The 144,179-nt window shown below is 43.3% G+C and overlaps 1 protein-coding gene across 1 annotated transcript; it reads left to right on the top strand.

Moving 5' to 3' along the window:
* The first annotated feature begins 23,795 nt into the window (after positions 1-23,795).
* On the top strand, positions 23,796-139,056 carry P2RX2 (purinergic receptor P2X 2). Its single transcript, XM_077297327.1, has 10 exons — positions 23,796-23,864; positions 32,724-32,799; positions 38,792-38,888; positions 40,047-40,127; positions 40,798-40,930; positions 52,114-52,241; positions 78,069-78,159; positions 130,624-130,689; positions 133,556-133,633; positions 137,867-139,056. Exons 2-10 carry the CDS (start codon positions 32,781-32,783, stop codon positions 138,065-138,067), a joined length of 894 nt encoding a protein of 297 aa, XP_077153442.1. The 5' UTR covers positions 23,796-23,864; positions 32,724-32,780; the 3' UTR covers positions 138,068-139,056.
* The last annotated feature ends 5,123 nt before the right edge of the window (positions 139,057-144,179 follow it).

Genomic DNA, 144,179 nt, shown 5'->3' with positions numbered 1-144,179 from the left:
TGACATTACTATAGTGCACTGCTTATCTCCATCGTGTTAAAGTGACATAGCTTTAGTGCTCTGCTTCACTCCATCATGTTAGAGTGACATAGCTGTAGTACTCTGTTTCTCTCCATGTTGTGGTGAGATTATTAGAGTCCTCTGCTTCTCTCCATCATGTTAGAGTTACATAGCTGTAGCGCTTTGCTTCTCTCTATCATTTTATGGTGACATCACTAGAGTGCTTTGCTTCTCTCCATCGTGTTAGCGTGACATAGCTGTAGTGCTCTGCTTCTCTCCATGTAATGGTGACATTACTAGAGTGCATTGCTTTTCTCCATCATGTTAGAGTGACATTACTAAAGTGCACTACTTCTCTTCATCGTGTTAGAGTGACATTACTAGACTGCCCTGCTTCTCTCCATCATGTTAGAGTGACATAGCTGTAGTGCTCTGCTTCTCTCCATCATGTTAAGGTGACATTACTAAAGTGCACTGCTTCTCTCCATCGTGTTAGAGTGACATTACTAGACGGCCCTGCTTCTCTCCATCATGTTAGAGTGACATAGCTGCAGTGCTCTGCTTCTCTCCATTATGTTACGGTGACATTAATAAAGTGCTCTGCTTCTCTCCATCGTGTTAGAGTGACATTACTAGACTGCACCACTTCTCTCCATCGGGTTAGCATGATTTAGCTGGAGTGCACGGCTTCTCTCCATTATGTTACGGTGACATTATTGGAGTGCACTATTTCTGTCTATCATGGTACAGTGACATGACTGGAGTGCACTGCTTCTCTCCATCATGTTATGGTGACATAACTGGAGTGCACTGCTTCTTTCCATCATGTTACAGTGATATAACTGCAGTTAACTTGATTGAGAAAAGCAGTGCATTCCAGTCATGTCACCGTAATATGATGGAGAGAAATAGTGCACTGCAGTCATGTCACTGTAACATGATAGAGAGAAGCAGTGCAGTCTAGTAATGTCACCATAACATGATGGAGAGAAGCAGAGCACTCCACTTAATTAATTTTCTAATTGTAAGGCATTGTATGTTTAATTAAATTAGCAAGGAAGGAGTTATTAAGATGAAACACTTTGCTATGTTCTAAAGAATTTAGTGCATGATGATTGTCAATTGAGTTGGGAAGTGAGTAAACAGAGAGAAGAATGTAGACAGAAGACGGAAATTAGAAATATCAATAAAGATTAATGGCCGTTTTAATTTTTATTCAATAAATGAATAGTGTTGAGCGAGCATGCTCGGTCATGCTCGGTGCTTGCCTGAGCATCTCAGTGCTCGCAATGCTCGGTGAGCGGAGAGCATTTCTGGGATTGTTCGGCGGGTGTTTGGGTCTTTAGAGCACCAATCAACATACAGGGATTGTCTGCCAAGCACTGTAATGCCGCAGCCATGTTGGTTGTGGCATTACAGTGATTGGAAGGCCGCAGGCGCCGCCCTGCTCGTCACTCTCAGCTCTGGAATCACCAGTGTAGGCAGAGGTGCTGCTGAGCTAAGGACAGAATAGGTGGGGTATCAGTTAGTGTGGGTATACCATTGTTGAATCTGGAGCGCCCCCAGACGCAGGGCCGCGGGGTACTCGGTACTGGGCCTCTCTGTCTCAGTTCTGGGGTTGTCACGGTGGCTAGACCCGGTCCGTGACCCTGCTAAGGGGCGTCCAATGAAAGATGTGATGATGGTGCGTGTTGCAGGTCGCGAGGAATAACGAGGACACAGGGTTGCAGTCTCTTTACCTCTTTACTGAAGGCTTCAGGGTCCGCAATCCAGAGTACTGCTAACAGGGCTGGCTAAGACCGGCAGGTCCGAAGGCACATCCAGAGTTCCCTTTGCAGGTGGAAATCAGTGCCTACCTTCTAGCACCTGTGTGTTGTAGTACCTCCCTGCTGAGCACCACGGGATAGTCCTCACAACTGTTGTGTCTGTTTCTGATGTTCTTCTTTCTCACAACTCGTATCTATTCTGATGTTCTTCTCCGTCCCCCAGATGACATGGATAGGACGCACCCGTATGACGGGTAGGCCTGGAGTTCTTCCTGGACCCTAGCTTCGCCCCTCTCCCACAATTGCCCCCTATGTCTGCTTAGGTGATTTAGGTGAGGCAGCCAACCTAAAATTAACTGTCCTGCCGCTGTTTGAAGTATTGCTTGGAGCCTAATACTTCCTCGGTGTTCCGGCCACCGGCTACGCGCCTCAGTAGGATGTTGCCTCGATCTTACGGCACGACTCCTACTGGCTTTATCTCCTTTTTGCTGCGATCTCGTTTCTCACTTCTCCACAGTAAACCTTGCTTCTTTTCCTTTCTTACGATGCCACCGCATTCAAGTGCAGGCGCGGCTCCGTAACGTTCTGTTCGCTAGGCCACTGTCAGGATCCCACCCCTGACAGAGACCCCCCTGAATCTTCCCCCGCAACACCCTCTGCCACAGGATGTTGCCTGGTTCCAACCCAGTCAGCTTCTGACTAACTTCCTATCCAGCCCCCAGTTTTACCAGATTGTGAGGAGTGGCCTAATACATAGGACCCTTTGCTCCCCCTGGTGGCCAGAATGTGAAGTGTAAAGTGTGACTGTGATACCTGGTCAGGTGAACTCCTTAGGTGCCATCAGACGTACCATCACTCCCCTTAGCGGCGGAGCGTCAGTACTGCAACGACCAGGACTCTGGGGTGCTGCAAATCCACAAATCCAGCTAAAACAACAGTCCTTCTAAGGACTAATTACAGGGTATATAGATATCAGTGATAGGCAGGTAGTGTATGTGGCATACTTTATTGCATACAGCAAGAGGGTTCATTCCATTACTGTCTGCTGCTGCCTATTACAGATATTGACTGTATAAACATAGCCCCAGGTATCAGTGGCCAGGAATAATTTGTTTTTGCATCTTAATCCTGATTATTGTATTTAAAGGCAATCCAGAGCACACATTTTTTTTCTCCATTTGCTTGTTGGCACTTCAGAATACAGCCAGATCTTTTCTATAGTACAGCTTTAAAATACAGCTATTTTAAACATGAGTTTGGCTGTCAAAGCGATCACATCTAAGTGTACATAAAATTCTACCATTTTTGTGGTACTGTAAAAAATTTTTGGAGTGTTTTATACAAATTCTTGACACCAGTTTGCTTAAAAAAATATTTACCTACAGGGCAGATATTTTACAGTGTGTTTTGTCCGCCACACGGATCGCCTATCATTGTGCTCAAAATTGTGCCATTTCAGGGGTCCATTGAATTTTTTTGTTCTGTGTTAGTCTAGTTATTGACACCATTTTGCTGCCAAAAAAAAAAAAACAGGCCAGATGTTTTAAAGTGGGGTATCTGTGTCACAGGCATCACATATCATTGCGGTCAAAATAGTGCCATTTCAGCCCTCCTTTTTTTTTGCTGTGTCTTAGCCTACTTATTGACACAATTTGGCTGTAAAAAAAATTACAGGCCAGATAATTTAAAGTCTGGTATCTCCGTCACACTCCTTACCTATATGTGGGCTAAAAATTGGGGCATTTTTTGGGCTCCATTGAACTTTTTTGCTGTGTCTTAGCCTAGTTATTCACACTGTTTTGCTGTTTAAAAAAAAATACAGGCCAGATAATTTAAAGTGGGGTATCTTCGTCACACGCCTCATCTATCTGTGGGCTAAAAATTGTGCCATTTGAGGGCTCGATTGAATTTGTTTTGCTGTGTCTTAATAAGGTACCGTCACATTTAGCGACGCTGCAGCGATCTAGACAACGATCCCGATCGCTGCAGCGTCGCTGTGTGGTCGCTGGAGAGCTGTCACACAGACAACTCTCCAGCGACCAACTATGCGAAGTCCCCTGGTAACCAGGGTAAACATCGGGTTACTAAGCGCAGGGCCGCGCTTAGTAACCCGATGTTTACCCTGGTTACCAGCGTAAACGTAAAAAAAACCAAACACTACATACTTACATTCCGGTGTCTGTCCCCCGGCGTTCTGCTTCCCTGCACTATAAGCGCCAGCCGGAAAGCACAGCGGTGACGTCACCGCTGTGCTCTGCTTTCCGGCCGGCCGGCGCTTACACAGTGCAGAGAAGCACAGCGCCGGGGGACAGACACCGGAATGTAAGTATGTAGTGTTTGTTTTTTTTACGTTTATGCTGGTAACCAGGGTAAACATCGGGTTGCTAAGCGCGGCCCTGCGCTTAGTAACCCGATGTTTACCCTGGTTACCAGTGAAGACATTGCTCAATCGGCGTGTGTGACGCCGATTCAGCGTTGTCTTCACTGGTAACCAGGGTAAACATCGGGTTACTAAGCGCAGGGCCATGTCTACAGGAGATCCAGCGACGAAATAAAGTTCTGGCCTTTCTGCTCTGACCAACGATGGCACAGCAGGATCCTGATCGCTGCTGCCTGTCAAACTCAACGATATCGCTAGCCAGGACGCTGCAACGTCACGGATCGCTAGCGATATCGTTCAGTGTGAAGGTACCTTTAGCCTACTTATTGACACAATTTTGCTGTAAAAAAAATACAGGCCAGATAATTTAAAGTCTGGTATCTCCATCATACATCTCACCTATCTGTGGGCTAAAAATTGGGGCATTTTTTTGGCTCCATTGAACTGTTTTTGCTGTGTCTTATGGCCCCGTCTCACATAGCGAGATCGCTAGCGAGATCGCTGCTGAGTCACAAGTTTTGTGACGCAACAGCGACCTCAGTAGCGATCTCGCTATGTGTGACACGTACCAGCGATCAGACCCCTGCTGTGAGATCGCTGGTCGTGTCGGAATGGCCTGGACCTTTTTTTGGTCGTTGAGGCCCCGCTGACATCGCTGAATCGGTGTGTGTGACACCGATCCAGCGATGTCTTCACTGGTAACCAGGGTAAACATCGGGTTACTAAGCGCAGGGCCGCGCTTAGTAACCCGATGTTTACCCTGGTTACCAGCGTTAACGTAAAAAAAACAAACAGTACATACTCGCCTTCTGATGTCCGTCAGGTCCCTTGCCGTCTGCTTCCTGCTCTGACGGAGATCCGGCCGTACAGTGAGAGCGCAGCAGTGACGTCACCGCTGTGCTCTGCTCCCACTGTACGGCGGCTCAGTCAGAGCAGGAAGCAGATGGCAAGGGACCTGACGGACATCAGAAGGCGAGTATGTACTGTTTGTTTTTTTTGGTAACCAGGGTAAACATCGGGTTACTAAGCGCGGCCCTGCGCTTAGTAACCCGATGTTTACCCTGGTTACCCGGGTGCTGCAGGGGGACTTCGGCATCGTTGAAGACAGTTTCAACGATGCCGAAGTCGTTCCCCTGATCGTTGGTTGCTGGAGAGAGCTGTCTGTGTGACAGCTCCCCAGCGACCACACAGCGACTTACCAACGATCACGGCCAGGTCATATCGCTGGTCGTGATCGTTGGTAAATCGCTTAGTGAGACGGGGCCTTTAGTCTAGTTATCGACACCAGTTTGCTTTAAAAAAAAGGTGTTACCTACAGGCCAGATATTTAAAACTGTGGTTTTCCCGCACACGGATCACATTTAAGTTTGCTCCAAAGTCAGGCATTTGTAGTGAACGTGCAAAATATTGTAGTCCATCACATACACTTCCCCATGCCAAGGGACGGGGAAGTGGACGTGATGGTGATGGTGCATGCAGAGGACGAGGCCGAGGACGTGGGCATGCTGAAATTGGGCCACAGCAAACACCCACATCTTCTTGCTCGACCTTCCTGTCACAATTACTAGGGGACCGCAGCAGCACACCACTATTGAACCCAGAGCAGTGTCAAAAGGTTGTTGGTTGGATAGCGGATAATGCTTCCAGTCACTTTACCACCACCACCACCACCCTGTCTTCCACACAGTCAAGTCTGAATAGCCGCAAGTGTGGACCACATATTCCTCACCCTGATCCTCCTTCCTCCCACAGTGCCGAGTGCCCTGAGACAACTGATCTCACACTTGGACACTCCGAAGAGGTGTTCATTTTTCCATTTAGAGATTCGGACCTCTCTCTCGGTGCAGTTGAAGCGGGGCAAGAGGAGATTGCATGTAGCATGTATATTTGAGCAGCCACCTGCACGTGAAGGTGACGGTGGGAACGTGTCACAAGAGGTGGACAATGATGAAACACAATTGCCCAAAAAGTCAGGAGGAGAACAAGGGTGCGGAAGTGGAAGAGGAGGTGGTGGATGATATAGTAACTGACCCAACCTGGCAGAAGGACATGCAGAGCGAGGACAGCAGCACACAGGGGGAGGGAAGCATAGCACCCCAACAGGCAGGAAGAAGCATTGTGTTGGCCACACACAGAAGACGGGCAACTGTTCCCCGTAACACCAACATGACGGAAGTTGCCAGTTCAAGTGTTAGGTCTTCCCGAGTCTGGTTGTTTTTTAAGGACTCTGCCAATAACCCCAAACAGGCCATTTGCACCATCTGCCATGCCCGCATCAGCAGTGGTAGCAAAACTACCAGCCTGACCACCACCAGCATGATCAGGCACATGGCAGCAAAGCACCCGACTTTGTGGACCAAACCCCAGGGTCAACGAACAGTGTCTGCGGGTGACACCACTGCTTCTTCCGCTGTTGTGCGTGCAAGCCAATCCCCTATCTATGGTACCTGTGAAAATGCCTCCTGCCCTGCACCTGTCATTGCAACTGTTCAGTTGTCCATACCCCAGTCTTTGGAACGCAAGCGGAAATACGCTGCCAACGCCCCACAGGCCACAGTATTAAATTCACATATTTCTCATCTGCTTGCGCTCAAAATGTTGCCTTTTAGGCCTGTGGAGATGGAAGCTTTCCGTATCCTGATGGCAGTGGCCGTCCCAAGGTACTCAGTCCCCAATCGTCACTACACTGTGTGCAGAATTATTAGGCAAGTTGTATTTTGATCACATGATACTTTTTACACATGTTGTTCTACTCCAAGCTGTTCAGGCTTGAGAGCCAACTACCAATTAAGTAAATCAGGTGATGTGCATCTCTGTAAGGAGGAGGGTTGTTGTCTAATGACATCAAAACCCTATATAAGGTATGCTTAATTATTAGGCAACTTCCTTTCCTTTGGCAAAATGGGTCAGAAGAGAGATTTGACGGGCTCTGAAAAGTCCAAAATTGTGAGATGTCTTGCAAAGGGATGCAGCAGTCTTGAAATTGCCCAACTTTTAAAGCATAATCACCGAATAATCAAGTGTTTCATGGCAAATAGCCAACAGGGTCGCAAGAAGCGTGTTGAGTGTTGAGCAAAAAAGGAGCAAAATAACTGCCAATGAATTGAGGAAAATTAAGCGTGAAGCTGCCAAGATGCCATTTGCCACCAGTTATGCCATATTTCAGAGCTGCAACGCTACTAGAGTAACAAAAAGCACAAGGTGTGCGATACTCAGGGACATGGCCAAGGTAAGGATGGCTGAAAAACGACCACCTTTGAACAAGAAACATAAGATAAAATGTCAAGACTGGGCCAAGAAATATCTTAAGACTGACTTTTCAAAGGTTTTATGGACTGATGAAATGAGAGTGACTCTTGATGGGCCAGAGGGATGGGCTAGAGGCTGGATCAGTAAAGGGCAGAGAGCTCCACTACGACTCAGGAGCCAGCAAGGTTGAGGTGGGATACTGGTATGGGCTGGTATCATCAAAGATGAACTTGTGGGACCTTTTGGGGTTGAGGATGGAGTGAAGCTCAACTCCCAGACCTACTGCTAGTTTCTGGAAGACAACTTCTTCAAGCAGTGGTACAGGAAGAAGTCGGTATCGTTCAAGAAAAACATGATTTTCATGCAGGACAATGCTCCATCACATGCCTCTAACTACTCCACAGCGTGGCTGGCCAGTAAAGGTCTCAAAGAAGAAAAAATAATGACATGGCCCCCTTGTTCACCTGATCTGAACCCCCATAGAGAACCTGTGGTACCTCATAAAATGAAAGATCTACAGGGAAGGAAAACAGTACACCTCTCGGAACAGTGTCTAGGAGGCTGTGGTGGCTGCTGCACGCAATGTTGATCGTAAACAGATCAAGCAACTGACAGAATCCATGGATGGAAGGCTGTTGAGTCTCATCATATAGAAAGGTGGCTATATTGATCACTAATTTTTTGGGGGGTTGTTTTTGCATGTCAGAAATGTTTATTTCTAAATTTGTGCAGTTATATTGGTTTACCTGGTGAAAATAAACAAGTGAGATGGGAATATATTTGGTTTTTATTAAGTTGCCTAATAATTCTGCACAGTAATAGTTACCTGCACAAACAGATATCCTCCTAAGATAGCCAAATCTAAAAAAACTCCTCTCCAACTTCCAAAAATATTAAGCTTTGATATTTATGAGTCTTTTGGGTTGATTGAGAACATAGTTGTTGATCAATAATAAAAATAATCCTCTAAAATATAACTTACCTAATAATTCTGCGCACAGTGTATTTCTCCCGATGTGCAGTCCCCGCATTACATAAGCACATGTCCCACAATATTAGCCGTGCCCTCAACAATGCTGTTACTGTAAAAGTCCACCTAACCACGGACACGTGGACAAGTGCTTCTGGGCGGGGATGGTACATCTTGCTGACGGCACACTGGGTTAACATAGTGGAAGCCGGGACCCAGTCAGACCTTGGAATGGAACACATCCTCCTGACACCGAGGATTGCAGGCCCAAAGTCAATCAGGGTTACCTTCACAGTCTATGGAGCGCCCCCGTAGGGCTGTGGGGTACTCGGTACCGGGTCCTTCGGTTCACAAGGGGGATGTCACGGTGGCTGACCCGGTCCGTGGCCCTAGGGACGTCTGTTGTAAAAGGGAAAGTTCATGACGCCACCTGTGGTATTCGGTCAGGGTGACCGACGCTGCTTTAAGGGGTCCACTGGGGTGATGTTATGGCAGCTAGATGGTATACCTTCCCACAGGTGAAGTGTATCCCCAGGGCTTCCCAGTGTGTAGATGGTGGATGGTGAAAGGCGCAGTGAAGAATGAGGACACAAGGTTTCAGTTACCTTTTTACTGAAGGCTTCAGCATCCACAGTCCAGAGCACCAGATCACAGGGCAGGCAGAGTTTGGCCGGTCTGAAGGCAAATCCAGGGTCCCCTTATCCAGGTGGAAATCCGTAGCCTTCCTCTAGCGACTGGGTGTTGTAGTACCTCCCTCCTGAGCGTCTCGGTAAGGTCCTCACAACTGATGTTGGTGTTCTAGATGTTATGTCTCTTTCTCTGTCCCCCTGATGGTAAGGATAGGACAAACCCATATGACTGGTGGCCTGAGTCTTTTTACAGGGACTCTAGCATGCCCCAGCCCCCACAAGTTGCCACTGTGCCTCTTGGGTATGGATCGGGCAGCTAATATGGAATTAACTGTCCTGCCAGTGTTCCGGCTACTGGATCCTGTGCCTCAGAAAGGAGGCAGCCTTTTGCAGGGCAGAACTCCTTCTGGTTTCCTCTCCTTTTGCTATGACTTTGTTTCTCACCCTCTACAATACAATTCACTGTTCGTGACTCTTTCTTAGGATGCTGCCACACGCCTGGCCGACGCAGCTCCTTGGCCTTCTGTCAAGGCCTCTGACAGGATCCCACCCCTGTCAGGGACCCCCTACCTGAGCTGAGCTCAGATAGCAGCTCACTGGGTGAAGCCCAGTCAGCTTCTGCCTAACTTCCTATCCAGACCACCAGTTTTACCTAATTGTGAAGAGTGCCCTAATAAATAGGAGCATAGCTCCCCCTGGTGGGCTGGAGTGTGAAGTGTGATGTATGGTTTGTGATACCTGGTAAAGAGATCTCCTTTATTGCCTTCAGACGTAACATCACTCCCCCTTGTGGAAGAATGACATTACTGCAATGACCAGGACCCTGGGGTGCTGCATCTACAGCTCGTGCACCTCCTCCTTTTCAGCCTATATCTCCAAAATGACCACATCAGTCACAAGCTGGAAGCACTGCAGCACTGCCTCCGCCAAGTGGCAACAGGCTGTGCTGAAGCTAATATGCTTAGGTGACAAACCGCACAATGCTGAAGAGTTGTGGACAGCTCTGAAAGAGCAGGCAGATCTGTGGCTGACTCCGCTGAACCTACAGCCAGGCATGGTTGTGTGTGACAAAGGCTGTAACCTGGTGGCAGCTCTGAGACAAGGCAGCTCACACATGTACCATACCTGGCCTATTGTTGTGAATTCCGTTCTGGAGCTCCCTCCTGTGGTTGCTAATGGTATTTTTGTGAGTTCTGCCCTTGGGCTCCCTCTGGTGGTTTCGAGTGGTACTGCTGCTCCTTTAGGTAGCTGTAGCAGCTGCCTTCACTAATCGCCTTGCCTGGGTTTGTTATTTAAACCTGCTCTGGGCTTTAGTTCATGCCAGCTGTCAATGTTTCAAGATTGGATTTAGTCTTCTCCTTGGATATTTCTCATGGCCTGTTCATTTCAGCAAAAGATAAGTTCTTGCTAGTTCTTGTTAGTCCATTTGCTTGGACCTTATTTCTCAGTTTTTGTTAGGTCTTTTTGTCCAACTCGTCATTATGATATATTCAGGCTAGCTGGAAGCTCTGGGGAAGCAGATTTGCCCCTCCACACCGTGAGTCGGTGTGGAGATCATTTTTTGTGAACTCTGCGTGGATTTTTAGTTTTGAATTCTGACCGCACAGTATCCTTTCCTATTTCTGTCTATTTAGATTAGTATTTGGCCTCCTTTGCTAAAATCTGTTTTCATCTCTGTGTATGCTATTTCCCCCTCCACTCACAGTCAATATATGTGGGGGGCTATCTTTCCTTTTGGGAATTTCTCTGAGGCAAGATAGTTTTCTATTTCCATCTTTAGGGGTAGTTAGTTCTTAGGCCGTGACGAGGCGTCTAGGGAGAGACAGGAACGTCCCACGGCTATTTCTAGTGTTGGCGTTAGGAGTAGGGTTTGCGGTCAGAAAAGTTTCCACCTCCTCAGAGCTTGTCCATGTGTCCTTTTAACCACCAGGTCATTTCAGTGTTTTTCCCTAACCACCAGGTCATAACAGTACAGCTGGCCAACAATGTGTTAAATGCATCTCAAAAGAGGGAAAAGAAAGTTCTGAGTCATTTTTTTTTCCTTTGTAGCTTGTTTTGTCTTTTTTTTCCCCTTAATCTCTGGGTGGTTCAGGATTCTGGTGCTGATATGGAGGTTCAGGGTCTGTCCTTGCGTGTGGATCAACTCGCTGCAAGGGTACAGAGTATCCAAGATTATGTTGTCCAGACTCCAGTTTTAGAGCCTAGAATTCCTATTCCTGATTTGTTTTCTGGGGATAGATCTAAATTTTTGAACTTTAAAAATAATTGCAGATTGTTTTTTGCTCTGAGACCCCGTTCCTCTGGTGACCCCATTCAGCAGGTGAAGATTGTTATTTCTTTGCTGCGTGGCGACCCGCGGGACTGGGCATTCTCCCTTGAGCCAGGAAATCCTGCATTGCTCAATATTGACCCATTTTTTCAAGCGCTCGGATTGCTGTATGACGAGCCTAATTCTGTGGATCAGGCAGAAAAAACTTTGCTGGCTCTGTGTCAGGGTCAGGAAGCAGCAGAAGTATACTGCCAGAAATTTAGAAAGTGGTCTGTGCTCACAAAATGGAATGAGTATGCCCTGGCAGCGATTTTCAGAAAGGGTCTTTCTGAAGCCCTTAAAGATGTTATGGTGGGGTTTCCCACGCCTGCTGGTCTGAATGAATCAATGTCTTTGGCCATTCAGATTGATCGGCGCCTGCGCGAGCGCAAGGTGGTGCACCATATGGCGGTGTCCTCTGAGCAGAGTCCTGAGCCTATGCAATGTGATAGGATTTTGACTAGAGCAGAAAGGCAGAAATTCAGACGTCAGAATGGGCTGTGCTTTTACTGTGGTGACTCTACTCATGCTATTTCTGATTGTCCGAAGCGTACTAAGAGGGTCCCTAGGTCTGTTACCATTAGTACTGTACAGCCTAAATTTCTTTTGTCTATTACCCTGATTTGCTCATTGTCGTCCTTTTCTGTTATGGCATTTGTGGATTCTGGCGCTGCCCTGAACTTAATGGACTTAGAATTTGCCAAGCGCTGTGGTTTTTCCTTGGAGCCTTTGCAGAGCCCTATTCCCTTAAGGGGGATTGATGCTACGCCATTGGCCAAGAATAAACCTCAGTACTGTACACAGTTAACCATGTACATGGCTCCAGCACATCAGGAAAATATTCGCTTTTTGGTGTTGCATAATTTGCATGATGTTGTTGTGCTGGGTTTTCCATGGTTACAGGTACATAATCCAGTGCTGGATTGGAGATCTATGTCTGTAACTGGTTGGGGTTGTCAAGGGATACATAGTGATATTCCTTTGATGTCAATTTCCTCATCCCCTTCTTCTGAAGTTCCTGAATTTTTGTCGGATTTCCAGGAAATATTTGATGAGCCCAAGTCCAGTTCCCTGCCTCCTCATAAGGACTGTGATTGTGCCATTAATTTGATTCCTAGCTGTAAGTTCCCTAAGGGCCGACTTTTCAATCTGTCTGTGCCAGAGCATGCCGCTATGCGGAGTTATGTAAAGGAGTCCTTGGAGAAGGGGCATATTCGCCCGTCTTCGTCACCGTTGGGAGCGGGATTCTTTTTTGTTGCTAAGAAGGACGGCTCCTTGAGACCCTGTATAGATTATCGCCTTCTCAATAAGATCACGGTCAAATTCCAGTACCCTTTACCTTTACTTTCTGATTTGTTTGCTCGGATTAAGGGTGCTAGTTGGTTTACTAAGATCGACCTTCGAGGGGCGTATAATCTTGTGCGTATTAAGCAAGGTGATGAATGGAAAACAGCATTTAATACGTCCGAAGGCCATTTTGAATACCTTGTGATGCCATTCGGGCTCTCTAATGCTCCATCAGTATTTCAGTCCTTTATGCATGATATCTTCCGGAATTATCTGGATAAATTCATGATTGTATATTTGGATGATATTTTGTTTTTTGCCGATGATTGGGAGTCTCATGTGAAGCAGGTTAGGATGGTATTTCAGGTCCTTCGTGCTAATGCGTTGTTTGTGAAGGGGTCTAAGTGCCTCTTTGGAGTTCAGAAGGTTTCTTTTTTGGGTTTCATTTTTTCTCCCTCGGCTATTGAAATGGACCCTGTTAAAGTCCAGGCCATTCATGATTGGACTCAACCCACATCTGTAAAGAGCCTTCAGAAATTTTTGGGCTTTGCTAATTTTTATCGCCGCTTTATTGCTAATTTTTCTAGTGTGGTGAAGCCTCTGACCGATTTGACGAAGAAAGGCGCTGATGTGATGAATTGGTCCTCTGCGGCTGTTGAGGCCTTTCAGGAGCTTAAACGTCGTTTTACTTCTGCCCCTGTGTTGCATCAGCCAGATGTTTCTCTCCCTTTTCAGGTTGAGGTTGGGGCAGGGGCCGTTTTGTCTCAGAGAAGTTCTGATGGCTCTTTGATGAAACCGTGTGCTTTCTTGTCCAGAAAGTTTTCGCCTGCTGAGCGTAATTATGATGTCAGCAATCGGGAGTTGTTGGCTATGAAGTGGGCATTTGAGGACTGGCGACATTGGCTTGAGGGAGCCAAGCATCGCGTGGTGGTCTTGACTGATCATAAGAGTCTGATTTACCTCGAGTCTGCTAAGCGGTTGAATCCTAGACAAGCTCGGTGGTCTCTGTTTTTCTCCTGTTTTGATTTTGTGGTCTCGTATATTCCGGGATCTAAGAATATGAAGGCTGATGCCCTTTCTAGGAGTTTTTTGCCTGATTCTCCGGGAGTTCTTGAGCCGGCTGGGATTCTCAAGGAGGGGGTGATTCTTTCTGCCATTTCCCCTGATTTGCGGCGGGTACTTCAGGAGTTTCAGGCTGATAAACCTGACCGCTGTCCAGTGGGAAACTGTTTGTTCCTGATAGATGGACTAGCAGGGTGATTTCTGAGGTTCATTGTTCGGTATTGGCTGGTCATCCTGGGATTTTTGGTACCAGAGATTTGGTGGCCAGGTCCTTTTGGTGGCCTTCCTTGTCGCGGGATGTGCGTTCGTTTGTGCAGTCCTGTGGGACTTGTGCTCGGGCTAAGCCTTGCTGTTCCCGTGCTAGTGGGTTGCTTTTGCCTTTGCCTATTCCTGAGAGGCCCTGGACGCATATTTCCATGGATTTTATTTCTGATCTTCCTGTTTCTCAGAAGATGTCTGTCATCTGGGTGATTTGTGACCGGTTTTCTAAGATGGTCCATTTGGTACCTTTGCCTAAGTTGCCTTCCTCCTCTGATTTGGTTCCATTATTTTTTCAGCATGTGGTTCGTTTGCATGGTATTCCGGAGAATATTGTGTCTGACAGAGGTTCCCAGTTTGTTTCTAGGTTTTGGCGGTCCTTTTGTGCTAGAATGGGCATTGATTTGTCTTTTTCTTCAGCATTCCATCCTCAGACAAATGTCCAAACGGAGCGAACCAATCAGACCTTGGAAACCTATTTGAGATGCTTCGTGTCTGCTGATCAGGATGATTGGGTGAGCTTTTTGCCTTTGGCCGAGTTTGCCCTTAATAATCGGGCTAGTTCGGCTACCTTGGTTTCGCCTTTCTTTTGTAACTTTGGTTTTCATCCTCGTTTTTCTTCGGGGCAGCTTGAGCCTTCTGACTGTCCTGGTGTGGATTCTGTGGTGGACAGGTTGCAGCAAATTTGGACTCATGTGGTGGACAATTTGACGTTGTCTCAGGAAAAGGCTCAACGTTTTGCTAACCGTCGTCGGTGTGTTGGTCCCCGGCTTCGTGTTGGGGATTTGGTCTGGTTGTCTTCTCGCCATGTTCCTATGAAGGTTTCTTCCCCTAAGTTCAAGCCTCGCTTTATTGGGCCTTATAGGATTTCTGAAATTATCAATCCGGTGTCTTTTCGTTTGGCACTTCCAGCTTCTTTTTCCATTCATAATGTGTTCCATAGATCCTTGTTGCGGAGATATGTGGTACCTATGGTTCCCTCCATTGATCCTCCTGCTCCGGTGTTGGTTGAGGGGGAATTGGAATATGTGGTGGAGAAGATTTTGGATTCTCGTTTTTCGAGGCGGAAGCTTCAGTATCTGGTCAAGTGGAAGGGTTATGGCCAGGAGGATAATTCTTGGGTTGTTGCCTCCGATGTTCATGCTGCCGATTTGGTTCGTGCTTTCCATTTGGCTCGTCCTGATCGGCCTGGGAGCTCTTGTGAGGGTTCGGTGACCCCTCCTCAAGGGGGGGGGGTACTGTTGTGAATTCCGTTCTGGAGCTCCCTCCTGTGGTTGCTAATGGTATTTTTGTGAGTTCTGCCCTTGGGCTCCCTCTGGTGGTTTCGAGTGGTACTGCTGCTCCTTTAAGTAGCTGTAGCAGCTGCCTTCACTAATCGCCTTGCCTGGGTTTGTTATTTAAACCTGCTCTGGGCTTTAGTTCATGCCAGCTGTCAATGTTTCAAGATTGGATTTAGTCTTCTCCTTGGATATTTCTCATGGCCTGTTCATTTCAGCAAAAGATAAGTTCTTGCTAGTTCTTGTTAGTCCATTTGCTTGGACCTTATTTCTCAGTTTTTGTTAGGTCTTTTTGTCCAACTCGTCATTATGATATATTCAGGCTAGCTGGAAGCTCTGGGGAAGCAGATTTGCCCCTCCACACCGTGAGTCGGTGTGGAGATCATTTTTTGTGAACTCTGCGTGGATTTTTAGTTTTGAATTCTGACCGCACAGTATCCTTTCCTATTTCTGTCTATTTAGATTAGTATTTGGCCTCCTTTGCTAAAATCTGTTTTCATCTCTGTGTATGCTATTTCCCCCTCCACTCACAGTCAATATATGTGGGGGGCTATCTTTCCTTTTGGGAATTTCTCTGAGGCAAGATAGTTTTCTATTTCCATCTTTAGGGGTAGTTAGTTCTTAGGCCGTGACGAGGCGTCTAGGGAGAGACAGGAACGTCCCACGGCTATTTCTAGTGTTGGCGTTAGGAGTAGGGTTTGCGGTCAGAAAAGTTTCCACCTCCTCAGAGCTTGTCCATGTGTCCTTTTAACCACCAGGTCATTTCAGTGTTTTTCCCTAACCACCAGGTCATAACAGTACAGCTGGCCAACAATGTGTTAAATGCATCTCAAAAGAGGGAAAAGAAAGTTCTGAGTCATTTTTTTTTCCTTTGTAGCTTGTTTTGTCTTTTTTTTCCCCTTAATCTCTGGGTGGTTCAGGATTCTGGTGCTGATATGGAGGTTCAGGGTCTGTCCTTGCGTGTGGATCAACTCGCTGCAAGGGTACAGAGTATCCAAGATTATGTTGTCCAGACTCCAGTTTTAGAGCCTAGAATTCCTATTCCTGATTTGTTTTCTGGGGATAGATCTAAATTTTTGAACTTTAAAAATAATTGCAGATTGTTTTTTGCTCTGAGACCCCGTTCCTCTGGTGACCCCATTCAGCAGGTGAAGATTGTTATTTCTTTGCTGCGTGGCGACCCGCGGGACTGGGCATTCTCCCTTGAGCCAGGAAATCCTGCATTGCTCAATATTGACCCATTTTTTCAAGCGCTCGGATTGCTGTATGACGAGCCTAATTCTGTGGATCAGGCAGAAAAAACTTTGCTGGCTCTGTGTCAGGGTCAGGAAGCAGCAGAAGTATACTGCCAGAAATTTAGAAAGTGGTCTGTGCTCACAAAATGGAATGAGTATGCCCTGGCAGCGATTTTCAGAAAGGGTCTTTCTGAAGCCCTTAAAGATGTTATGGTGGGGTTTCCCACGCCTGCTGGTCTGAATGAATCAGAGCTTGTCCATGTGTCCTTTTAACCACCAGGTCATTTCAGTGTTGTTCCCTAACCACCAGGTCATAACAGCCTATGTGCTTAACCTCGTTGTTCAACGGTTTCTCAAAAGCTACCAGGAGCTGCCGGATCTGCTTGTGATATGCCCATTTTAGAAAGTCAGCTACAGCTTCTGCTGCCCTTGCCGTGATTCAGCAGTGTTTGCAGTTTCCTGCTCACTGACTGTTGTTTGATGTCCCCATGTGTTGGAACTCTACACTGCAGATGTTGGAAATGATTTGTGAGCAGAAGAGGGCAGTTGTTATCTACCAGCATCAACAAGGCTGTCGTTATTCAGTTCAGATTCCACATATAAGACCTCAGGAGTAGACATGGATGTCAGACATATGTACCATCCTCCAAATCTTTGAGGACTCCACCAAGATGCCATAATTAGTGTCACCATACCACTTCTCTTTGTTCTGAAGCGCTCTCTGCTCATAATCAAAGAGGATGCATTGCAGGCGGACCATGATGAGACGGAGCAAAGGACCATACAGGGTGATTACACACAGCCCAGCCTCATCTCATCCCAACGTGGATTGGGTGACAATGAGGAAGAGAAGGAGGAGGAAGAACAGTAGCTAATTCCATGCACTATAGACGGTACTACAAGCACAACTGTAATACTGTCTGTTCAGCATGGATGGCCTGAGGACAGGGACGAGGAGAAAGAGGAGGAGAGCATGGACAGTCATCCTCTTGGTGAGGACACAGAAGTCTTGCCTGTTAGCAGTCTGGCACACATGGCTGAGTTTATGTTACGCTGCCTTTCCCGTGACCCTCACGTTCTCAAAATTTTGGTTGACAGTCATTACTGATTGGTTACACTTATAGACCCACGCTACAAGGAGAACTTTCTATCTCTTATTCCAGAGGCATACAGGTGTACTAAAATGGTGCAGTACCAGAGGGCCATTGTTGCGGAATTATTAAAAAAATTCCCATCTGAAAATGCTGGCAGCAGAGGTCACAGTTCGTTGGACAACCAAGGAGTACAGGTGAGAGAGACACAACTCCAATCCAGCAGAGGCAGAGGAACACTGTCAAAGTTCTTGGAGAGTTTTCTCAGACCCTCCCATCGCACAGGCCCTGAGGCGCGGAGTACACTCACAAGGAGTGCCAAGTTTTGGAAGATGCTGAGGGAGTACCTTGCTGACAGTACCAACGTCCTCCGTGATTTCTCTGTGCCTTATAATTATTGGGTATCCAAGCTGGACACATGGCATGACCTGGCTCTCTACGCCTTGGAGGTCATCGCCTGCCCTGCCGCTAGCGTTTTGTCAGAGCCTCAAAAAAATGAGCAAGGGCTGGATTGGGCTAGACTTCACAACACCACCGAATGATAGCAGCGTAACATAAACTCAAATCCAGTGTCTTTTTTTGGGAGATCTATTCCGATGCACCTATTCACACACACACACATAGGTATACGCTTCTTGATTTGGCCTATTTGCTGTTGTCCTCCTCCTCATCATCCACCACCACTAGATCACCAGGGTGACCATGGTCTGTGATGCAACACACACATTAGTGTTGTAAAGGGTGTTTATGATGCCTGTCAACTAAATTTTTAGACAGTATGTTGATGTATACCCCCATGGGGAAATGTTTGTCAGCCCAGATGTAACACCCCAGGTTCCTGATTGTTACAGTGGTATTGCCTTCCTCACGGGGGAGGTGATGCCATGCTTGGAAGCGAGGAAGGATCCCTTTAACAGGTATCACAAACATGCAACATGTTCTTACTCCAGACCAGAAGGGGGAGCTCTGATCCAGTTTGTGGGTGGCTCCCCTATATATATTCTTACTGGAGGGAAAGTAGGAAAGGAACGGAACAGTTTGTAGAGAGCGTGAAGGAGGAAAAGGAGCAAAGGCGAAGTGAAGAGCTGGAGAGAATCTGCGACTGAGTTTCTTCCACGCTGAAGCGCATGAATCCGGTTGCCGGAATACTGATGCTGTGGGGGTAATTTTATGCCCCACAGCAGAAACCGGTGGACAGCAGATTGCAAGTCTCCTGTCCACCATTAACACCCGAAGGCACAGTAACACATAGAGCTCGGCATCATCTGAGAGACCCTGTAAAAAGGCTCGCATTACCTGCCATGCGGGTAGTGTCCTACCTAAGGGGAGACAGAGAGAAAGTGAGGACCTTGTGTGAGGCCTAAGGCAGCAAGGGACTACAACATAGTGCAGAGAGGAAGGTTTCCAACCCCACCTGGCTATGGGGATTCCTGAATCGCTTCCAAGCCGGTCGGACCGCACCAGCACCTGTGATCCGTACCCTGGACTGTGGCTGGACCCGTACCCTGGACACCAGTAAAAAGGTAAAGAGACTGCAACCTTATGTCCTCTGATTCTTTCTACACCATCTATCATCTTTATCTGAACAAGAGGAGCCCTAGGGACCCAGCTTCACCTGTGGGAAACCATATCATCCCTGCTTCCATAACACCAGTGGACCCCTTTAAGCAGCGTCAGTCATCCCTGACCAAATACCACAGGTGGCGTCACAAACACTTTCATAAACTTTATTCCCCTTGTATTGGATGCCTAGGGCCACGGACCGGGTCACTGCCACCGTGACACATCCCTTTAAGTACCGGCCTGGTTCTGAGTACCCCACGGCCATGGCGGGCGCTCCACATACACTTAGTGTATGGGCATTACAAGTATAGGAGACCCGCTCCTTTGTAATATGAGCAGATTTTTAGGAGGCCCTCCTCAACATCTCTTCATCCACCACCACTAGATCACCAGTGTGACCGTGGTTCGTGATGCAACACACACATTAGTCTTGTAAAGAGTGTTTATGATGCCCGTCAACTAAATTTTTAGACAGTATGTTGATGTATACCCCCATGGGGAAATGTTTGTCAGCCCATACACTTACTGTATGGGCATTACAAGTATAGGAGACTCGCTCCTTTGTAATGGGAACAGAATTTTAGGAGGCCCTCCTCCACGTCTGTTCCAAGGGGTATTGGGGTGCATCCAAATTTGGAGGAGGCCTTGCATTCACTTCATGGGCAAACTTTTTGGGAGTTCAAAAATCATAATAATGGGAACTTTGATTTCATGTGGCCATCCAGGACATCTGTTCAAAGGGTTGTTGGGGTGCGTTAAACTTTGGGGCAGGCCAGGCCTTGCATTAAATGCATTGGCAAACAGTATGGGACTACCAAATTTGTAATAATGGGAAATTTGGTTTCATGTGGCCATTCAGGATGTCTGTTCAATGGGTTATTGGGGTGCATCCAAATTTGGAGCAGGCCTTGCATTCACTTCATGGGCAAACTTTCTGGTAGTAAGAAAAAACATAATAATGGGAACTTTGGTTTCATGTGGGCATCCAGGACATCTGTTTTTTGGGCTATTGGGGTGCTTCCAAATTTGGAACAGGCCTTGCATTCACTTCATGGGCAAACTATAGGAGTAAAAATAATCATAATAATGTGAACTTTGGTTTCATGTGGCCAGCCAGTACATTTTTTTTTGTGTTATTGGGGTGCGTCCAAATTTGGAGCAGGCCTTGCATTCACTTCATGGGCAAGCTTTCTAGTAGTTAAAAAAAACAACATAATAATGGAAACTTTGGTTTAATGTGGCCATTCAGGACATCTGTTCAATGGTTTATTGGGATGCGTCCAAATTTGAGGCAGGCCTTGCATTCAATGCATTGCATAGGCAATAACAGTATAGGAGACCCACTGTTTAATAATGGGAACAACAAAGCATAGCCGGCTGATGGCTCTCTAAGAATAGTGAGGACCAACTGATGTCCCTTTAAGAATATTAAAGTCCGCCTGATGGCCCTCCTCCTTTAACAGTCCCTCCTTCATAAATGAAACAGGATGTGTCCGATGATGTGCCACACACCACATGTCCAGCTAAGGTTGTAAAATGTTACAATGACATTTTCCAGTGAATGCATTTGTCTTGGTTGAAAGCAATGTTAAAGTTGAAAAACGCATAAAAAATGCTACGTGTGAAAATAGCCCAAGTGGTGGAGGAACATTTTTTGGGGGTTATTTATTTTGCTTTACATACAAATCATTACCCTGGAAAGGATGTTCCTTAACATATTTCCCAGGAAAATCAATTTTGTTTTTGCTTTTGTATGTTTTATTGTGCTCCTGGAAAAGTGGCGTTAGACTCCGACAACATTGTTGACAGCAGTGACCTGGGAGCCAGAAATGCTTCCAGGGTTCTTCCCCATGATGTTCCCATGTCATTTGAGCACTGTTCCCATCGATTTCTGATGTTTTTAAACCCTTAAAAGACCCCCGGGGGAGGTCGCTGCAAAAATGTTTGGGTTTCCCATAGACCAACATTGGGCTCATTGCTTGGGTTGAGCACCCGAGCATCTAAATTTGCTCAACCTGAGCATTTTTGTGCTCGCTCATCTCTATAAATTAATAGTACACATGAAAATAAGCAACGTCGTAATATATCTTATCACAGAATTCTGCTTCTTTTGGACTGATCATTCATTTTCAAAATTTTCAATTCCTGGGTAAAATCTGTATTCAGTGAAAGCAGATTTTCCCATTACTGAATTAGGAGATGGCAGTTGCTACTGATAAGATTCTATGTAGACTGGAGGGGGAGGAGCTCTACCTCTAACTCCTCCATCCTCATCTCCTCTCAGTAAGGTAACACTTCACTGTCTACAGATTTAATTTTACCCTAGAATTCAGAGTTTTGAGAAGGAATAATCAGTCCTGATGAAGAAAGAAGCAGATTTCTCTGATATGATATATTACAAAGATATAGTACAAATGTGTACTATTGATTTATGAATTAAAAATTCAAACGATAGTTACACTTTAAGGCCAGAGTTACACATAGTGATTCTTCCACACTTGCGGCAAAAAAATGCACTGTGGCCACAATGTATGAACAATGTGTGAAATATGGAAAGGTTGGCTGGTAACACAGGTAAACAAGATCTTTCAAGAAAAAAACTCCAAACATAATAACCCATTAATGACCGCTAACACGTATTAAAACTATGGCCTTGAAGGGGCCTTATTCCCTCATTGCCGTCTTAAAACGGCGATCGGGAATAAGACTGTAGCACTCCCCCAGTATCGACAAATCTCTGGTCTTTAAAGCCCCCAGTACCTTTGCTATCATCTGGTCCCTCCAGCTCCATCTCCCAGGCAATCCGCCTCCTCTTCCTGAAAAAAAATGGAGGGCGTATGCGCAGTGCGCCCGTCGAGGTCTGCTGGTCGGCACCAGGCAACGGCAGGAATTTTTCTTGTTTGTTCATTTTAACTGTGATGGACCTGATCATAGTGACCAAAAGCCAATAATTAGTATGTCATCCCCCCCCCCCTTTATTTTATCCTTTTCAACTAGGGTTGAGGTTGGGGTTAGGCTAGGGTTGTCTTGGGTTAGGGTTAGCGGTTTTTCAAAAGAAAAAAAATTATGACAATATGACGACTAATGTTGAGCGCAAATGCTCACTACTCGAGTTTGCATCGGGGTCACTCGAGCACTCGTGATACTTGGTGCATATTGGAGTACCCTGATGAAAAATTGAGTAGCAAGCCCTTGCGCTCAACACTATTGATGATATATTCAATGTGATGGCCTAATGTTATTGTCAAGGTTCCACCCCTCACGGTGTCTGGGATGCAGTTACTGACAGCTCGGCCATCCTATCTGGTATAGGGGTGTGCTGAAGCTGTCAGTACTGTGATTGACTGCTTGACCATCCAATCTGGTACAGGGGTGTGCTGAGCTGTCAGTGTGTTGATTGGCAGCTCGACTATCCAATCAGAGACTGTGAGGCATCGGCTTTCTCATGTATTCATTATTCCACTTAATGGCCAAGCTTCTTAACTGAGCTGAGTTTCCCTGAACATGGCCAGATGTACATTCATCTTTATGAGGTTTGTGCTGTGCTCTCTGTGCCTTGAGTTCTATATGTTTGATCTGTTGCCTGACCTTGAACTTTCAGCTCTGATCCGCTATCCTCCCGGTACTCTGACCTCAGAGCATTACCTGACTGCACATTTGTCTCTTCCTCCTGTTTATGATGTACTCTCCTGGCTTCTGACCTTGGACTCCTTGACCACTCTGACTCACATCTTGGCCGTGAGAAGTGACTAGCGTCTCAGTTATAAAAATTCTGTGTAGTAACTTTGGGTTAATAATCCTCACTATACCCCTGGATAAAAATCCTTCAGGGGTGTAGTTTCCAAAATGGGGTCACTTGTGGGGAGTTTCCATTGTTTAGGCATGGTAGGGGCTCTCCAAATGAGACATGGCATCTGCTAACAATACCAGCCATTTTAGCTTCCCTCACGAGCCTTGTCTTGTGCCCAAACAGTAGTTTTCCCCCACATATGAGGTATCGGCATACTCAACAGATATTGCATTACACATTTTGAGGTTTATTTTCTCCTGTTATCCTTGTGAAAGTAAAACATTTGGGGCTAAAGTAAAGTTTTTGTCAAAAAAAGAACAATATTCATTTTTTTTCTTCCACATCCCATTAATTCTAGTGAAGCACCTGAAGGGTTAATAAACTTCTTAAATGTGGTTTTGAGGACTTTGAGGGGTGCAGTTTTTAGAATGGTGTCACTTTTGGGTATTTTCTGTCATTTAGGCCCCTCAAAGTCACTTCAATTGTGATGTGGTCCCTAAAAATATGGTTTTTTAAATTTTGTTGGAAAATTTACAAATTGATGATCAACTTTGAACCCTTCTAACTTCCTACCAAAAAGTAATTGTTTAAAAAATTGTGCAGATGTAAAGTAGACATGTGGGAAATGTTATTTATTAATTATTTTGTGTGATATGACTATCTGATTTAAGGGCATAAAAATTTAAAGTTTGGTCAAGTGTTCAATATTTTCATAAATATACACATCATACCGACCCCAATTTACCACTACCATGAAGTACAATATGTCATGAAAAAACAAACTCAGAATTAATGGAATCCCTTGAAGCATTCCAGAGTTATTACCACATAAAGTGGCACTGGTCAGATTTAAAAAAAATGTGGCCTGGTCATTAAGGTCAAAATTTGCTCCATCACTAAGGGGTTAATTACTTCCTTCTGTTTTAGGGTGGCAGCATTTTCACTATCATAACCCGAACTGAAAGTACAAAACTCCAGACTCTGGGAACCTGCCCTGAGGTGAGTGCTTTGTTGACCATAGTGAATGTGTATGTATATGTATAGAAGGAAAAAGTGTTTATTTCTGTTTCTGTTGAAGATTATGGCTTACAGCCAATGAAAACCCAAAAGTCATTATCTCAGTAAATTATAATAATTAACAAAAAACACCTGCAAAGGCTTCCTAAGCATTTAAAAATGTCTCTTAGTCTGTATTCATAGTATTCATAGTCAAGACCAAAGTCAGCGCAGCCGTCTACTAGGAAAGTTTAGAGCACTTCATGCTTCCCTCTGAACACAAGCTTTTTGGAGATGGAAATTTCATTCTCCAGCAGACTTGGCACCTGTCCATACTGCCAAAAGTACCACTTCTTGGTTTAAAAACAACAGTATCACTGTGCTTGATTGGCCAGAAAACTCGCCTGGCCTTAACCCCATATAGAATCTATGGGGTGTTGTCAAGAGGGAGATGAGAGACACCAGACCCAACAATGCAGAAGAGCTGAAAGCTGCTATGAAAGCAACCTGGGCTTCCATAACACCTCAGCAGTGCCACAGGCTGATTGCCTCCATGCCACGCCCCATTGATATAAATCAAGGCAGCACCAGTAAAAAAAGAGAGGAATAAACCAATCCTCCAAGATACATGCAAAAATGAAGGCAGCACTCCAAAAATGGAAAATTAGAAAAATTGAATAGCCCATAGTGACTGCACCATTTCGGTCCAACTGAGAATCTTTCTAAAGTTATTTTGTAACTCACAATAGTTGCTTAAAGGGAACCTATCAGCAGGATTGTGCACAGTAACCTACAGACAGTGTCAGGACGTGCCGTTATGCTGATTAAAATGATACCTGGGTTGATGAAATCCGTCTTGTGGTTGTTTTTTAATCTTTATTTTCAGTTTTTAGTTAATGATGTGCCTGTGCTTCAGGGCGGGCCTGGAGTGGGGGACTGTGGTGCTCTGATTAGGTATTCATAATGCAGACTGCTGACAGGTCACTGATCCCTCAGTGACCTGCCCCCTACTTTGCATAATGAATACCTGTACATACTGAAGAAAAAAAAACACAAGCAGCTTGGTTTGTCTGTCTCTCCATTCTTCCTCCAGACTCTGGGACCTTGATTTCCAAGCTCTAGTGTGAAGTATTCACAATCAATGATGGTTTCAGGAGGCATGTCATTTGCTGGTGTAGGTCCACTATGTTTTATCTGTCCACACTGCCAAAAGTACCAATACCTGGTTTAAAAACAACAGTGTCACTGTGCTTGATTGGCCAGCAAACTTGTCTGACCTTAACCCCATAGAGAATCTATGAGGTATTGTCAAGAGGAAGATGAGAGACACCAGAACCAACAATGCAGACGAGCTGAAGGCTGCTATCAAAGCAACTTGGGCTTCCATAACACCTCAGCAGTGCCACAGACTGATTGCCTCTATGCCACGCTGTACTGCTGCAGTAATTGATGCAAAATGAGCCCCGATCAAGTATTGAGTGCATTTACTGAACATACATTTCAGTAGGCCAACATTTCGGACTTTAAAACCATTTTTTCAAGCTGTTATAAAGTATTCTAATTTACTGAGATAATGACCTTTGGGTTTTCATTGGCTGTAAGCCATAATCATCAACATTAACAGAAATAAACACTTGAAATAGATCACTCTGTTTGTATTGACTCTAATATACGAGTTTCACTTTTTGTAATGAAGAACTGAAATAAATTAAGTTTTTGATGATATTCTAATTTTGTGAGATGCACCTGTATGTCTGTACAAAAGTTTTAGGCAAAAATGTAAAGAAAACAAGAATGTAATGATTTAGAAATCTCTTAGGCTGCTTTCACACATCAGTTTTTGCCATCAGGCACAATCCGTCAAATGTTGAAAAAAACGTATCCTTCACAGATTGTGAAAAACTGATGCGATGGATCCGTTTTTTCAATGGATCTGACTAGCTGATCCAGCTAATTGGATCCTAAAAAAATTGGAACATGCTCAGTTAAAAAAAAGGGAATCCGTCGCCGGATTCCGTCATTTGACGGATCCGGCTCGATAGGGTTCGAATGCAGCAAAAGACGGACGGCGATGGATCCATTGCTGTCCGTTTTTTCAACGGACACAAAAAATGTTACTATGTCCATTTTTTCCGGCAGCTGGAAAACCAATTTTCGACGGATCCTGCAAAAAACAGATGAAACGTGAGACCATCCGCCACAACCCATCGCTAATACAAGTCTATACGAAAAAAAATGGATCCGGCGGCAACTTTTGCCGGATTCTTTTTTTTTTTTTTCAAAATTCGCCGGATTGTGACTGACAGCAAAAAACTGATGTGTGAAAGCAGCCTGATAGCCATATTTTATTTATTCACAGTACAACAGAGAACAGAAAATGAAAGACATTTTCCATTTCTTTTTTTAAAAAATAGACTAATTTAGAAATTGATGACAGTAACACATCTAATAATAAGTTTGGACAAGACCATGTCTACCATTGTGTAGCATTCCCTCTTCTTTTTTTACAGTAGTCTGTAAATGTCTGAAGTGAGGAGATCAATTGCTGGAGTTTTGGCAAAATAATGTTATCTCATTCTTATCTGATGTAGGATTCTAGATACACAACAGTCCTGGGTTGTCTCTGATGTTTTTTTCATTTGAAAAGCACCAAATGATTTCTATTGGTGAAAGGTCTGGACTGCAGGCTATCAGTTCATCACACAAACTCTTCTGAGAAGCCATAAGGTTGTGATGGATGTAGTTTAGTATTGCTTGCTGAAATATGCAAGGAATTCCATGAAATAGATGTTGCCTGGATTGGAGCATATCTTGTTCTAAAATCTCTAGAACATGTTTAAAAAATATTTAGAATTGAGAGTCCTCAGTGGTTGATACCTTTTAATGGCTAAAGGTACCGTCACACTAGGCGATATCGCCAGCAATCCGTGACGTTGCAGCGACCTGGATGGCGATATCGCTGTATTTGACACGCAGCAGCGATCTGGATCCCGCTGTGAAATTGCTGGTCGCTGCTAGAAGGTCTGCACATTATTTGGTCGCTAGGTCGCCGTGTATCGCCGTGTTTGACAGCAAAAGCGACGATACCAGCGATATTTTACACTGGTAACCAGGGTAAACATCGGGTTACTAAGCGCAGGGCCGCGCTTAGTAACCCGATGTTTACCCTGGTTACCAGCGTAAAAGTTAAAAAAACAAACAGTACATACTCACCTGCGCGTCCCCCAGCCTCTGCTTCCTGACACTGACTGAGCGCCGGCCCTAAACTGAAAGTGAAAGCAACAGCGGTGACGTCACCGCTCTGCTGTTAGGGCCGGAGCTCAGTCAGCGTCAGGATGCAGAGGCTGGGGGACGCGCAGGTGAGCATGTACTGTTTGTTTTTTTAACTTTTACGCTGGTAACCAGGGTAAACATCGGGTTACTAAGCGCGGCCCTGCGCTTAGCAACCCGATGTTTACCCTGGTTACCCGGGGACCTCGGCATCGCTGGTCGCTGGAGAGCGGTCTGTGTGACAGCTCTCCAGCGACCACACAGCGACGCTGCAGCGATCGGCATTGCTGTCGCTATCGCTGCAGCGTCGCTTAGTGTGACGGTACCTTAACTGAAAAGATGGTATCAAATTGCAAGCTTACGAGACTACACAGGTCTCTTCATCAGGCATAGACTAAAAAAAATTCTGGAGAATCACATTTATGCACAACACAGCACAGAAAAAAAATAAAAATAAACATAGATAAGACAGGTGACATGAAGCAGAATTACCATGAGTGATAAACAGTTATGTCCATAAATATTGGACCAGTTCTTAGATAAGGAATGTTTTATTGTCCTCTGATTGGGGTCTGGTTCTGTTGTGATGACCCCACATGGTCTGAGGGGCAAATTCCTTAGTTCCTTAGTTCCTTAGTTGATGTAAAAAGACATAAATCCATGCAACACATTCATTCCTGCACTAAGAGTGTCAAAGATCATCATCAGCTTATATTCCCAAACTCTTCTGTCTTTTTGAGATTTGAAGTTACCTTTTAATACAAGTAATTTCATGTCCATAATGTTATGATTGGGGAGACAAAAATGTATTGCCACAGGTAGATCCATTCTTCTTTCTCTTATTGTATGGCGATGAGAGTTCATTCTTGTTCTCAGTTTCTGCCCTGTCTCCGATACAAACAGAACCCCAGTTGGACATTTAGTACAAATAATTAGGTACACCACATTAGAAGTGACGCAGCTGAAAGTACCTGGGTTCTTGTAGTCCTGATGTGAATTAGGGAACTTTATCTTGTCCGTGGTCATTATAAATGGACACGTTTTACATTTTTTCTGATTGCAAGGAGGTTCCTGCAGCAGTTGGAGAGGACAGGGAGCTTCTGACAATGATACTTCTTAGATTTGGGGGCTGCCTAAAACACAGTAGTGGTCGGCTTAGAAAGACCTTTTTGAATCAGGGCTACCATCCAAGAACAATTGAAAACCAGATTACAAGAGCCACCAGAATATCAAGGAATCACCTGTTACATTACAAAACTAAAGAAGAAAACAACCGGGTGCCTCTAGTGGTCACCTACAATCCAAATCTGGAGGTGCCAAGGGGAGCTGCATGGAAATTACAACCTTTACTACAAAAAGATGCCCGCTTACAATTCATTTTACCAGACCCCCACCCCCCCCCCACTACTGTGTTTTAGGCAGCTCACAAATCTAAGAAGTATCATTGTCAGAAGCTCCCTGTCCTCTCCATCAGCTGCAGGAACCTTTCCTTACAATCAGAAAAACTGTAAAACGTCCATTTATAATGACCACGGACAAGATAAAGATCCCCAATTCACATCAGGACTACAAGATACCAGGTACTTTCAGCTGTGTCACTTCCAATGTGGTGTACCTAATCATTTGTACTAAAAGGCCAACTGGGGGTCTGTATGTAGGGGAGACAGGGCAGAAACTGAGAACAAGAATGAACTCTCATCGCCATACAATAAGAGAAAAAAGAATGAATCTACCTGTGGCAATACATTTTTTTGTCTCCCCAATCATAACATTATGGACATGAAATCACTTGTATTAAAAGGTAACTTCAAATCTCAAAGAGACAGAAGAGTTTGGGAATATAAGCTGATGACGACCTTTGACACTCTTAGTGCAGGAATGAATGTGTCGCATGGATTTATGTCTTTTTGCCTCAACTAAGTAACTAAGGCAATTGCCCCTCAGACCATGTGGGGTCATCACAACAGAACCAGACCCCAATCAGAGGACAATAAAACATTCCTTATCTAAGAACTGGTCCAATATTTATGGACATAACTGTCTATCACTCATGGTAATTCTGCTTCATGTCACCTGTCTTATCTGTGTTTTTTTGTTGTTTTTTCTGTGATGTGTTGTGCATAAATGTGATTCTCCAGAATTTCTTTTAGTCTATGCCTAATGAAGAGACCTGAGTAGTCTCGAAAGCTTGCAATTTGTTACCATCTTTTCAGTTAGCCATTAAAAGGTATCAACCACTGAGGACTCTCAATTCTAAATATTTTTCTATCCACTGGCTAACACGGTACCAAGATATATATCTTTCCTGTAGAACATGCTCAGCATTTATAGTCCCTTTCCAGATGTCTAAGCTGCTCATGCCATAGGCACTAGTCCACCTCCATACCATGAGGGATGGAGGCTTTTGAGCTGTCTGCTAATAACGAGCTGGATAGTCTCTCTCCTCTTGAGTTCACAGCATACGGGATCTGTGGTTTGCATAAAGAATTTACAATTTTTATTCATTCAACCACAGAACAATTTTCAGTTTTACCTCAGTCCATTTTTAATGAACGTTTGCCAAGAGAAGCCGTCAGCATTTCTGGATTGCATTGATATATGGCTTTTTGCAAGATAGAGCTTTGAGTTGCATTTCTGGATTGCACAGCAAACTGTGTTCACAGAATGATTTCTGTATGTATTCCTGAGACCATGCAGTGATTTGCATGACCACACAATGCCTGTTTGTTATTAGTGCCAATTGAGAGCCCATATATATCATCAGCTTCCTGCAGCGGCTGGGCGATCACATGTTCCCACTATTAAAGAGAATGAATATTCACTGCTTCCCACACCCATAGTCCCTCCCATCTATTGGCGCTGGCTTCAGTGCATAGAGGTGGAAGGGATTATCAGCATGGGGAGCAGTTATCTTTCATTAACAGCGGGCACAGTGGGTAGCCCCAGCAGCTGGCTCCTGCCTCCTGTGACCCTCTCTTCCGCTGCTGCTGCTCCCCCACCACACCATCCACAGCCACAGGAGGTACGTCTAGACTATAAGACACACCACCCATTTTCTTCAAAATTTCTGGAGGAAAAAAGTGCATCTTATAGTCTGAAAATTACGGCAGTTGAAAATTGACTCTCATCGGTACCACTTACTTTTCCAGCTTTTTTTAAGAATGCTCCAAGTTTTTGGAGATGTGTTGATGCCATAACGATTTAAAAGAGATATTTTTTCCAAATGAAATGGGAAAATGTTTAACTTTCACTTTCTGATCTGTGTTCTACGAAAAAATATGGCTATAAGAGATTTCCAAATCATTGCATTTTTGTTTTGTTCACATTTATACACAGCGTCACAACTCTAGTAATTATTGTTCTGTTAAGAATGAAGAGTAATTTTATATATTTTTTAAATTACAGAACAATGAAATGTATTTCTGAAGCATAAATTAGTTATGCCATCCCAATACTTAAAAATAGTACATTTAAGTGTCAACGAGGCCTTCATGAAACGATTACAACTGTTAAATCCATATAGACTTCAAGCTTTCAAATACAACTATGCAAAAAGAGTAATTTTGCAAGATTGCCCAATTCAAAGATTTGGCAGTCTGTAGAACATCATGGGCAGATTTGCAGATAATTTCTTAAAAGTCAGAAAAAGTTAATTCCCAATCAATTTAATTAATTATTTCAATGTATGCTGGTTAATAGTGCAACAATTCATTAACTGGTAAAACTCAAATTGTATATCACCGATGATATGGTTTTTATGCAGTACTGTGCAAAAGTTTTAGAAAGGTGTGGAAAAAATGCTGCAAAGTAAGAATGCTTTTAAAAATAGAAGCGTTAATAGTTTATTTATCAGTTAACAAAATGCAAAGTGAATGAACAAAAGAAAAATCTTGATCAAATCATTATTTGTTGTGATCATGCTTTGCCTTCAAAATGGCATCAAACCATAAATTCTTCTATACACGCCTGCACACATTTTTTTTAAACAAACTTGGCACGGAAGCTGTTCCAAACATCTAGGAGAACTAACCACAAATCCTATGTGGGTGTAGGCTTGTGTAAATCTTTCTGTCTCTTCATGTAATTCCAGGCAGACTCAATGATGTTGAGATCAGAGCTCTATGGGGACCATGTCATTACTTTTAGGATTCCTTTTTTTAACACTAAATATAGTTCTTAATCACATTGTCTGTTTGTTTAGGGTTGTTGTCTTGCTGCAGAATACATTTGGAGCCAATCAGATGTCTTTCTTATGTTATTCCATGATGGATAAGTAACTGCTAGTATTTCCAAACATTGAGGACACCCATAGTCCTGACTAAATCATCAAATCCATTTGCTGAAATGCATCTCCAAATCTGCAAGGAACCTCCACCATGTTTCACGGTTCCCTACAGGCACTCATTATTATACCACTCTAGCCAAATTTTTCCAATTTTGACTCAACAGTCCAGAGGACCTGCTGCCATTTATCTGCACCCAATTTCCTATGTTTTTGTGCATAGTTGAGTCACTTGTCCTTGTCCATTTTGATGGTATGGTTTTTGACTGCAGTTCTTCAATAAAGACCACTTCTGGCCAGGCATTTGTGAACACTAAATGGTCTGCAATCTTCAGTGTTGACCATTTCCTGGTGCCCTCATTGCTGAGAAATGCATCCAGATACTTGTCCATCATGCAATATCATTAGGGAGGCTTCTGATTGGTCCAAATTTATTCTGCAGCAGAAAAACAACCCTAAATATACAACCAATGTCATTAAGAACTATGTTCAGCATAGAGAAGAGGAAGGAGTCTTCAAAATGATAAAAAGACCCTACCACCCAAAGCCCTAATCTGAACATCATCAAATTAGAAGAGAAGGATGGCACTTCTTTGATAAATAGGTGCACGAATAGGGTCCCAAGCCTTACCATAAAAAAAAATAGTGGAATACGGCACTCTAAAAGATTAATTTTTATTGAAATCAAGAAATAGTGTATAAATCTCAAATAGAAGCCCCCGTGTTCATGAACCTAAAGTTGACATGACATGAACCGGCAACCATTTCGATGGATGTCACAATTGCACCACTGCACCAGGCATTTGAAATTTATACAGCTGAAGTCTAATTTCTATGCATTTATGAAGTTATATGTCACTAGTGTTTTTCTTAGAAAGGTTGATTAGACCAAAACATCAAAACTTTTATACACTATTCCTTGATTTCAATAAAAATCCATCATTTAAAGTTCTGGATTCCACTAATTTCAGAATATCCTCAAGTTTGTGCGGGATTACTGGAAAAGAATGAAGGCTTTGCACAAGCATACATCCTCAGAAGATCTGTGGTTAGATCTTTCAAAAACTGTGTACAAGTGTACCTAGAATAATTAATACTGTTTTGAAGGCAAAGGATGGTCGCACCAAATATTGATTTGATATACTGCATATGTAGGTTTCTCCTTTGTTCATTTACTTTGCATTTTGTTACTCAATAAAAATTAACTATTTACACCTCTATATTTGAAAGCATTCTTTCTCTGCAGCATTTTTGCCACACTTGCCTAAAACATTTGCACAGTTTTGGATATATTTATCTTTTTTCCCCAGAGTAAGAGTGTAATTGATGCTCGCTGCGTCTCAGCTAAAGACTGTAAATATGGAGCGATGCATGTGCTTGGTCATGGTAAGTCTCCTGATACTACTAGTCTTCACTACATCTTTACTGTCACTTAAGGACAATATAGACATATTTTGGTTGCGATCTGTGACAGTGCATAAACAGAAATCAAGGCCCTAATTATATTTTGACTACTGTAACTCTGTATTTCTGGAGTTTAACAATACTGGCTGTCAGACCTAAAGGGGTTGTCCAAGCCTGTTTTAGTTTTCTATGGGCCTAAAAATGAACAAGCAGGTAGTTGCTAACATAGGTAACTGCCTGATCCACATGGCACCCGATCAAATCAGTCACTGACCCCTCCTGCCAGCGAATCAGCTGTTCTATGTCAACAGGGCAGTTCTTCTTCTAGGCTGCTCTGTCAACGGGATGTGACTGCCATTGTAATACTGATTGCCAGCCAAGTCAACGCTGCCTAACTGCATTGGCAGTCACGCCCCATCAGCAGAGCAGAGCGAAAGAGAAGCCACTGCTCTCTCGACCTGACATCAACAGAAGTAGTTAGAAACTACTTGTCTGTTAGTACTGGATAACCAATTAATCCAGTGTGAATGACTTTAATAATGTCTTTGCTTTCTGTTTCTCATTACACTACTTATACGTACCTGTTTATTGCAGAAATAAATGCTACTAATCTACAAATCTCCATGTGGCTGCACCATCATACACCTCCATTCACCAGTGCATCATCCTAGTTCTGTCTGTACATGCAATTTTCTGTGGTACTCACTGCCCTGGACCATTGCACCTATTCCTAACATTCCAAGTTTTCAGCATTCCTTATAAACTCACTTTAAAGGGAACCTGTAACCCCCAAAATCGAAGGTGAGCAAAGCCCACAAGCATCAGGGGCTTATCTACAGCATTCTGTAATGGTGTAGATAAGCCCCCGATGTATCCTGAAAGATGAGAAAAAGAGGTTAGATTATACTCACCCAAGAGGCTCGGCGCCTGCGCACTGCAGTACTTTGCTCTGCCTTCAACAGGGTAGACAAAGTACACCTGCACCGGAGCCGCGGCATAACTACAAGAAGAGGATGTCATTGTAAGAAGATGGGAGGCCCCGGACCGCGACACCCATCGGACCAGAACCGGATCGGGACCGCCCCTGGGTGAGTATAATCTAACCTCTTTTTCTCATCTTTCAGGTAACATCGGTGGCATATCTACAGCATTACAGAATGCTGTAGATAAGCCCCTGATGCTGGTGGGCTTAGCGCACCTTCGATTTTGGGGGTGACAGGTTCCCTTTAAGGAGCCATTTGTGGTATAAACAGAATCTATAGCAATTTTTTTAAATCAAATAATTTTTCTTGAAAAACTCCAAATACAAATTTTCCATATTTCAAATAACATAAATAACATAATTCCATAGTATAAAAGATAAGCAAAGTATTTTAACTTCAATTCCCTAACCCACCCTAAACCCAAATCCCAAGATTCCAGAAAGGACCATTTTCATTTTCAGAACAGTTCTAGAATAACAGAGTACCAAATTTGTAGTAAAAAGAAGACTATTAAGGGACAGCATCCTAAATATTCTATCTGTAATTAGAAGATTTGTGGGCAGCCCTGAAGTACCCAACCAAGGACTCCATAACTTTTCAAATTTGCAAATCGAGTTATGTTTATGATAGACTCCTCTTTCCAACCAGATTATATTATTTATCTTTTGTTGTAGTTCTCCAATAGATAGAGATTCTGTGTCTAGCCAATGAAATGCAAGAAGTTTACATGCTTGAAATAAGATTTAAGAGATGACTATAAATGGGGGCAAGTCAAGATCCACTCCATCTTGAAATAATCCCAATATACATATACAAGGATCTGTTAACAATTTCACTCCATACACCCTTTCCATGAAGGAGATGACCACATTCCAAAATGGGCCTATCTGTCTACATTCCCACAGCATATTGTGAGTCAGCGACCGGTGTTATTTGTGAGGGTCGCTATGTGTCTGCCAGGATGCGCTCAGAAGCGTATTAGACCCGCTGGAGTGCCTTGTGGTCACAGCATGATCCCTGACTGCAGGAAGGTAGTGGGGCTGGTCTAATTCCTCCTGGCCGGATCTTACAAGTGGCCCATGGCCACAGATTCCAGTTTAGAAAAAACCCTGCAGGAAGGGTTTGTGTGTGTCAGTTTGGAATGTGCAACTTGCGGAGCAAGATGGCTCTGCAAAAGCTCAGCCTGTGTAAGTTAACACATAGCTAGCAGAGCGAACTCATGGCAACTCGCAGCGTGATACGGTGGTGCTGTTGCCCTCGGCATCCAGACTCCCATGGACTGTTTTGTTTCCCGGCTGCGATCCGGAGGATACCATATGCTGTACACTGTGTGAGTGTGGACATTAAAAACACGCTTGCTGTGAATTTTTCCTGTGGTCACTGTCTGTCACACTGAACCAACCCCACTGCTCTACAATATGCATAAAATGTGCTTCATCAATCCCACAGCTAGGGCATTTTTCTTCATGATGATATTCTATTTTGTGTAAAATGCTTGGAGTTTTGTATACTCTGTGAATTAAATACAGTTGAGAGAGCCATCGGGCCTCACAGGGAGATAATTTAGAAACAGTTTCCAGAATCTCTCTCCATTGCTCCATCGATAGGCCTACATCTGCCTCCCATTTATCTTTAAAAGCCAGGGGGTGATTAACCAGTTGGGATGACATTAGGCACTTATATGTGGTAGACATTAGACCCTTTGTATGACCTGTAGAAGCAATAGTATCTATTAGGGGATTATGTTGTATGCTAAGATCCATCAGACCTGATTGAGTTAAAAGAGTATGTCAGTTTTGTAAAAAATGTATTGAATTCCTCTTGGAGCTGTTGAAAACTTTTAAGGACAGAGTTTGTAAATAATTGTTCTATCAACCAGATGCATTTTTTGCTCCTAATCAGGTGTGTATTTGGTAAATCCCTTAATACCCATAAGTTTCTTTCCTCTGTCCCACACTTTATACATTAATGCCCATTTCATCTCTACTTCACCATCCATGTAGGTGTTGTAAGGGATGCAATAAAATACAGCCATGTATCTGAAATAGCCGGTCCACCCTTCCCCTCATTACGTTGGAGAGTTTGTAGTTTTATTCGAGCTGTTTATGCCATATTAATTCCCTGAACATGGTTTGTACTTTATGAAATATGGGGGAGGAAGCCAACAAGGAGCGTTATGTAGCATATATAAAAATTGTGGCATAAGGATCATCTTGATAAGATTTCCTCTACCTATAGCTGATAGCGGGAGTTTGGACCATGCATTCACCTAAGTTCTAAATTTATCTAACAAAGAGTCTACATTTAATGTTCCATATTCTTTAGGCTTAGTACTGACAGTTATTCCCAAGTATTTAAACTTGTCTACAAATTGTAACTGAGCTCGTTCTACTATTGAAGCATGGGGCATAAGATCTACTGGCATCAGGCGAGATTTATTCCAATTAATTGATAAATCTGACACCTTTCAAAGTCTGTTATGACTTACATTATTGATTGAGAATATTACGTTATCTATAAAAAGCAGCATATCATCTGCATAGAGACTCACTCACTCCACTATTTCTCAACATTTAAACACTGTAAAATCTATTAACTCTCTTAAGCGACACACCAAGGGTTTAATGGCAAAGGCAAAGAGAAAGGGTGACAATGGACACACCTTTCTGGTGCCCATCTGTAATTTAAAAGATTCAGAGAGTTGGCCATTCACTCGCATTTTAGCAACTGGGGAGTGGTATAACAGCTGGGTAAAAGCAATGTGGTAAGGACCAAAACCCATGTTTTTCCTAACAGTCCATAGGTAAAAATCAAAAGCACAGAATATGAACGGCACTAGGTGTTAACGCAGCAGGTGGTGTAACTGCAGCCCGAGGATTCCACTGCAAGACTCCTATAGCATGTATATAGTCTGCAATGTTCGGGTGGTGCTCAGCATAAAAAGCAGTGAATAAATGTCAAAGAAAAAAAGAGGAAATGCGGCACTCACCCAGATGAATTGCGAATCAAAGTCCTTTATTCATCATAACATGACAACGGACATAGCAAGGAGAGGTGGCTGGGAGAGATCAGCGGTGCGGGGAGAAAGAACAGGAAAGTCCATAGGTAACTCCATTCTACGTTGTCAAAGGCTTTGGTAGCGGCCAAGGACGTAGACACCCTTATGAGAATCTATAGCAATTACATAACCTTACATGGGCAGAAATATTTTCTCTTCATGCTGTCTTCAGCTAGTTACCTTTGCCCCATCTCTGCATTTTATATCTCTGGTTCCCCAAATACTGGCTGGGAAATGGGTTCATGCAGCTTTAATTGTTTTCCCATGCAGCAGCAATAGTATAGGAGTAAACCCGCAGCGGAAACCGCAAAACAAACCGCGATAAATCTGCAGGGATAACCGCAGCAGTTTTGCCCTGCCGATTTATCAAATCTGCTGCGGGAGAACCCGCAGAGGACCCTCCCTACGTGTGCACATAGCCTTAGGGTTGGAGTTGGGTTGTTTTATTAAAAAAAGTAAAAAAAAAATGATGATATGATGGCTAGTGTTGAGCGCAAGTACTCACTATTTGAGTATGCACAAAGTATTGTGGAGTCCCAAATTTTTTGGGGTGTTTAAACATGCGGGGCAGGGATGCGGGGCATATCTGAAACTGCAGTACCGAACACTTGCGCTCAACACTAATGACAACATACTCGATATGACAACCTATTGTTATCAGATACTGTGTCGCACATGTGGGGTCCCAATGTTCACCATACTCCTGGATAAAATCCTTCAGGGGTTTGGTTTCCAAAATGGGGTCACTTGTGGAATGTTTACACTGTTTAGGCACATCAGGGGCTCTCCAAACGCAACATGGCGTGAGCTAATTATTCCACCAAATGTTACATTCAAAAAGTCAAATGGCACTCCTTCCCTTCCAGGCTCTGCCGTGTGACCCAAATAGTAGATCTCCCCCACAAATAAGGTTTCAGCGTACTCAGGAGAAATTGCACAACAAATTTGGGGAGCCATTTTCTTTTGTCACCCCTGTGAAAATAAAAAAATCTTGAGTCTAAAGTAAATTTTTTGTGAAAAAATGAAATGTTCATTTTTTTTCCTTCCACATGGCTTCATTTCATGTGAAGCACCTGAAGGGTTAATAAACTTATAGAATTAGGTTTTGATCATCTTGAGGGGTGAAGTTTTTAGAATGGTGTCACTTCTAGGTAATTTCTGTCATATAGGCCCCTCAAAGTCACTTCAAATGAGATGCTATTCCTAAAAAAAATGGTTTGCAAATATTGTTGGAAAAATGAGAAATCCCTGGTAAACTTTTAACCCTTCTAATTTCCTAACCCCAAAAAAATTGCTGATGTCAAGTAGGCATATGGGAAATGTTTTTTTATTAACGATGTTGTGTTTGATAACTATCTGATTTAAAGGCATAAAAATTAAAAGTTTGAAAATTGTAAATATTTTTAAATTTTTGCTAAATTTTCATTTTTTTCACAAACACAAATCATATTGAAGAAATTTTACCACTATCATGAAGTTCAATATGTCACAAAAAAATATTTTCAGGATCAGTGGGATATGTTGAAGCGTTCCAGAGTTATAACCTCATAAAGTGACAGTGGTCAGAATTGCAAAATTTGGCATAACAATTAAATGTTTGAAATTTGTGAAATTTTCCAACTTTTTGCCAAATTTCCATTTTTTTCACAAATGAACGCAAGTCATAACTAAGAAATTTTACCACTATCATGAAGTACAATATGTCACGAAAAAAAAATATCAGAATCAGTGGGATATGTTGAAGCGTTCCAGAGTTCTAACCTCATAAAGTGACAGTGGTCAGAATTGCAAAATTTGGCCAGGTCATTAAGGTCAAAATTGGCTCGGTCATTAAGGGTTTAATTATCTGCCATTTCTCTAATTTCAGAAAGCTAAAGAATCTGTCAGCACTGCTTAAATTGAATTAATAACAACACTTTCTCTTCTTTCTCAGGATTGCAGACTGGGCGATGTGTCAATGCTACTCGCGGATCACTTAAAACTTGTGAGGTCCTTGCATGGTGTCCATTAGAAGATGAAACTGTGACTAGGTTGGTAACATTCATTAACTTATAGGATTTTTGTAACAATTTTTTTTTTTAACTGTTCCTGATATCCATCATACATATGTGATAGAAGTCAAATGGAGCACCGTGTGTCCCAACTGTGTTATAGAGTTGTAAGTCCCCTGCAATTACTGGGTGGCTGGGATCACAGGTTCAAGTGTCCTAGGGTGGCTTAAAAAAAAGTTTAATACAACTTTAAAGAAAAAGTGAAAAAAAAAAATTTGTTCCAGTTACTTTGCCCCAAGAAAAATGCCACCTACAGGAAACCTCAAATACAGCCAAAGTGTCTTTGTAAATAGTTCAAGCTAATCCTCCCATATAACAAACTTGCTGCAGTCCACTGTTGTCCTTCATTAGGAGCAGGAGGATGCATTATTAGCAAAGCAGAGATTGGCCACAGGTTGATTGCTATACAGTATGTCTACTACATATCAAGTACATTGCAATCAACATTATCTTAAATCAACCCAACATGAAAGAAGAGCAGTCTAATTTGGTCAAGATTTCACCAAACTGGCAACATAGCTTCAGCTTTTCTTACCCTCTTACATCCATGACTACAAACATTTTTGGTCATCAGTAGCAGCAGCTTATTTTCCTATGCCAGCACCCAAGTGTGTCATGGCAGCACTGCTCAGTTATGTTGTATTGCCCCTTTAGACTTCATCTTTAGATGACAGGTACTAAAGGATAGCTGAGGATCACCAGAACACCACTATAAAAGAATGGAGATTTTGAGGGCTTCTTGCCTGTCTGTATGTCTCAAGTGTTGAATGGTAGATCATAGAGTTTTTATTAGAGCCACAATCTACAACGTAAAGTTTACAGGTTTACTTGCTTGGTATGGAAAACTCTACCATTTTTCTTAATCTTTGCTCTATACTTTATATATCTCCCCCCATTGTAATTCAGAAGACAAGTCTTGAGATAAATTGTTCAGTGCCAGGAAATGCAATACTTAATTTCCCTGAGGAGAGCTCAGAAATATTACTAATATCCTGGAAGCATACAATATTCTCAGAGGGTCTTTACTAGTCATTTCTCCGCTGGCTTTTATCTCCTCTTCCCACTACCCACCACATAATATAATCTACTCTGTCTTTTTTTTCTGTTCATTTATTTCTATTGTCTCTTTGTTTCTAGTGAGTCATTGCATGACTTTATCCCAAGCTTCACCATCCTCATCAAGAACAACATCCATTTTCCTCAGTTTGGATTTTCCAAGTAAGATTATTTAATCGATAGTTGTCTAGCTCACCTCCTGCTGTGCAAGAACCTTGTCCAAAATGCATGTATAAATGAAGTTCAGAGCCTTAGATTGCTCAGTGGGGTGATTCCACTGCTCTTAATGTATGCTTAAAACAATTTGTTGCTAAGCCTCAGACAGTGGAGCGAGTGGATCAGAAATGCCATATGAAAATTATTTACAGTACAACTTTGAGATTTTTAGGGCAACATATCATCAGGGAGAGCTTGTGTTTATTCTATTAACCATGTATGTCGATATCAATATCTTATCTGGTAACGGGGTAACTACAGTAAGTATAGGGATTTCAGTCTCACTTGGGCACTGGAGCTTAGGGGGCGCAAAAGGTCCCTTTGTCCGATATGAGAAGACTATTGCAATCAAAGACCTTTCATCATTTGGGGCCCTGTTAGAGATTTTGCATGGGGACCCACAAACTTAAAGTTCCATCACTGCTAACTGATTTATATAGGGGTAGTTATGTGTAATAATAATAATAATAATAAAAAATAATAAACTTAGCATGTACAGTATATGAAGAATAAATGTTAACTATATTGATTTTGTTTGAAGTTTGCAGCAAAATATGCTTTACCTGTGCCGTGAGTATGGAAACTCTGATCTTCTGATTTATTTTGTGTCTCCTAGGGGTAATATTGAAGGGGAAAATGCTTTGAAGAACTGTAATTACCACCCTATCCGCTCACCATCATGCCCAATTTTTACCATAGATTTTATCGTAAAAGAGGCTGGTATTAACTTCACTGAAATTGCATATAAGGTCAGTTTATATTTCAGCAAGAAAACTAATGGCAAAGAAATAAAAAAATAAAAAGGACAGAATACAGTGGTCTTCAGGAAATTCAGCTGGTCATAGTTTATGGGTCACAGTGGGCAATAGGTTGGAGTTCCAATCGAACATATTGGGGACATTCGGAGGAAGGTGGGTACCCTCATTGAGAAATGTGGTTGGCTCATGGAGGAGATGATTGAATGTTAAAATTTCAAGGAATTAGATTGTCCCCAAGGGGTGGAAATCATGATAACAAGATTTTACATAAAGAAACCCAGTGAATATTGTGCTTAAAGCAGTAACCCCTTTAGGTCTTAATTAATCTATTTCTTTTACTCCTTTTACTGAAAAAGTCTAATTCCCTTTTGTAAATACAGAATGATATTTTAGGATTGTTAGATAGTAGGATTAATGTAGGTGCTGATTGAGAATGATTTTCACATTAGCCCAAGATAATAGAGAGGACTTCTAGGGATATTGAACCCATAATACATTAAGATTTATTTGAAGATACTATAAGGAGGGGAGACTAGGACCTTAGGTATCCATGGTTTAAGACCACTGATATAGTGACAGCTAGTAGCTATTGGTCGTAACCATGTATACCTAAGATCCTGCAATGACTGCACATGAGGAAAGAGACATTACGAATCAGAAAAACTAAACTACATTTCTAATTGGAGGAATTTGCTAATATTATTACACCTACTCCATATTGGGATAGGATCTTGGAGAAGGGAATACCCCTTTAAAGCATGTTTCCAGAAATTTGTCAAACTCACTGCACACTTTAGGGATTCTCCAATGCCGGCGCCTAGTGCAGCGGATGCATGACCACAAGTATATGATTTGCATGCCGACTTGATGTGCATTCATTCAATGTAAATGTATTGAGTGAGGTCGGACACATCTAATTTAAAAGTAGGAAATGGCACATTAGCGGTCACCTGACCACCGGAGAATCCTCAAAGTGCGCTCAATGTGTGGATTCACAAGTCTGAAGTCACATAGAGTGAATGCAGACTTGTAGCCTAAGGCTGGACATCTCCATTAATGTGGAGGTAGAATTGCGCTTTAAGAAGAACAATGTTCTCCTAGTCTAGAAGGTTGAACTGCAGATGCTAAATGTTGGAATTTGCATCCGAATTGACATTTTTGAGTAAAGCATTTTATTAACCCCTTCACGATGTGGCCAATTTCCATTTTTGCGTTTCCACCCCCCCCCCCCACCTTCTTCCTAGAGCTACAACTTTTTTATTTTTCTGTCCACATAGACATATGAAGGCTTGTTTTTTGAAGGACGAGTTGCACTTTTGAATAGCACCATTTATGGCACCATTTATTTTAGCACATAATGTACTGGAAAATATTTAAAAAATTAAAAATGAGATGTACGGTGTACATTTTGTGGTAAAATTGACCTCACAGTGTGGTTCTCCTCATCAGTACAATTACAGCAATAACAAACATGTCCAGTTTTTTCTATTATTTTAGTGGTACGAAAAAAATCAGACGTTTGCCCTCCAAAATTTTTTTGGGTTGTGTTGCCAATTTTCGAGACCCGTAATATTTTTGTTTTTCATCCGATGGAGCTGGATGGATGTGATGACTTAGGCTACGTTCACATTAGCGTTAAGCTAATGTGCGTCGGGTTTGCGTCGGCGATGCAGCGGCGACGCATGCGTCATGCGCCCCTATACTTAACATGGGGGACGCATGCGTTTTTTTTGTTGCGTTGTGCGACACATGCGTCTTTTTTGCCGCAAGCGGCGGACCAAGAAAACGCAACAAGTTGCATTTTTCTTGCGTCCGATTTTCGGCAAAAACCGACGCATGCGTCGCAAAACGCAGCGTTTTTGCGTGCGTTTTGACGCGTTTTTGCGTGCGTTGTGCGTTGCGTCGCCGACGCAACGGCGCACAACGCTAGTGTGAACGTAGCCTTATTTTTTGTGAGGCAAGACGTCAACTTATTGACACCATTTTGGGATAGTTGTAACATTTTGATCACTTGTTACAGCATTTTTTTGTGGAATTGCCAAAAAAACCCATGCATCCTATATACTGCACCTTACATAAACTGCAAAAGATAGAGTACACTACATGATGAATATCACGGTTAATAAAACCATCAATATGATGTATGTCTCCTTGAGATGAGAAAAAAAAATTTGTTTGCAGCAAGGACGAACATATTGCAACGGTTTCCACAGTATTTACAACCTTTACATTTTAACTAACTTGTTCTTTTGGGGCCATTGCGGAACAGACTACGTGAATGCATGTTGCCTAGAGAATGGCCCCTCTTTGCCACAAATCTACAACGTTGAGAAATGATTTTACGAAATATATCATACTGATTTATAACAGGAAGATTTTTTTGCATGATTTTAATTATTTGGATATATTGTAATCTACACTCACCGGCCACTTTATTAGGTACACCATGCTAGTAACGGGTTGGACCCCTTTTGCCTTCAGAACTGCCTCAATTCTTCGTGGCATAGATTCAACAAGGTGCTGGAAGCATTCCTCAGAGATTTTGGTCCATATTGACATGATGGCATCACACAGTTGCCGCAGATTTGTCGGCTGCACATCCCAAAGATGCTCCATACAAGGCAGGATGGATCCATGCTTTCATGTTGTTTACGCCAAATTCTGACCCTACCATCCGAATGTCGCAGCAGAAATCGAGACTCATCAGACCAAGCAACGTTTTTCCAATCTTCTACTGTCCAATTTCGATGAGCTTGTACAAATTGTAGCCTCAGTTTCCTGTTCTTAGCTGAAAGGAGTGGTACCCGGTGTGGTCTTCTGCTGCTGTAGCCCATCTGCCTCAAAGTTCGACGCACTGTGCGTTCAGAGATGCTCTTAGGCCTACCTTGGTTGTAACGGGTGGCGATTTGAGTCACTGTTGCCTTTCTATCAGCTCGAACCAGTCTGCCCATTCTCCTCTGACCTCTGGCATCAACAAGGCATTTCCGCCCACAGAACTGCCGCTCACTGGATTTTTTTTCTTTTTCGGACCATTCTCTGTAAACCCTAGAGATGGTTGTGCGTGAAAATCCCAGTAGATCAGCAGTTTCTGAAATACTCAGACCAGCCCTTCTGGCACCAACAACCATGCCACGTTCAAAGGCACTCAAATCACCTTTCTTCCCCATACTGATGCTCGGTTTGAACTGCAGGAGATTGTCTTGACCATGTCTACATGCCTAAATGCACTGAGTTGCCGCCATGTGATTGGCTGATTAGAAATTAAGTGTTAACAAGAAGTTGGACAGGTGTACCTAATAAAGTGGCCAGTGAGTGTATAAGATGTGGAAAAAGTGGTGGGTGCAAAAAATGCAACATGATTCGATGGTGGATAAGCTGAATCTCAAGTTAAGGGTGTTATTTAAAGGGCTAGATACAAAACAAATCTGGAAAAATCCAATGTATTTCCCACCCACACCAGAAGGAGGTCATCCATATAGCGACCATACCAATTGATGTGGGTGGAAAAAGGATTAGAGGGATTGTATATAAACTTCTCCCACCAGGCCATATACAATATGGCCATGGAGGGAAAGAATCTTGTGCCCATTGGCGCACCAACTGTTTGCAAAAAAAAAGTTAATCAAGACTAAAATAATTGTGCTTTAGTAAATAATACAAAACAGTAAGCATATATTGCTTTAACTGAGCCAATTTTGACCTTAATGACCAAGCCAAATTTTACAATTCTGATCATTGTCACTTTATGAGGTTATAACTCTGGAACGCTTCAACATATCCCACTGATTCTGATATTTTTTTTTCGTGACATATTGTACTTCATGATAGTGGTAAAATTTCTTAGTTATGACTTGCGTTCATTTGTGAAAAAAATGGAAATTTGGCAAAAAGTTGGAAAATTTCACAAATTTCAAACATTTAATTGTTATGCCCTTAAATCAGAGAGATATGTCACACAAAATTGTTAATAAATAAGATTTTCCACATGTCTACTTTACATCAGTACAATTTTTGAAACATTATTTTTTTTGTTAGGAAGTTATAAGGTTAAAAGTTGACCAGCAATTTCTAATTTTTCTAACAAAATTTACAAAACCATTTTTTTAGGGACCACATCACATTTGAAATGACTTTGAGGGGTCTATATGACAGAAATACCCCAAAGTGACACCATTCTAAAAACTGCACCCCTCAACATGCTCAAAACCACATTTAGGATGTGTATTAACCCATCAGGTGCTTCACAGGAACCAAAGCAACGTGGAAGGAAAAAATAAAAAAATGAACATACAATTTTTTTCACAAAAAAATTACTTTACACCCAAACTTTTCATTTTCACAAGGATAACAGTAGGAAATAGACCACAACATTTGAATGTGCCGATACCTTATTTGTGGGAGAAATCTACTGTTTTGGTGCACGGCAAGGTTCAGAAGTGAAGTAGCACCATATGACTTTTTGAATGTAAAATTTGTTGTAATAATTAGCTGATGCACTGTTGCATTTGGAGAGCTCCTGAAGTGCCTAAACAGTGGAGACCCCCACAATTGACCCTGTTTTGGAAACCACACACCTCAACGATTTTATCCAGGGAATTAGTGAGCATTTTGAAACCACAGATACATTACAGAATTTGATAACATTAGGTCATCATATTGAATATGTCATCATTAGTGTTGATTGCAAGTGCTCGCTACTCTACTTTGCATCGGGTGCTCGGGTATGCACTAAATATCGCGTTTGCTCGAGTGGCATGCTCAAGTCCCTGCCCCACATATTTTGCGGCTGTTAGACACCAAAAAAAATATGCAGGAATCCGCGATACTCCATGCATACCCGAGCACTCGATGCAAACTCGAGTAGCGAGCACTTGCGCTCAACACTAGCCATCATATAGTCATTTTTTTACTTTTGAAAAAAAATTTTTTTAGCCATAAACCTAACACAGCCCTAACCTCAACCCTATCCACAGCCATAACCCAACGCTAACCCCAACCCTAACCCTAAGCCCAATTGCAAAGAATCTTACACAGGTTTGATTATAAATACTTGCCAACAGTTTCTATTTTATGGATCTTGTCCCATGAACTGGAGCATAAATGGGTATGATTAGGTAAACTCCACCTAAAGTAGAAGTATGCAGTCGTTTGGGCATAGTGCCTGTCATTTTTAGGGCAGAATGTAAATCTCCTGATTTATGTCAGAGAGTTGGTAAGTATGCATAGAGAAATGTTTAAACTCATGAACATCCTCTATTCTACCCAACTCCTCACCTCTCTATGGCTGAGCACAGACGAATAGATGATGGGGGGAGGGGGCAAATAGTTGGATCTAACACTTATCACCAATCCTTTAGATGGGTGATAAATGTGAATAGTGGAAAATATATTCCTGGTGAAGGTCATTGACTTGGGAAAGCTCATGATATCATTATATCATGTGGAGACTATTACCTATAAACATCCAACAAAGGGGAGCAAACAGTGTGCTTGAGATATTAGAAACTTTTCACACTCTGATTGGACACACCTTCTCATTTAAAGATTTTTCTGTATTTTCATGAATATGAAAATTGTACATTCACACTGAAGGCATCAAAACTATGAATTAACACATGTGGAATTATATACTTAACAAAAAAGTGTGAAACAACTGAAATTATGTCTTATATTCTAGGTTCTTCAAAGTAGCCACCTTTTGCTTTGATGACTGCTTTGCACACTCTTGGCATTCTCTTGATGAGCTTCAAGAGGTAGTCACCGGGAATGATCTTCCAACAATCTTGAAGGAGTTCCCAGAGATGCTTAGCACTGGTGTGCCCTTTTGCCTTCACTCTGCTGTCCAGCTCACCCAAACCATCTTGATTGGGTTCAGGTCTGGTGACTGTGGAGGCCAGGTCATCTGGCGTAGAACCCCGTCACTCTCCTTCTTGGTCAAATAGCCCTTACACAGCCTGGAGGTGTGTTTGGGGTCATTGTCCTGTTGAAAAATAAATGATGGTTCAACTAAACTCAAACCGGATGGGATAGCATGCAGCTGTAAGATTCTGTGGTAGCCATGGTGGTTCAGTATGCCTTCAATTTTGAATAAATCCCCAACAGTGTCACCAGCAAAGCACCCCCACACCATCACACCTCCATGCTTCACGGTGGGAACCAGGCATGTGGAGTCCATCCGTTCACCTTTTCTGCATCGCACAAAGACACGGTGGTTGGAACCAAAGATCTCAAATTTGGACTCATCAGACCAAAGCACAGATTTCCACTGGTCTAATGTCCATTCCTTGTGTTCTTTAGCCCAAACAAGTCTCTTCTGCTTGTTGCCTGTCCTTAGCAGTGGTTTCCTAGCAGCTATTTTACCATGAAGGCCTGCTGCACAATGTCTCCTCTTAACAGTTGTTGTAGAGATGTGTCTGCTGCTAGAACTCTGTGTGGCATTGACCTGGTCTCTAATCTGAGCTGCTGTTAACCTGTGATTTCTGAGGCTGGTGACTCGGATAAACTTATCCTCAGAAGCAGAGGTGACTCTTGGTATTCCTTTCCTGGGGCGGTCCTCATGTGAGCCAGTTTCTTTGTAGCGCTTGATGGTTTTTGCCACTGCACTTGGGGACACTTTCAAAGTTTTCCCAATTTTTCGGACTGACTGATCTTCATTTCTTAAAGTAATGATAGCCACTCATTTTTCTTTACTTAGCTGCTTTTTTCTTGCCATAATACAAATTCTAACAGTCTATTCAGTAGGACTATATAAGCACTGCACTCGTACTATGGAAGATGCTTATTTCAAGTGAAAAATTTATTGGAATAAAAAAAAAATTTTGCCTATCGCTCCACCACAACACTGTTCCAATAAACTTTTTCACTTGAAATAAGCATCTTCCATAGTACGAGTGCAGTAATTATACAGCTTTATGATTGATGGGACCGTTGGCTCCGTTCACTGGCACCTCCACGTTCACACCAGTCGAGTGCTAGCCTTCCATGCTCTCTATATTCAGTAGGACTATCAGCTGTGTATCCACCAGACTTCTGCTCAACACAACTGATGGTCCCAACCCCATTTATAAGGCAAGAAATCCCACTTATTAAACCTGAGAGGGCACACCTGTGAGGTGAAAACCATTCCTGGTGACCACCTCTTGAAGCTCATCAAGAGAATGCCAAGAGTGTACAAAGCAGTCATCAAAGCAAAAGGTGGCTACTTTGAAGAACCTAGAATATAAGACATATTTTCAGTAGTCTCACACTTTTTTGTTAAGTATATAATTCCACATGTGTTAATTCAAAGTTTTGATGCCTTCAGTGTGAATGTACAATTTTCATAGTCATAAAAATACAGAGAAATCTTTAAATGAGAAGGTGTGTCCAAACTTTTGGTCTGTACTGTATGTATATATATATATATATATATATATATATATATATATATGTATATATATATATATATATATATATATATATATAACACCAAGGGCACAACGCTCACCCCTGGACGAAGCTTTCAACAGCAAAACACGCGTCGTGTGTAGTGGGTCCCTGGCTTTCGGCTTTACTGGTAAATACTATGAGGAGTGCATTTGGTTTTGCTGGTTCCTCCTCCTCTCACCTTCCCCTTGCTGTTGGGGTTCCTCAAGGATCAGTCCTAGGCCAGCTCCTCTTCTCTTTGTATACTGCCCCTATTGGACAAACAATCAGTAGATTTGGTTTCCAGTACCATCTCTATGCTGACGAAACCCAATTATACACTTCTTCTCCTGATATCACGCCAACCTTTTTAGAAAACACCAGTGATTGTCTTACTGCTGTCTCTAACATCATGTCTTCCGTCTATCTGAAACTGAACCTGTCAAAAACTGAACTCCTTGTGTTATCTCCCTCTATTAACCTACCTTTGCCTGACATTGCCATCTCCGTGTGCGGTTCCACCATTACTCCAAAGCAACATGCCCACTGCCTTGGGGTCATACTTGATTCCGAGCTTTCATTCACCCCCCACATCCGATCACTGGCTCGCTCTTCTTATCTGCATCTCAAAAACATTTCTAGAATTCGCCCTTTTCTTACTTTCGACTCTGCAAAAACTCTTACTGTTTCACTTATTCATTCTCGTCTGGACTATTGGAACTCTCTACTAATCGGCCTCCCTCTTACCAAACTCTCCCCGCTCCAATCTGTCCTGAATGCTACAGCCAGGATCATATTCCTTACCAACCGTTACACCGATGCCTCTACCTTGTGCCAGTCATTACACTGGCTACCCATCCACTCCAGAATCCAGTACAAAACTACTACCCTCATCCACAAAGCACTCCATGGCTCAGCACCACCCTACATCTCCTCTCTGGTCTCAGTCTACCACCCTACCCGTGCCCTCTGCTCCGCTAATGACCTCAGGTTAGCATCCTCAATAATCAGAACCTCCCACTCCCGTCTCCAAGACTTTACACGTGCTGCGCCAATTCTTTGGAATGCACTACCTAGGTTAATATGATTAATCCCCAATCCCCACAGTTTTAAGCGTGCCCTAAACTCATTTGTTCAGATTTGCCTACCGCCTCAACGCACTAACCTAACTATCCCTGTGCGGCCCATTAAAAATAAATAAATAAATAAATAAAAAATAAACAAAACCATAATCAGGTTCCTCGCATCATGTTCTCATACACTTTATGCAGTTAATAGCCCTCTGTATCTGTACTGCTACATACTTAGGCAGTTAACTGGTTCATGCAGCATTACAAGAACACCTGAGCCTTACACTATGGCTGGCCTTAATAACTAAAGCAATTGTTACCATCCACCTCTCGTGTCTCCCCTTTTCCTCATAGTTTGTAAGCTTGCGAGCAGGGCCCTCACTCCTCTTGGTATCTATTTTGAACTGTGATTTCTGTTATGCTGTAATGTCTATTGTCTATACAAGTCCCCTCTATAATTTGTAAAGCGCTTGCGGAATATGTTGGCGCTATATAAATAAAATTATTATTATTATTATATTATTTTGATAGTAAGTTCATATGCACTGTTTGCTTATTTTATATCTTCTCTGTTCTTAGTGTGGGCCGTGCACTATCCTCATTTATATATATAATCGTCTAAGGGGCACTTCCATCTGTCTGATTGTCTGTCACGGAAATCCCAAGTTGCTGATTGGTCACGGCCAGCTGCCGCGACCAATCAGCGATGGGCACAGTCCGGCTGTAAAATGGCCGCTCCCTAGTCCCCTGCAGTCAGTGCCCCCTCCATACTCTCCCAACAGTCAGCGCCCGCCGCCCACATAGCGTTTTAGCAGTCTGTTAAACCGACTGCGCTACACCGCGGCGTAACGCAATTTGTTAACGCTGCTATTAACACTGTGTGACAAACTTTTTACTATTGATGCTGCCTATGCAGTGTCAATAGTAAAAGGATATAATGTTAAAAATAATAATAAAAAATAAAAAAATGGTGCTATTCTCACCCTCCGCCGTCCACCGATGCGTGTGAGCAGCGAGGCTGCCGCCAGCTTCCGTTCCCAGAGATGCATTGCGAAATTACCCTGACGACTTAGCAGTCCCGCGAGACCACTAAGTCATCTGGGTAATTTCCCAGTGCATCACTGGGAACGGAAGCTGGCGGTAGCCTCGCCGCTCGCGCCTATCGGTGGACGCCGGAGGGTGAGTATATAACTATTTTTAATTTTAATTCTTTTTTTTAACAGAGATATGGTGCCCACACTGCTGTATACTACGTGGGCTATGTTATATACTGCGTGACTGATATATACTACGTGGGCAGTGTTAGATAATGTGTGGGCTGTGTTATTTACTGCGTGGGCTGTGTTATATACTATGTGGCTGCTATATACTACGTGGTTGCTATATACTATGTGGCTGCTGTATACCACATGGCTGTGCTATATACAATGTGGCTGTGCTATATACTACGTGGCTGTGCTATATACTATGTGGCTGTCTGTGTTATATAGTACTTGGGCTGTGTTATATACTACGTGGCTGTGCTATATACTACGTGGCTGTCTGTGTTATATAGTACGTGGGCTGTGTTATATACTGCATGGCTGTGCTATATACTACGTGGCTGTGCTATATACTACGTGGCTCTGCTATATACTACGTGGCTGTGCTATACACTATGGGCTGTGCTATACACTACATGGCTGTGCTATATACTACATGGCTGTGCTATATACTACGTGGCTGTGCTATATACTACATACTACGTGGCTGTGCTATATACTACATGGCTGTGTTATATACTACGTGGCTGTACTATATCCTGCACCCGAACCCCCGTCATCCACCGCCCCAAACCCCCAACATCCTGTGACCAATCAGCGACAGACGCAGTCCAGCCACGAATTGACACGGGATTTAAACACCGCTTCAGTGATTGGACGTGGCCGGCCGTGCATGACCAATCAGCGATATTGGCGCTGTATTTAAACACTGCTTCAGTGATTGGTAGCTCACGGCCAGCCGTGACCAATCAGCGATATTGGCGCGGTAGTTAAACACCGCTTCGGTCATTGGTCGTGTCCGGCCGGCCACGACCAATGAGCGACAGGCGCAGTCTGGCCGCGAATTGGCGCCAGATTTGAACCACGCTTCGCTGATCAGCCGGGCGCAACAAATCAGCGATATTGCCGCGGCATTTAACCCCCTCTCACAGCGCGATGTACATACATACATGCATATTCTAGAATACCCGATGCGTTAGAATCGGGCCACCATCTAGTTTATTTAATATACATCTCTCACTCTATTATTATTAATACTACATCATTTATACTTGATGGTGTATAGGTTCTCTCCATAGACTGAGCATTTATATTACACTCTGATGGTCTTTTATTATTCATTTCTTATGTACACTTACTTATTATTGCCATGTTATCCTTATATTGCCATCTGTACTTGTATCTTATGTAATTATTATGTACAGTATATTCCTCTATATTTATTATGTCTTTTACGTATAGCCATATCCACTCCTTCTTTTCCTGTACTTGTCCCTCCCCATAAATTAGTTTTTTTTTTAATGTTTTTTTAAGACCCTTGTGGTGTTTTACATTTATCATAATAAAAATTAGCTATTTTAACCTTTCTCAAAAAAGCGTTGTGCCTTTGGTGTTTCTTTTTTAACTGGTGCTCAGCAGCTTTCGTTTATTTTTAAAGGGAGGAATCATTGGTGTGATCATTAACTGGAACTGCAATTTGGACTTGCATCCCTCAAAGTGTCGCCCACAGTATTCATTCCGACGCCTTGACCTGCAGAATAATATATCTACCGGCTATAACTACAGGTTAGTGTTATTGTGACAAAAAGGAGTAAGAAAACAGTGACTTATAATAATCTTTATACAGTACAGACCAAAAGTTTGGACACACCTTCTCATTTAAAGATTTTTCTGTATTTTCATGACTATGAGAATTGTACATTCACACTGAATGCATCAAAACTATGAATTAACACATGTGGAATTATATACTTAACAAAAAAGTGTGAAACAACTGAAAATATGTCTTATATTCTAGGTTCTTCAAAGTAGCCACCTTTTGCTTTGATGACTACTTTGCACACTCTTGGCATTCTTTTGATGAGCTTCAAGAGGTAGTCATGGGAATGGTTTTCACTTCACAGGTGTGCCCTGTCAGGTTTAATAAGTGGGATTTCTTGCCTTATAAATGGGGTTGGGACCATCAGTTGTGTTGAGCAGAAGTCTGGTGGATACACAGCTGATAGTCCTACTGAATATAGAGAGCATGGAAGGCTAGCACTCGATTGGTGTGAACGTGAAGGTGCCAATGAACGGAGCCAACGGTCCCATCAATCATAAAGCTGTATAATTACTGCACTCGTACTATGGAAGATGCTTATTTCAAGTGAAAAAGTTTATTGGAACAGTGTTGTGGTGGAGCGATAGGCAAAATCTTTTTTTTGTTCCAATAAATTTTTCACTTGAAATAAGCATCTTCCATAGTACGAGTGCAGTGCTTATATAGTCCTACTGAATAGACTGTTAGAATTTGTATTATGGCAAGAAAAAAGCAGCTAAGTAAAGAAAAATGAGTGGCTATCATTACTTTAAGAAATGAAGGTCAGTCAGTCCGAAAAATTGGGAAAACTTTGAAAGTGTCCCCAAGTGCAGTGGCAAAAACCATCAAGCGCTACAAAGAAACTGGCTCACATGAGGACCGCCCCAGGAAAGGAAGAACAAGAGTCACCTCTGCTTCTGAGGAGAAGATTATCCGAGTCACCAGCCTCAGGAATCGCAGGTTAACAGCAGCTCAGATTGGAGACCAGGTCAATGCCACACAGAGTTCTAGCAGCAGACACATCTCTACAACAACTGTTAAGATGGGACTTTGTGCAGCAGGCCTCCATTGTAAAATAGCTGCTAGGAAACCACTGCTAAGGACAGGCAAAAAGCCGAAGAGACTTGTTTGGGCTACAGAACACAAGGAATGGACATTAGACCAGTGGAAATCTGTACTTTGGTCTGATGAGTCCAAATTTGAGAACTTTGGTTCCAACCACCGTGTCTTTGTGCAACACAGAAAAGGTGTGATGGTGTGGGGGTGCTTTGCTGGTGACACTGTTGGGGATTTATTCAAAATTGAAGGCACACTGAACCAGCATGGCTACCACAGCATTTTGCAGTGGCATGCTATTCCATCCGGTTTCCGTTTAGTTGGAACATAATTTATTTTTCAACAGGACAATGACCCCAAACACACCTCCAGGCTGTGTAAGGGCTATTTGACCAAGAAGGAGAGTGATGGGGTGCTACACCAGATGACCTGGCCTCCACAGTCACCAGACCTGAACCCAATCAAAATGGTTTGGGGTGAACTGGACCGCAGAGTGAAGGCAAAAGGGCCAATAAGTGCTAAGCATCTCTGGGAACTCCATTCCTGGTGACTACCTCTTGAAGCTCATCAAGAGAATGCCAAGAGGGTACAAAGCAGTCATCAAAGCAAAAGGTGGCTACTTTGAAAAACCTAGAATATAAGACATAATTTCAGTTGTTTCACACTTTTTTGTTAAGTATATAATTCCACATGTGTTAATTCATAGTTTTGATGCCTTCAGTGTAAATGTACACTTTTCATGGTCATGAAAATACAGAAAAATCTTTAAATGAGAAGTGTGTCCAAACTTTTGGTCTGTACTGTATATATATAGCACCAACATATTCCGCAGCGCTTTACAGTTTGCACACATTATCATTGCTGTCCCTGATGGGGCTCACAATCTAAATTCCCTATCAGTATCTCTTTGGAATGTGGGAGGAAACCGGAGTGACCGGAGGAAACCCATGCAAACACGGGGAGAACATACAAACTTCTTATAGACTTATAGAAGTCCCCTAAAAGTTTAGGAGTGAAAATGTAACAGGTAGAGAATGAAACTGAATTTAATAAGTTTCCTACTCTGACTGGAAGAGCTGCAAAATCCAAATACTGATCCCCAACACAGAGTAGGACTATAAGATTCCTGGAACATTCACGTTCTTCTTCCAATGTGAAAGTTATCATACTAACCCCTTCACCACCTTGGGTTTTTTCGTTTTTGTTTTTGCTCCCCTTTTTCCCAGAGCCATAACTTTTTTTTATTTTTCCAGCAATATGGCCATGTGAGGGTTTCTTTTTTGCAGGACGAGTTGTACTTTTGAATGACATCATTGGTTTTACCATATAGTGTACTGGAAAACAGGAAAAAATCAAAGAGTGGTGAAATTGCAAAAAAAGTGCAATGTCACAATTGTCTTTTGTTTTGCCATTTTCACTAAATGCTAAAACTGACTGTCCTCTATTCTTTATAACCAGCTATGATAAAGCTGACAGCTGAGTGTTGCTGCTGAATGTCGAACCTGAACAGTAACACAGATTTCTTAGAGAAGTCCATGTTCGGGGTCCTTTTCCGAACAGTGGGTGTTCGATATGAACCGCAAACTTTACTGTTCGGGTTCTCACATGGATATTGGGACAATAAAGCATTCACACCTCTAATCTAATAAAGATTCACTCTTTGAGCTCAGTTAGTTATTTTTTTTTTATGTCCATTGGTTATGTTCTGTTTATGCATATATTTGCGTTTCTTCAAATATTTTGTTATACCATAATAGCGCAAGCCAAGAAGCAAAAATATGATCGCACAGCTGCCACTGGGTCACAAACAGGTAACAGTCCCTTCAATGTAGAACAAGGATCCAGAGTCACGATAGAGGTGCTCGCAGGAATAAGAATGAACCAGCAGGAATATGAAGAAATATGCGGCAACACTCACCGATCCAGGTAAAATGCAAAATGTTTATTGAAGACTCTTAAGCAGACATCTCAAACGCGGTCCGGGATGGTGAAACAGGAAGGAGGTGAGCAGGATGTGACGACGGCCGTTTCGCGCTTACGTCAGCGCTTCAACGGGTCTAAGGTGCAGACAGGTAACGCGGAGATAAATAGGAAAGGGGAGGGGAGGGGAGAGGAAAAGGAGTACCTCCCTGATCACGCTCCTTCCCTGCACCTACCACGGACGAAATACACATATAAACAAATATATAAAAACAACAATAAAATCCGGGTACAAACTCCGGAACAAGTACTGGCCTTATACAAAACTCCTATAAGTTATAACGGATATGATAAAATTGAAAAATATACAGAAAGAAAAATTCTTTAAATTGTCATAAAGCATACAGCGTGCTTACCTGAAGGAGACCCATACGGACAGGGGGAGAGAGAAAAAGGCTCGCATAAAGGTGAACCAAAAAAGATTCAGAGGCAATGTATCAGGGAGAAGAGCAGAAAGACAATAACATGTCAATAATATTACAAATATGTTATAAGAAAATGGACATATCAAGCTTGTCATTGAGACCAGCTGGACCCATGGCGCAAGTGCGCATGATCCAGCTGGCCTCCTTTCTTAATAACAACTTCTGTAAGTCGCCCCCTTGTGCAGGTAGGGCCACCTTCTCTATCCCGGCGAACCTAAGGACCCCCGGATCACCCTGATGTACATCATTAATGTGTTCAATAAGCCTCGGTACACCCTTTCCTGTACGGATAGATCGAAAGTGCTCTCTAAAGCGTATACACAGTTGCCGTATAGTCTTACCTATGTAGTATCTTTTACAAGGACAAAACAATACATAAACCACATAGTCGGTTTTACAAGAAACGAACTGCCGGACAGTATGTTTTATCGGGCCAATGTTAAGCGTCTGCCCTATAATATGATATTGGCAAGAAATACAGTGACCACAACGAAAATTACCTCTGGGGACTGACTGCTCCAGCCATGAGGACCTAGGATTCGAGATACGATTGCGGACCAACAGGTCTCTCACACGTGTACTCCGTTTTTTAGAAATAAATGGTCCCTCGGCTGCCCTGTCAGATAGATCCCTATCCCTAGCCAGGACATGCCAATGTTTGCGTATCGAAGCTCTAATCTCATGGTCCATAAGGCCATAACGAAAGCAAAATGAAAAACGCTGTCCAGAGGGTACCCTAATGTCATTAGACCCACCTGATGATTGCCTATCAACACGTTCCATCGCCTCACATAGTATACTATCCGGATAGCCTCGCTCGCGAAACCTAGCACATAGATCAGAAGACTGACGTTCGAAGCCCGCTTGTGTGTTGTTGACCCTTCTCGTGCGGAGAAGTTGACTGTAGGGTAATGACCGTTTAATGTGCGTAGGATGAAAACTCCTAGAGTGTAATAACGAATTAGTCGCAGTAGGTTTACGAAAAACCGATGTGCACACCTCCCCATCAAGAATCTCTACTGCCACATCTAAAAATTCCAGACGGGAGCCCCCAAACACTGATGTAACAGACATCCCCATGGTATTGGAATTATTGAGGTATTGGACAAAAAACTCAAAGTCCTCCTCCGTCCCGTCCCACACCAGGAACAAATCATCGACATACCTCAAAAGTTTGTATGTCGATGATTTGTTCCTGGTGTGGGACGGGACGAGGGAGGAGGACTTTGAGTTTTTTGTCCAATACCTCAATAATTCCAATACCATGGGGATGTCTTTTACATCAGTGTTTGGGGGCTCCCGTCTGGAATTTTTAGATGTGGCAGTAGAGATTCTTGATGGGGAGGTGTGCACATCGGTTTTTCGTAAACCTACTGCGACTAATTAGTTATTACACTCTAGGAGTTTTCATCCTACGCACATTAAACGGTCATTACCCTACAGTCAACTTCTCCGTACGAGAAGGGTCAACAACACACAAGCGGGCTTCGAACGTCAGTCTTCTGATCTATGTGCTAGGTTTCGCGAGCGAGGCTATCCGGATAGTATACTATGTGAGGTGATGGAACGTGTTGATAGGCAATCATCAGGTGGGTCTAATGACATTAGGGTACCCTCTGGACAGCGTTTTTCGTTTTGCTTTCGTTATGGCCCTATGGACCATGAGATTAGAGCTTCGATACGCAAACATTGGCATGTCCTGGCTAGGGATAGGGATCTATCTGACAGGGCAGCCGAGGGACCACTTATTTCTAATAAACGGAGTACACGTGTGAGAGACCTGTTGGTCCGCAATCGTATCTCGAATCCTAGGTCCTCATGGCTGGAGCAGTCAGTCCCCAGAGGTAATTTTCGTTGTGGTCACTGTATTTCTTGCCAATATCATATTATAGGGCAGACGCTTAACATTGGCCCGATAAAACATACTGTCCGGCAGTTCGTTTCTTGTAAAACCGACTATGTGGTTTGTCATGAATCCCCAATGGCTAGGGATAGCACAGGATAAGCAAAGTATAATAAATATCGGACGAGCTCTAGGGTGATGGAACCTGGGCTAACCGCTGCCCTACGCCTGACAAACGCAACTAGAGATAGCCAGGGAGCATGCCTACGTTGGTTCTAGACGCCACGCACCAGCCCAAGAGCTAACCAGTACTGCAGAGAAAACAAAGACCTCACCTGCCTCCAGAGGAATTAACCCCAAAGGTATAGTTGCCCCCCACATGTATTGACGGTGAAATGAGAGGAAGGCACACACATAGAGATGATGTATATAGCTTTAGCAAATAGAGGCCCGCTGAAAACTAGAAAGCAGAATGACACAAAAGGGGACTGAGCGGTCAGCAAAAAACCCTAATCAAAAAACCATCCTGAGATTACAAGAACCCATGTGCCAACTCATGGCACATGGGGAGAACCTCAGTCCACTAGAGCAACCAGCTAACAAAGAGACATTCTAAGCAAGCTGGACAAAAAAAAAAACCAAACAACTGAAAATCAGCACTTAGCTTATCCTGAAAGATCTGGGAGCAGGTAGGCAGGAACAAAACAGAGCACATCTGAACACATTGATAGCCGGCAAGGGAAATGACAGAAAGGCCAGGTAAAATAGGAAACACCCAGCCTCTGATGGACAGATGGAAACCAAAGGCCGCAACCCACCAAAGTCACACAGTACCAGCAGTAACCACCAGAGGGAGCCCACAAACAGAATCCACAACAGTACCCCCCCCTTGAGGAGGGGTCACCGAACCCTCACGAGAACCCCCAGGGCGATCAGGGCGAGCCCTATGGAAGGCGCGGACCAAATCAGTCGCATGAACATCGGAGGCGACCACCCAGGAATTGTCCTCCTGACCATAACCCTTCCACTTAACCAAATACTGGAGTTTGCGTCTGGAAACACGAGAATCCAAGATCTTTTCAACAACATACTCCAATTCTCCCTCCACCAGCACCGGAGCAGGAGGTTCGACCGAAGGAACAACAGGCACCTCATACCTCCGCAACAACGACCGATGGAACACATTATGAATAGCGAACGATGCTGGGAGATCCAAACGGAAAGATACAGGGTTAAGAATCTCCGAGATCCTATAAGGACTGATGAACCGAGGCTTGAACTTAGGAGAAGAGACCTTCATAGGGACAAAACGAGAAGACAACCACACCAAGTCCCCAACAAGAAGTCGGGGACCCACGCGGCGACGGCGATTAGCAAACTGCTGAGTCTTCTCCTGAGATAACTTCAAATTGTCCACCACCTGATTCCAAATGTGATGTAGCCTGTCCACCACCACGTCCACTCCAGGACAATCCGAAGACTCCACCTGACCAGAGGAAAAACGAGGATGAAACCCCGAATTACAAAAAAAAGGAGAGACCAACGTGGCCGAACTAGCCCGATTATTAAGAGCAAATTCGGCCAGTGGCAAAAAAGCAACCCAGTCATCCTGATCAGCAGAAACAAAACACCTCAAATAAGTTTCCAAAGTCTGATTAGTTCGCTCCGTCTGGCCATTCGTCTGAGGATGGAATGCAGACGAGAAAGACAAATCAATGCCCATCTTGGCACAAAACGTCCGCCAAAATCTAGACACAAACTGGGATCCCCTGTCAGAAACGATGTTCTCCGGAATCCCATGCAAACGAACCACGTTCTGAAAAAACAAAGGAACCAACTCAGAGGAGGAGGGCAACTTAGGCAAGGGCACCAAATGAACCATCTTAGAAAAGCGGTCACACACAACCCAGATAACGGACATTTTCTGTGAAACCGGGAGATCAGAAATAAAATCCATGGAAATGTGCGTCCAAGGCCTCTTCGGGATGGGCAAGGATAACAACAACCCACTAGCCCGTGAACAGCAATGCTTAGCTCGAGCACACACTTCACAAGACTGCACAAAGGTACGCACATCCCTAGACAAGGAAGGCCACCAAAAAGACCTGGCCACCAAGTCTCTTGTACCAAATATTCCAGGATGACCAGCCAACACAGAAGAATGGACCTCGGAGATGACTCTACTGGTCCAATCATCCGGAACAAACAGTCTTTCTGGTGGACATCGATCCGGTTTATCCACCTGAAACTCCTGCAATGCGCGTCGCAAGTCTGGGGATACGGCGGACAATATTACCCCATCCCTAAGGATACCAGCAGGCCCAGTGTCTCCAGGAGAGTCAGGCACAAAACTCCTGGAAAGAGCATCTGCCTTCACATTCTTTGAACCTGGCAGGTATGAAACCACGAAATTGAAACGAGAAAAAAATAACGACCAACGAGCCTGTCTAGGATTCAAACGCCTGGCAGACTCAAGGTAAATGAGATTCTTGTGATCAGTCAAGACCACCACGCGATGTTTAGCACCCTCAAGCCAATGACGCCACTCCTCAAATGCCCACTTCATGGCCAAAAGCTCCCGATTACCCACATCATAATTGCGCTCGGCGGGCGAGAATTTTCTAGAGAAGAAAGCACATGGCTTCATCACCGAGCCATTAGAACTTCTCTGTGACAAAACCGCCCCCGCTCCAATCTCGGAAGCATCAACCTCCACCTGAAAAGGAAGTGAAACATCTGGTTGACACAACACAGGAGCAGAAGAAAACCGGCGCTTAAGTTCCCGAAAGGCCTCCACGGCCGCAGGGGACCAATCAGCAACATCAGCACCCTTTTTAGTCAAATCAGTCAAAGGTTTAACAATACTGGAAAAATTAGCAATGAACCGACGATAAAAATTAGCAAACCCCAAGAACTTCTGAAGGCTCTTAACAGATGTAGGTTGTGTCCAGTCACAAATAGCCTGAACCTTAACGGGATCCATCTCAATAGTAGAAGGAGAAAAAATGTACCCCAAAAAAGAAATCTTCTGGACTCCGAAGAGACACTTTGAGCCCTTCACAAACAGAGAATTGGCCCGCAAAACCTGAAACACCTTCCTGACCTGTAGAACATGAGACTCCCAGTCATCAGAAAACACCAAAATATCATCCAAATACACAATCATAAACTTATCCAGATATTCACGGAAAATATTGTGCATAAAGGACTGAAAGACTGACGGAGCATTGGAGAGTCCAAAAGGCATTACCAAATACTCAAAATGGCCCTCAGGCGTATTAAATGCGGTTTTCCACTCATCACCCTGTTTTATCCGCACCAGATTATACGCACCACGAAGATCTATTTTAGTGAACCACCTAGCCCCCTTAATGCGAGCAAACAAATCCGTAAATAATGGCAATGGATACTGGTATTTGACTGTAATCTTATTCAGAAGGCGATAATCTATACAAGGCCTCAGGGAACCATCTTTTTTTGCCACGAAAAAAAAAACCTGCTCCCAGAGGGGACGAAGATGGACGAATATGTCCCTTTTCCAAGGACTCCTTAATATAATTCCGCATAGCAGTATGCTCTGGCAGTGACAGATTAAATAAACGACCCTTAGGGAACTTACTGCCAGGAATCAATTCTATAGCACAGTCACACTCTCTATGAGGAGGGAGCGAATTGAGCTTAGGCTCCTCAAAAACATCCCTATAATCCGACAAAAACGCAGGGATCTCCGAAGGAGTAGATGAAGCGATAGAAATCGGAGGTGCATCATCATGAACCCCCTGACATCCCCAGCTTAGCGCAGACATTGTTTTCCAGTCCAGGACAGGATTATGAGTTTGTAACCATGGCAGACCAAGCACTAGTACATCATGTAAATTATACAGTACAAGGAAGCGAATCACCTCCTGATGAACGGGAGTCATGCGCATGGTCACTTGTGTCCAATACTGCGGTTTATTCATAGCCAATGGTGTAGAATCAATTCCCTTCAGAGGAATAGGAACTTCCAGAGGCTCTAGACTAAAACCGCAGCGTTTAGCAAATGACCAATCCATAAGACTCAGGGCAGCGCCTGAATCCACATAGGCATCGACGGAAATGGAAGACAGTGAAAAAATCAGAGTCACAGACAAAATGAACTTAGACTGCAGAGTATCAATGGCAAAAGATTTATCAACCCTTTTTGTGCGTTTAGAGCATGCTGATATAACATGAGCTGAATCACCACAATAAAAACACAAACCATTTTTCCGCCTATAATTTTGCCGTTCACTTCTGGACTGAATTCTATCACATTGCATAGACTCAGGTGCCTGTTCAGAAGACACCGCCAACTGGTGCACGGGTTTGCGCTCCCGTAAACGCCGATCAATCTGAATGGCCATAGCCATAGACTCATTCAGACCTGTAGGCGCAGGGAACCCCACCATAATATCCTTAATGGCCTCAGAAAGACCATTTCTGAAGTTTGCAGCCAGGGCGACCATTTCCGAAATTTCTGACAATATATTTCCGCTTCATCATGCCCCTGAGAGAGGGCTAATAAAGCCTTTTCAGCCTGAATCTCTAGGTTAGGTTCCTCATAGAGCAATCCCAATGCCAGAAAAAATGCATCCACACTGAGCAATGCAGGATCCCCTGGTGCCAATGCAAATGCCCAATTCTGAGGGTCGCCCCGTAGGAACGATATAACAATCTTGACCTGTTGAGCAGGGTCTCCAGAGGAGTGAGATTTCAAAGAGAGAAACAATTTACAATTGTTCCTGAAATTCAGGAAGGTAGATCTATCCCCAGAAAAGAACTCTGGAATAGGAATTCTAGGTTCAGACATGGGAGTGTGAACCACGAAATCCTGTATGTTTTGAACCTTTGCCGCGAGATTACTCAGGCTGGAAGCCAAACTCTGGACATCCATGATAAACGGCTAAGATCAGAGCCATTCAAGGGTTAAGAGGAGGTAAGAAGCAGCTAGACAGCAATTAAGGGCTAGGCAGCAAAACTCTGAAGGGAAAAAAAAAAAAAAAAATTTCCCTTGAACACTTCTTATCTCCTGCTTCAGCCCAAACAATTAACACTTTGCAGGCCGGCTATACTGTCATGAATCCCCAATGGCTAGGGATAGCACAGGATAAGCAAAGTATAATAAATATCGGACGAGCTCTAGGGTGATGGAACCTGGGCTGACCGCTGCCCTACGCCTGACAAACGCAACTAGAGATAGCCAGGGAGCGTGCCTACGTTGGTTCTAGACGCCACGCACCAGCCCAAGAGCTAACCAGTACTGCAGAGAAAACAAAGACCTCACCTGCCTCCAGAGGAATTAACCCCAAAGGTATAGTTGCCCCCCACATGTATTGACGGTGAAATGAGAGGAAGGCACACACATAGAGATGATGTATATAGCTTTAGCAAATAGAGGCCCGCTGAAAACTAGAAAGCAGAATGACACAAAAGGGGACTGAGCGGTCAGCAAAAAACCCTAATCAAAAAACCATCCTGAGATTACAAGAACCCATGTGCCAACTCATGGCACATGGGGAGAACCTCAGTCCACTAGAGCAACCAGCTAACAAAGAGACATTCTAAGCAAGCTGGACAAAAAAAAAAACCAAACAACTGAAAATCAGCACTTAGCTTATCCTGAAAGATCTGGGAGCAGGTAGGCAGGAACAAAACAGAGCACATCTGAACACATTGATAGCCGGCAAGGGAAATGACAGAAAGGCCAGGTAAAATAGGAAACACCCAGCCTCTGATGGACAGATGGAAACCAAAGGCCGCAACCCACCAAAGTCACACAGTACCAGCAGTAACCACCAGAGGGAGCCCGCAAACAGAATCCACAACAGTGGTTTATGTATTGTTTTGTCCTTGTAAAAGATACTACATAGGTAAGACTATACGGCAACTGTGTATACGCTTTAGAGAGCACTTTCGATCTATCCGTACAGGAAAGGGTGTACCGAGGCTTATTGAACACATTAATGATGTACATCAGGGTGATCCGGGGGTCCTTAGGTTCGCCGGGATAGAGAAGGTGGCCCTACCTGCACAAGGGGGCAACTTACAGAAGTTGTTATTAAGAAAGGAGGCCAGCTGGATCATGCGCACTTGCGCCATGGGTCCAGCTGGTCTCAATGACAAGCTTGATATGTCCATTTTCTTATAACATATTTGTAATATTATTGACATGTTATTGTCTTTCTGCTCTTCTCCCTGATACATTGCCTCTGAATCTTTTTTGGTTCACCTTTATGCGAGCCTTTTTCTCTCTCCCCCCTGTCCGTATGGGTCTCCTTCAGGTAAGCACGCTGTATGCTTTATGACAATTTAAAGAATTTTTCTTTCTGTATATTTTTCAATTTTATCATATCCGTTATAACTTACAGGAGTTTTGTATAAGGCCAGTACTTGTTCCGGAGTTTGTACCCGGATTTTATTGTTGTTTTTATATATTTGTTTATATGTGTATTTCGTCCGTGGTAGGTGCAGGGAAGGAGCGTGATCAGGGAGGTACTCCTTTTCCTCTCCCCTCCCCTCCCCTTTCCTATTTATCTCCGCGTTACCTGTCTGCACCTTAGACCCGTTGAAGCGCTGACGTAAGCGCGAAACGGCCGTCGTCACATCCTGCTCACCTCCTTCCTGTTTCACCATCCCGGACCGCGTTTGAGATGTCTGCTTAAGAGTCTTCAATAAACATTTTGAATTTTACCTGGATCGGTGAGTGTTGCTGCATATTTCTTCATATTCCATTTTGTTATACCATGCCTGACGAAGAGACCTTATAAGTCTCAAAAGCTTGCTTTGTAACATCATGTATTTTATTTTTTGCTAGCCTTTAAAAGTATCATAACTACAAGATTATAATTTTGTTTTTCCCACTGAGAGTAATCATTGGAAGAGCAGCTCAGCTTGGCAGCACAAGAGAAAAGGAACATTACACTTTTAACTATTTAGGCAAGAAGTACAACTTTATCGTATATACTCGAGTATAAGCCGAGATTTTCAGCCCAAATTTTTGGGCTGAAAGTGCCCCTCTCGGCTTATGCTCGAGTCATGATCGGCGGTGGGGTCGGCAGGTGAGGGGGAGAGAGGACTGTCGCATACTCACCTAGTCCCGGCGCTCCCCCTGCCCATCCCACGGTTTACGGTGCTGCAGCTCGTCCCCTGTTCAGCGGTCATGTGGGACCGCTCATTAAAGTTATGAATATGGACTCCACTCCCATAGGGGTGGAGCCGCATATTCATTCCTCTAATCAGCGGTAACGGTGACCGCTGACAGAGGAAGAGGCTGCGGCACCCGGAGACCAGCTGTCCGGGATAAGGAGCCAGGGACGCCGGGAGCAGGTGAGTATTACATATTTACCTGTCCACGTTCCACATGCCGGGCACCGCTCTGTCTTCCCGTCCTCTTGCAGTGACTGTGCAGGTCAGAGGGAGCGATGACGTACTAGTGTGCGCGCTGCCCTCTGCCTGAACAGTCAGTGCGGAGAGGCGCCGAGACGGGACGCTGAGGAGCTGCGGGCAGCAAGAGAGGTGAGTATGTCATTTTTTTTTTTTATTGCAGCAGCAGCATTATATATTGCACAGATTTATATGGAGCATCTATGGGGCCATAATGAACTGTGCAGAGCATTATATATGGCACAGCTTTCTATGGAGCCATACTGAACGGTGCAGAGCATTATATATGGCACAGCTTTCTATGGAGCATCTATGGGACCATACTGAACGGTGCAGAGCATTATATATGGCACAGCTTTCTATGGGGCCATACTGAACGGTGCAGAGCATTATATATGGCACAGCTTTCTATGGAGCATCTATGGGGCCATACTGAATGGTGCAGAGCATTATATATGGCACAGCTTTATGTGGAGCATCTATGGGACCATAATGAACGGTGCAGAGCATTATATGTGGCACAGCTTTATGTGGAGCATCTATGGGACCATAGTGAACGGTGCAGAGCATTATATATGGCACAGCTTTATGTGGAGCATCTATGGGGCCATAATGAACGGTGCAGAGCATTATATGTGACACAGCTTTATGTGGAGCATCTATCGGGCCATAATGAACGGTGCAGAGCATTATATATGGCACAGCTTTATGTGGAGCATCTTAGGGGCCATAATGAACGGTGCAGAGCTTATATATGGCACAGCTTTATGTGGAGCATCTATGGGTCCATAATGAACGGTGCAGAGCATTATATGTGGCACAGCTTTATGTGGAGCATCTATGGGGCCATAATGAACGGTGCAGAGCATTATATGTGGCACAGCTTTATATGGAGCATCTATGGGGCCATAATGAACAGTATGGAGCATCTATTTTTATTTTTGAAATTCACCGGTAGCTGCTGCATTTTCCCCCCTAGGCTTATACTCGAGTCAATAAGTTTTCCCAGTTTTTTGTGGCAAAATTAGGGAGGTCGGCTTATACTCGGGTGGGTCGGCTTATACTCGAGTATATACGGTAATTGAAAAGCACCAATTAATGAACAAATGCTAGAGGACATTTAGAACAGTTTTTAAGTGCCTATTCTAATATAATTGTATGATATATTAGATTTGTGAAAACTATATTTATCTATATTTTTATTTTATCTGTACTGAGCTATATTCACTACATGTAGGGATGCCAACTTGACTTTTTATTTTTTTCAGGACAGCTTATTAAAAATCAGACAGACAATATTTTTTTACTAACACACTGAAAAATCATAATAAATCATTATGATTAGAAGTGATCCATGTCTCCACCCCATAATTCTTATAAGATGACATTATCTGCATTCACTGTGAACTGCAAAATGATAATTACAGACAAAATAATCTGTATAAGCTTCTTCAGCTGCAAAAAAATCACGGACGCCTTAAATTTTTTTATGAACATGGTCACAAAAGTGCCCTATTTTTTACGGACTGTAAGCCTGAGGCTGCACTAATGAGAGATTGTGATGACAATATGTCCCCTCCTGATTTCTGTCAGGGTTAGCATAGACATGGATGCCTAGTCTAAATTATATACCAGCAAATACATCCATGTTCAAACATATCTCATTGAATCTATTTGTCTTCCTTGGAGGCAAGTATTTATGTGAATAGTGGTTTATATTTACCTATGCATCCTTGACAACTATGTGTAGTGTTGGAAATCAAAGGACAATGTGTATCGTGTACTTGTTCTATCCAAGATTTTCACATATATAACATGTTATACCCATTATGCTGTAGTTTTAGATAAATTCACACATCAATGTTTTTTGTGGGCCATGGGATCTGAGCTAGGTATCAAGGTTACCCATACAAGTCTATGCGTCTGTGAAACTCACTGACAGTATTTTGATGACATCAGTGTGCATTATATATACTGTCTGTTATTAACATTGTATTGGACAAAAGAAATGGTAAATGGGCATGGATTGGGGTGTGTATAAAAACGAAGGTATCCAGCTCCGAAATTCAAATCAAAAGTCTTTTTTTGACAACTTTAAAAAGAAGCTTCTTGACAAGCCGGTACATACCGAAAGAAGAAATACCTTGAGCAACTGGACGCGTTTCGAACACATGTAGTGTTCTTAGGCCTCAATTTCATAATGAGCAGTCTTGTCGGAGAATAAAAACGCCCCAAACAGGTGGGGAGCATGTGAAATAATTGCTCCGCAAAATCTAATCGACATTTAAGTGATACAAAGTAGAAAGTGCAAAAATTACAAAAAATATAGAAATACAAAAAATGCGAAAATGCAAATAATACAAATCAGAAATAATTAATAATGCGACATAATTTCCTTCTTTAAATTTAATCCTAAAGGTACCCGGGTATTTAATAAATAGATTCAAAAAGCCTCTATCTCACAACTTTTTTTCCCTCTATCTCCACCACTCAGGTTCCTGTGAACCTGTTCTATTGCAAATACATAGAGATTTGCAATCTGTCTGTTATGAAATGTTATAAAGTGAATAGATGCATTGGAAACATGACGAATTGTGGGTTGGGTGATATTATAGAGATGTTCTCTGATTCTATCTTTTAATCTCCTAATTGTGGATCCCACATATAAAAGTTGACAAGCTGAACATTCAATTATGTATACTACGTGATCTGAATTGCAATTCAAAAAATTTTTTATTTTAAAATTCTTTTGATTCTTTGAACAAGAAAACGTGGATGTCTTTTTAAAACGTAAGCATGTTTTGCAAAGATGTCCACATTTAAAGAAGCCCGTGGTGAATAACCAATTAGAAGAGTTTTTTTTTTTGGTTGCATCACAGAAACTAGGGGACAACGAATTGCCTAAGGTTGGGGTACGTCTGGATACAATTCTGATAACATTCTTTAGTATTGTATCCATAATGCCATCATCTCTCAAAATATTCAAATTGTGATATACTATGTCAGAGATTGGCTTGAAAAACGTACTATAAGAACTAAAACCGGTTGTTCTGAAAGAGACTTATTATTAATTTTAGTCTGGTTCTGGTTATTAGTCAGGTTCAGGAACCGTTGCAATAAGTTCTGTCCTTGATTTAGTATCAACTACATCGAAAGCGCTGTTAATGGTCCAGTCAGGATATTATCTATTTCTTCTTCCCCACATTGGGGGACACAGAACCATGGGTGTTATGCTGCTGTCGCTAGGAGGCTGACACTAAGTTGAGACAAAAAAAGTGATCTCCTCCCCTGCAGTATACACCCTCATGCTGGCTAACAGAGACACAGTTCAAGCTTAGTGTCCTTAGGAGGCACACTGGGTCTGCTATTCAGACCAGAACTTTTTTCTTATCTATTGGTTTTTCTACTATGTAACCTTTCTACCCGGACCTTTCAAGGCTCCGATCTCCCTGAACCAACAACAGGCGAGCACGGGAGTTTTACCTCTCCGTATCCTCTCCTGTGACGTGGGATGCCACTGCCTGAGCTGATTCTACGGGTGACGGGCCCCTTCAAGAGCACCGATCTCCCCCCTCTCTTAACAGCTGAGCACTGGAGTGTCACCTCCACGTATCCTCTTCTGCAGCCAGGCCTATTGCCGGACATTTTGCCCTGCCCACCAGGTTTTACCCTTGGATGTTCAGAGGCACTCTACATTGTGGCATCCGGGCAGCCCCCACTGCATCACCACTGAAAAGAGTGGATGATGGAAGGAGGCAGGACGGATGGAAGGACGGTTTCTCTCCACCCCCCTTTCAAGGGGATGGTGGATGGAGGCTGCCCCAACCCTGCACCATCCTATCTACCCCGGGCACAGCTCTAACCTGCTGCATCTGCAATCCCCTTCATATCGGGGTAAGTGCCACCAGGGAGGGGTCTTTCTTAGGCAGGCATAGGAAGGCTCCATAGCGGCAGGGGCTCCGCGGCTCCTTCCCGGCGGTCCGCGGGTGCGCGCCGGCCGCAGCCAGAAATTTAGTCCCCGGCTTCGGCCTTTGTGTAGGCAGCATCCCGATAGGCCCCGCCCACCGGCAGTCTTCCCGCCACATCAAAGGTTCCTGTGTTTTGCCATCCAAGAGGAACATTTTCAATTCACGGCCTTACCCTGGTCCAGTCAGGATATTTCCTATTTTTGAGATGTTTTCTAATGTTCTTTTTTTCGTTAATAAACGTCAAATTATCACTACAATTTATTTTTGCTCTGTACGCCTCGCCCACAGGAATTGATTGGATTGTATGTGGTAGGTGAAAGCTATGTTCATGGAGTATGGTGTTCCCCGCAGTCTTTTTACAATACGTGCAGCTACTAATAGTTTCAAAGGGAATACCTGAAAGGCTTAAATCCACTAAGTAATACATTTTTTATCAGATGTGTAAGTAAATTTTAAATTGAAAGGGTTATTATTGATATAACATTGAAACAAACTTAATGAGTCTGAATCCCCTTGCCATACTAGTAATAGGTCATCTATATACCTGGAATACCATTTAATATGTTCACAAAATGGATTATCTGAACTGAAAATGTACTGTTCCTCCCACCACGCCATGACTATATTTGCTACCGATGGGGAGAACTTAGCTCCCATCAAAACTCCACTGATCTGGAGAAAAAGTTTCTTATCAAATGAAAAATAATTATGTGATAAAAGAAAAGCAAGAACTGAGATGATATACATTTGCAAATCATAACAATATGTGCCATATTTATGTAAATGAAACTGGACCGCATGTAAGACAATCTTGTGTGGGATGGATGTGTATAGGGCAACTACGTCACAGGTTATGATTATGAAAACAAGAGGGTCTATCTATGGAAAAGGGGTAGACAAGTGGATGATACTAGAAGAAGGACACCATCTCAGTCCTCAATTTCGTCTGTGAGTGATACCTCCGAGCGATCTGTGTCCTCCATGTCGACGGGTTCCAGAATGACTACCCGCAATCAGAGGGAGTATACTTATCATCCTTACAGACGTGATGATGCCCCTTCTGAATTTCGGAAACATTCCAACAAGGTAATTAACCTGAGTGCTCACAACTTCACTACTATTGATCTTGAGTTGTTGGAAAGAGGACTTTCCTTTGCGCCAGCTGCATCATTTGATGCTTTTGAAGCTATCAAGGACCTTCATCTTTTTGCTAGGTCCTTGATCTTCAAAAAGTTTTTCTTTGACGGTAACCTTGCTGCCCTTTTTCCTACAGAAGAAGAACAGATAGCCCTCCGAACATTGGAAGAATTGGCAATTGAGCATGACACCCCGGAGGGAGGTATGATCCCAGTTGCCATTCGTGCTAAATCTAAGAGGTTTCCCCCTCTTTCTTCATGTCCAAATATAGACCTTTTTGTCCAACTGGTCACTAAGGAATTTAGGGAGATCCCGAGATCTATTTATAGGGATAATCTCACTAGAGAGGAAAGGGGGCGCCTTCGTATCCTTCAGGATCTTGGGGATGTTGTTTTTAAGCCGGCAGACAAGGGGGGTAATGTTGTTGTCTGGCCTAATATCATGTATGAAAAAGAGGCCTTTCGCCAGCTCAACAACAAAATTTGTTATAAAAAACTTACATTTAACCCCTTGTCTGCCTACTCTAAGCAACTTACTAATATTATTAAGAGGGCTAGAGATGTGGGAGTCATCACTGGTGAATTGGCCTCGGCACTAGTGGTAAGTGAACCCACCATCCCTACTTTCTATTTACTCCCCAAGATCCACAAGGATATGAGGACGCCCCCCGGCCGTCCTATAATATCAGGTAAAGGCAATTATTTAGAGAAGGTTAATCAATGGTTGGACTCCAAGCTCCAACCGTTGGTGATAAATCTACCATCGTATTTGAAGGATACCAGCGAATTTTTGAAATTAATGAATGGCTTACATCTCGAAAAGGACGAACTATTGGTTACAGCTGATGTCGAATCGCTGTACACCAGCATTCGACATCAGGATGGGCTTAGAGCGGTGGAGTTTTTTCTTAGTATGTCCAGTATGGCGAAGGAAATGAGAGAATTAATCTGCCAATTATTGGAATTTGCTTTAACGCATAATTTTTTTACCTTTAAGGGGTCCTTCTTCCTACAGCTCCAAGGGACAGCAATGGGGGCCCCCTTCGCCCCAGCGTACGCCAACCTGTTCTTGGGGCTGTGGGAGAGGGACCTCCCCCCGCCTGACCTTCCGGAGTCGATGTGCCGCGTCCTTCTTTGGGCGCGGTGCATCGACGACATTATGATTGTCTGGCGGGGTTCAGTTGACAGTCTTGAGACCTTTATGACCTCTCTGAATAATAATGAGAATAATATAACTTTGACATATAAATCTGATGATAAGACTATTGAATTCTTGGATGTTCAGGTAAAACGTGATTCTTGCGGTACTATTCAGACCACCCTATTTAGGAAGCCTACTTCCACTAATCTATTGCTGCACGCCTCCTCCTCCCATCCCGGCCATGTCATTCAGGCAATACCAACGGGTCAATTTCTTCGCCTGCGTAGAATATGTTCAACTGAGGCAGATTTCCTTGTTCAGGCGGAGGACTTGAAAAATAGGTTACTAAGCAGGGGACACAGTAAGCGGAGTATTAAAAAGGCTTTCAATAGAGCAAAGCACTCCTCTAGAGATGCGTTGCTATACAACCCTAATAATAAATCAAATCATGAGATTGTGCGGTTTACTACGAGGTATCATTCTCAGTTTCCAAAAATGAGAGAGATCTTACAGAAATCCTGGCATGTATTGCGAGCGGATTCGATTGTGGCACGATACTTACCAGAGAGGGCCAGTATTGCAGTCAGACGATCCAGAAACCTTAGAGATCATTTGGTTCATAGTCACTATAGTGGTGGGCATGTTCCCACCTTCCTTGACTCTATGACAACTAGGGTGGGATGTATCCCATGCGGCCGCTGCGTAGCTTGCCCGAACATCGAGAGAACGAGCGTGTTCCATAATTCTGATGGATCACGTGAGTTTAGGATCAATAAGAAAATAACTTGCACAAGTAAAAATGTAATTTATATTGTTACTTGCCCTTGTGCCAAGTTATACGTGGGTATGACAACTCGCCACCTTAAAACGCGGATCCGTGAACATGTCCTTGGCATAGACGCAGCGGTCTCAGTTGAGGATGTCTCCACCCTCAAAACACTTCCTCGACATTTTAGGACGTTTCATGACTGCAATTCTGGCCTTCTTAGAGCCAGGGGAGTTGATATGTTGGAGGTTGGCATTCGAGGGGGTGGCACATTCCAGAGGCTGGCCCGTATCGAGTCCAGGTGGATTTGGACTTTGGGTACGGTCCAGCCTGTGGGTCTTAATGAGTATATTAGCTATGCCCCCTTCCTTGAATAGGTCCTTTCAAATATGTTATTTGAATTATCTCTGCTCCTGTCCTTCCGTCTGCTGTTGCTGGTCTGGCTTTTGGCATCGCCAGAATCAGACTGGTGGTTTTTAATTGTTTTTAACATTTTTTATATATTGTTGTCTAGCACCTGTGGCACCTGAATAGTATTCTTGGAAGTGAACCCTTGTTTGTTTATCATCAAGAACCCTAATATTCTGTCTACATGAAGACTTTTGCAAGAAGACTTGAAAGAAATGCACATATATCGTTCTGGAGAAGATCACGTTATGATATTAGATGGTGTGGACTTCATCAGCTAATCGCATATACTATTTCTGTGCGACATGTATCATTATATTGGAGTGTTTTCCTTTGGCATTTGTGTTGTATTACAAATGATTGTTATGCCGCAGCAATTATATATTAGGCAATAATGGTATTTTCTATAATTGTGTGCCCTGCAAATTTTGGCATTTTTTGTTATTTAATATTTCATTACTAATTAATTGTGTTGTTATTCTATAGGTTAATATTGCTGTCTGCATGCATTGTTGCATTAGCGTGTTACTCTCTATCACCACCATCATTAGTCAATATATGCTGTTTTCTTCATATATGCTGTTTTCATTCTGAGTTGCCTTCTTTGTACATTTACCGTCTTACTGCCGCGGTTGCCTTGATGTCCTTGGGCGCCTGCGCGTCCTGAGTGCTGCCGTTGGATGGTTCGGGTCACATGGGGCCCCTGAGACTCGGATCTCCTCGGCTGCGCTCGGCAGCGTCAGGCGCTCGGGTCTCCGGATTTGCGCAACGTCACTTCCGGTTTCGGCATATTCTATTTCCGGTGCCAGCGCTTTTTAAACATGTCGTACACAGTGTTCCTTTGCCCCCTGACGAAGGTGTTCCCACCGAAACGCGCGTAGGGGCGGAGGCGCGTCCCCAGGCACCATTGTCTCCTGTTTTGCGGTGAGTTATTTCGGCGATTATATCAGGTGTGTTGTGATGGCTGTGACTGTCTGGCTGTAACACTCCATATTGGCTCAGCTTCAGTCAATTTCTCCTTTACCTGCAGTGATTTTCTATCACTTATTTACTTTCATACTGACTGAAGCTGTATGCATGGAAAGCTCCTGGCCATGCATTTACAGCCTTATCAATTGTAACTACCTTTGTATATCGCTTCAATAATTATGACCTATGTATTATCACAGTTTTTTGATATTCTTGCCGCAATTTTCCTATACATCTAATAGTACTTGGTCTTCGCTTCATTTTTTGTTTTATTTTTTTCTAATTTTTTATGATTATTTTGCATTTTTTGTTTTGTTTTTTAGCCAAGACCGATATATTATGGTAATATATACTATGTTGACATGGACCTGGGTATGCGCCTCCTGCTGCTTTCAGTGTTTTTCTGGTAGTGCCAATTTGTCCCTCCTTGCACCTTGGTTATGTTAAGCAATAAAAGTTTATATTTATATAAATCTTTTTTGGACCGTTATTTCATCATCCTCTTGTTGTGTGATATATCTTATTGATGATAGGCCCCAAAGGTCAATGGTCATCTTTTGGTACGGATTGTTATTTGCATTATGTGGTACCATGGTGACTAATTCTATAAGTCGTTATTTACGTCACAGGTTAACCATGACCACTGAGGATCCCATGTAACCTTGTTGAGCATATTAAGTACATCCTTGGAGTCTTTGAGATAACCAGGTACTCTTTGAACTAGTGGTTGTAAGATTGTGTCTAACCATTCTCCTACATGTTCACTGAATGATCCTATCCCTGATACTATGGGACGCATGGGAGGTGGGAAGATGTTCTTATGCATTTTCGGCAAGGCGTGTAAAATCGGAATAACAGGATTTTCAATGTACAAATACTCAGCTTGTTTTTTGGTGAAAAAAACCCTGACTGAGACCATCATCAATGATGCATTTACAAATTTTTGAAAACTCAAATGAGGGATCTGATTTTAACAAGTGATAAATATTGTTATCCGATAACATATCATAAATAGCCTTCACATAATCAGATTCCTTTAAGACCACCACAGATCCCCTTTATCCAACATCTTAATGATGATGCCGGTATATGATTTTAACTTATTTAAAGCATTGCGTTCTTTTTTTGACAGATTATGTTAGTAGGAACGAGATGTGGACTCCAATGCAAGATTCCGCATGTCCCTTTCCACATTGTCTTGGAAACGTTCATTAGTTTAAGTTCTTGTGCGCACCGGATAGAAGGAGGAACTTCTGGTCTTAAAAGTTGAAATTAAATTGGTATCCATTAAAGATCTGTTAGTAGTGTCCAGATCCATGAGACACAATAGCCATTTTGTTCTGAAAAATCCTTTCCAATAAATGCATTTGTAATAAAAAATTGTGTTGGAACACGTTTTTTCTTCTGTGAAAAAGTGTTTTTTCACTGTCAAGTCTCTGACAAATTTATTGATGTCCTTCAGGGTGGAAAAATGTTTAAATTAGTATTTATCGGAGCAAAGTTCAGACCTCGTGATAACAATCTAGCCTCTGTGTCAGACAGAACGATAGAGGAGAGATTTATTACATCTAACAAGATGTCTTGGAGTAACTCCTCTGTCGGTTCTTGAATATGGATGGAATACTTGCGGTGTATGGATTGGGATGTGAACAAGGGCGTGGCCAAAATTTTACCCAGCAGTGCACCACACTCTTTGTCTTTGTTTCTGTTTGTCAAAAGTTGGGAGGTATGGCAATTTGCTTCATCAGTACAATTATGGCAATAACAAACGTGTCTTGACTGTGTCGCCATTTTCTGAGGCCCATAACATTTTTATTTTCCAGTTGATGGAGCTGTGTGAGGGCACATTTTCTGTGGGGCGAGACAATGTTTTTTTATGGATACCATTGTAGGATAGATATGAAATTTTTGCGGTATTACATTACGGAAACCAAAATAATTCAATTTTAGTGTTTTGACATTTATTTCTGTTTATAGTTTTTACCCATTCGGTTAATTCATTTTATCTTTTGATACATCAGACTTTTATTGATGCGCAATACCACATATATGTATTTTCATTATTTTTTGAATATCTTTATTTTTAAAGGGGTGTAATTCATACTTTTATGGGGTTTTTTCTATTTTTTTCATTTTTTTACCTTTTGCTGTATTTGATAGTCCACTTAGGGGACTTGAACTTGCAATTGTCTGATTGCCTGTGTAATATAGTATTGCTGTATACAGCGAAAATTACGGTCTCCTTTGAATCCCAGGCAGAGGCTCGGTTTCAATGGAGCTGTGTAAATACAGGCATAAAGGTCTCCAACAGACCTCTGACTGTCATAGCAAACCATCGGCGTACCTCAATCATGTCATGGGGCAGCACATGGTCGCATAGAATGACGCACCTCCATGCCAGCATGCTGTTTATACTGCTTTCATTCTATAACAGTTTGACTGTTGCAGGCAGAACTCTGCTCCACTTGTGGCTGTTGGAGGCAGATTCTGGCTGTGTGTCAAATATCTGCTGGATATGGGGCAGGCTCACCCCTTGAGCCCTTTCTATAGAACAGATGTTGATAAGTGGTTAAAGGGATTTTCCAAGAATAGAAAAAATAGATAACTAAAGGAAAAAGTCAATGTAAATATATTCCTTAATACTTTTAATTAGCAAATCAAAATCATTTGTATAGCGAGGTAATCACTAAAGAATTAAAATGTACTCTGTCCTGCTGCACTAACAGAAACCTGTCCTAGAATGTTAGAAATAAAAAAGGGGGAAAGAGGGAAGGGGTATTTTCAGTTCACCCTGTGTGTGACTAAAGCCTCCATAGTATGGTGCGGTGCATGGACTCCAGCCCGGCAGTTGAGCAGCAAAGTCAAAGAGAAAAAGGGGATTCCAGCATCCGCTTGATGTTGAGATTAAAACATGACTTTTAATGATGACATTTAAAATGAAAAAATGATAATGGAAAAAAATATATTTTTTATCATTATGATTTTTTTCATTTTAAATTTTATCATTAAAAGTCATGTTTTGATCTCAACATTAAGTGGATGCTGGAAGCCCCTTTTTCTCTTTGAGCCAAGAATGTTAGGACTGGTGTCTGTGAGCATGTGCAGTAGCAAACGTTACTGCAGTGATCTGGAGATAATCTATACCATATTGTAATGACTGTGTAACAACTCACACAGGAAAATAGGTAAGACACTAGAAAACTGCAATTGACCCAGCCAGTTCCTGTACAGACTAGAGATTCTAACCCTGTAATCCCTAGCAGTTCCTGCGTGGGCTGGAATAGCCCTAACAAACTAAACGACGGCAGGTTGGACCTATGTTGCCTGAAAGACCATAGAGTGCTTCACGTTCCTCCTAAGGAATTTTTGCATTTTACCAACAGAAGGGAAGGCGTGCCGAGATAGAAAGTGACACCAGAGTAAGTTAAAACAAACTACTAAATACAAAATTAAAATATAAGGTATATGCTGCCTACTTCCTAACAAGAAACAGAAGATAGGTGCATGGTGAAAAGCATAATCAACAGAGATATAAACCCTAGCTGGGCTTTCACTGACTGACATAAATAACAGCAGTATTGCTGGACATCCAAATGAGAATATCACTAGCAGGAAATACCAACAGGGTGAAAGTACATATAGCCGCACTCAAAAGGTGATTGGGCAGACGCATGAATAAGCAAAAATACCTTTCAACCTAAAAAGACTAAAGCAAGCACCCAGAGTATCTCCAGTATTATATCAGGAACAGATGGAGGACAGCAGTGTGAGCAGCCTCTTCTTACCTCAGCACCCATAGTATCTCCAGTATTATATCAGGAACAGATGGAGGACAGCAGTCTGAGCCGCCTCTTCTTACCTCAGCACCTCAACCTCCAGTTGTTAAACAGAAAGACACGATGGATAGTAGTATCAGTAGCATCTTTTTACCTCAGCAAACATGGTATCTCCAGTATTAGACCAGAAAGACAGGGTGTCCAGCAGTATGAGCAGCTTCTACTTATCTCAGCACCCCTCGTATTTCCAGTATTAGATTAGAAACAATTAGTAGACAGCAGTGTGAGCAGCCTAAGCTTTCCTCAGCACACATGTTGTCTGTAATGTTAGATCAGAGAGACAGGGTGTATAGCAGTGTGATCAGCTTCTTCTTATCTCAGCACCCCTGGTATTTCCTGGTATTAGATTAGAAACAAAGGGTGAACAGCAGTGTGAGCAGCCTCTTCTTTCTTCAGCACGTATGGTGTCTCCAATATTATATCAGAAAGACATGATGGACACTATTGTGAGCATATTATTCTTACCACAGCACTCCTGGTGCCTTTAATAATAGATCAGAAAGACAGGATGAGCAACCCTCTATTACCTCATCATCCCTGATATCTCCAGTATTAGATCAGACGGACAGGGTGGACTGCAGTGTGAGCGGCCTCTACGTACCTCATCACTCCTGGCATCTCTAGTATTAGATCAAACATATTAATAATGCAGACCATAGGGTGCTATAGGGTGCTATATGGCAAGACTATAGTAGGAATGCAGCATTAATAACTCCAAAATGTCACCCATGTTACCACTAAATCTTGTTCAGTGTTATATAAAAATAAATCATATACTATTGCATTTAATGTTTCTGCATGTTGTTTCATAATAAATATAATTCTAGTAAATAACTTTCTTTTTATTCCATTATGACTTCTCTGGTATTTTATCACCCTCAGGTTTGCCAAATATTACAATATGAATGGTACAGAGGCCCGCACTCTAATAAAGGTCTATGGGATTCGCATTGATGTGATTGTGCATGGGCAGGTAATTTTACTAAGGATGTCAGTGCTGATGTTTATGATGCAACTTCCGGTACTACATTTTACAGCATACAGATATGTCATTCCTTAAAGGGGTTGTCCATTTAAGACAATTTATCCCTTATCCCTAGATCATTGGTGGGTGTTCCTAGGTCATTGGGATCAGTTATTCCTGTTACAAAATGGCGCGCCAGGAAGGATTCCCGACTGCTCCATACATTCTCAATGGGGCTGCACAGAGGCAATACCATAGGAAATGGAGCAGCAGTCGAGATGCGCACTGCCATCTATAATATAACGCTGGGAGCGTCACTCTGTCCGAAGCCTTTATAGACTGCGCAAGCGCAAGCGCCGGCGCAGTCTGGACCCCACAGAGTGACGCTCCCAGGAGATCGCGGTATGCGTAAGCGCTGAACGCACACCGCGATCTCCAACGGAGAAGCAGGGACGAGCCAGGAGGGTGAGTATGCAATATTTACCTGTCCCGTTCCACCGACGCGATTCCGGGCCATGAATGTCCCCCTTCTCCCGGAATCGGCGCCTGCGCAGTCCGCGCTTTCCGGCGCCATTTTCTTGAAGACACACTGCGACCCGGAAAATGGAGCAGTGGAACGGGGGACAGGTAAATATAGCAAGTGCCGGGGGCCTGAGCTAGCGGCGACTCCGGCACCTGACCCCCACAGCGCGCCGGTGTCCCCGCCTGCTCATGCCCCCAGAACAGCCGCCTGCACTCTCAGCACCACCACGCACAGCCGCCCGCACTCTCAGCACCACCACGCACAGCCGCCCGCACTCACCACCGCCATGCACAGCCGCCCGCACTCACCACCGCCATGCACAGCCGCCCGAACTCACCACCGCCACGCACAGCCGCCCGCACTCACCACCGCCACGCACAGCCGCCCGCACTCACCACCGCCACGCACAGCCGCCCGCACGGAGCACGGCCACCCGCACGGAGCACAGCCGCCCGCACTGAGCACAGCCGCCCGCACTGAGCACAGCCGCCCGCACTGAGCACAGCCGCCCGCACTCACCACAGCCACGCACAGCCGCCCGCACTCACCACAGCCACGCACAGCCGACCGCACTCACCACAGCCACGCACAGCCGCCCGCACTCACCACAGCCACGCACAGCCGCCCGCACTCACCACAGCCACGCACAGCCGCCCGCACTGAGCACAGCCGCCCGCACTGAGCACAGCTGCCCGCACTGAGCACAGCCGCCCGCACTGAGCACAGCCACCCGCACTCACCACAGCCACGCACAGCCGCCCGCACTCACCACAGCCACGCACAGCCGACCGCACTCACCACAGCCACGCACAGCCGCCCGCACTCACCACAGCCACGCACAGCCGCCTGCACTCACCACAGCCACGCACAGCCGCCCGCACTCACCACAGCCACGCACAGCCGCCCGCACTCACCACAGCCACGCACAGCCGCCCGCACTCAGCACAGCCACGCACAGCCACCCGCACTCAGCACCGCCACGCACAGCCGCCCGCACTCAGCACCGCCACGCACAGCCGCCCGCACTCACCACAGCCACGCACAGCCGCCCGCACTGAACACAGCCGCCCGCACTGAGCACAGCCGCCCGCACTGAGCACAGCCGCCCGCACTCACCACAGCCACGCACAGCCGCCCGCACTCACCACAGCCACGCACAGCCGACCGCACTCACCACAGCCATGCACAGCCGCCCGCACTCACCACAGCCACGCACAGCCGCCCGCACTCAGCACAGCCACGCACAGCCGCCCGCACTCAGCACAGCCACGCACAGCCGCCCGCACTCACCACAGCCACGCACAGCCGCCCGCACTCACCACAGCCACGCACAGCGGCCCGCACTCACCACAGCCACGCACAGCCGCCCGCACTCAGCACAGCCACGCACAGCCGCCCGCACTCAGCACCGCCACGCACAGCCGCCCGCACTCAGCACCGCCACGCACAGCCGCCCGCACTCACCACAGCCACGCACAGCCGCCCGCACTCACCACAGCCGCCCGCACTCACCACAGCCGCCCGCACTCACCACAGCCGCCCGCACTCAGCACAGCCGCCCGCACTCACCACAGCCGCCCGCACTCACCACAGCCACGCACAGCCGCCCGCACTCACCACAGCCACGCACAGCCGCCCGCACTCACCACAGCCACGCACAGCCGTCCGCACTCACCACAGCCACGCACAGCCGCCCGCACTCAGCACAGCTGCCCGCACTCAGCACAGCCGCCCGCACTCAGCACAGCCGCCCGCACTCAGCACAGCTGCCCGCACTCAGCACAGCCGCCCGCACTCAGCACCGCCACGCACAGCCGCCCGCACTCACCACAGCCACGCACAGCCACCCGCACTCAGCACAGCCGCCCGCACTCAGCACAGCCGCCCTCGGGCAGTAGAGCCGGAGAGAGAAAGATGGGAGCAACATATGGCAGAATGGAAACAGGAACAGGCAGAATGGGTGCAGCACATTACAACAAAATGGGGGCACAGGATGGGAGCAGCACATGACAGAATGGGGGCACAGGATGCGAGCAGCACATGACAGAATGATTGCGCACGATGGGAGCAGCACATGACAGGATGGGGTGCAGCATGGGGCGCAGGATGGGAGCAGCACATGACAGGATGGGGGTGCAGGATGGGGCGCAGGATGGGAGCAGCACATGACAGAATGGGGGCACAGGATGGGAGCAGCACATGACAGAATGGGGGCACAGGATGGGAGCAGCACATGACAGAATGGGGGCACACACATGACATGATGGGGGTGTAGGATGGAGCAGCATATGACAGGATGGGGATGCAGGATGGAGCAGCACATGACAGGATGGGGGCGCCGGATGGGAGCACATGACAGGATGGGGATGCAGGATGGAGCAGCACATGACAGGATGGGGATGCAGGATGGAGCAGCACATGACAGGATGGGGATGCAGGATGGAGCAGCACATGACAGGATGGGGGTGCAGGATGGAGAAGCACATGACAGGATGGGAGAGCAAGATGAGAGCAGCACATACCAGGATGGAGGCCATATACCAATATAAATGCTCGCCACCCGGGCGTAGAACGGGTTCAATAGCTAGTACTATTCTAACGGGGATAAAAGTTGCTCATGCTGCTGATTAGTGTGGGTACCAGCAAGCAGTCACCTCTTCTGTGGATAGGTGATAACTTGTTTTCACAGGACAACCCCTTTAATATCTAATTTATTTAAAGGTAGGCATACACTCTAGATCTAAATGGTGTAATACACTTTTTGTGAAAACATCTTAAAAGGGATGTCCAACTGTGTACACAATTTTTTTTCTTATTTAAAGCACCACTCCAACGGGTTTTTTTTATTGCTTTAAATGTAAGTGACCTGCTTCCTGTATGATACTCAACTTTCAGCATTTTCATCTGTTTTCGCCGCCGCTCCTGTTGGTCTTCGATGAAAAGTGACCTGCTTGCAGCGCCAGTGTTTCATGGAGCGCGGCAGAGATCACATTTCAATACAAGGTTATTAAAGCCTTATTCTGGCTTTCATAGACTTGCATTGAGAGCTTGTGACGTAGCTTGACTTCCAGCCAGTCGGAGCTACTGTCACAAGATCCCGCCTCGGGAACGGAGCGGCACCGAAAAACGTTGAAGACGCTGGAGGGTGAGGATTTACTTTGCTTAAGATGCATGCAATTGGGGCTAAAAATAATTTTTGCTACTGGGTTTCAGTGAAAGGTTTGGTTTTGTTTGCCTCCTATAGTTGCTGTATTACACTGTCTATTGCTTGCTGCAGAGTTAATGGGGTCGGCTATTATCAGATGTTTTGTGGACATGACTTTGTGCCATTTACTACTGTTATACAGGTATGACAGGTTCTTCTGCTCTTGTTAGTGCAGTTTTCCTCAGTCTGCACAGCTCTCTAGTCCACAAAATGGCTGCTGGTGACGGAACATGTGACCAGTCCATGGTAAACCAAAACCCATTCAGACATACCCGACGGAAGGAATACACCAGGACACCAATGTTGGATACAGAAAAGACCATGATGTTTATTAGGAGTAACGTTTTAAATTTTAATAAATAACCATAAATGAATATAACAACCATTATATCATGACCGTAAGACCAATTCCACATGCCACAGCTCAACAAGATGTGACCCACCCCCAAAAACCACAGAGCCAATTCTCTACCATTGAAAGTCTAAGTTAACAATATCAAGGCCTATGTCCGATAAGTGGACACAGTCCCTTCTGTATAGTCCTGGTGTAAAGCCCTCCAAATTAAGATGCCTATAAGAAAAACCGTCCAATAAATGCATACATTTTGACATTGGTTTATTAATTCTCTTCCTTAACCAATCTATAAACAAGAGGTTTGGTTTAGACCAGATCAACTTTGGGATGATTTCCGAGAACACAAAACAACTGGAATGAAAATGACATTTCAACAAGGAGTTGAAGTTTTTTTTCATTAATGCTAACAAATCTAAAATGCTCGCTTTACCTAAATCATTACCACCTAACTGAACTATTATAAGGTCAGGTACTGGCAAAATAACCAATACTTTCTCCATTTTTTCTAACAGATTAGACCATCTCATTCCTCTCATACTGTGCCACCAGACTTGCAAATTAGCTGGAATAAATGATAAATTCTATGTGTTGTTTCTTACCTTGGCTCTCTTCTGAGCCTAGTATATAAAAGAATGTCCTATTATCCGCACAATCAAAGGAACTGAAATGTGTATTTAAAAACATTAGTGAAACATCGGATCCTCTCTAACGTAGAGCTTAACCCCTTCATGACCCAGCCTATTTTGACCTTAATGACCTGGCCGTTTTTTGCAATTCTGACCAGTGTCCCTTTAAGAGGTAATAACTCAGGAACGCTTCATCGGATCCTAGCGGTTCTGAGATTGTTTTTTCATGACATATTGGGCTTCATGATAGTGGTAAATTAAGGTCGATAATTTTTGCGTTTATTTGTGAAAAAAATGGAAATTTGGCTAAAATTTTGAAAATGTCGCAATTTTCAAATTTAGAATTTTTATTCTGTTAAACGAGAGAGCTATGTGACACAAAATAGTTAATAAATAACATTACCCACATGTCTACTTTACATCAGCACAATTTTGGAAACAAAAGTTTTTTTTGCTAGGAAGTTATAAGGGTTAAAATTTGACCAGCGATTTCTCATTTTTACAACGAAATTTACAAAACCATTTTTTTTTAGGGACCACCTCACATTTGAAGTCAGTTTGAAGGGTCTACATGGCTGAAAATACCCAAAAGTGACACCATTCTAAAAACTGCACCCCTCAAGGTGCTCAAAACCACATTCAAGAAGTTTATTAACCCTTCAGGTACAATTTGTCCTGAGTACGCCGATAACCCATATGTGGGGGGAACCACTGTTTGGGCGCACGACAGGGCGCCATTTGACTTTTTCCATGAAAAATTGGCTCCAATCTTTAGCGGACACCATGTCGCGTTTGGAGAGCCCCTGTGTGCCTAAACATTGGAACTCACCCACAAGTGACCCCATTTTGGAAACTAGACCCCCCAAGGAGCTTATCTAGATGCATAGTGAGCACTTTGAACCCCCTGGTGCTTCACAAATTGATCCTTAAAATTAAAAAGTATTTTTTTTTCACAAAAAATTTAATTTAGCCTCAATTTGTTCATTTCCACATGGGCAACAGGATAAAATGAATCCTCAAATTTACTGAGCAATTTCTCCTGAGTACACTGATACCTCACATGTGGGGGTAAACCACTGTTTGGGCACACGGCAGGGCTCGGAAGGGAAGGAGCGCCATTTGACTTTTTGAATGAAAAATTAGCTCCAATCGTTAGCGAACACCATGTCGCGTTTGGAGAGCCCCTGTGTGCCTAAACATTGGAGCTCCCCCACATGTGACCCCATTTTGGAAACTAGACCTCCCATGGAACTAATCTAGATGTGCGGTGACCACTTTAAACAACCAAGTGCTTCACAGATGTTTATAACGCAGAGCTGTGAAAATAAAAAATCATTTTTCTTTCCTCAAAAATGATGTTTTAGCATGCAATTTTTTAAGGCTGCTGTCACACTAGCTGTATTTGGTCAGTATTTTACATCAGTATTTGTAAGCCAAAACCAGGAGTGGGTGATAAATGCAGAAGTGGTGCATATGTTTCTATGTGCTTCACAGATGTTTATAACGCAGAGCTGTGAAAATAAAAAATCATTTTTCTTTACTCAAAAATTATGTTTTAGTAAGCAATTTTTTATTTTCACAAGGGTAACAGGAGAAGTGGACCCCCATATTTGTTGCCCAGTTTGTCCTGAGTATGCTGATACCCCATATGTGGGGGTAAACCACTACTTGGGCACATGTCAGGGATCGGAAGGGAAGTAGTGACGTTTTGAAATTAAGACTTTGATGGAATGGTCTGCGTGCGTCACGTTGCGTTTGCAGAGCCCCTGATGTGCCTAAACAGTAGAATCCCCCCACAAATGACCCCATTTTGGAAACTAGACCCCCCCAAGGAACTTATCTAGATGTGTGGTGAGCACTTTGAACCCCCAAGTGCTTCCCAGAAGTTTATAACACAGAGCCGTGAAAATAAAAAATCATTTTTCTTTCCTCAAAAATTATGTTTTAGCAAGCAATTTTTTATTTTTGCAAGAGTAACTGGAGAAATTGGACCCCAATAGTTGTTCCCCAGTTTGTCCTAAGTATGCTGGTACCCCATATTTGGGGGTAAACCACTGTTTGGGTGCACGTCAGGGCTCGGAAGGGAGGGAGCATCATTTGACTTTTTGAACGCAAGGTTGGCTGGAATCAATGGTGACGCCATGTTGCTTTTGGAGACCCCTGATGTGCCTAAACAGTGGAAACCCCTCAATTCTAACTCCAGCACTAACCCCAACACACCCTTAACCCTAATCCCAACTCTAGCCATAACCCTAATCACAACCCTAACCCCAACACACCCCTAACCACAACCCTAACCCCGACACACCCCTAACCCTAATCCCAACCCTAACCCTAATCCCAACCTTAACCCTAACCCCAACCCTAACCACAACCCTAACCCCAGCACACCCCTAACCATAGCCCTAACCACAAGCCTAATCTGAACCCTATTTCCAACCCTAGCCCTAATTCCAACCCTAACTCTAATTCCAACCCTAACCCTAAGGTTATGTGCCCACGTTGGGGATTCATGTGAGATTTTTCCGCACCATTTTTTAAAAATCCGCAGGTAAAAGGCACTGCGTTTTACCTGCGGATTTACCGTGGATTTCCAGTGTTTTTTGTGTGGATTTCATCTGCGGATTCCTATTGAGGACAGGTGTAAAACGCTGCAGAATCCGCACAAAGAATTGACATGCTGCGGAAAATACAATGCAGCGTTTCTGCACTGTATTTTCCGCACCATGGGCACAGTGGATTTGGTTTTCCATAGGTTTACAAAGTACTGTAAACGTGATGGAAAACTGCTACGAATCCGCAGCGGTAAATCTGCCGCGGATCTGCAGCCAAATCCGCACCATGTGCACATAGCCTAATTCTAACCCTAACCCTAATTCTGACCCTAACCCTAACCCTAGTTCTAACCCTAACCCTAGTGGAAAAATAAAAGTAAATATATTTTCTTTATTTTATTATTGTCCCTACCTATGGGGGTGATAAAGGGGGGGTTTATTTACTATTTTTCTTATTTTGATCACTGTGATAGGTTTTATCACAGTGATCAAAATGTACCTGGAATGAATCTGCTGACCGGCAGATTCGGCGGGCGCACTGCGCATGCGCCCTCCATTTTGGAAGATTGCGGTGCCCATGGAGCAGACGGACGGACACCGGGAGGCTCGGTAAGTATGAGGGGAGGATCGGAGTACAGGTGGGGGATCGGAGCATGGGGGGGTGGGATCGGAGCACGGGGGAGCAGACAGGAGGACGGGGGAGTGGACAGGCTGACGGAGGGGAGTACGGGACAGAACGGAGGATTGGGGAGGAGATCGGTGGCAGTGGCGGGGGGCAGATCAGGGTTTCCAGCCATGGCCGATGATATTGCAGCATCGGCCATGGCTGGATTGTAATATTTCACCAGTTTTCATAGGTGAAATATTACAAATCGCTCTGTTTGGCTGTTTCACTTTCAACAGCCAGTCAGAGTGATCGTAGCCACGGGGGGTGAAGCCACCCCTGGGCTGAAGTAAAAGTCCCCCTGTCCCTGCTGCAGATCGGGTGAAATTGGAGTTAACCCTTTCACCCGATCTGCAGGGACACGATCCCTCCATGACGCATACGCTGCGTCACAGGTCGGATTGGCACCGACTTTCATGACGCAGCGTATGCATCATAGGTCGGGAAGGGGTTAAATCATTTAGAATCCCATCTACAAATTTTCATTATCTCATTGTCACACAAACCGACCCAAGCTGCTTCTGTTGCTGCGCCGATTCTATAAATGAATGTTTAAAGAAATTTTTAAATCTGATTTATTGAGCATAGACTAATATTTTTCGAGAATAGAGACTAACTGAAATTCAGTTGCAGGTTCATCATTTAAATGAAGAAACACAGGGCCTTTGATGACTGGTCTAGCCTGTAACCAATTAACCACTTGACAAATTCTTTAGCCAGAAATTGTATTTAGCCTTGTTTTACATCCTTTACTAGTGATGATGCAAATCATGCAGCTGCGGAGACACAAACATAATCTACGAGCATGCCCAAAACACTCGGGTTTTCCAAGCATGCTCGGGTGTTCTCCGAGTAACAAGCACAGTCGCTCATTACTATCCTTTACCTAATTGGTCAGTTTTTTTAATGTCTTATGAATATGAGAATTATGCAATTGTATATCATGACTGAATAAACCGGAAGGTTTTGTCTTACTACAAGATATTAATTCAACCACTCTAAAAGCTGCAAAAAATATGCTAGTACAAAAGCAGCTCTAAACAGTAATGTTTTGTATTTGTTTGTGCATATCACAGTTAATGATCGCCATAAATCAATTAAGATGGAGATTGGGCACCTGTCATCAGCTTTGAAAGAGCAACGCCTGGACCCTTTTAATAACTGTTTCACTGGGAAAATGCTATAAAGAGGATTCTCACCCGGTAGCTTCAAGAAGAAATATATCCCAGCTAACATTTCAGACATGGATGAAAATGAGAAACCTTTATCTATTAATGATTTTGCTGACTCCGTGCTGTTTTGAAGTAATCAAAACCGTTTCTTTTACAGAAATTGGTCCATTGCCACCACGCAGCTGAATAATCAGCCTATGTTCTATTTGAAATAGACTTTTTAATGTAATACGGGATTATTCCTTTAAAAGATCCCAGAGATGATTCGGGCAATCTATCCCTTCCTTTTCTGCTTCGGGAACTAATTGATGAAAAACCGACCACTGATGGCGAGAAAGGGAACATGCAATAACATTAAATTTACTGTCTCTAAATTGAGCTTTCAACCAAATATTCTGCTTTAAGCAATATAGCACTAAATGCCTTAACATTTTAAAAGCCCAATTATTTTTGAAGATAAAGTATTAATTGTTAATACTACATATTGGTTTGTGGAATAAAGCAAAATTATTTTATTGATGAGACAAGAACCCCAAATGACCAAAGCTATTAAATGGAAAATAGCTCAAGAACAATGGAATTCCTAGCTACTCCACATAAGACACAAAAATCAGGCCAATGACCATCCAACCAATAGCCATTATAATACACTCCGCAACCAACACTAGGTGTTGAGGCACATACTAAAGGTAATGCATCTGCTGACATAAACTGATCCTGCCAACAAGAATGACCATTAAAATTGCATAAAAATTCCAGCCAAATTGATATATCCTCTTACCGCTTTGCATAATCTAATGTGAGAATTATAGCCTTTTGTGGCATCGTACAGCCGTCTAGAAAATACTCTCCCTATTGGGATTATGCGCAAAGTGAAATTCAATAAACCTAGAAGAGATTGTAACTTCTTTAACAAAACTTTATCTCTAGCTAAAAATTTTTTTAACAGAACTATAAGCTTTTCTAGCTTATCATAAGGAAGGCTACACTCCATCTTCTGAGAGTCAATGACTATACCTAAAAATTCTATCCTATCACAAGGAAAACCGTTTTCTCCTTTGCTATAGGGACTCCAAAATACTAAGTTTTTGCTACAAAGTTATTCAGTAGTTTTAAACATATATCAGACTCTGCTGGCCCAATAAATAAGAAATCATCTAAGTAATGTAGGGAACTACCTAAACCAACTTCATAATCAACTACCCATTGAATAAATGAGTCGCCTACCAGGGCAGGGTACTCGGCACCTGGTGCGGTTGCTTTTAAAGGGGATGTCACGGTGGCTGCGACCCGGTCCGTGGCTCTGGGACTCTCTGTAAAAGGGAACGGTGTTTTAAGGGGAGTTGTGAATAAGTCTGCCGTGACGCCTCCTGTGGTGTTCGGTCAATAGGGGGACCAATGCTGCTTTAAAGGGGTCCTCTGAGGGATGTTGTTGCAGCAAGTGAAATCCCCTTGGCAAGTCAGTTTGGGAGCCTTCCACTGTGTGCTTGCTATAGTCCCTTGCTGTCTGTAATGTCCTAACAAGGTCCCGTTTCCTTCCCCTGTCCTGGGACAGGTACCTGTATAGTAGGCAGCTTGAGCCGTTCCTTCTGGGGTCTCTGCACAGTGACTCCAGGGTGCTGCTGTACCACAGGCTTAATTTGGGCAGTATATGAGTAGTTTATGTGCCCTCCGGTTCTGCTAGGTGTCCTAAAGTTCCATTCTAGCCTCGGGCTCCCGGTACCCGGTTTCTGCGGTTTGGCTCCTCGGAGGCCCACTTGCAGCCTCCTTGAGCCCTAAAATCTCTCCTCCGCTCCTTTCCCTTCACTGTTCACTCTCAGACTCATCTGCACTCACTGGTCTCTGGACCAACTGTCTGACTCCTACTCCAAACCAGGACCATATTCAGGGAAGCTGCCCTAAAACAGGGTTTTGAGCTCCCCCTCCTGGCCTGGATTCAGAAGGTGTTGTGTGTGTGTGTGTGATTTACCTGCCAAAGAGATCCCTCTTGTTTCCAGGCATAGCACTACCCTCCCCGAGAGGAAGGCAGCACTACTGTGGTACCCGAACTCCAAGGGTGCCACATAAACAAAGAGAAGGTTTCAAAATAATGACATAAAATTTATTGTGCCATTTATGCTGAGTAGGCTGGCACCCCATATGTGGGGGGGACCACTGTTTGGGCGCATGGCAGAGCTCGGAAGGGAAGGAGCATCGTTTTGGAATGCAGACTTTGATAGAATGGTCTGCGGCCGTTATGTTGCGTTTGCAGAGCCCCTGATGTACCTAAACAGTAGAAACCCCCCCACAAGTGACCCAATTTTGGAAACTAGACCCCCCAAGGAACTTATCTAGATGTGTAGTGAGAACTTTGAATGCCCAAGTGCTTCACAGAAGTTTATAATGCAGAGTCATGAAAATAAAAAATATTTTTTTTTCCACAAAAAAGATTTTTTAGCCCCCGAGTTTTTATTTTCACAAGGGTAACAAGAGAAATTGGACCCCAAAAGTTGTTGTCCAATTTGTCCTGAGTATGCTGGTACCCCATGTGTGGGGGGGACCACTGTTTGGGCACACGGCAGAGCTCAGAAGGGAAGAAGCGCCGTTTTGGAATGCAGACTTTGATAGAATGGTCTGCAGGCATTATGTTGCGTTTGCAGAGCCCCTGATGTACCTAAACAGTAGAAACCCCCAACAAGTGACCCCATTTTGGAAACTAGACCCCCCAAGGAACTTATCTAGATGTGTGGTGAGAACTTTGAATACCCAAGTGCTTCACAGAAGTTTATAATGCAGAGTCGTGAAAATAAAAAATATTTTTTTTTCCACAAAAAATATTTTTTAGCCCCCAAGTTTTTATTTTCACAAGGGAAACAGGAGAAAATGGACCCCAAAAGTTGTTGTCCAATTTATCCCGAGTACGCTGATACACCATATGTGGGGATAAACCACTGTTTGGGCACATGGCAGAGCTCAGAAGGGAGGGAGCACCATTTGACTTTTTGAGTGCAAAATTGGCTTTCGTGTTTGGAGACTCCCTGATTTACCTAAACAGTGGAAACCCCCAAATTCTAACTCCAACCCTAACCCCAACACACCCCTAACCCTAAACCCAACCCGATCCATAATCCAAATCACAACCCTAACGATAATCACAACCCTAACCCCAAAACAACCCTAATCTCAACCCTAAGCATAACCCTAATTAAAACCCTAAATCAAACACACCCCTAATCCTAATCTCAACCCTAACCTCAAACTAAACCTAATCCCAATACACCCCTAACCCTAATCCCAACCCTAACCTTAACCCTAATCCCAAAGCTAACCCTAATCCCAAACGTAACCCTAATGCCAACCCTATCCCTAATACCAACCCTAGCCCTAACCCTAACTTTAGCCCTAACCCTAAATTTAGCCCCAACCCTAACCCTAACCTTAGCCCTAACTTTAGCCCCAACCCTAGCCCTAACCCTAAATTTAGCCCTAACCCTAGCCCTAACTTTAGCCCCATCCCTAACCCTAGCCCAACCCTAACCCTAGCCTCACAATTTTCACAACGTGCGTCGGTACGTTGGGCCGACGCATTGCGACGGCCCCGTACCTACGCAAGTGTGAAAGAAGCCTAACCCTAGCCCTAAATTTAGCCCCAACCCTAACCCTAAATTTAGTCCCAACCCTAACCCTAAATTTAGCCCCAACACTAACCCTAAATTTAGCCCCAAATCCTCTAGCTGCCGGCCGGCAGATCATGGCAGGCGCACTGCACATGCGCCTGCCATTTTCTTACCTGATGAAGAAGCCGGCGGGCAGGAGGGGACGCAGGGGGACCCAGGGACACCGGTAAGTATAACAGGGTCCCCAAATCCCCCTATTTCTCTGTCCTCTGATGTGCGATCACATCAGAGGACAGAGAATTACACATCGCTTTTTTTTTTTTGCTACCGCTGGTAAACAGTTAATTACCGGCAATCGCAAAATAGGGGTTGGTAAAAACCGACCCTGATCATGTTCTTTGGGGTCTTGGCTACCCCCGACACCACACATGTGTCTTGTGTGGTGTAGTATATAGAGGATGTGTCCTGTGTGGTGTAGTATATAGAGGATGTCTTCTGTGTATTGTGGTGTAGTATATAGAGGATCTGTCAGCTCTCCTGTGTGGTGTAGTATATAGAGGATGTGTCCCATGTGGTGTAGTATATCGAGGATGTGTTCCGTGTTGTGTAGTATACAAAGGATGTGTCACGTGTGGTGTAGTATATAGAGGATATGTTATGTGCGGCGTAGAATATAGAGGATTTATCACGTGTGGTGCAGTATATAAAGGATGTGTCCCATATGATGTAGTATAAAGAGGATGTGTCCATTTCACACAAAACTCCAAAAATGGTCCAGACAAAAGTATTGGCACCCTCAGCCTAATACTTGGTGGCACTACCTTTAGCCAAAATAACTGCGACCAACCGCTCCCGGTAACCATCAATGAGTTTCTTACAATGCTCTACTGGAATTTTAGACCATTCTTCTTTGGCAAACTGCTCCAGGTCCCTGATATTTAAAGGGTACCATCTCCAAACTGCCATTTTTAGATCTCTCCACAGGTGTTCTATGGGATTCAGGTCTGGACTCATTGCTGGCCACCTTAGGAAGTCTCCAGTGCTTTCTCTCAAACCATTTTCTAATGCTTTTTGAAGTGTGTTTTGGGTCATTGTCCTATTGGAAGACCCATGACCTCTGAGGGAGACCCAGCTTTCTCACACTGGGCCCTACATTATGCTGCAAAATTTGTTGGTAGTCTTCAGACTTCATAATGCCATGCACACGGTCAAGCAGTCCAGTGCCAGAGGCAGCAAAGCAACCCCAAAACATCAGGGAACCTCCGCCATGTTTGACTTTAGGGACCGTGTTCTTTTCTTTGAATGCCTCTTTTTTTCACCTGTAAACTCTATGTTGATGCCTTTGTCCAAAAAGCTCTACTCTTGTCTCATCTGACCAGAGAACATTCTTCCAAAACGTTTTAGGCTTTTTCAGGTAAGTTTTGGCAAACTCCAGCTGGGCTTTTTTATGTCTTGGGGTAAGAAGTGGGGTCTTCCTGGGTCTCCTACCATACAGTCCCTTTTCATTCAGACTCTGACGGATAGTACAGGTTGACACTGTTGCACCCTCTGACTGCAGGGCAGCTTGAACTTGTTTGGATGTTAGTCGAGGTTCTTTATCCAACATCTGCACAATCTTGCGTTGAAATCTCTTGTCAATTTTTCTTTTCCGTCCACATCTAGGGAGGTTAGCCACAGTGCCATGGGCTTTAAACTTCCTGATGACACTGTGCACGGTAGACACAGGAACATTCAGGTCTTTGGAGATGGACTTGTAGCCTTGAGATTGCTCATGCTTCCTCACAATTTAGTTTCTCAAGTCCTCAGACAGCTCTTTGGTCTTCTTTCTTTTCTCCATGCTCAATGTGGTACACACAAGGACATAGGACAGAGGTTTAGTCAACTTTAATCCATTTCAACTGGCTGCAAGTGTGATTTAGTTATTGCCAACACCTGTTAGGTGCTACAGGTAAGTTACAGGTGCTGTTAATTACACAGATTAGAGAAGCATCACATGATAGTAGTAGAGCGTCGGGTGGTTTCGTCAAACTCAATTTGACAGGTGGACACGCCCCTATCAAAGTTTATCAAAGTGTGTAACCCCACCCCTCCCTGGCTGCTGTCAGCAGCTGTGTGCCTGCTCCCCCTCCCTTTTTGATATAGTTTAATTTGTTAATACAGTGAATATTATCCCAGTAATTGTTTTTATATTAGATTTATGTGCTGTATTAAAGTTTACTCTTATTTGATAAACCGATGATAGGGTGAATGAGCCTGTGTTTCTGTTATCACAGTGTTTAATATTGTTAATACAGTGTTTATTATCCCAGTAATTGTTTTATATTAGATTAATGTGCTGTATTAAAGTTTACTCTTATTTGATAAGTTCCCTGTGCTCTCCCCTTTTGAAATAGTTTAATATTGTTAATACAGTGTTTAATATTGTTAGTGGGTATTAGATGATTATATGTAACTGTTTTGAGAATAAGGGCATTGTGTCTTAGAATAGCTCACTCGTCTATGTGAAATCCTGCAAGATTCACATGACATGTCAGTTTTTGTGTCTTAGAATAGTATTAGATGCTCATATGTAACTATTTTGAGAATAAGGGCATTGTGTCTTAGAATAGCTCACTCGTCTATGTGAAATCCTGAGACAGGAACTGCTTCCTACATAAACACAATGTAAGCATTTTACACAAGATTCACATGACATGTCAGCATGGATGCTCTTCCTTTCTGAGAACACAGACAGATGTTCAAAACACAGAAAGCTTTATCAGAGATTTAGAGTCTGTATAATTATCGGACTTCAGTATCGCTGTAAGCTGCAGACTGTCCATCGTTAATTAAAATCGTACAAGATCTCGCGCCTATTATTAATTTCCAGAATGGTGTGGTTGACTGCAAAAACAATCATATTTATCGTGTGGGGTGTCGCTATATTATATAGGCCCTTTTATTTATAGTCCCAATAATATTTATTCTCTTTTATTGACATTTTCATAAACCTATAGTCCCAATAATATTTATTTGACCAGCAGATAATGAATTAAAATCGCATAAAGTGTGTTAAATAGACATCATACGGATACCGTAGTGAGTATAAAATGTGTTAAATTGATTACTGATACGATTCCAACAAATTGATAATAAATTGTTATCAAAGTGACAGCAAAGCATATTAAATAGATAACACACCAAAATCATAGTGTATCAAAGTGTATTATTTTATTTATAGTCCCAATAATATTTATTCTCTTTTATTGACATTTTCATAAACCTATAGTCCCAATAATATTTATTTGACCAGCAGATAATTAAAATCGCATAAAGTGTGTTAAATAGGCATCATACGGATACCGTAGTGAGTATAAAATGTGTTAAATTGATTACTGATACGATTCCAACAAATTGATAATAAATTGTTATCAAAGTGACAGCAAAGCATATTAAATAGATATCACACCGAAATCATAGTGTATCAAAGTGTATTATTACACCTATTATTACATAGGACCTTTTATTTATAGTCCCAATAATATTTATTCTCTTTTATTTACATTTTCATACACCTATAGTCCCAATAATATTTATTTGACCAGCAGATAATTAATTAAAATCGCATAAAGTGTGTTAAATAGACATCATACGGATACCGTAGTGAATCAAAATGTATTAAATTGATTACTGATACGATTCCAACAAATTGATAATAAATTGTTATCAAAGTGACAGCAAAGCATATTAAATAGATATCACACCGAGATCATAGTGTATCAAAGTGTATTATTACACCTATTATTACATAGGACCTTTTATTTATAGTCCCAATAATATTTATTCTCTTTTATTTACATTTTCATACACCTATAGTCCCAATAATATTTATTTGACCAGCAGATAATTAATTAAAATCGCATAAAGTGTGTTAAATAGACATCATACGGATACCGTAGTGAATCAAAATGTATTAAATTGATTACTGATACGATTCCAACAAATTGATAATAAATTGTTATCAAAGTGACAGCAAAGCATATTAAATAGATATCACACCGAGATCATAGTGTATCAAAGTGTATTATTACACCTATTATTACATAGGACCTTTTATTTATAGTCCCAATAATATTTATTCTCTTTTATTTACATTTTCATACACCTATAGTCCCAATAATAGGGCATATTATGTATATTCTGTGTTTATGCATCATTATTTCATACTGTGATTCTCATTTTATGAGCTTTATAACACAGCAGACTGATTTACAGACATATTATGTATAATAATTAGTTAATTGGACAGTCATTTATCAGTTTTTCATACGTATCACAGAAAGATTTTAGTTTGATCTGATTTAAAATCATATACTTCAGCGATAATGTCAGGTGTTGGACAGTCATTTATCAGTTTTTCATACGTATCACAGAAAGATTTTAGCTTGATCTGTGCGAGTTTGCTGGCATATTATGTATATTCTGTGTTTATGCATCATTATTTCATACTGTGATTCTCATTTTATGAGTTTTATAACACATCAGACTGATTTACGGACATATTATGTATAATTATTTTAGAATGAGGCAGGCCCAGAGACGCCCCCAACCTGTACAGATAATGTTCAGTGTTAGTGTGATACAGCATTGTGTTATTATTCCAGGCTGTAACATTTCTATTCCCACAATTTCAACGATCTCTTGATTTTTATCAGAGTCGGTATTCACATATAATAATAATAATAATAATAACCATCGGTGATATTATGTATATCATGTGTTTTTGACAGGTATAAAACGGTTGTTTTATACATGACTGGTATATGAATATAAAAAGTAAAAATCATCACATGTACAATTAATATACATCATTACACTTCTTACAAAATAGATAATATACAGTATATAGTTCAGTGATAATTGTTACAGTATTTTATTTTCCCGGTGTTACTTTTGTTCATGTATTACCGGATTCTTCTGCAGTTGTGATTCTCACCTTTCTATATAAATAGTGCAATAATTCACACCCACGGCCAGTTTTCCGTAAAAAATATGAATATTATTGAATATAATGTTTTACTTATGTTACAGTTTTATTTTTATTTTTTTTTTATTTTTTTTCCTGATGCTATTTTTGGTCGTGTATTATCGGCGTCTTCTTCAGTTGTGATTCTTACCTTTTCTATATAAATATGGGTAAATGAATTGTCCAGTGCAAGCATAATTTTCCAGCGTGTCTGGGGGCTGTGTTAGGTGTGATAGCGAACCGCCCTGTACAGATAAGTGTGATAACGCTCCACCCGGTACAGATAAAGGGGACCATGCAAAGCGCCGTCAGCTAACCACAATCACCCCGGCTAACAGATAAAATAGATAGCCACAAGCACAGAGACGCCCCCCACCCAGTACAGATAATGTGCATGGTATAATTCTCATTTTCATATTATTTGTACACACTCTAACGGACATATTATGTATATCCGGTGTTTTGACAAGTATGAAGCCGTGTGTTGTTTTTTTGTTTTTTTTTAATTTTCCAGTGCCAGCATAATTTTTCAGCGTGTCCAGGGGTTGTGTTTAACTATCCTTTTAGAGTGTCTAGTAGTTTTATATTCTTTGTCTGATATATTTCTACACAAAGCTTCAAAACTATTTTGTAATTTATAATGTATCACAGTAGTTTCATATGAAGTTACATCTTAGGCTCTGTTCAGACTATTGTAATATCTGTAGCTTAAAATAGAGCCAAATAGCTACTTTCAAATCCGGACATACACCATTGATTTTAATGGGGTCTAAGGGGCTTCTATCAAGCTTTTCCACATAATAGTTATGGAAAGAATAATGCTACAGAATTGGCCGCTCCAGTTATAAAACAAAAATGATGAAAATTATCCTTGATGATAATGTGAAAAAGACTTATGCAGTGGGTTTATGGATCTCTACAATAAACACCATGTGTAGAAATTTGGTTCTATAACTTGTTGGATTATTGAATATAATAACGTTTGGCATATTTTATAACATACAGCTAATGATTCTTGCTTTTAACTTGTATGTAACTGGTTAATGTTACTAATACCCTCTAACATGGGGTCATGGTTCTGCATTTTCTGAAGAGTTGAGCTTCATCTCCATCTTTCTTTAATTCTACATTATTTTATCACATATTAATTTCACAGCTGTCTGTGCTGGCTATTTGCACACAGCCTTCTTGAATTCAATGTTTTGTAGATTTTTCTGTCATGGAAAAAAAAAAAAAAAAACGTGTACAAAGTTAAAACATAATTAAAATAAAGAATAATTACCTAGCTGGTTGTTTGGGTGATATTGTAAAATTATTTATTGTTTCTACTACTCGGCAATTGTTACACTCAGTTATTTTTATTTATTTATTTTATTTTTTTTTTTTTATTTATTTATTTTTTTTCCCTTGGATTTTGTTAGTCATTACAATTATTTTTGCTCCCAAGATAGGGTTTTAGAGTCACCAAGTAACATAAATGTGCAGACTCCTGAATATTACAATTACAAAACATTCAAAGTTTGTTTCTCCACTTTTTGCAGATAATAAATCTTAATTTCTTTATAATTTGACTTTTAGTTATAGTTTGTTTCAGTTCTTTGGCGTTCTATGTATACCGTAAATTTTGCTTCCTTTCAGTGAATAATATAAGACAAATTATTTTTATTCAAAGACATCTAACTTATGTATACTTTTAAAGCTTTGTTACATTTCTATCCAGTCTACACCATGCTGTGTAACATAAATACATGTGGTCTTGTAGTATGGTTTTTGGTTTCTCTGAACTGCCGCAAACAAAACATATAAGGTAGTACGGCACAAGATGTGAGCGTACCCGCAGCTCACTGAGCATTACCGCTGCACTCACTTCTCTTTGCAGTTTCTGAATGTACACTATTCTCACCCATGGAGAGTTTTCCTTTAAAAATATGAATATTATTGAATATAATGTTTTACATATGTTACAGTATTTTATTTTCCATGCAAAAATCCATCTTTGTGCTGATGGAGGCATCAACATTTTGCCATTATAAGTTTATGGTTCTGTAAAGAGAGAGGAGAATTGCAGAACGGAGATGGAGGCAGTCACAGACAACACACAGAACACATGCACAACAAACACACATAACATACAGAACACACACAACACATACAACACACACAACAAACATACACACACAACATACAGAACACACACAACACAGGCAACACACACAACAAACATACACACACAACATACAGAACACACACAACACATGCAACACACACAACAAACACACAGAACACACACACACAGAACACACACACACAAGAATCACAAACACACACAACACACATGTGCTGCTGAAGCCATTGCCTCCTGAACTCATCATAGCAGCTACTTGTCAATCACTACGTTGACTCCATCAGCACAAAGATGGATTTTTGCATGGAAAATAAAATACTGTAACATATGTAAAACATTATATTCAATAATATTCATATTTTTAAAGGAAAACTCTCCATGGGTGAGAATAGTGTACATTCAGAAGCTGCAAAGAGAAGTGAGTGCAGCGATAATGCTCAGTGAGCTGCGGGTACGCTCACATCTTGTGACGTACTACCTTATATGTTTTGTTTGCGGCAGTTCAGAGAAACCAAAAACCATACTACAAGACCACATGTATTTATGTTACACAGCATGGTGTGGACTGGATAGAAATGTAACAAAGCTTTAAAAGTATACATAAGTTAGATGTCTTTGAATAAAAATAATTTGTCTTATATTATTCACTGAAAGGAAGCAAAATTTACGGTATACATAGAACGGCAAAGAGCTGAAACAAACTATAACTAAAAGTCAAATTATAAAGAAATTAAGATTTATTATCTGCAAAAAGTGGAGAAACAAACTTTGAATGTTTTGTAATTGTAATATTCAGGAGTCTGCACATTTATGTTACTTGGTGACTCTAAAACCCTATCTTGGGAGCAAAAATAATTGTAATGACTAACAAAATCCAAGGGGAAAAAAAAAATACTAAAAAATAAAATAAAATAAAATAAATAAATAAATAAAAATAACTGAGTGTAACAATTGCCAAGTAGTAGAAACAATAAATGATTTTACAATATCACCCAAACAACCAGCTAGGTCATTATTCTTTATTTTAATTATGTTTTAACATTGTACACGTTTTTTTTTTTTTTCCATGACAGAAAAATCTACAAAACATTGAATTCAAGAAGGCTGTGTGCAAATAGCCAGCACAGACAGCTGTGAAATTAATATGTGATAAAATAATGTAGAATTAAAGAAAGATGGAGATGAAGCTCAACTCTTCAGAAAATGCAGAACCATGACCCCATGTTAGAGGGTATTAGTAACATTAACCAGTTACATACAAGTTAAAAGCAAGAATCATTAGCTGTATGTTATAAAATATGCCAAACGTTATTATATTCAATAATCCAACAAGTTATAGAACCAAATTTCTACACATGGTGTTTATTGTAGAGATCCATAAACCCACTGCATAAGCCTTTTTCACATTATCATCAAGGATAATTTTCATCATTTTTGTTTTATAACTGGAGCGGCCAATTCTGTAGCATTATTCTTTCCATAACTATTATGTGGAAAAGCTTGATAGAAGCCCCTTAGACCCCACTAAAATCAATGGTGTATGTCCGGATTTGAAAGTAGCTATTTGGCTCTATTTTAAGCTACAGATATTACAATAGTCTGAACAGAGCCTAAGATGTAACTTCATATGAAACTACTGTGATACATTATAAATTACAAAATAGTTTTGAAGCTTTGTGTAGAAATATATCAGACAAAGAATATAAAACTACTAGACACTCTAAAAGGATAGTTAAACACAACCCCTGGACACGCTGAAAAATTATGCTGGCACTGGACAATTAAAAAAACAAAAAAAAAAACCCATGGCTTCATACTTGTCAAAACACCGGATATACATAATATGTCCGTTAGAGTGTGTACAAATAATATGAAAATTAGAATTATACCATGCACATTATCTGTACTGGGTGGGGGGCGTCTCTGTGCTTGTGGCTATCTATTTTATCTGTTAGCCGGGGTGATTGTGGTTAGCTGACGGCGCTTTGCATGGTCCCCTTTATCTGTACCGGGTGGAGCGTTATCACACTTATCTGTACAGGGCGGTTCGCTATCACACCTAACACAGCCCCCAGACACGCTGGAAAATTATGCTTGCACTGGACAATTCATTTACCCATATTTATATAGAAAAGGTAAGAATCACAACTGAAGAAGACGCCGATAATACACGACCAAAAATAGCATCAGGAAAAAAATAAAAAAAAAATAAAAATAAAACTGTAACATAAGTAAAACATTATATTCAATAATATTCATATTTTTAACGGAAAACTGGCCGTGGGTGTGAATTATTGCACTATTTATATAGAAAGGTGAGAATCACAACTGCAGAAGAATCCGGTAATACATGAACAAAAGTAACACCGGGAAAATAAAATACTGTAACAATTATCACTGAACTATATACTGTATATTATCTATTTTGTAAGAAGTGTAATGATGTATATTAATTGTACATGTGATGATTTTTACTTTTTATATTCATATACCAGTCATGTATAAAACAACCATTTTATACCTGTCAAAAACACATGATATACATAATATCACCGATGGTTATTATTATTATTATTATTATTATATGTGAATACCGACTCTGATAAAAATCAAGAGATCGTTGAAATTGTGGGAATAGAAATGTTACAGCATGGAATAATAACACAATGCTGTATCACACTAACACTGAACATTATCTGTACAGGTTGGGGGCGTCTCTGGGCCTGCTTCATTCTAAAATAATTATACATAATATGTCCGTAAATCAGTCTGATGTGTTATAAAACTCATAAAATGAGAATAACAGTATGAAATAATGATGCAAAAACACAGAATATACATAATATGCCCGCAAACTCGCACAGATCAAGCTAAAATCTTTCTGTGATACGTATGAAAAACTGATAAATGACTGTCCAACACCTGACATTATCGCTGAAGTATATGATTTTAAATCAGATCAAACTAAAATCTTTCTGTGATACGTATGAAAAACTGATAAATGACTGTCCAATTAACTAATAATTATACATAATATGTCCGTAAATCAGTCTGCTGTGTTATAAAGCTCATAAAATGAGAATCACAGTATGAAATAATGATGCATAAACACAGAATATACATAATATGCCCTATTATTGGGACTATAGGTGTATGAAAATGTAAATAAAAGAGAATAAATATTATTGGGACTATAAATAAAAGGTCCTATGTAATAATAGGTGTAATAATACACTTTGATACACTATGATCTCGGTGTGATATCTATTTAATATGCTTTGCTGTCACTTTGATAACAATTTATTATCAATTTGTTGGAATCGTATCAGTAATCAATTTAATACATTTTGATTCACTACGGTATCCGTATGATGTCTATTTAACACACTTTATGCGATTTTAATTAATTATCTGCTGGTCAAATAAATATTATTGGGACTATAGGTGTATGAAAATGTAAATAAAAGAGAATAAATATTATTGGGACTATAAATAAAAGGTCCTATGTAATAATAGGTGTAATAATACACTTTGATACACTATGATTTTGGTGTGATATCTATTTAATATGCTTTGCTGTCACTTTGATAACAATTTATTATCAATTTGTTGGAATCTTATCAGTAATCAATTTAATACATTTTGATTCACTACGGTATCCGTATGATGTCTATTTAACACACTTTATGCGATTTTAATTCATTATCTGCTGGTCAAATAAATATTATTGGGACTATAGGTTTATGAAAATGTCAATAAAAGAGTATAAATATTATTGGGACTATAAATAAAATAATACACTTTGATACACTATGATTTTGGTGTGTTATCTATTTAATATGCTTTGCTGTCACTTTGATAACAATTTATTATCAATTTGTTGGAATCGTATCAGTAATCAATTTAACACATTTTATACTCACTTCGGTATCCGTATGATGTCTATTTAACACACTTTATGCGATTTTAATTCATTATCTGCTGGTCAAATAAATATTATTGGGACTATAGGTTTATGAAAATGTCAATAAAAGAGAATAAATATTATTGGGTCTATAAATAAAATAATACACTTTGATACACTATGATTTTGGTGTGTTATCTATTTAATATGCTTTGCTGTCACTTTGATAACAATTTATTATCAATTTGTTGGAATCGTATCAGTAATCAATTTAACACATTTTATACTTACTACGGTATCCGTATGATGCCTATTTAACACACTTTATGCGATTTTAATTAATTATCTGCTGGTCAAATAAATATTATTGGGACTATAGGTTTATGAAAATGTCAATAAAAGAGAATAAACATTATTGGGACTATAAATAAAATAATACACTTTGATACACTATGATTTTGGTGTGTTATCTATTTAATATGCTTTGCTGTCACTTTGATAACAATTTATTACACTGGTCAACAGCATTTTTGGTGCCAAAGATATTTCATCGAATTTAGGGTATTTTTGGGGTGCTGATTCTGAATATGTCATCAGTTTTGCCAGATTGGCTCAAGTTTTTGAGATTTTTGGTATCTTATTTATAGCACTTGTTGGTAAATGCGACGCATCATCTCATTAATTTCTTTGGATTAGTACTTGAACTGAGCAGTTCTTAATATAGTTTTGTGTTAATTAGTGTTCTAAAAGTTTGTTCATAGCTTGATTTTTGCACTAACTTTATGTGGTTGTCTGTTTTCCAGTGAAAAGCATGAACTCATCAAGAAGAAGTTGTCTTAACGATCCAGACTCATTCTGTTACATTTGTGGTGAATACACACTGCCAAAACATAGAAGAAACATAACAGACTTCGTAAAAAAAGTGTATTTTGCCTATTTTGGGGTTATGCTTGGGGACCAAGACAAGTTTTGGGCACCACACATAGTGTGGAAAGCATGTATCGAATTATTACAAAAATGGAGCAAAGGACAAAGAAAAAGCTTCAAATTTGGTGTTCCAATGGTGTGGAGAGAGCCAAAAAATCATCATGATGACTGTTATTTATGGTAAACACAGGTACAGGCACATCTTCACAATGAGGGACAGGCCTTCTTGCAGATTCCATGTTACTCCCATTTTCGTTTCTTATGCTTATTGAATCCTTGCACTTGCACTGCACAGAAATAACAGTCATCATGATGATTTTTTGGCTCTCTCCACACCATTGGAACACCAAATTTGAAGCTTTTTCTTTGTCCTTTGCTCCATTTTCGTAATAATTCGATACATGCTTTGCACACTATGTGTGGTGCCCAAAACTTGTCTTGGTCCCCAAGCATAACCCCAAAATAGGCAAAATACACTTTTTTTACGAAGTCTGTTATGTTTCTTCTATGTTTTGGCAGTGTGTATTCACCACAAATGTAACAGAATGAGTTTGGATCGTTAAGACAACTTCTTCTTGATGAGTTCATGCTTTTCACTGGAAAACAGACAACAACATAAAGTTAGTGCAAAAATCAAGCTATGAACAAACTTTTAGAACACTAATTAACACAAAACTATATTGAGAACTGCTCAGTTCAAGTACTAATCCAAAGAAATTAATGAGATGATGCGTCGCATTTACCAACAAGTGCTATAAATAAGATACCAAAAATCTCAAAAACTTGAGCCAATCTGGCAAAACTGATAGCATATTCAGAATCAGCACCCCAAAAATACCCCAAATTCATTAAAATATTTTGGACACCAGAAAAAAAATTTTTTTTTGTTGACCTGTGTTATCAATTTGTTGGAATCATATCAGTAATCAATTTAACACATTTTATACTCACTACGGTATCCGTATGATGTCTATTTAACACACTTTATGCGATTTTAATTCATTATCTGCTGGTCAAATAAATATTATTGGGACTATAGGTTTATGAAAATGTCAATAAAAGAGAATAAATATTATTGGGACTATAAATAAAAGGGCCTATATAATATAGCGACACCCCACATGATAAATATGATTGTTTTTGCAGTCAACCACACCATTCTGGAAATTAATAATAGGCGCGAGATCTTGTACGATTTTAATTAACGATGGACAGTCTGCAGCTTACAGCGATACTGAAGTCCGATAATTATACAGACTCTAAATCTCTGATAAAGCTTTCTGTGTTTTGAACATCTGTCTGTGTTCTCAGAAAGGAAGAGCATCCATGCTGACATGTCATGTGAATCTTGTGTAAAATGCTTACATTGTGTTTATGTAGGAAGCAGTTCCTGTCTCAGGATTTCACATAGACGAGTGAGCTATTCTAAAGCCCCCGTCTCACATAGCGAGATCGCTAGCGATATCGCTGCTGAGTCACAAGTTTTGTGACGCAACAGCGACCTCAGTAGCGATCTCGCTATGTGTGACACGTACTAGCGATCAGGCCCCTGCTGTGAGATCGCTGGTCGTGTCGGAATGGCCTGGACCTTTTTTTGGTCGCTGAGGTCCCGCTGACATCGCTGAATCGGTGTGTGTGACACCGATCCAGCGATGTCTTCACTGGTAACCAGGGTAAACATCGGGTTACTAAGCGCAGGGCCGCGCTTAGTAACCCGATGTTTACCCTGGTTACCAGCGTAAATGTAAAAAAAAAAAACACTACATACTCACCATCTGATGTCCGTCAGGTCCCTTGCTGTCTGCTTCCTGCTCTGACTGAGATCCGGCTGTACAGCGAGAGCGCAGCACAGCAGTGACGTCACCGCTGCGCTCTCGCTGTACGGCTGCTCAGTCAGAGCAGGAAGCAGACGGCAAGGGACCTGACGGACATCAGATGGCAAGTATGTACTGTTTTTTTTTTTTTACATTTACGCTGGTAACCAGGGTAAACATCGGGTTACTAAGCGCGGCCCTGCGCTTAGTAACCCGATGTTTACCCTGGTTACCCGGGTGCTGCAGGGGGACTTCGGCATCATTGAAGACAGTTTCAACGATGCCGAAGTCGTTCCCCTGATCGTTGGTCGCTGGAGAGCGGTCTGTGTGACAGCTCCCCAGCGACCACACAGCGACTTACCAACGATCACGGCCAGGTCGTATCGCTGGTCGTGATCATTGGTAAATCGCTATGTGAGACGGGGCCTTAAGACACAATGCCCTTATTCTCAAAATAGTTACATATGAGCATCTAATACTATTCTAAGACACAAAACTGACATGTCATGTGAATCTTGCAGGATTTCACATAGACGAGTGAGCTATTCTAAGACACAATGCCCTTATTCTCAAAACAGTTACATATAATCATCTAATACCCACTAACAATATTAAACACTGTATTAACAATATTAAACTATTTCAAAAGGGGAGAGCACAGGGAACTTATCAAATAAGAGTAAACTTTAATACAGCACATTAATCCAATATAAAACAATTACTGGGATAATAAACACTGTATTAACAATATTAAACACTGTGATAACAGAAACACAGGCTCATTCACCCTATCATCGGTTTATCAAATAAGAGTAAACTTTAATACAGCACATAAATCTAATATAAAAACAATTACTGGGATAATATTCACTGTATTAACAAAGTAAACTATATCAAAAAGGGAGGGGGAGCAGGCACACAGCTGCTGACAGCAGCCAGGGAGGGGTGGGGTTACACACTTTGATACACTTTGATAGGGGCGTGTCCACCTGTCAAATTGAGTTTGATGAAACCACCCGACGCTCTACTACTCATGATTTTTCGAATAGTGCCAATACTTTTGTCCACCCCCTTTTTTATGTTTGGTGTGGAATTATATCCAATTTGGCTTTAGGACAATTTTTTTTGTGTTTTTTCATTTAAGACAAATTAAATGAAGATAATAATACCAAAGAATTTGTGTTTGCAATCATTTTCAGGAAGAAACTGAGTATTATCTGACAAAATTGCAGGGGTGTCAATACTTTTGGCCACAACTGTATAGAGGATGTGTCCCATGTGCTGTAGTATATAGAAGATGTGCCCTGTGAGATGAAGTATATAGAGGATATGTCCTGTGTGGTGTAGCGCTCTCCTGTGTGGTGTAGTATATAGAAGAACTGTCAGCTTTTCTGTATGGTGCAGTATATAGAGGATCTGTCCTGTGTGGTGTAGTATATAGAGGATCTGTCAGCTCTCCTGTGTAGTGTAGTATATAGAGGATCTGTCAGTTCTCCTGTGTGGTGTAGTATATAGAAGATGTGTCCCGTGTGGTGTAGTATATACACTGTGTTCCAAATTATTATGCAAATAATATTTTCTCATATTTTCTGAATTGCAGTCATTGTTATTTTCCAGTCATCTACTATTCTAGTATAATTGCAATGTTTTGGAAAAAAAACTGCCTATGAACACAGTATCTTTTTTTAAAAAAAAATAAACACTCAAAATGCATGTTCCAAATTATTATTCACAGCAGAGTTTTCAACCTTTTTTTTTTTTATTTTGACCAAAAAAATGGTCAATTGTGAAGTTATAAGCATTATCAGCTTATTACAAAATGAAATCAAACAGTTTTCAAGTGAAAACTTTATTCTAGGTGATGTTACATTTGCACGTAGGACCACTTGTTCAAAAGAAGCTTCTGAACTCTATCGTCCATTGAATTTGTCAGTTTTTGGATGGTTTCTGCTTCAATTGTTTTGCATGTGGACAGAATACCCTCCCAGAGCTGTTGCTTAGATGTGAACTGCCTCCCGCCATCATAGACACTCCTTTTGATGATGCTCCAGAGGTTCTCAATGGGGTTGAGGTCAGGGGAAGATGGTGGCCACACCATAAGTTTGTCCTCTTTTATGCCCATAGCAGCCAGAGATGCAGATGTGTTTTTTGCAGCATGAGAAGGTGCTTTATCATGCATGAAAATGATCTTGCTGTGGAAAGCACGGTTCTTCTTCTTGAACCATGGCAGGAAGTGTTGTCTTAGAAACTCCACATAGATTATGGAGTTCATCTTTACCCCTTCAGGGATCATAAAGGGGCCGACAATCTCTCTCCCCATGATTCCAGCCCAAAACATTACTCCACCTCCTCCTTGTTGGTGCCTTAGCCGTGTTTTCATGGGGTGTCCATCCTCCACTCCATCCATCTGGACCATCGAGCGTTGCACGGCACTCATCGGTGAACAAAACAGTTTGGAAGTCAGTCTTCATGTATCGTTTGGCCCACTGGAGCCGTTTCTGCTTGTTGCAGTGGATAGAGGTGGTCGACAGGATGGCTTACGCACAGCTGCAAACCTCTGAAGGACCATGCATCTTGTTGTTCTGGGGACGTTGGAGGCACCAGCAGCTTCAAAAACTTGTCTGCTGCTATGACAAGGCATTTTTGCAGTTGCTCTTTTAACCTTAGGCAATTGCCTGTTGGAAAGAGACCTCAATTTTTCCTTATCAGCACGCACACATGTGTGCTGGGAATCAGCTACATACCGTATTTTTCGGACTATAAGACGCACCGGACCTAAGGCGCACCCCAAATTTGGGGTGAAAATTGCAGAAAAAAAGAATTTTTATAAGATGGAGGTCCTGTTATGATCTGGTGACCTTGGAGCCGCATGAGAGACTTTCTCAGGAGTAGGTGGTACCTGTACTGACCGCAAACCCTAATCTAACACCGCAACTAGAAGTAGCCGTGGGATGTACCTAACACGTCCTAGACATCTCGACACAGCCGGAGGACTATATACCCCTATAGTTGGAAATGGGAATTCTATCTTGCCTCAGAGCAGAACCCCAAAGGATAGGCAGCCCCCCACAAATATTGACTGTGAGTATAAGAGGAAAGACACACGCAGGCAGAAAAACAGGACTTAGCAAAGAGGCACTTCTAGCTAAATAGAAAAGGATAGGACAGAATACTAAGCGGTCAGTATTAAAATCCTAAAAACATCCACAGCAGATAATACAAATAATCCACATCTAACTAAAGACATAGAAAGTATATCTGCATCTCCTGAGAATCCAGCATGACTGAAAAATCCGAACAAAGTCTAAACTGGACAAAAACACAATAAATTGCACTGAGTTGCAAAGCACACTGCATGTGTGCACAGAGACAAAAAAAAACCAGACAATTATCTTAGCTGAATTTGCAGCAGGGCATGAGGAGCCAGAGAGAGATGCAATCCCTCCAAGTACAATGGACAACTGGCACAGACTCATGGATCCTGCAAACCTAAATACCTAATAGAGCTGCAATCAGCAGAAACACCTGCCTGGATTACAACCCCAAGACAACTGCACTACCACCAACAACCACCGGAGGGAGCCCAAGAGCAGAATTCACAACAGGGCCCGTCTTATTATCCGAATTTACAGTATCTTACCTGAGGGCTGGCGGTGGCAGAGCAGGGTCACAGGAGGCATGGTGTCGGCAGAGGTGGGGTGATGCGGTACGGCGTGCACCTGAGCAGGGTCCCTTCCTGCTTAGGTGGGCGACGCCACGGCCTGGTGTCCATGGGAGGGTTGCAGCAATGGTTACCGGCAGAGGTGCTCGGATGAGGAGGCGCAGTGAGAGGTATGGCGTGAGACGGGTCCCTTTCCCCGGTGAGGTGATGCAGCAGCCCGATAATGCAGCAGTGCCGGGTGAATCCTGTTGTTATCGGTGGTGGCGGCCATCTTCCTGAGGCCGCGCGTGTGCAGATGAAGCGCTCTGCTGCCTGGGGCTTCAGGAAAATGGCCGCGGGATGCCGCGTGTGCACAGATGGGGATCGCAGCGGCCATTTTCCTGAAGCCGAGTTCGCATCTCAGCTTCAGGAAAATGGCCGCTGCGATCCCCATCTGCGCACGCGCGGCATCCCGCAGCGATTTTCCTGAAGCCCCGGGCAGCAGAGCGCTCCATCTGTGCACGCGCGGCCTCAGGAAGATGGCCGCCACCACCGATAACGTCTGATGGCACTGAAGGAGTTCTTCTGACCAGGTATCACAGTCACCAATACACTTCACAGTCTGGCCTCCAGGGGGAGCTAAGGGTGCTATGTACCTCACAATCTGGTAAAACTGGGGGTTAGGCAGAAAGTTAGATCAGAAAGCTGGCTGGGTTGGAACCAGGCAACACCTTGTGGCAGAGGGTGTTGTAGGGGGAAGATTCAGAGGGGTCCCTGTCAGGGGTGGGATCCTGACAGAGGCCTAGCGAACAGAGAGAACGCTACGGGACCGCGCCTGCCCTAGATAGCGGCGGTGCCCTAAGAAAGGACAAGAAGCGAGGTTCATTGTGCTGAGTGAGAAACGAGATCAACGCAACAAGGAGAATACCAGTAGGAGTCGTGCTGTAAGACGAGGCAACATCCTATTGAGGCGCATAACCGGTGGCCGGAACGCCGAGGAAGTATAGAGCTCCAGGCCAAACTTCAAACCTACGGCAGGACAGTCAGTTATAGGCGGGCTGTCTCATCCAATTGACCCAGGAAGACACAAGGGGGGTAACAACAGGAGTGGGGCGACGCTAGAGTCCCGGAAGAGCTCCGAGCCTCCCTGTCAGACGGGTGCGTCCTACCATAAGATCTGGGGGACGTGGAAGAACATCAGAATCGAGTTGTGAGGGAACACGAGAAACAGACACAACAGTTGTGGGGACTATCCCATAAGCACAGCAGGGGAGGACCACAACACACAAGCGCTAGAAGGTAGGCACAGATTTCCACCTGCAAAGGGAACTCTGGAGGTGCCATCGGACCGGCCAGACTTGCGCAGCCTGGTTAACCGTATTCCGGACTGAGGACCCTGAAGCCTTCAGTAAAGAGGTAAAGAGACTGCAACCTGGTGTCCTCGTTATTTACTGCGACCGGCACTTCACCGCACAATAACACCATCACCATACCTCCACCTTTTTATTGCGCGCCCCACAGCAGGGTCACGGACCGGGCCTAGCCACCATGACAACCCCAGAGCAGAGACCCAGAGGCCCGGTACCGGGTACCCCTCGGCCCTGCGGCAGTGGGGGCGCTGCAAACTTGGCGTCACGAACAGGATCTACTTAAGCCTGAAGAATCGGGTCATGTGTGCCTTGGAACTGTGATTTATTATACTTGGACTGTGACTTATTGCAAAGACTGTTGCCATTTGCCGCCAAAACCGCCGCCATTACAGCGCTGAGGAGAGCACGGGAAAAGAAGAGGGGCGTGGAGTAGGCGTGGACCAGCTGAAGAGCGCGAAAGACAATGGCCGCCCAGTCTAAACATTGTTGCATCCTGAGGACGTGTCCGTCAACAGCCGAGGTCCGCTGTTATGATTTTCCCAATGGCAGGGAAATCAAAATAACAACGGACTAGCTCTCGGGTGATGGGAACTAAAGTGACCGTGACCTGAACCTGACACGACACTGGAAGTAGCCGGGGAGTGTTTCCTACGATGCCCTAGACACCACGCGCCAGCCGGAGATCTAACTACCCCTATCAGAGGAATATACAGGCCTGCCTTACCTCCAGAGATGAACCCCAAAAGGAGATAGCAGCCCCCCACAAATATTGACGGTGAGTCAAGAGGAAAAGACATACGTAGGATGAACAGCAGATTTAGCACAGTGAGGTCCGCTTACTAGATAGCAGAAGTACAGGAAAGAGTCACTTCACGGTCAACTTCAAAACACTACTCAAAAACACCATCCTGAAATTACTTTAAAACTCCAGTGACAACTCATGCCACTGGAGTGGCAATTTCAGTCCACGAGAGCTTCCAGCTACAGAGAGTCACATTGCAGATAGCTGGACAAAAATAGCATAAACTAGAAACAAAATTCAACTTAGCTGAACAGGATCTTGAGGCAGGAGAATGCAACAGAATGCTACTGATACATTGCTGGCCGGCATCAGACCAGCAGTCAAGCAGCCTTAAATAGGAAACTCCCCTAATGGGTGTCAACAGGTGATCAAGGATAGAAGAAGGCAAATAAGTGACACTACCATAAAACACCACCGGGGGAGCCCACAAACAGAATTCACAACAGTACCCCCCCCCTTAAGGAGGGGGCACCGAACCCTCACCAGAACCACCAGGGCGATCTGGATGAGCACTATGAAATGCACGAACCAAATCAGGAGCATGAACATCAGATGCTGTCACCCAAGAATTATCCTCCTGACCATAGCCTTTCCACTTAACCAGATACTGAAGTTTCCGTCTGGAAACACGGGAGTCCAAGATCTTCTCCACCACATACTCCAACTCACCCTCAACCAGCACAGGAGCAGGAGGATCAGCAGACGGAACAACCGGCACCTCATACCTCCGCAACAATGACCGATGAAAAACATTATGAATAGTAAAAGATGCTGGGAGGTCCAAACGAAAGGACACAGGATTGAGAACCTCCAGAATCCTATAAGGGCCGATAAACCGAGGCTTAAACTTAGGAGACGAGACCTTCATAGGAACAAATCGAGAAGACAACCAAACCAGGTCCCCAACACAAAGACGAGGACCGACACGCCGATGACGATTAGTGAACTGTTGAGTCTTCTCCTGGGACAACTTCAGATTGTCCACAACCTGTCCCCAAATCTGATGCATTCTATCAACCACAGCATCTACTCCAGGACAATCCGAAGACTCCAATTGACCGGACGAAAAGCGAGGGTGAAACCCTGAATTACAAAAAAATGGAGAAACCAAAGTGGCAGAACTGGCCCGATTGTTAAGGGCAAACTCTGCCAATGGCAAAAAATCAAGCCAATCGTCCTGATCAGCGGACACAAAACACCTCAAGTAAGTCTCCAAGGTCTGATTAGTACGCTCAGTCTGGCCATTAGTCTGAGGATGGAATGCAGACGAAAAAGACAAGTCGATGCCCATCCTGGCACAGAACGCCCGCCAAAATCTAGACACAAACTGAGTACCCCTGTCAGACACTATATTCTCAGGAATACCATGCAAACGCACAACATTCTGAAAAAATAGAGGGACCAGCTCAGAGGAGGAGGGCAATTTGGGCAAAGGTACCAAGTGAACCATCTTGGAAAAACGGTCACACACCACCCAGATGACGGACATCCTACGAGAAACAGGAAGGTCAGAAATAAAGTCCATAGAGATGTGCGTCCAAGGCCTCTTAGGAATAGGCAAGGGCAACAACAACCCGCTGGCCCGGGAACAGCAGGGCTTAGCCCGAGCACAAACATCACAAGACTGCACAAAAATACGTACATCTCGAGACAAGGAAGGCCACCAGAAGGACCTAGACACCAGATCCCTGGTGCCAAAAATTCCAGGATGACCTGCCAACGCGGAAGAGTGAACCTCCGAAATAACTCTACTGGTCCAGTCATCAGGGACAAACAGTCTACCAGGCGGACAGCGATCAGGCCTATCCACCTGAAACTCCTGCAAAGAGCGCCGCAGGTCTGGGGAGACAGCTGACAATATCACCCCATCCTTCAGGATGCCAGTAGGTTCGGAATCACCAGGCGAGTCAGGCTCAAAACTCCTAGAGAGGGCATCCGCCCTCACATTCTTAGACCCAGGCAGATATGAAACCACAAAGTTAAATCGAGAGAAAAACAACGACCAGCGCGCCTGTCTAGGATTCAGACGCCTGGCTGACTCAAGATAAATTAAATTTTTGTGGTCAGTCAAGACCACCACCTGGTGTCTAGCACCCTCAAGCCAATGACGCCACTCCTCAAATGCCCACTTCATGGCCAAGAGCTCCCGATTTCCAACATCATAATTTCGCTCAGCGGGCGAAAACTTTCGAGAGAAAAACGCACATGGTCTCATCACTGAGCAGTCAGGACCTTTCTGCGACAAAACTGCACCTGCTCCGATCTCGGAAGCATCTACTTCAACCTGGAACGGGAGCGAAACATCAGGCTGGCGCAACACAGGAGCAGAAGAAAAGCGGCGCTTAAGCTCCCGAAAGGCCTCCACAGCCGCAGAGGACCAATTAGCAACATCAGCACCCTTCTTGGTCAAATCAGTCAAAGGTTTAGCAATGGCAGAAAAACCCGCTATGAATCGGCGATAGAAATTAGCGAATCCCAAGAATTTCTGAAGACTCTTTAGAGAAGTAGGTTGTACCCAATCACAAATAGCCTGAACCTTAACAGGGTCCATCTCCATAGATGAAGGGGAAAAAATATATCCCAAAAAGGAAATTCTCTGAACCCCAAAAATACACTTTGAGCCCTTCACAAATAGAGAATTAGCTCGTAAAACCTGAAAAACTCTCCTGACCTGTTGAACATGAGATTCCCAGTCCTCCGAAAAAATCAAAATATCATCCAAATACACAATCATAAATTTATCCAGATATTCACGGAAAATATCGTGCATAAAGGACTGAAAAACGGAAGGGGCATTCGCGAGACCGAAAGGCATTACCAAATACTCAAAATGGCCTTCAGGCGTATTAAATGCGGTCTTCCACTCATCCCCCTGCTTAATCCGCACCAAATTATACGCACCACGTAGATCGATCTTAGTGAACCACTTCGCCCCCTTTATGCGAGCAAAAAGATCAGTCAGTAAAGGTAACGGGTACTGGTATTTAACTGTAATCTTATTCAGAAGTCGATAGTCGATACAAGGTCTCAATGAACCATCCTTTTTACCCACAAAGAAAAACCCTGCCCCCAGTGGAGACAAAGAGGGGCGAATATGACCCTTTTCCAAAGATTCTCTGATATACTCCCGCATAGCAGTATGTTCAGGTACAGACAAATTAAACAAGCGACCCTTAGGAAATTTACTACCGGGAATCAACTCAATAGCGCAGTCACACTCTCTGTGAGGGGGGAGAGACTCAGTCTTAGGCTCCTGAAAGACATCATAAAAATCTGACAGAAATGCTGGGATCTCAGAGGGAGTAGATGAAGAAATGGGAACCAAAGGTACATCCCCATGAATCCCCCGACATCCCCAGCTCAGCACAGACATTGATCTCCAGTCCAAGACTGGATTATGAATTTGTAACCATGGTAATCCAAGTACTAATACGTCATGTAGATTATATAACACAAGGAAACGAATAATCTCCTGATGGTCTGGGGAAAGATGCATAGTCACTTGTGTCCAATATTGTGGTTTATTGCTAGCCAAAGGTGTAGAATCAATACCCTTTAAGGGAATAGAAACCTCCAGAGGCTCTAAATCAAACCCACAACGCTTGGCAAAGGACCAATCCATGAGACTCAGAGCGGCGCCAGAATCCACATAAGCATCCACAGTAACAGATGATAAAGTACAAATCAATGTCACGGACAAAAGAAATTTAGACTGCAAGGTACCCATAGAAAAAGATTTATCAACCTTTTTATCAACCTTCTTTATGCGTTTAGAGCATGCTGATATAACATGAGCTGGATCTCCACAATAGAAGCACAACCCATTTTTGCGCCTGTAATTCTGTCGTTCGCCTCTAGACAATACACTATCGCATTGCATATGCTCTGGTGCCTTTTCAGAGGTCACCGCCAAATGATGCACAGGTTTTTGCTCAGAAGATACCGCCATATGGTGCACAGGTTTTTGCTCAGAAGATACCGCCATATGGTGCACAGGTTTTTGCTCAAAAGATACCGCCATATGGTGCACAGATTTTTGCTCAGAAGATACCGCCATATGGTGCACAGATTTGCGCTCCCGTAAACGCCGATCAATCTGGATAGCCAATTTCATGGCATCATTCAGACCTGTAGGCACAGGGAACCCCACCATGACATCCTTCACGGCATCAGAGAGACCTTCTCTGAAATTAGCTGCTAGAGCACACTCATTCCATTTAGTAAGCACCGACCATTTACGAAATTTTTGGCAGTATATCTCAGCTTCATCTTGCCCTTGGGAAAGAGCTATCAAGGCTTTCTCAGCCAAAATCTCTAAATTAGGTTCTTCATAAAGCAACCCCAAAGCCAGAAAAAACGCATCTACATTTAATAACGCAGGATCCCCTGGCGACAATGCAAATGCCCAACTTTGTGGGTCACCCCGCAATAGAGAAATAACAATTTTAACCTGTTGCGCAGGATCACCAGCAGAGTGAGATTTCAGAGACAAAAACAATTTACAATTCTCTCTGAAATTCAAAAAACGGGATCTGTCTCCGGTAAAAAATTCAGGCATAGGGATCTTAGGTTCAGACATTGGAGCACGTATAACAAAATCTTGTAAGTTCTGGACCTTTGTAGCCAGGTTATTCAGACCTGCAACAAACTCTGTGGATCCATGATTCAAACAGGTGTAACCAAAGCCATTCAGAGATTAAGAGGAGAGGAAAAAAAAAAAAGGCTGAAGACTGCAGTTTAAGCAAGGAGTACAAATAAGCACTAAGGTGCACTTTCCAAACACAGAAGGAAAAAAAACCTTTTCATATCCTTTCCTGCTTTAGTGCATAGTTTTAACACATGTGTGGGCCGGCCAAACTGTTATGATTTTCCCAATGGCAGGGAAATCAAAATAACAACGGACTAGCTCTCGGGTGATGGGAACTAAAGTGACCGTGACCTGAACCTGACACGACACTGGAAGTAGCCGGGGAGTGTTTCCTACGATGCCCTAGACACCACGCGCCAGCCGGAGATCTAACTACCCCTATCAGAGGAATATACAGGCCTGCCTTACCTCCAGAGATGAACCCCAAAAGGAGATAGCAGCCCCCCACAAATATTGACGGTGAGTCAAGAGGAAAAGACATACGTAGGATGAACAGCAGATTTAGCACAGTGAGGTCCGCTTACTAGATAGCAGAAGTACAGGAAAGAGTCACTTCACGGTCAACTTCAAAACACTACTCAAAAACACCATCCTGAAATTACTTTAAAACTCCAGTGACAACTCATGCCACTGGAGTGGCAATTTCAGTCCACGAGAGCTTCCAGCTACAGAGAGTCACATTGCAGATAGCTGGACAAAAATAGCATAAACTAGAAACAAAATTCAACTTAGCTGAACAGGATCTTGAGGCAGGAGAATGCAACAGAATGCTACTGATACATTGCTGGCCGGCATCAGACCAGCAGCCAAGCAGCCTTAAATAGGAAACTCCCCTAATGGGTGTCAACAGGTGATCAAGGATAGAAGAAGGCAAATAAGTGACACTACCATAAAACACCACCGGGGGAGCCCACAAACAGAATTCACAACAGTCCGCCTTCTCATCCTCTTTGGAGGGTGGAGACCATGGAGACGGGGCCGCCCACAAAAGAGACCGCGGGAAGAAGACACTGGAGAGGAAGCAAAGATGGCGACGCCGGAAGCACCGCGTGGGGACGACCCGATCCAGCATGAGGCTGCACCACCCGACACAGCCCCAGATGCGCCATCGTTGCAGGGACTGGCCCTTGCGGAGCTGCCGACGGGCCGACCCAACTGGCCGCCGTCTGAGGAGTGTGTGGCCGCAGCCGAGGCCCGACAGCTAACCCACCGCCGGGAGGCCGACGCCCGTGTGATTGCCCGGCTGGGCCAGCCCACAGAGGTCCGCTTGTCTCCTGTGTCCCCTGCTTCCCCCATCCCGGCCGCAGCAGAGTGTGAGCTGCAGGCACAGGGCCTGAGGATCCTGCCGGAGGCAGAACACCTGCGGCGCCTGATGACAGCATGGCGGAACAGACCCCAGCCTGCAGCCCAGGTCGATCTGACAAGCGTCGAAGAGACCCCGCCGTCACACTGGGGTGTAGTGGTGTCCTTCAACTCCCGGAAAGGAAGGGGAGTTATTCAGGAGATCGGGGAGCCGCTACAGGTCCGTGTCGATCGGGAAGAGGTGGAGCCCTGCGGAGGAAGGTATGGCCGCGACCTAGAACCAGGGGATGCGGTAACCTACACGCGATGGAGGAGAGAAACTGGCGAAACTGGCTGGATAGCTCGGGGCGTCCAACGGTGCGTAGCACTCCAGGCCGCAGCCGGAACATCAGAGGACGAGCCTCCTGCAGAGAAGGTGCCGGAACCTGCCCCCGCGGAACCCCAGGGGATCCCGGCTCACCGTGTGGCCACGGGCCGTGCTCACCCCCGAGCGAGGAGGACATCCCGATGAGGGATCCTGTCGTTGCTGGGACCGGAACCGCTCCTTGGTTCATCGGTGCGACCCGTCGGCCTGGTAAGGCCCGGAGGGAGGTCACCTTCTACCCAACCAGAACCTGAGTAAGCATAAATGCTTTACAGAATGTATATAGTTCATTTAACTGTTTGTTTCCCTGCTTTTTGCTGCTAATACCCGATCAGGGTTAACTCTTAAAGGGATCCCTTTGTTTACCCGGGATCCATTCTTTTGCTTTTTGTTTTTGCTTGTGTTCACCATTGTTATTGAAAGACTGCCGAATCATGGACGGTGAATGATTCACAAACTGATGTTGTAAATAGTTTGCACCTTCTTAAAGGTGCTCTCTACTGGTTTTACACAAAGCAAGGACTCTTTGCGAAGACACTGGTCTTAGAACCAGCACCGGAGTCCTTACTGCAAACAGACTTGCAGCTTGAGAAGTTGCACTACCTCATAGAGACTTGGTCCCCTCTTAAAGGGGATGTTCACATTTTGCACTTATGAACAGTGTTGCCTTAAGATGGTTAGATGGCAATAATGTTTTGAAAGAAAGTAATGATGATGCTGATCTGTAAAGGTTATATGTAGCTAACTAGTTGAAAGTGAGAAATGTTTAATAATGTGTTAGAGAATGAGAGAAGAAAGGCAGTAGGCCTGGGCAGATAGACAGGCGGTCCTGCATAAGAAAATAGTCCTCCTAGGAGCAACACAGAGATGGCTCAGAGATCTTGAACTGAAAGATGGATGATAAGTCTATACCGTGTATAGTAGTGGAAAGACAGTAGGCCCGGGCAGAAAGGGGCGGTCCTGTAACAGAAAGGAGAGGCAGTAGGCCTGGAGCAGTTAGGACAGGCGGTCCTGCAGACGTAAAGAAGGAGAATGCAAAAAAGTTGATTAGCCTTATAATGTGTTATAAGAAGGTCTTTAGTGGATTTAGCAAGTACGTCCTTAAAGGCAATGTTAAATAATTGTTCAAAAATTTTGCACTTAGTAGAATACCCGGTTGGGTAAGAAAAGTTATTTATAGTAAGTTATTTAAAGTATTTAACCATGTTTGTAACGTTCAAGTGTCCTCACCTCCCATAAAGGGAAGCTCTGTTAAAAAGTTTACTTGTACTTGCATTTTCAAAATTGTATGTCTTTTTGCTGACATGTATTGTTGTTTTCTTCCCAGTCCAGGAGTACTGGATTTAACCGGGGGGAGTGCAGCGCCCCAGAGTCCTGGTTGCTGCAGTACTGAAGTTCTGCCGCTATGGGGAGCTATGGTACGTCTGATGGCACTGAAGGAGTTCTTCTGACCAGGTATCACAGTCACCAATACACTTCACAGTCTGGCCTCCAGGGGGAGCTAAGGGTTCTATGTATTAGGCCACTCCTCACAATCTGGTAAAACTGGGGGTTAGGCAGAAAGTTAGATCAGAAAGCTGGCTGGGTTGGAACCAGGCAACACCTTGTGGCAGAGAGTGTTGTAGGGGGAAGATTCAGAGGGGTCCCTGTCAGGGGTGGGATCCTGACAGAGGCCTAGCGAACAGAGAGAACGCTACGGGACCGCGCCTGCCCTAGATAGCGGCGGTGCCCTAAGAAAGGACAAGAAGCGAGGTTCATTGTGCTGAGTGAGAAACAAGATCAACGCAACAAGGAGAATACCAGTAGGAGTCGTGCTGTAAGACGAGGCAACATCCTATTGAGGCGCATAACCGGTGGCCGGAACGCCGAGGAAGTATAGAGCTCCAGGCCAAACTTCAAACCTATGGCAGGACAGTCAGTTATAGGCGGGCTGTCTCATCCAATTGACCCAGGAAGACACAAGGGGGGTAACAACAGGAGTGGGGCGACGCTAGAGTCCCGGAAGAGCTCCGAGCCTCCCCGTCAGACGGGTGCGTCCTACCATAAGATCTGGGGGACGTGGAAGAACATCAGAATCGAGTTGTGAGGGAACACGAGAAACAGACACAACAGTTGTGGGGACTATCCCGTAAGCACAGCAGGGGAGGACCACAACACACAAGTGTTAGAAGGTAGGCACAGATTTCCACCTGCAAAGGGAACTCTGGAGGTGCCATCGGACCGGCCGGACTTGCGCAGCTTTGTTAACCGTATTCCGGACTGAGGACCCTGAAGCCTTCAGTAAAGAGGTAAAGAGACTGCAACCTGGTGTCCTCGTTATTTACTGCGACCGGCACTTCACCGCACAATAACACCATCACCATACCTCCACCTTTTTATTGCGCGCCCCACAGCAGGGTCACGGACCGGGCCTAGCCACCGTGACAACCCCAGAGCAGAGACTCAGAGGCCCGGTACCGGGTACCCCTCGGCCCTGCGGCAGTGGGGGCGCTGCAAACTGTCTTGGCAATATTGATTGTAGTCATGCCTTGACCTAAATACTCCACAATTTGTTGCTTCTCAGCAGCCGACACATCCTTTTTCTTTCCCATTTTGGCAAAAAATGTAGGCTGCTTAATAATGTGGAACAGCCTTCTTAAGTAGTCTTGCCTTTATTTGGGCACACCTGCCAAACTAATTTGCACAGGTATCTGTAATTGCTTTCAGTGATATAAAGAGCCCTGACATACATCACCATCAATGAGTTTAAATGACAAACAAAAAAATTCTAACCTTATCACTCCTAAACTCTATGTGCATAATAATTTGGAACACAGTGTAGAGGATCTGTCAGCTCTCCTGTGTGGTGTAGTATATAGAGGATTTGTCCTGTGTGGTGTAGTATATAGAGGATCTGTCCTGTGTGGTGTAGTATATAGAGGATCTGTCAGCTCTCCTGTGTGGTGTAGTATATAGAAGATGTGTCCCGTGTGGTGTAGCACATAGAGGATGTGTCAGCTCTCCTGTGTGGTGTAGTACATAGAGGATCTGTCCCGTGTGGTGTAGTATATAGAGGATGTATCCTGTGTGGTGTAGTCAGGGCTGCCACTAGGAGTATTGGGGCCCCATAATGGCAAAATTTTCAGGGCCCCCTTGAGACTGCACCCAATTTTTTACCCAACTTCTACACTACACCAGATGAAGAAGAAAAGGTGACCTTGTTTCGCTCTGCACCAGTAAAAGGACCACCCCCCCACATTTAAAACAGTATCCTCTAAAAAATAAAATAAATACATCACTGCGGTAATAATATAGCTTAATAAGCCCCTATGGTAATAATATCCTCCATCCTGGCCCTGTGTATCTCATTCCTGGCTCCAGCCATATGTTCTCCCATCCTGCCCTCATGAGTATCCATTCTGCCCCATATGATCTCCCTATCCTACGCCATCTGTCTCCATCCTGCCCCATGGTCCTGCCCCATCTGTCCCATGATCTTGCCCCATCTGTCTCCATCATATCCACCCTGCCCCATGATCCTGCACCATGTGTCTCCATCCTGCACCATGATCCTGCCCCATCTGTCTCCATCCTGCCCCATGACCCTGCCCCATCGGTCTCCATCCAGCCCCTTAACTCTGCCTTATCTGTCTCCATCCTGCTCCATATTCCTGCCCCATCTGTCTCCATCCTGCCCCATATTCCTACCCCATTTGTCTCTGTCCTACCCCGTGTCTCCATCCTGCCCCGTGTCTCCATTCTGCCCCATGTCTCCATTCTATACCATGTGTTTACATCCTGCCCTATGTCTCCCATCCTGCCCTATCTCTATTCTGCTCAATGTCTCTATTCTGCCCAATGTCTCCATTCTGCCCCATATGTTTATAGCCTGCCCCTCATATCTCCCATCCTGCCCCCCCGTGTCTCCCATCCTGCCCCGTGTCTCCATTCTGCCCCTTGTCACCAGGGGTGAACCTAGCCTCTGTGCTGCCTGAGGCGAAGTGCAGAACAGCACCCCCCCATAGTAAATTTGTTTAAATCGGTAGGAATAAATCTGGTTCATACAGATTTATATCTATACTGTAAAAATGAGGACAATAGTGGACATTTTAATTTAGAGAAATAGAAAAAATGTCCAAACAGATCACGCCTCCTTCTCCCGAATCGCTTAGCCAATCACAAGCGACACACACGGGGCTGTCCAGAGCTAATAGCAGGGGCCTTCCTATTGGGTTGAGTACGGGATGTGAGAGTGGGAAGGGTAGCGAGCACAACCGACGCTCAAGAAAAATAAGGCTGAATGCCTGTATGTACCGAGGGGCAGCATTGGACATGGTGTGTAAGTTATGGGCAATCAGTCCTCCAGCAGAGATGTTTGTGAAAAGGACAATGCATCCTGCACCAGTGCGTACAAAGAGATCATGGGGCCCCAAACCACAAGCTCTTATTGCTCCCCCATCCCCCCCCCCCCAAAAAAAAAAGAATTTGTCTGGATCACATAGGTACATATCTCACAACTTTGCTGCCGTTACAAAGTTATTTTACTCCTATTGAAGCCCCCAGATTCCTCTTTCATTGCCCCATAAAGTATGATGCCAACAAAGGTGCCCCACAAACACTATGACCCACCACACTGATTCCTCCACACGCGCAGTATGATACTGTACCCCCTCAACTATCCCACCACAGTATGATCCCCAGCTGTGAGCCCCATACAGCCCTCCATAATGTATAAAGGAACTACATACAGTATAATGGCCCCCACTTCCTCATAGCCCTTCAAGTATTATCATTCCCCCCACAGAGCCCTCCAAATATTATAATTACTTCCATATAGTATAATTGGCTTCATATAGTCCTCCATATATTATAAAGCACCATCCATCATCTTCCATATAGTATAATGCCCCCATAGTCCTCCATATAGTATAATGCACCCCCCATATGCCTCCTTCTAGTATAATGTGTTATCATCCGGTGACCTTGGAGCCGCATGAGAGACTTTCTCAGGATCTCAGGAGTAGGTGGTACCTGTACTGACCGCAAACCCTACACTAACACCGCAACTAGAAGTAGCCGTGGGATGTATCTAACACGTCCTAGACACCTCGACACAGCCGGAGGACTAAATACCCCTATAGATGGAAATGGGAATTCTATCTTGCCTCAGAGCAGAACCCCAAAGGATAGGCAGCCCCCCACAAATATTGACTGTGAGTATAAGAGGAAAAACACACGCAGGCAGAAAAACAGGATTTAGCAAAAGAGGCACTTCTAGCTAAATAGAAAAGGATAGGACAGAATTCTAAGCGGTCAGTATTAAAATCCTAAAAATATCCACAGCAGATAATACAAATATTCTACATCTGACTAAAGACATAGAAAGTATATCTGCATCTCCTGAGAATCCAGCATGACTGAAAAATCCAAACAAAGTCTAAGCTGGACAAAAACACAATGAATTGCACTGAATTGCAAAGCACACTGCATGTGTGCACAGAGACAAAAAACCAGACACTTATCTTAGCTGAATTGGCAGCAGGGCATGAGGAGCCAGAGAGAGATGCAATCCCTCCAAGAACAATGGACAACTGGCAAGGACTCATGGATCCTGCACACCTAAATACCTAATAGAGCTGCAATCAGCAGAAACACCTGCCCTGGATTACAACCCCAAGACAACTGCACTACCACCAACAACCACCGGAGGGTGCCCAAGAGCAGAATTCACAACAATAATGCACCCCATAGTTATCAATATATTATAATGCATCCCCCCATAGTGCTCCATTTATTATATTGCCAGTGTGCGAGATTGTATCAAAGGCAAGGATACAACCTTTGACGTATATGAACATCAAAGGTGGTGAAGGGGTTAAATTACATTATATGCAGCACACATGTACTGGACAACACATGCTCATTACATACACATCATACAGTCACAGACACACACATCATACATGTCCTTAGTACCCACATGCTATATAACAGATGCACAGCAGGTACACATCATATACACAGAACATGCATGCAGGACAAGTGTATATACTGTACATACACACCTCAGTATTCACACAAGATATCTAAACACACAAACATACACAGCCCCCCCACACACACACAGAGATACAACACACACACACGCAGACACAACCCACAGTCAACACAGAGACACAATCCACACTGACACACAACACACCACATAGACAGACACAACCCACACACCACACAGAAAGACAGAGACACAACCCACACACAGACACGCAACCCAATCACAGACATACACACAAGCAGACACACACACAACCCACACAGACACACACAAGCAGACACACACAGACACGCAACCCACACACAAGCAGACACACAACCCACACACAGACACACAACCCACACAAACACGCAACCTGCAGACAGACCATACACAGACCCACACACAGACACTACTCACACACCACACAGAAAGACACAATGACAGAGAGACAACCCACACGCTACACAACCCCCCCCCACACACACACACACACACTCACACTCACACTCTTCTGTGCTAAGGGGTGGGGGCTGGTGTACATGTGTAGCTTTCCCTGCTCACAGCAGCTGAGCCCCACACCCACTCTCTCTGCCGGGATTGCCCAGCAGGGGATCTGTCACCTTGTGGATTGGAGCTGCTTCTCCTGTATCTTCCAGAACAGGTGGCTCCTCTCTGATCTTATTTCCTGGTTCTCAGTTCTTCTTCCCTCCAAAGACGTGCCATGCAGGAGGACAGGAGCACTGGCCAATCAGCTCTTCTGTCAGTGATGTGAGAGCTTTCATTGGCCAGTGTTCTTCTCCTGTAGGACACCTCCCCTCTCTGAGTTGCTGAACAGCGTAAAAGCCACCTCGCACGCACCAGTAATCAAAGTGCATATTCCCCCAGTATGAAGCGGGCAGCAGCACAGCAGGAGATAGCAGGATGTCAGGGAGACAAGAGCGGCCAAATGCAGGCACAAGCCAGCATCTGAAAGAACGCTCCCCGCAGATGCCGCCCCCCTTTTTATCAGCAGGTGGCGCCACCTGAAGCAACCAACTCAAGTGGCCTCATGATAGCGACGCCCCTGCTTGTCGCCACTCTGCCCCGGGCTTGCCGCTTTCAATTAAAAAAAACCAAAACACTTTCTAGTTAACTGGCTGCTTTCCTGCAGCGATGTTCCCTCCAGGCATTGCAAGCACGGACTTGCCAGCGAATGACAATGACATCATACGCCCGCTGATATCAGCTGCCAGCCTCCGATTAGCTGGCGGCTTTTAACTATTACCGTGCGGGCCCGCAAAGCAATAGAGTTTAACTAAACTTGCGTCTCGGATGCAAGTTCAGTTTCTGCACCGACAGAATCCTACCACTCGGGCCCGATGAGCAGAAGAGACAGGGCCCGATGCGGGCCCCCTCTGCTCATTGGGCCCCATACACCAGTCAGGGCAGCAATGCCCTGATGGCGGCCATGGATGTAGTATATAGAGGATGTGTCTTGTGTGGTACAGTATATAGAGGATCTGTCAGCTCTCCTGTGTGGTGTAGTATATACAGGATCTGTCAGCTCTCCAGTGTGGTGTAGTACAACCCCTGGCAAAAATTATGGCCTCACTGACATTGGAGGATGTTCATTCGGTTGTTTAATTTTGTAGAAAAAAGCAGATCACAGATATGGCACAAAACTAAAGTCATTTCAAATGGCAACTTTCTGGCTTTAAGAAACACTAAAAGAAATCAAGAACAAAAAATGTGGTAGTCAGTAATGGTTACTTTTGTTAACCCAGTATAGGGAAAAAGTTATAGAGTCACTCAATTCTGAGGAAAAAATTATGGAATCACCCTGTAAATTTTCGTACCCAAAAATAACACCTGCATCAAAATAGATCTGCTCCTTAGTCTGCATCTAAAAAGGAGTGATCACACCTTCGGGAGCTGTTGCACCAAGTGGACTGACATGAATCATGGCTCCAACATGAGAGATGTCAATTGAAACAAAGGAGAGGATTATCAAACTCCTTAAAATAGGGTTAATCATCACGCAATGTTGCAAAAGATGTTGGTTGTTCACAGTCAGCTGTGTCTAAAATCTGGACCAAATAGAAACAACATGGGAAGGTTGTTAAAGGCAAACATACTGGTAGACCAAGGAAGACCTCAAAGCGTCAAGACCGGAAAATTAAAGCAATATATTTCCCAAACAGGAAATGCACAACAAAACAAATGAGGAATGAATGAGAAATGGAAACTGAAGTCAGCGTCTGTAACTGTAAGAAACTGCCTAAAGGAAATGGGATTTACATACAGAAAAGTTAAACGAAAGCCATCATTAACACCTAAACAGAGGAAAGGAAAAGCAATCATGGACTGTGGATGACTGGATGAAAGTCATATTCAGTGATGAATCGCGAATCTGCATTGGGCAAGGTGATGATGCTGGAACTTTCGTATGGTGCCGTTCCAATGAGATTTATAAAGATGACTGCCTGAAGAGAACATGCAAATTTCCACAGTCATTGATGATATGGGGCTGCATGTCAGGTAAAGGCACTGGGGAGATGGCTGTCATTACATCTTCAATAAATGCACAAGTTTATGTTGACATTTTGGACACTTCTCTTATCCCATCAATTGAAAGGATGTTTGGGGACAATTAAATTATTTTTCAAGATGATAATGCATCCTGCCATACAGCAAAAACTGTGCAAACATTCCTTGAAAAAAGAGACATAAGGTCAATGTCATGGCCTGCAAATAGTCCAGATCTCAATCCAATTGAAAATCTTTGGTGGAAGTTGAAGAAAATGGTCCATGACAAGGCTCCAACCTGCAAAGCTGATCTGGCAACAGCAATCAGAGAAAGTTGGAGCTAGATTGATGAAGATTACTGTTTGACACTCATTAAGTCCATGCCTCAGAGACTGCAAGCTATTATGAAAGCCAGAGGTGGTGCAACAAAATACTAGTGATGTTTTGGAGTGTTTGTTTGTTTGTTTTTAATGATTCCATATTTTTTTCCTCAGAATTGAGTGATTCCATAATTTTTTCCCTTATGCTTGGTTAAAAAAAAGTAACCATTACTGACTACCACATTTTTTGTTCTTGATTTCTTTTAGTGTTTCTTTAAGCCAGAAAGTCGCCATTTGAAATGACTTTAGTTTTGTGCCTTGTCTGTGATCTGCTTATTTTCTACAAAATTAAACAACTGAATGAACATCCTCCAAGGCCGGTGATTCCATAATTTTTGCCAGGGTCTGTACAGTATAAAGGATCTGTCAGCTCTCCCATATAGTGTAGTATATAGAGAATCTGTCAGTTCTCCTGATTGGTGTAGTCAGTAGCGTAGCTACTGGGGGGGGGGCAGAGGGTGCGGTCGCCCAGGCCCGGTGCTCAGAGGGGGCCCACCCGGAGCTACGCTACCGTAACTGCACGTGTGCCGATACTGTTACCTTCTGTGGCTGAGCAGGGAGAATCGATCTCCCTGCTCTGCCGCCGGCTGCTATTGGGCCCCTGAGCAGGCAGGGATGCCCGGTGCCAGCAGTGGGCTCCCCCGCCTGTCATCGCAGCGTCAGCTGTACCGGCATTTAGCCGATACAGCTGACCGAAATGATGAGGGAAGGAGCTCTGCGCTCCTTCCCCCATCATCTCCCTGTCAGCGTTTGACATTGGCAACGCTGACAGAGGGCGCGATGAGTCACTGCCCAGCGGCCGCTGTCAGGAGACAAGCGGGAGCTCAAAGCAGTGCAGGAACCAGGAAGAAGAGAGGTGAGAATTAATTTTTTTAAGGGGTGCTGCCTTATTATACAGGATCTGCCTATGGGGGTGTTTGCCTAATGCTACAGGGTCTGCCTAGTTTTACAGGATCTGCCTATGGGGGGTCTGCCTAATACTGCAGGGTCTGCCTATGGGGGTCTGCCTAATGCTACAGGGTTTGCCTATGGGGGTCTGCCTAATACAACCTGGTCTGCCTATGGGGGGTCTGCCTAATACTACAGGGTCTGCCTGTGGGCGGGTCTGCCGTATACTACAGGGTCTGCCTATGGGGGGGTCTGCCTAATACTACAGGGTCTGCCTAATACTACAGGGTCTGCCTATGGGGGGGTCTGCCTAATACTACATGGTCTGCCTATGGGGGTCTGCCTTATATTACAGTGTCTGCCTATGGGAGGTCTGCCTTATACTACAGGGTCTGCCTATGGGGGTGCTGTCTTAAACTACAGGATCTGCCTATGGGGGTACTGTCTTATACTACAGGGTCTGCCTATAGGGGTGCTGCGTTATAGTACTGGGTCTGCCTATGGGGGTGCTGCCTTATAGTACAGGGTCTGCCTATGGGGGGTGCTGCCTTATATTACCAGGTCTGCCTATGGGGGTGCTGCCTTATAGTACAGGGTCTGCCTGTGGGGGTGCTGCCTTATAGTACAGGGTCTGCCTATAGGGGTGTTGTCTTATACTTCAGGGTTTACATATAGGGGTGCTGCTTTATACTACAGGGTCTGCCTATGGGGTGCTGCCTTATACTACAGAGTCTGCCTATGGGGTGTGCATTATACTATATTGAGGACTAACTGGTACATTATACTATATTGAGGACTATTTGGTACATTATACTATAAAGAGGCTATCTAGAGGGGCATCAAACAGTGTGGGGATTACAGTGTTGGAGCCATCAAACAGTTTGGAGGCTACTAAGGGGTCAGTATACTGTGTATAAGAGAGTATCATACTGTGTATAGGGGAGCTGTACTGGGGGCAGACTCGGGACATTATTAAATGTAAAGTGGGCACTTATTGTTATAGGGGAACTCAGGTTACTGTGACTGTCAAAGGAGCACACATGGCAATATTACTTTCTAGGGGACAAAATATGGGCACTGTTTTCTAGGACACTTGTGCCCAGCATTACTATATTATAGAGGGGAGCTTTAGAATTTAGAGGGCACACAGAATCACACAGCAGGTGCTGTAATTGGGACAAATACGGCAGCAGCAGCTCAGTATTGGGGTATCAGGGGCAGTAATAGGGACACATACGGCAGCAGTGGCTCAGTATAGGGGTATCAGCAGGATGAGGAATTTATGTAGGTTGGGAATAGATGTGATGGGGCTGGAATATGAGAAGTGAAATGTGTCTTTGTTGTTTTCTCTGCAGACGAGTCCTGGCTGGAGAAGTTGTCATGTCGTTCTGGGCCAGATGGGAAAAGTGGAAAAGTGAACGATTCCATCAAAAAGAACGTCAGCGGTAAGTCATTATCTGTACCTGTGCTGTGATCTGTTATATGTTCTGTAGGACTGGTATCTACCACTGACCATATGGCAGTAATATCCATGTTGGTCTTTGTATAGAGATTATCTTCAGTAACAGCGCGGTCATCTGCTGAGGTTCTCCTCCACTATTAGGGCGCATCACCCAGCTGTAATCAAGGTTACCTGGCTAGGGGCCCACTCAGAAGCTTTTTCCCCCCTGAACCAAAACTCTAGCTACGCCACTGGGTATAGTATATAAAGGATGTGTCAGCTCTCCTGCGTGATGTAGTGTGTGGAGGATCTGTCCTGTGTGATATTTTTACATAACTTCATGGTGGGCCCCAAGAGTGATTTTTCTCTCAAGGGCCCAAGTTCATCCAGTCCGATGCTGCTGGAACTATAGGGGTTTCCTATGTTATTGGTAGGACAAAGACTCTGGAAATGCGGATGCGGCTCCTGCCCCCTCAAATAAAATTCAGTGAATTCTGCTCTCCCACATCCAAATGACCCCCTCCTTCTGAGCCCCACTGTACATAAACCACAGTAAGCGGCCACATGTTTGGCATTATTGTAATGGAGAGAAGGCACTCAATAGTTTATGGGTGCATATCGCCAGAAGCACAAGCTGGACACTATATATGGGGGTCTAAGCTTTATGAGGACATGATGTATGGGTACTAGACTGGTAGATTTGCAACTCTCCAGAAAAAAAGCCTGGCTTGGATGTCATAAAATAGTCACTGCAGCCATAGATGAATTCATTGAGAGGTGAAATTTCTACAATGGGGTCACTTTTGGAATTTTTCTGCTGTTCTGGCACCTTAGGGGCTCTGCAAATATCTCCCGTAAACTGTTCTACCAAAATCTGCGCTCCAAAAGCCAAATAGGGCTCCTGTCTTCTCAGCCCTGACATGTGGCCAAACAGTAATTTCTGACCACATATGGGGCAGCACCACGTTCGGGAGAAATTGCGCAATAAATTGTGTGGTCTAGTTTCACCTATTAACCCTTGTCTACCTGACAAATTTGTAGCAAATACAAAAATTAAGTTTTTACCACTAAAATGTCATACTTTCAACATCTCAATGTCATAAAATTCTGTGAGCCACCTATGGGTTCAAAATACTCACTACACCCCTAGATTAATTCCTTGATGGGTGTAGTTTCCAAAACATAGTAACTTGTGGGGTTTTTTCATTGTTTAAGCACATCAGGGACTCTCCAAAGTGACATGATGCTCGCAGACCATTCCATCAAAGTCTGTGTTCCAAAACGGCACTCCTTCCTTTCCGAGCCCTGCTGTGCGCCCAAACAGTAGTTTCCCTTCACATATGGGGTATCAGTGTGCTCAGGAGAAATTTCACAACACATTTTTGAGTCCATCAAATTTTTGAGTCCTGTTACTGTGAAAATAAAAAACTGAGGCCAAAAGTACATTTTTGTGGGTAAAATGTGATTTTGTTTTTAATTTTCACAGCTCTACGTTATAAACTTCTGTGAAGCACCTGGGGGTTCAAGTTGCTTAACACCGCTACATCTAGATACATTTCTATACAGGTCTAGTTTCCATAATAGGCCACTTGTGGGGGGTTTCCACTGTTTAGGCACATCAGGGACATAGTGTCTGCTCTAGATTCCAGCCATTTTTGTGTTCAAAAAGTCAAAAGGTGTTCCATCCCTTCCAAGCCCTTCCGTGCACCTAAACAGTGGATTTCACCAACATATAGGGTATTGGCATACTCAGGAGAAATTGCACAACAATATTTTGTGTCCATTCATCCTGCTAACTTTTTAAAAATAACTAATTTGGAACTAAAGTAACATTTTTGTGAAAAAAAGTGAAATGTTCATTTTTTTTGCTTGCAGATTGCTTTAGCTCCTGTGAAGCACCTGAAGGGTTGATAAACTTCTTGAATGTGGTTTTGAGTACTTTGAGGGGTGCAGTTTTTAGAATGGTGTCACTTTTGGATATTTTCTGTCATTTAGGCCCCTCAAAGTCACTTCAAATGTGATCTGGTCCCTAAAAAAATGGTTTTGTAAATTTTGTTGGAGAACTGGGAAATTGCTGATCAACTTTTAATCCTTCTAACTTTATAACAAAAAAAAAAATGTTTAAAAAATGATGCAGATGTAAAGTAGACATGTGGGAAATGTTATTTATTAACTATATTGTGTAACATACCTTTCTGATTTAACGGCATAAGAATTAAAAGTTTGAAAATTGTGAAATTTTTGAAATTTTTGCCAAATTTCCAATATTTTCACAAATAAATGCAAATCATATGGAACAAATTTTACCACCATTATGGAGTACAATATGTCATGAAAAAAAATATATTTAAGAATCCATGGGCTCTGTTGAAGCATTCCAGAGTTATAACATCATAAAGTTACACTAGTCAGATTTAAAAAATATGGCCTGGTCACTAAAAAATTGGCTCGGTCACTAAGGGGTTAACATAATCTGTCAAGCACAACATATATGAACAAACAAGTTCTAAAATGAATCCACAAAATTAGAAGTTAGTCGATTTTTATGCCATGCAAACAGCTTATGTGTGACACCTTTTTAATGCTTTTGGACTTTTCCTTTTTTTTAAATGAAAAATTAAGGAGAATAATTGTTTCTCTACACAGGCTGGAAAGTTTAGCCTTATCCCGACCATCATTAACTTGGCCACAGCCTTGACTTCAATTGGTGTAGTAAGTAAACATTTTTTTTCAGAGATATGCACAAACTAAACGTATGGATCTCAAGTACAAAAACATAGCGTCTGCTGAACCTTCTGTGTACCTGAGGCCCTGGTGCACATAAATGCCTTTGTCTCTATCAGATCCCAGTAGAAACAACTGACATTAAAGGATGGGCTACATGGGAGACGGTCTCTTTTCTCCATCTTAATCTCCTCGCCATATACAGAGTGTGAGCATGACTATTAGGCCGGAGACACACTGGTGCGAGATACGGCCGAGTCTCGCTGGTTAAAAGCAAGCTGTGGCACCTGCACTCCGGAGCGGAGCGTGCGGCTCCATGTATTGCTATGCAGCTGCACGCTCCGCTCCGGAGTGCCGGCGCCACAGCTTGCTTTTAACCAGCGAGACTCGGCCGTATCTCGCACCAGTGTGTCTCCGGCCTTAGGAGCTTATTCTATGCATTTTTGCCTGATTAACCTATTTTGCTCAACAATGTTGATTCTTTACTGAGATGCTTATATGGGTGTGGTACTAAACTGTCATCTGTGCTTTTAGGTTAGGTATATTTATTGTTATTTTTCCTGGTTATCAGGTTATAATTGATATTGCACTGAGCACCTTTTTGAATATATTGGGTACCAATCCATAAAAATAGGGTTGTTTATGGTCTAAATAAGAAACAACCAAGGTTTATGTTTTGTGAGGAGATTTGATAAGGGACTGTTCCTCCATGTATATCGTTTTTGTCTTCCCTTATTGTCTTCTTGGGTATATTTTCCTGTACTGTTTGCGGTTTTAAATGTTTTTAAATTCAAGTTGTGTGGTCCAAAGACTTTGAATAAAATTTGTTATATTTTTTCTGTTGATCCCTGCGCTTGTGCATGTTTCTTTTTTCTCCTTTCTATGGTTTATATTAGACATGCTGCGGGTTGAGCACATAGAATATTATTGCTGATGGTGCCCTCTATCTTTTAGCGGTCAGCTGTCACAATGTGACATGACCCAACGAGGGTTCGGTCAGCGGACAGTGCAACACACTCACAAGGGGATGGAAATGGGGAGAGGAAGGCCCTACTGATAGGGAAATGGGGGATGGTCACCACCTGAGCTCAAACCTGAGCCTGACTCTGCACTCCCCTAACGCCCTAAGTGGATCCTTCCCCCCACCACTGTCAGGAACCTTGTCCCTCGCTGTCACCTAATACTGCCCTGGCTAGTGCACTGGCCAGCAAGGAATGCTAGTCTCACCACTGCAGATAATACGACATAGGGGGAAGTGACAAACACAAAAGGGATGGGGTAAAAACACAACTTAGCTGCAACTTCCTTTGCTGCAAAGCACCACATAGCAGAATAAAGGCACCAGGATCACAAGCTCACGAAATCAGCTGATACACCACAGCAGCCAGCGAGCTCCTTCCTCCTGGCTTGGTCACTGTAGATTACTCTATCGCCGACAGTCAGCTGATGCATCAGGTGACCATTTTAATGATAGTGGAAGTGGTCACCACCCACATCAGCTGACCTAGCCACACTGCAGTTACAGCTCATTGCCAGCTGGGGGAAAAACTGATATTAACCCCTGCTGGTCCTGAAAGGTAAAAGTTATATATAAAACAGAGTGAAACCAGAGCTGCCACGAATCCAAACATGGATCGTGACAGCAGCATGGTAATAGAGAAAAAGAATCAGAACAGAATGATATATAGGTTAGATGGAAAAGATTCAGTATAACTTGTATCTTATTAATTGAAATCCCTGCTGTTTGTATAAGTAGGAGTCCAGTGGCTGGTCCTACTAAGTGATTTACAGCCATCGCTGCATGCACAGTCATATAAGAAAAACTGTCAATCAATGAGTACGACCGACCACTGGACTCATATACATACAAACACTAGGGATTTGAATGAAGAAGAAGAAAATACAAGTTTTACTGAAATGTTTTCCATAAAAGTATATATCAATCTGATCAGCTCCTCCTGCTCTTTAACATCCTGTCTGCAGATCAGATACTCTAACCATTAAAGGAAACCTGTCATAGTTTAAATGGTAAAGAGAACCTGCCATCAGGACTTTACTAAGTAAAATAAAGACTTGGCCATGTCGACACTGTGATTCTGATTAAAATAATACATGTGGTGAAGAAATCCGTTTTGTGGTTCTTGTTCAATCTGCGTTTGAAGTTTTTTTAGTAATGATATTTTCGTGAATCAGGGCGGGACTAGGGATAGGGTCTTTGCTTCTTGCCCCGCCATCTGCCTTCCACCAAGGACAACTTCTGCAAGGAGTTTGTATGCTCTCCCCGTGTTTGCATGGGTTTCCTTTGAGTACTCAAGTTTCTACCTATTCCAAGGACATATGGTACTGATAGGGAATTTGATTTGTGGGACCAATGATAATGTACAATATGATACCGCAATATAAATACTAATAAAAAAAATAAATAACTACTCTTGGCTATTTCCAGCAGTATCAGAGAAAATGAATGGAGGGGCTGAGCATACTCCTCTTCACCATTAAAGTCAGAGCTCTGCAGAACCTGGTTTCTGGGTTCCAGACCCTCATTCTCAGGATCGCTGGTGGATCTGGTGGTTTGATCTGCAGCGATCAGTCAGTTCCCCATCTAGGAGTTAACTTACTATTTTGGGATAAACCCTTTCATAAATCATAAATGGATAAGTATAACAATGGAATTCAGATCACAATTTAGAAGTACTTAGGGAGGGGAAATGTTTTAGCTGTTTGCTATTATATTCTTTTCAGATTTTCAATTCAATAATCAAGTATTGCTTCCAGGGATTGATCCCTTCATACACTCCGTATCTCATAAATCTTTTATAAGGCCTTGTGTGTGTTTTTTGTGTTCTCTCTTTAGGGTTCTGTCTTCTGTGACTGGATACTGCTGACCTTCATGAACAAAGATCACATGTACAGTATCAGAAAATACGACAAGGTAAAGATTTAATTTATCAAACCTTACAGCTTTATAAAATCTAACATATCCTAGGAAGTATAGACATGTCAGGACATTTCCATTAGTCAATTTGCAGCTAAGGAGTTATGTCAAGTTCAGTATTCTTTTTGATAATCAGATTAGGCAGCTATTAAAGGGTTCTTCCCATGAACAAAGTACATTTTAATCAATAGATCTTGGAATAAAAATACAGTTGTGCTCAAAAGTTTACATACCCCGGCAGAATTTTTCCTTTTTTGGCCTTTTTACAGAGAATATGAATGATAACACCAAAACGTTTTCTCCACTCATGGTTAGTGGTTGGATGAAGCCATCTATTGTCAAACTACTGTGTTTTCTCTTTTTAAATCATGACAACCCAAAACATCCAAATGACCCTGATCAAAAGTTCACATACGCTGGTGATTTTGGCCTGATAACATGCACAGAAGTTGACACAAATGGGTTTGAATAGATACTAAAGGTAACATCCTCACCTGTGACCTGTTTGCTTGTAATCAGTGTGTGCATAAAAGCTGAGTGAGTTTCTGGGATCCAGACAGACTCTTGCATTTTTCATCCAGTCACTGACGTTTCTGAATTGTGAGTCATGGGGAAAGCAAAAGAATGGTCAACGGATCTACTGTGAAAGTATTTGAACTGTATAAAACAGGAAAGGGATAAAAAAAAGTTATCCAAGGAATTGATAATGCCAGTCAGCAGCGTTCAAACTGTGATTAACCATGGGAAAATCAGGGGCTCTGTAAAAACAAAACCATGGTCAGGTAGACCAACAAAAATTTTGTCCACAACTGCCAGGAAAATTGTTTGGGATGCAAAGAAAAACCCACAAATAACATCAGTTGAAATACTGGACTCTCTGAAAACTAGCGGTGTGGCTGTTTCAAGATGCAGAATGAGGAGGCACTTGAAGAAAAATGGGCTGCATGGTCGAGTTGGCAGAAGAAAGCCATTACTGTGCAAATGCCACAAAGTATCTCACCTACAATACGCAAAACAGCACAGAGACAAGCCTGAAAACTTCTGGAACAAGTTAATTTGGAGTGATGAGACCAAAATTGAACTTTTTGGCTACAACCATAAACATTACATGTGGCGAGAGGTCAACAAAGCCTATGATGAAAGGAACACCATTCCTACTGTTAAGCACGGAGGAGGATCGCTGATGTTTTGGGGATTTGTGAGCTACAATGGCCCAGGAAACATGGTTAAAGTTGAAGGACAGATGAATGCAGAACGTTATCAGCAAATACTGAAGGCAAATTTGCAATCATCAGCCTGGAAACTAAGCATGGGATGTACTTGGACGTTCCAACATGACAGGAAAATCCCAAAACAGGCAAAGATGCTTACCTGTCTAACTAGACCTCAATACAAATGCACCAACAGGGTGCAGCAGACCCAAGTAAAATGGCAACTGCACGGGTACAATAATACCAAATGAAAAGGCCAGCCTTCAATCAGCCTTCATAGGGCGCCATTAATAGGCTGAGAACCAGATGCTCTGCATTCCTTATGGGAACATTGCCACATACAGATCATATTTTTTTGCACTGGTGTGCCACACGGCCAATCCCTGATTGAAGACTGGCTGTCTCATTTGGTATTATTGCACCTGTGTAGTTGCCATTTTACTTGGGTCCACTGCACCCTGTTAGTGCATTTGTATTGAGGCCTAGTTAGACAGGTAGGCATCTCTGCCTGTTTTTGTTTTTTCTTGAATATTGGAGGATTTTCTCCTCTTTTTGTGGTTTGATGTTCCAACATGACAAGGATCCAAAATACAAGGCCAAGTCGACCTTTCATTGGCTACAGCAGAACAAAGTGAAGGTTCTGGAGTGGTCATCTCAGTCTCCTGACCTCAATATCATTGAGACACTCTGGGGAGATCTCAAGAGCGCAGTTCATGCTAGACAGCCTAGGAATTTACATGAACTGGAGGTTTTTTGCCAAGAAGAGTGGGCAGCTTTACCATCTGAGAAAATAAAGAACCTCATCCACAACTACCACAAATATTTCAAGCTGTCATTGATGTTAGAGGGGGCAATACATGGTTTAAGAAATGGGGTATGTGAATTTTTTATCAGGTTCATTTGGATGTATTGGGTTGTCATTATGATTTAAAAAGAGAAAAAACAGTAGTTTGACAACAAATGGCTTCACCCAACCACTAACCATGAGTGGAGAAAACATTTTGATGTTATCATTCATATTCTCTGAAAAAAGGTTAAAGAAAGCCAAAATTCTGCCGGGGTATGTAAACTTTTAAGCACAACTGTAAGTTCAACAGCTGGATGTGTTTTAAAAAGGAGATATAATATGCCCAGAAGATGTGGTATGTAGAGACCATGCTTCTGCACGGTCAGACACAGCCATTACACATTACACAGTACACAGCAGCGGGGAACAGTTATAAGATTATCTCAGCACATGAACATTTTTTAACAAATCCAAATTTAGAACTTATTTTGAATCCAAGATCAAGTGATTAAAATGTACTTTGTTTGTGGGACAACACCTTTACGATCCTCAGCTTAGTTATTCAATTTCATTGTAGGGTCAGAAATACGACATTAACAGAAATGTCAGGCACCTTTAATGTCAAACATCAATGGCAGCACATGAACTCTATGTTTTGTGGACTCTGCCATGGTGTCCAGCATTTTATCAGACAAATTTTTGCAATAAATGCAGATGTGAACAAAGTCTGAGAAGATACCAATATTGGCAACTCTAAAAGTCTGGTATTCCAGCATTTCATTTGCTCTATATATACTTACCATATATACTCAAGTATAAGCCGACCTGAGTATAAGCCGACCCCCCTAATTTTGCCACAAAAAAATGGGAAAACTTAATGACTCGAGTATAAGCCTACGGTGGAAAATGCAGCAGCTACCGGTAAATTTCAAAAATAAAAATAGATACCAATAAAAGTAAAATGAATTGAGATATCAGTAGGTTAAGTGTTTTTGAATATCCATATTGAATCAGGTGCCCCATATAGTGCTCCATACAGTTCATGATGGGCCCCACAAGATGCTCCATATTAAAATATGCCCCATATAATGCTGCACAAAGGTTAATAATGGCCCCATAAGATGCTCCATAGACACATTTGCCCCATACAGTACTGCATAAAGGTTAATAAGGGCCCCATAAGATGCTCCATAGAGACATTTGCCCCATATAATGCTGCACAAATGTTGATTATGGCCCCATAAGATGCTCCATAGAGATATTTGCCCCTTATAGTGCTGCACAAACGTTGATTATGGCCCCATAAGATGCTCCATAAAGATATTTGCCCCATATAATGCTGCACAAACGTTGATTATGGCCCCATAAGATGCTCCATATAGATATTTGCCCCATATAATGCTGCACAAACGTTGATTATGGCCCCATAAGATGCTCCATAGAGATATTTGCTCCATATAGTGCTGCAAAAACGTTGAATATGGCCCCATAAGATTATCTATAGAGATATTTGCCCCATATGCTGTTGCTGCGATTAAAAAAAAAATGACATACTCACGGCTCGTCGCTCAGGCCCCCAGCACTTGCAATACTCACCGGTCCTCGTTCCTGCGCCGCTGTGTCTTCCGCGTCCTCTGCACTAACGTTCAGGCAGAGTGCACGGACTAACCATGTCATCGCGCCCTCTGACCTGAGCGTCACTGCAGAGGATGCGGAAGACACAGCGACTCCGGAACGAGGAGAGGTTAATATCGTGCAGTGCTCCCCCTCCCCATTATACTCAACTGCTCCTGGCGAGGTCCCTGCATCTCTGGTCTCCGGGCGCTGACAGCTTCTTCCAGCATTGAGCGGTCACCGTTACTGCTCATTACAGTAATGAATATGCGGCTCCACCCCTATGGGAGTGGAGTCGGGTCCATATTCATTACTGTAATGAGCGGTACCATGTGACCGCTCAATGCTGGAAGAAGCTGTCAGCACCCGGAGACCGGAGATGCAGGGAGCTCACCAGGAGCAGGTGAGTATGTCACAGCCGCCACTCCCCCGCCGACCCCCCTGGGACAATGACTCGAGTATAAGCAGAGAGGGGCACTTTCAGCCTAAAAAAATGGGCTGAAAATCTCGGCTTATACTCGAGTATATACGGTAAGTAGAATTTTGCTGTTTTGCTGTTTTTTGTTGCTTTTATCTATATGTTTTCTCACAGTAGTAACTTTGGTTTACTTTTTAAAGGTTTGGAAATTGGAGGAGACAAATACGGCAACAATGACTACACTTAGCTCTCCTCAGGACTCGCCCGCTATCTCTGAATCTCTCTGCACCAATCATGATCCTCCATACAAAGACAGTAGCCTGTCATCTAAAGACATCACACAACAGGAGAAGCAAGACCAATCATGGAGTGATGGGACAAGCCCCCCACCAGGAAGCTGACATTTCATAGAGGAGCCAAACTCTCTGTAAAGGTCTAGTAGTCGAAAAAAAAAAATCACTGGCACCGTCCATTGGATGGGAACCTAAGCGTTTCAGCTGGATAGCTTTAACAGAGTTTTGACTTCAGAAAAACTGGACAGAAGTCATAGGAATCAAGGAACAGACACTCAACTTTGGTCCACCAGCACTAACCAATGCCACACTCTTTTAGACAATGAACAGCCTATGTTCTTAACCCTTAGTCATACTTACTGTACCTTAACACCCCGTGATTTTTGTATACATGTAAAACAGAATGTATTTCCATTTGTTCATCCTTACAGCTTTTATTTCTTTTAGCATCTCCTTCATCCCTATACTAATGTGGGTGACACTCGCGATTAGCATTGTTACATGACCCATGATCCTATTATCCATCTATTCATCACTTATTATTACTTCTGGGTTTAGTTCTTCCCATCTATGTATTTTTTCATCTCCATTCTACAATATTCTTTCTTTTGGACCTCCCTCTCTTATTTTCTTTCGGTTTGAGAGCCCTGGACTCCCATTCTCTGGGGATTCATGAGCAGGGAAGTAATAAGTAATGATTTTTCTCAGTAGATAACAAGATTTAACTGTAATTATAAAGATTGGGACCTGTGGTCTCAAATTTACCTCCATTACTTTATAATCTACTTACTGCTCAACCCATCATTCCATCTCATCTTACATGAGATGTGAAAGCCTTGTATATTAGGGTGCCTCGGAGGGATATTATCAGGAGATGTAGTTAGTGCCGAGAACTTTCCATAAATCAATTATCCAGTTGCTTGTGGTATTAAAGTGCCCATAATGAACTTCTAAGCACAAGTATTAACTAAAGACACCAAATGATTACAGAGATTGCACAAACTTGCCTCAACAATTCATAGAGCCATGAAGTGGTAACTTATAGGATAGATGTATTGAATCACTGTTTTATGTAAGTGTGCCATAGATTTAATAAAAAATAGCATAATATTATAATGATATCCCTCACTACATATAATACTAATAAAATGCTAATTAAGATGTAAAGATATATAAATACCATTTTTTTATTATCTAAGTTATGGTATGTTATACACAGGGACATACATAGAAATCCTGGAGCCCAATAGCAGAAGTTTTATTTGCCCCCCACCCAAAAAAAATTCCTTAAGATTAGGCGGAGTCACAGAAGAGCATATCTGACAACTTTGTAGCCCTTACAAAGTCATTTTTCTCCTATATAGTCCTCCATACAGTATTATGGGCACCACACAGTTCTCCATGCAGTATAATGGGCACCACACAGTCCTCCATGCAGTATTATGGGCATCACAAAGTCCTCTATACAGTATTATAGGCATCACATAGTCCTCCGTGCAGTATTATGGGCACCACATAGTACTCCATACAGTATTAAGGGCAACACACAGTGCTCCATACAGTACTACAGGCACCATATAGAACTCCATACAGTATTAAGGGCACTGCGCAGTCCTCCATACAGTATTATTGCCACTACATAGCACTCCATACAGTATTAGGGGAACTGCACAGTCCTTCATACAGTATTATGGGCACCACATAGTCCTCCGTACAGTATTATGGGCACCACATAGTCTTCCATACAGTATTAAGGGCACCATATATTTCTCCATATAGTATAAAGGGCACCACATAGTGCTCCGTACAGTATAATGGCCTCCACCATACAGTATAATGGCCCCCCTGTAGTGCTCCATAACAGTATGTATATATTGACCCATACAGTATGATGGGCCCCCTATATTGCTCCATAAAGTATGATGGGCCCCATATATTATCCTATAAAGTATGATGAGCCCACTATACTGTCTCATAAAATATTATGGGCCCCTTATATTGCCCAAAACAGTACGATGGGCCCAAGATATTGCTCCATACAGTATGATGGGTTCCCTATATTACCCCATACAGTATGATGGGGATGCTATATTGCCCCATACAGTATGATGGACCCCATATATTGCCCATACAGTATTATGGGCCTCTTATATTGCCCCGTACAGTATTATGGGACCCCTATATTGCCCCTTACAGTATTATGGGTCCCCTATATTGCCCCATACAATATGATGGGTCCCATATAATGCTCCATGCACAAAAAATAAACAAATACTCATCTCTCCCCATTCCCCGCTGCTACAGTCTTCTCAGTGTCTTCTGATCCTCTGCACTGCTCACTGCTCGGTACAGACAGTTCGTTGAAGTGACTTCATCCCACAGTCTATGCCGAGATGTCACAAAGTTCAGACGCAGAGGGGGAATAATGGAAGAGGGCGTGTCAGCTGACTGCTCTCTCTCTCCCATGATTGTTTTCAACTGTATAGACATCCAGGATGCCGAAACAGTTGAAAACATGATGCAAGAGGGGGACGGTGCCGATGCTGGCACCGCCCCCCCCTCCTGAAGCACGCTCCCCTTAGCAGCCAAGCGGTCTGCCACCATTGGCAGAATGCCACTGGTTATACATTGCGTACCACTGATGCTGTTACACTTTTGATAAATCATTGTTACATTGTTTGCCAATCATTGTGCTGCTCTTGTAATAAATGCAGGTCCTTCAGAGTAGGAAACACTCTATATCTTATCTGGGTAATAGATGAGCATCCTATACTACAATCTTTGCCATAAAGCTAGAATTTCCTAATAGAGTGTTTCAAAATTATTTTTCTAAACCATACAATCCCTTTGAATGCATAGTCCTACGTTAAGTGTTACATGCACACCACTAGGTTCAGATAGGGGCGGGATAGGTCTCATGAATTCTTTGGAACTCTGGGGAACCGTTACTCAGGGCGACCATGTACCGCAGCTTCCTCAGGCACAAGATGGATCCACTTGCTCAGACAGATACAACTGATAGAGTCCTCATGAACATGAACAGGGTAGTTTAATGTCACAGCACATTCAGTACAATTCAAGTCTCTTAAGGCCATTCTTTATAAACAGTACAGCTGCTTCTTAGAGGCACATTGACTAACCATCTCTTTTGATAGCACAGTTCAGCACAGATCAAGACTCTTTACAAAAGCACAGTAGTACACAGCATTCCTTCTAGCACAGTGTAATGGATGAAGGAAGGGGGGGTTTGCTGAGGGAGATGATCTCGGTGACACAATTTCTTCCAATAACTATCTTCCTGTTCCTGATAGACTTCTCCACTATCAGTACAGTGGGTTAGCCCAACTCCACTCTGTAATAGAATCCTGTGTCCCTATGATTCACTTGCCAGAACTCTTGTGAGAGATGACACACCACACTCATCCCTAAACAAGTAAACAAGTTTCCCACAAGACCCCTGGGGCTCTGCTAACCACTCCCTGTCTCATGTGACTGTGTTAACCCCTCTAGTTGCTGGATGCTTTTGAAGCAATAGCAGTTAGCATTATTTCTGCATGTCACACTCTTCCCTCCTTTTTGAATGTCGTCAGGGTCGGACTGGCCCACCAGCACACCAGTGAAATGCCCGGTGGGCCCAGCCCCAGACAGGAGGAGGAGGAAGGGGGGAAAAAAAGGGACGCAGGCCCTTTAAATCTTCAGGCGGCTGAGGCGCTCGTGGACACATGCACGCAGTCCCGACTGCCGCCACGACCAGGGCCAGCAACACCACCTGGCGAACCCAGGTAAGCGCTGGGGGCCCTGGGCGAACAGGGGTTGGACAAGGAGTATGGGGTCCGTGGGTCGGGGAGCCCGGTGCCAGCGCTGGCATCGGGGCCCCCCGGTGCCGGTGCTGGCATCGGGCCCCCCTTCTAATACTCACCTCTCATCGTTCTGGGCGGCAGCTGCAGTGTCTTCAGTGCCATCTGCCTCTGTGATGTCTCAGGGCAGAGGGTGCGATGACGTCATCAATGCACGCTCATCCTCTCTGTCCTGAGTGTTGCAGAGCCGGAGAGATGCTAAGTGTACCAGACCTGCGGTGGGAACGGGAGAGGTGAAGATTTAACTTTTTTTTTTTTACGTATGGGGCCCAAGATGTGCTATATGGAGGAGCAGGGGACCCATAGTAATGTATAGAGGAGTGGGGGGGGCATAATACTGTGTGGAGGAGTGGGGTCCCATAGTAATGTATGGAGGAGGGGGGCATAATACTGTGTGGAGGAGTGGGGTCCCAGAGTAACGTATGGAGGAGCGGGGGGGCATAATACTGTGTGGAGGAGTGGGGTCCCAGGGTAACGTATGGAGGAGCGGGGGGGCATAATACTGTGTGGAGGAGTGGGGTCCCATAGTAATGTATGGAGGAGGGAGGGACATAATACTGTGTGGAGGAGTGGGGTTCCATAGTAATGTATGGAGGAGCGGGGGGCATAATACTGTGTGGAGGAGCACGGGGCCCACAATACTGTATTAAGGAACAGGGGGCCCACAATACTGTATGTAGGAGCAGGGGGCCCACAATACTGTGTGTAGGAGCAGGGGGCCCATGATGTGCTGTATGGAAGAGCATTATATGAGGCCCATAATACTGTATGGAGGACTATGTGGTTGGCCATAATACTGTATGGAGGACTATGAGGTGCCCATAATACTGTATGGAGGAGCATTATATGGGGTCAATAATACTGTATGGAGGACTATGTGGTTGTCCATAATACTGTATGGCAGACTATGTGGTTACCCATAATACTATATGGTGGACTATGTGGTGCCCATAATACTGTATGGAGCACTATGAGGTGCCCATAATACTGTATGGAGCACTATGTGGTTACCCATAATACTGTATGGCGGACTATGTGGTTGCCCATAATACTATATGGCGGACTATATGGTGCCCATAATACTGAACGGAGCACTATGTGGTGCCCCTAATACTGTATGGAGCACTATGTGGTGCCCAATGCCCATAATACTATATGGCGGACCTATGTGGTTGCCCATAATACCGTATGGAGGACTATGAGATGCCGTAATACTGTATGGAGCACTCTGTGGTTGCCCATAATACTGTATGGAGCACTATGTGGTTGCACATAATACAGTATAGAGGACTATGAGGTGCCCGTAATACTGTATGGAGCACTATGTGGTTGCCCATAATACTGTATGGAGAACTATGAGGTGCCCGTAATACTGTATGGCGGACTATGTGGTTCCCCATAATACTGTATGGAGGACTATGAGGTGCCCGTAATACTGTATGGAGCACTATGTGGTTGCCCATAACACTGTATGGCGGACTATGTGTTGACCATAATACTGTATGGCGGACTATGTGTTGACCATAATACTGTATGGCGCAGTGTGTGGTGCCTATATATTGTACTATATCTGTTTTTTATCTGTGCATCAGGAATCGTGGCATGTGTTAAAGGGGCCCACTGATACTCTTTCGCCCGAGGCCTATGAAAACCTGGAGCCGACCCTGGCGACAACGCACATCAAGATGAATGCCGGCTGCAGCTGTGACAGGGCGTTCTGCTCTTTGACAGGCCATGTGTTGAAGTCACATAGCAGTTTTGTTAAATGAGTCTTGCAGCCTTTGATAGGCCGGCGGCCTTTCAATGTTACTGCTATGTGACATCAGCGTGCAGCCTGTCACAGAGCAGAGCACCATGGGGCGCACAGTAGATGTGCAGCAGCTGCCTGTGTTTTACAGCTGATGCTCCGCTATAATGACAGATATTTGCATATAGCTGTAGGGTGGGCCCCTAGAGTCCATTCCCCTGGTGGGCCCAAGACACCCCAGTCCGATCCTGAATGTCGTCCTCGACATTTGCATCAATTGATCGATCTGACCAATTCTAAGACCATGGTAGGACTTATGTCACTTCACATACATATTGGAATAACATTCATAAACATCAATAACAACCTATTCTTATGACCTTTTACTTGTAGGACTCCTGTAAGAAATAAAAAATTAAAACAAACAACATCTCTTCAGCTGCAGCTTTTTCATATGTCTTCAACCAGCTCTCTCTCTCTCTCACTAGGCCTTAACAGTTCTTTGTTTCTGCAAAGTCTTTTAAGGAAAATCAGAGCGTGAAAACAAGTCTTTCCACCTGGCAAAATCTTCCATTCTGCCTCTCGGTGGTGAATACCACTCAAGTGGGCTTACCTG

The sequence above is a fragment of the Ranitomeya variabilis genome, chromosome 1, assembly GCF_051348905.1.
Source record: "Ranitomeya variabilis isolate aRanVar5 chromosome 1, aRanVar5.hap1, whole genome shotgun sequence".
NCBI classification, from domain to species: Eukaryota; Metazoa; Chordata; class Amphibia; order Anura; family Dendrobatidae; genus Ranitomeya; species Ranitomeya variabilis.
Note: the sequence above shows the minus strand (reverse complement) of the source record. Positions and strands in the feature narration are given on the sequence as shown.

What these genes read in the sequence shown, in the direction of transcription:
- P2RX2 (XM_077297327.1), top strand. An exon ending in TCTACCGGCTATAACTACAG is followed by an intron (nt 52,242 to 78,068) that starts GTTAGTGTTATT and finishes TATCACCCTCAG; the next exon opens with GTTTGCCAAATATTACAATA. An exon ending in ATGTGATTGTGCATGGGCAG is followed by an intron (nt 78,160 to 130,623) that starts GTAATTTTACTA and finishes TTCTCTACACAG; the next exon opens with GCTGGAAAGTTTAGCCTTAT.